We start from the raw sequence: 144,179 nt of genomic DNA, 5'->3' as shown, positions 1-144,179 counted from the left end.
GTACCGATTTATCGAGGGATGATTGTACCGGTAAAAGTGACCCCGTGCTTTAACTAAACCTGAGTTTTTGTGAGTACAGCTCCCAAGTATATAAGCTCAAGTGCGTGTCTGTCAGTATCACTTTCAATGTCCAATTATTTGTTCGTTATACCTTTTGTTTCTCTCTTTTCTACGACAAAGTTGATCATTTTTGTTGTTAAAAAACATGTAAATACATTTGTTTGGGGGACAGTTGTAACACAGGGATATTTGTAACACATTATTTTACGACGATTTTTTAAGTTTCTTGATAACTTTAAATAACGAATTCTTGCAGAGTTTTCTTGAGGTCAGATAAATTGTTAATAAATTGAAGTATTTAACAATAATTTTTGAAACTAATAAAATAACTGTTTTTCCTGACCGAAATTATTAAAATTAAACAACCTTATGCCTAAATTCTGTGTTTTAATCAACATTCCGCTACTGGTACAACTGACCTCGGGTCTGTCATCGATCTGTTTACGCGCCTATAACATGTTTTCTATAGGGTTTAGAAAAATAATAGTATAAGAATTTGGTAGACAACTAAATTATCTACTGTTAACTAACTAACTAATAATCACGCCGTTTCCACGCAGGGGTAGGCAGAAAGAACGGAGAGCCAAACAACTCGATCTTGGAGGAGTGTACCCTTTCCTCCTTCACATTCATATATCCTTCATACATTTAATTTCATAAACCTTTTACGTAATGCCAGGATCACACGAGGACAACAAGAAGACGATACAATAGTGTATTGTCCTCCGTTGTATTGTACTCCGTAAACAGTCTCGACAGTGCATGGCAGTAGGTAGTATTCCTGACCTTCTTTTTATTTATTTTGTAAGAAACAGCTTTTATATAATATACAATGATAGATATAAATACACAAGTTAACTGAAGTCAACCCACAGAAGTTTCTTATGCTAAAGTTCATTGGAAATTAAGTTTTAATATCTTAAAATTAATTTGGTGTTAAAGGAAGGGGAGAGGAAGAGGAAAATAGGAAGAGGATAGGAGATGCTCCCGATACATTCCATACTCTCATATTAATAATCGACCGTACAGATTACTTCATATCGATATTTCTTTAGGTTATTACCAAAAATGTCAATGCTGTAAATTGTGCACATATACGAGGAATTGGGGAATTTTTTCGAATGTTTGTTCTGCACGAGGGTAGATAAAAGAAATCAGATTATCGGGTTGATCTAGACGGAATATGAAGATTTATTAAATTGGTAAGTTCTGGTGAGTCCAGACAATTATTTAGGATTTTAAATAATAAGATTTGATCAAAAATTAGACGTCGTGTTTGGAGGGAGTTAAAATTATGAAATTTATAAGCCTTTCGATTCGGTATTCGGTATAATTTGAGAAGTGTAAGTTTAGTTTATAATTTATGTGTTTAAAAATATTTTTTTTGAATTCTTTCTATTCTTTCGATATGGGCTTGGCATAAAGGAGTCCAGATCGGTGTACAGTGTTCCAGGTGCGGGCGAATATATGAGGTGTAAAGGAAATATAGAGTGTTTATGTTGCGGAAGGGTTTTGCTATGCGAATTATAAATACCAGCATTTTATTGGCTTTGTTAATTTATAACAAGATGTATTGTAGTATTCCATTTACGCTACATTTTAAAGCCGAAATACGAGATTCGAGCACCAAGAGCCGAGATATGTACGCGCGGAGCGACTGGCTATTGTCCTACTGTTTTGTCAAAACGCGTATACACTCGGACAACGCGGCAGGGTGCTTTGGTGGGGATAAGACACTATCCTGCGGAGATAGCTTGCCCGTCTATCTCTGGAACAGTGTCTTGATTCATTGTTCTTCCAAACTACTGTTCACACTAGGACAGTGGGTCAGGAGCTGAAACAAAACAATATTGTACTGTCCTAGTGTTATCCCGAAATAAAACGTAGAAAATGACAAAAGCCGAAATGGTAAAACTGTCGCCAATCTCCTCTATAAACAATATTCTTGCTGGAACAGACTTTGTTTAAGGCGATGCACTACGTCGTGTAATATTTGAAATTGAGCCGCTATCAATAACACTCCTTACGTAGATGGCGATAAGGTTTAAATTCCCGCTTAACACCATCCAGCTGTTTTGATTTATGCAAGAAAAAAACATGGCCAAAAAGTGCCTTTTATTTTATTTTGTGGATGTTCACGCATAAATATTGATTTTTTTTCGATGATTTTATAAATAACTTAATTTGCCACATTATGAAAATGGGTTCATAAGTAGGAGATTTTGAACTTTAAAGCAGTTTTCATAGGCCTTTACATTATTTTTTTCTGGGCTTATAGAAAGACTTATCTAAAAAATACTCGATTATTTCAAAGGCCAAGATGTATTCTACTCGCAGTATTTAATTAAAGCATCTGAAATATTTCTAGGCGACCAAATTTTCAAACTAAAAACACATGATTTTGCATTACTACGTATGGCATCGCCTTAACAGCCTCCGTGGTCGAGGGGTAAAGCTCTCGATTAGCAAGCTGGAGGTCGCGGGTTCAAACCCCGGCGCGCGTAAGTCAATTTTATTTGATTAATTTGTGTTATTTTACAATTTATTAATTTAAAATAATATATAATAAACTTGCGGCACGTTCCAGAGTGGAAGATACTCTCAGTATTGCTCTGGTTTAAGACCACCGTTCAGAATTGAAACGATGCTTAAAATGGCTTAAGCCGTGTTTGGTGACCAGATCTCAATAGCTAGGTACTCCCCCACCTTAATCTCCCCCATCTCCTTCTATCCCCATAACCTTCAGCCTCACAACATATTCCAATTCGGGATGCCACAGTATCACTGACTCCAGACGGTTGGGAGCAATTGGGACTCTTGTGCGGTATTCATATAAAAAAAATACAATAAAATTATGTCGAAAGTGGACATATGAAAGCAGAAAATTCAGCTTGCGTATGTTTGTGATCGCTAAAATTGAAAAGTGGTCCGATACAGCTGAAAATTTCAAAGTTTATTCTTATTTTTTAATTTAAAATTAAACAATAACTTTGTAAACATCACTTATAGGTAAATACTTAATGTCGACCGGGTTTCGCTACAACCGTAGCTTCATCAGGACAGTATAATACTAAACCTAAACATCTAAAATATAAATTAACATGTGTTGATATCACGGTAAGTAGACGGTCTGAGCTACAGTGGAAGAGGTAGGGATAGGTGGGAGATTGAGATGCGAGTGCTCTTTGTCAATAGGGAACAATCTAAGTATAGGGCTTTTATTAAGGTTTATTTGGTTGTTGATGACTTTGCTATTGACGTTTTTGGCTTTCCTTAACTCTAGCGCCTCTAAGTTATCCAACCTAAGGCCTATTCCGTTTTTATGCAATAGACTGACGCCAGTGTTTTTGTCAAACGTATGGTTGGTTGATATGAGATGATTTGCGAATTCGGAGAACCCATTAGTATTTAAGCATCTTAGGTGTTCTTTGACTCGCGTGTTGATATTACGTGCTGTTTTGCCTATGTAAAACGCGGGACAGTCACTACATTGCAGTGAGTAAATACCTGAATGATTTAACCGATGTTCTTTGTCCTTAACGTTCATCAAAAATTTACCTATACTATTGTTAGTGTAAAAAGCTGGTTTGATATCTGGTGGGAGGTTTTTTATGCTTTTTTGAGAGAAATTATTGATGTACAAAATTCTACGCCATTGTTGAGGTTGATTATTATTAGTTGATATATTATTAATATGAGGGGAGCTGTTAAATAGAAATTTACTTGTCGATAATCTTTTTAATTTCTTATTTAGGATGTTATTGACCATATTTGCATTATAGCCATTATTAATCGCGATTTTTTTAATCGTCGCTAATTCTAATAAGAAGTTGAAATTTGATAACGGGACGGTAACTAATCTATGGATCATGGAAGGGAAAGCAGAATGTTTGTGGGAGATGGGATGGTTAGATGAATTATTAATAGTTGTATCAGTGTAAGTGGGTTTACGATAGATTTTAAATTCTATTTTATTGTTAATGATTGATAGGGTAAGATCCAAAAAGTTTAAGCTAGAATTAGTTCCTATTTCTATTGTGAATTTAATTTTTGTATGAAAAGAGTTTATTAGTTTTAGGAAGGAATCAAGTTGGCGCTCAGTACCTGTCCAAATACAGAAAACATCATCGACATATCTCTTCCACAATAACACATTCTTTAATAATGGCGATTTACAGTTAAAAATGTTATTCTCAAGATTGTCCATAAATATGTCGGCGATGAGGGGAGAAGTCAGAGCTCCCATCGCCAGGCCATCTGTTTGTTGATAAAAAAGTTCATTGTATTGGAAATAATTTTGGCCTAGACAAACATTAAATAGGTGAGAAAGTTCCTTAGAGAAATTATTTGGTAGTTTTGAATTTTGTAATAATTTGAACAATATACTTTTACTTTCATCTACGGGAATATTTGGAAATAAGTTAACAACATCAAATGAGACTAATTTTGAATTATTCGGAATATGTAGATTTTTCAGTTCATCAATCAAAGCGAATGAATTCTTAATGGTGAATTTCGGAGCAAAAACTTTAGAATTATTAAATACTTCAGTTATAAATGAAGCTGTTTTGAAATTCGGAGAATTACAACTTGACACGACCGGCCTAATAGGTTTGTCACTTTTATGGATTTTTAAGAAACCATATAATTTAGGGGCTTTTGGATTTTTTGTTAGAAATTTCACTTGTTGGTATGAATTGTCTTGAAAGATTGGGGATTTGCATGAATTCAAAGCACTTTTAATGTTATCTAGGTATTTGGAAGTGGGGTCTTTACGTAGAATGTCAAATTTGTCCGTCTTAATAAAGTCTTGCACTTTGGAATTATAGTCACAGGACAAAAAACATCGGTTAAATCATTCAGGTATTTACTCACTGCAATGTAGTGACTGTCCCGCGTTTTACATAGGCAAAACAGCACGTAATATCAACACGCGAGTCAAAGAACACCTGAGATGCTTAAATAGTAATGGGTTCTCCGAATTCGCAAATCATCTCATATCAACCAACCATACGTTTGACAAAAACACTGGCGTCAGTCTATTGCATAAAAACGGAATAGGCCTTAGGTTGGATAACTTAGAGGCGCTAGAGTTAAGGAAAGCCAAAAACGTCAATAGCAAAGTCATCAACAACCAAATAAACCTAAATAAAAGCCCCATACTCAGATTGTTCCCTATTGACAAAGAGCACTCGCATCTCAATCTCCCACCTATCCCTACCTCTTCCACTGTAGCTCAGACCGTCTACTTACCGTGATATCAACACATGTTAATTTATATTTTAGATGTTTAGGTTTAGTATTATACTGTCCTGATGAAGCTACGGTTGTAGCGAAACCCGGTCGACATTAAGTATTTACCTATAAGTGATGTTTACAAAGTTATTGTTTAATTTTAAATTATAATGTCACATCACAAAGTAACCGCTTCATATGAAGAAAATATTTATTCTTATTAGTGCCAGGATTATTAATAAAGTGGTTTGCATGATAGAAAAAGTCGGGTACGCCCGAGTAATACTTAACGAAATATCTCTGCACCGAAATGAGACACGGAGTTTTTTAACAGTAACATTGTGGTATACATTAGTGAATGGTAGAATAAGTCGGTGACATTGGAGCTGTTAACACCAAATTGAAGAATAACACAATTGGGAGATTTTTGGGACCTCTACTAACTAGAATATATTATTAACGTCATCATTATGGGTACTATCGCTCCGGGAACCATTTATTGGATAACCAACACCTTCAGTAAGTGGTTCACTGCGCTTGGGGACTTAGCACGAATGCCCGGATTAATGGGGTTAAATTGTACAGGTCTTGCCTGTGAATGCGTCTTCCCACCACCCAATAGACTCTCTGGATGATTCTACCGCATTGGGATGGATAGATTCATACACATTGGTGATTCGGTTAAAAACGGGATTGCAGGCTGTTTCCTGATAAGCTTTTAATAAATTCTTAACCTTAATATATCAGAATACGTCTTCATTAACCGGATTTTAACCGGATTACGAAATATTTAAAAAATTCATAATAAATTTGGAATACACCTTTTTCTCCGTGTATGTCCCTCACTTCTGGACCCAATATACCCCCAGATTCCTACCCACCCCTCATACCTTTAACATTCCAAAAAAACTTATTTTCTTCTTTTCCTTAAAAAGCCTCTCTACGTCATCAAAGATTACATAGGCCCTACGGGAAATTTTCATCTCACGATCTCCTGTGTTGAGTGATTGTAAAAAAATACATTGCTAAAACAGATAGGTGCAAAAAATATTATCTTATTTTCCGGGAATGTAGTCTATGTGTACTAGTCTATTTGTATTTTTTCAAGCGAAGAACCGATGGGCGTTTTAGCCCCCTAAGCCTCCCCCCACCCTATAAACATCCTTGGGTAGATGCCTATTCTCAGTAAAACCATGCTTCGTTTAATCTAAAACATGGAATAGAGAAGAACACAAGAAATGCGATGTGGTATGTTCGTAATCCAAAAGTCTGACCATTATTTGCTTAAATTTAAAATAGTCCGTGCTTCGTCATTATGAAATATTTGATTCGATAAAATACGATGGCGATGTACGATGTCAGGCAGTGTAAGAGAAGAGGCATTTTAATTGCATATTATCTTCTGTTGACGCAACTATTAATCTTCCATTAACATTATCCTCGCAATTTTTCCAATCCTATTTAACCTACAAGTACCTGTCATTATCCGACTTTACTCACGTTTTTGTGTGACATTTTACAACAATAAAAGTAAATGTCAAACCAGTTTATTGATGAAGCCTGTTTGATGAACATCTCTTTGCTATCAGTGCTGTTATTGATATCAACTCAGGGTAGAAGGCCTGTGCAGTGAAATATTCGGTTCCCTCAGTGCTTTTCGTATCCAACCTGGATGTTATGGAAGCTTGTGCATAAAATAAATCATATCTCCTGTGAGTAAAACCAACCATCAACATCTTTGAAGAACATCAAAGGGGTAAGTCGGATTCCTTCCTTAATCCATGTTCACCATCTCCAAACCTAGTTGTGTCAACTTCCAAGTTCAGAATTTATTTTTACAGCCCACTCTTGATTTGCCTGTTGCCATCACACATACATAGTCAATGCTCTCAATTTATCTCTGGTGAAGGACCACTAATAGAATCGAAACCTTCCTTAAAATGGCTTTATCTTGTGTGTTATTCATACTTTACAGTATTTGCTTGTTTTGATCGTGTAATATCTTCCCAGAATGTCCCCAAATTCATAATATATAAATACATTATTCATTATAATGTCAAGGACAGAATAACATGTGATATTTATTTTCCGGATGCTACGGACTTCGATTTTCATCAATATAAATATGCCCTGAAGTAATCCTGAATTTCTAAGAAAGAGCAAAACGTACAGAACACCGAAAATATAAACCGTAGAACGGTAGAAAGCGTTCGTGTTTTACTGTTATCACTTTTAAATCAATATTTGAAGAATATATCCGTTTTTGTCGAAATAATGACTTATTGCGAAATAACTTCTTAGTTTTCAGCTATTGACCAACAAATTTAATTCTTTTTTTAAACAAAAAAAAAAACAGAAACATTTTCATGCCCCTTGAAGGCTACTAATAGAAATGTCGATAGTATTAGACATATTATTTAATTGCGTCATACCTCATGTCATACTATGTCGAGCCAGTACGTCCGTTCTGCTATATGGGATGCTTAGCAGATCATGGTGCCGTCCCTGGCTGTGGTTGTTTGGTACGAATAACTTATAGCTTTCGAGGAGGTATGGGCTATCTATAAAATTATTCATACTTTTGCCGTTACTGCAAGGGCCCCACTCCTCTTTGACTGGAGACTTTCGGAGCGCGTTTTATCGAGCAAATCTTTGTGATGCATGAATCTCGGGTACTCTCCATGGATTCTCATAAACAGGTATCTAAGGAAATTTTTTGGAATCTGATCTAATTTCTCAATTATCTCAGCCCATATAGTTGAGGCGTATTTATTAGACCTTATAATGCAATTATGCACAGCCTTCATTGCTTCGGGATTAGAAAACTGTTTGCAACCTCTTATTACAAACCCTAGAAGCTTGTAGCATGACGATATCAACTGCAATAGATGGTCTGAAAACATAAGTTTGGGATCAAAGACAACCCTTGATCGTTTTTACTGGTGACAATATATTTTTTTAACATAACATTGAAGGGGTTTAGTGACACATTTCTTTGTATTAAAACATAATTTATTTTCATCAGCCCATGGTTTTTTTTTTCATCATTGAATCAAAATCGATTTGTAATTTAACACAATCTTAAATTACAACCGCACAAATCTTCGATTGAATCAAAATCGATTTGTAATTTAACACAATCTTAAATTACAACCGCACAAATCTTCGCAAGTAATTAAAATCATCAGCATAAGCAGGCAAGCTGCATATTTGATGAATTCTTGAATGTCATCAATTAAAATTATAAATAGAAGTGGCCCTAGGTTTGACTGTCTGAGATTGTTTTTTATTGAAATGTACTAATTTTCGATTAAAATTAAAAATTTTCCTATTCATTTTTTTTGTTTGGTTTTAAAATCATGGTGATTTAAAAAAATTGTAAATGGGCAATAGGCCCTAAGAGAACCTCTGATCTATTTTATAAATCATTTAGGCTGATTAATTATTTCTTAGCTTTAAATTATAGTAGAACCTACTTACATAGATTGGCGACAATCGTTTTCATTCTAATTGGTACAAATCACACTTATAGAGAATATCTATTCAGTGGGTAGGTATTACATTGACAAATGAACGGCCAAACACAAATAAGACATAAAAAATACTGCCTTTGAAAAGTGCTTTATATTCTGACTCGCTTTTTAAAGAGAAGATTGCTTCTGACACGCATTATTAATATTCTAAGATATTTTTATCATGTTCAAAGAATAATCCATCTCAGCTTTTTTTATGTATTTTTTTTTAATAATTCAACATGTTTTTTTTATGTTTTTAGAGATGGTTGTATCGCTTTTAAATCAACAATTTTGCTTTGAAGGTATCCCGAATAAATAAAAATCTGATATGTTTAGCCAAGACACTATCTATATTACAAAAGAAATTCTTTAGAAATGTGTGATCAAAAAGATGGAAAAAATTAATTTGCGGGATAATATTGTTAATGCTGAATTTGAAATATGAGATCGACAAATATGACAACATTTGTACACGGTTGACACTGTCACACGAGAACGGGTCGTTTCTACGATGCACAGTGGGCTGAAAATCGCCTTTCATAGACATAGAGACTTGAATTTTCAAGGGTATTTTTTTAAGCTAGAAATGGATTCTGCTGATCATTACTATGCTATAAAATTTCGTACGAAGCAATTGCGTGTACAAATGAAAGAGTTATAACTTTTTTAAGAAAAATTTGTATGGCACTGACATTAAAAATGAGGCTATCTCTGGAATCATAAGGTTGGCCATTCTATCCTTACACACAGATATACTACTATTTATTTGTATTTTTTTGACATACTTCGTATTGTGGCGCCACATGAGATTTTTTTTTAAATCCTCAAAGTTGAAAAAAACACCTTTGAATGTTGATGATTCATTTTAATGATTAAATGCTTTACATCATTTTTAATGTCAGTGCCATACAAATTTTTCTTTAAAAAATGATAACTCCTTCATTTGTACACGCAATTGCTTCGTACGAAATTTTATAGGATAGTAATGATCAGCAGAATCCATTTCTAGCCAAAAAAAATACCCTTGAAAATTCAAGTCTCTATGTCTATGAAAGGCGATTTTCAGCCCATTGTGCGGCGTTGAGTTTGAGTTTCTTCAAGACCCATGTACACCCCTTCCTATCCTCAATAAGAAAAATGGAAATTATTTTCCTGAGTTGTATGTGTGAACAAAGTTGGCGACAAGCAATGTGAGCGCCTTTTCATAATAATGATGGTTCATGACCCATCCCCGTTGTTTCTTTTATCTGTGAAAATTACATATTTAATTCGAGCTTCAAAAAATACCACTTTTCTTACGGTCACAATGACATTCTTTAAAAAAAATATTTTCACCCCGAAAGTCTCCCCCCGTGGGGAAATCATTCATTAAATTTGTAGGGATATATTAAAGCGGGAATTTGCAAATGAATAAATCTTGTTAAAAAATTCGCTAGATTGGTCTTAGTGATCCCTCAAATGACACATTTTGACTGGTCTGGTAAGTATGAACACTAGACTAGGGCAAAACAATCGAAAAATGGTCATGTTAAAAAAGTGGTAGCATGCCAATTTCCTGTTAAAATATGAGTCATTCAGAAAATATCGGGAAAACGTATAATTTTCCTAATATATATCATGAAGAAATGCGACAATATACCTATACCTATATCAATATTTATAGTGTTCCGCCGTCTTCAGAAAATATTTGCTTGTAAGTTCGCGTTAAAGGCCTGCAGTACGTTTTTAACATAAAACCAAATAATTTGACCAGATTTTTAATAAATTAACAGTATGTTATATCGGTAAGTTTTCTCCGTATATTTCAGGGAGGTACAAAAAAATTTCAGGAGATGACTATCGCCTTCAGTTTGCTTCCAATTTTACTCTTTTCCAATGTCCCAGCCTTTTCGCCTCTCTTGAACCAAAATTGGAAATAATTGGAAAATTGGTTATATATGGATTTTCTCTCAGGAATGGTATATTTAATTTAAGGGTATGATAGCTTAAAAAGATAAGTTTTTAGTTTAGACCTGAATTCTGTTGGACTTGTTATGGATCTTAGTTCCGAAGGGAGTTTATTCCAAGCCTTCGGCCCAGATGCTCCGAAAGCGCGATCACCAAATTTAGTATTTGGCTTGCGCTTAGGTTCCATCAGTCTGCCTACAGCTGATGATGTTGCTGATCTAAGAGTTGACTGCCTCAGACCAGTGTTTTCCCGGACGCATAGTTCAGAGATGTAGGGTGGGGCCATTTCATTGATGGATTTAAACACCATCCAGCACAGTTTGTACTGGATTCTTTCAGGGCACTTGAGTCAGTGAAGGTTACGAAGGTGTTTTGAAGTGTGCGAATATTTTGAAATCCCGGTTATGAGCCGTGCTGTGCATTAAACACTGGTAGATGTTTGTCAATTTGATATTTTGGAAGGCTGGCATAAATGCCGTTGCAATAATCGAGACGTGAGAAATACGTAAGAGTTGATAATCACTTTTGTTGCTTCTGAAGGAAGATTTCTTCGGATAGACTTGAGTTGTCTTAGGTGAAAAAAACCTAGACTTTTCAATGAAAAGTATGAATCTAAATTGTTAGATGCCCTGATGCCGTCTTCTGAATTGTTGACTGCCGATGGCTACCTACAGCATCCCACTTTGATCTCCACCAACCATACCCCACCATAAGAAGATTAAGCATAAATCAATAAAAATAAAACAACTAAGATAAATTAGTTGAGGATCATATTGTTAATTCTGAATTTGAAAAATGAGGAATGGCCGAGTGGTTACAGGCGTTATCCCGGTAAGACATAGATCCTGGGTTCAATTCCCAGTTTGGACAGTTATCTTTTTTGTGTCTTATTCTGTTTCATGTTTCGTTTTGATTCATTAGTATTATCTTCTTCTTCAATGATGAAAATAAATCAAACCACTTTTAAATATTTGACGTATCTTTTCTATATTCAGCAAAACCCAGTGTAATTAATACTTGTTATTCCAACCACGTTCTTTGTGGCATTTATCACGTTTGAAGCTCTCCAGAGGAATATTTTTTTTTCTAAATACCGCTGGTCAAAGGCAATTGTGTAATTTTGCTAAGACAATTCCAGAATTTATAAAATTTTCTACGTTTAGATAAATTAATAAGATTTTTTACAAGAAAAGTTTGGCTTTTAGAAGTTTTTACACTAAGTTAACTACAGGTAGTGTCCAGAATCACATAGAGAACCCAAAAAACATTTTTTCCCGTTCAGAAGGCTTTTTTTAAATTTTTTTTTATAGTGAATACCTCACAAGAATCCCAACTGCTCCCGTCTGGAGCCAGTGAGACTATGGCATCCCCAATTGGGGGATGTTGTGAGGCTGAAGGTAAGTGGGGAAGGGAAAGAGGAAGGTGGGGAAGTACCTGGCTATTCAGATCTAGTCACTAAACACGGCTAAAGCCATTTGGAGCAACGTTTCAATTCTGAATGGTGGTCTTACACCAGGGCGATACTGGTAGTATCTTCCACTCTGGAACGTGCCGCAAATATACTATATATTATTTTAATTAATTAATTGTGAAATATAACACAAATTAATCAAATAAAATTTATTTGCGCACGCCGGGTTCGAACCCGCGACCTTCGGAATGGCAGTCCAATGCGTTACCACTGGACTATGCCGGCTAGCTAGTGAAATCGATAACTTTACAGTATCGGATTGATAGGAGTAACTACGGACGATTTTATGCCAATTTTCCGAGCACGATTACACTATTGATATCCAGAGCGATATTGATATTACAAATCGACATACGCGGGCAACACAGCTCATCTGTCTATGAATTGACAGTGGCCGGATAAATCATCCAAATGATAATTCATCACATCTTTAAAAAGTTGTATAAAGTCATGGAAAGTGATGAAACGAAAACTTTATTAACTGGGTTAAGTAGGTTAGGTTAGGTTTATTTTTTTATCGTTTTTAATGACTTTATATCACTTTTTAAAAGTGTGTTGAATAGTCACTGTGTTGAGTTAGCATGGAACCGTTGTGGCGAGAATAAGAATTTCAACCGAGCGGAAAAAATAGAGGCCACAGAAAAGATTAGAAGCCGTAAGAAAACAAAAACATGGATTTTCTAAAATCGCTGCCGTTACGGTAAAAAAAATCACTAAGTTCGTGTTAATTTGAATTAACACTGGGGCTGAAAGGGTTAAGTCTGGATTGATTTTCAGTTATGAATGAGTATTCTAGTATCTTTTTCTTTTATAATTTGAATAGATGAATTTTTCATAAATAACTTTTTGAATTTTAATAAATTGACAATGTTGAATTGATTTAACAACTTTAATAAACATCGTAATTACGCGTGACTGTGCGTTGACTGCGTTTTGACACTAAAAAGAGAGTTAATTATTTCATAAGTCATAACTTAAGTTCAACAGCTCGGCTGTGGAACGAACTGCCGGCCTCTGTGTTTCCTCCCTCCTACAACATGGGACTCTTCAAGACCCATGTTCACTCCTTCCTCTCCAAAAAAAGACCCTCCACACAGCATCCCCAAAGATGACATAGGCCCCGAGGGAAATTATTTTCTTCTGGGCCTCCTGTGTGGAGTAAATATAAAAAAAAAAAAAAAAAAAAAACTAAAAACTTTTGTTTCTCGATGCTTTCAATTGATCGCATCTTAGATAAATATTTTTTTTTTATTTAACGGCAATATAAAGTAATGTAAAAATGATACAACATTACGTAAAAAAAGTTATAAAGTGATGTAGTTTGTTCTCAGTCCTCCTCACTAGGTATTCCTGTTCCGAGGCGGACTGTAGTTTGTTGTATTTGTGTTGATCATGATTTCCTCATCTTATAATTTGTTGGTTCCCACAACATATAAAATAAATTAAGCAAAAAGTATTTATGTTTGTTGTCTGTAGGTTGCGTTGGGGTTACTTCATAAATTTAATGATTTCCTCATCTTCATGTTTAGTTAGCCATAATTTGATGTCCTTTTTAAACTTTTCTCTATCCTTGGTGTTTTTAATTTCAATAGGAAGGGCATTATATAATTTTATAGCATGGAAATAGTTTTTTTTCTGGCCGAAAGATGTATTTAATTTTGGAATGTTTAGTAGATTTGAGAATTTCGTCCTTGTAATGTTGGTGTGTTGTTTAGCAAGGTGTTCATATTTTTCTTTAAAATTGAGTAGTGCATTTTTTGAGTACAGTTTTATAATGCTGTACACTTTTAAAAATTTCTTTTGATGGAGTCCTTATGAGTACTTTCAGGATTATTTTTATTATTACTTTTTGTGTTTTAACGAGTTTTAGCTCCTTCATGTGAAAGTTTGAGGCAGATCCCCATCCAATAATCCCATATTCTAAGCGTGATTGGCAAAGAGCATAGTAGACTTTATATAAATCATTTTTATTTAGTATATTGCGTACATATATTGTCTATGGACGTGTATACTATTTCCTTCAGTTCTGAGAGCTTATTTAGTTCACTTTCACTAATTAATAAGCCAGTTATTTTGCGAAACGATCAAAATTATCCAAAAAGTTGTGTATATTGACGGCTCATACGATAAATTGGAAGCCGCGCTAATCGTAGCGGTTTTTGTCTACCGGCTGTCGGAATCATAATCTGACCGTACTCGCAAATATCGCTATCTGAACATAGATAATATAGGGCTTCTTCCGTGTTTGACCTTCTGAGCATTTCGTTTTTCTTAAACCTTTTTTATCGGCAAATAACGAGTTAAAAAAATATATTGGTGCCCGGTATACGCTTCGACGCTTTTAAAAATACATTGAACAGCTGATATTAACCCCCTAGTATTACGAGTTTTCGAACACCGTATATAATTATTAGATACGCAAGGTCCGTATAACTGAATGTCTAGAAGCAATAACTCGTTAGATGTCTTCAAACAAGCTGAAGCTCAATCCATCTAAGAATGAGTTTCTCTGGGCAGCCACAAACAAACGTCAACATTTCATAGACAATTCACCTATTACTATTTCCGGCAGCGATATCATCCCAAAAACAACAGTCAAACTTCTCGGTGTCAATTTAGATTCAGACTTTTCGTTTAAAAGTCAAATAAATAGGACTGTAAGCACCGGTTTTTTTCACCTAAGACAACTCAAGTCTGTCCGAAGAAACCTTCCTTCAGAAGCAACAAAACTACTTATCAACTCTTACGTAGTCTCACGTCTCGATTACTGCAACGGCATTTATGCCAGCCTTCCAAAATATCAAATTGACAAACTTCAATCAGTGTTTAATGCAGCAGCACGGCTCATAACCGGGATTTCAAAATATTCGCACATTTCAGAACACCTTCGTAACCTTCACTGGCTCAAGTGCCCTGAAAGAATCCAGTACAAACTGTGCTGGATGGTGTTTAAATCCATCAATGAAATGGCCCCACCCTACATCTCTGAACTATGCTTCCCGGAAAACACTGGTCTGAGGCAGTCAACGCTTAGATCAGCAACATCAGCAGCTGTAGGCAGACTGATAAAACCTATGCGCAAGCCACATACTAAGTTTGGTGATGGCGCTTTCGGAGTATCTGGGCCGAAGGCTTGGAATAAACTCCCTCCGGAACTAAGATCCATAACAAGTCCAACAGAATTCAGGTCTAAACTAAAAACTTACCTTTTTAAGCTGTCGCACCCTTAAATTAAATATACCAACCCTGAGAGAAAGTCCAGTTATATTCAATTTTTCAATTAAATCCTAAATCCTGTATCTAAATTTCGCCAATAAACAATTAGATAATGTTAATTAAGTGTTAATCTCAAGTGACCTACCAGGTAAGTATTGTACTGTCTATTTTCTCCATAAATAGTTAAGTAATAACATAAATCACTGTAGAAATGTATTACAAGTTTGTACAGCGCCCTTGAGGTGTTTTTGCCAAAAAACGGCGCTATACAAGTCATCCAAGTATTATTATTATTATTTTTATAATGCAACACCCGCCCGCAGTCTCCTCTTAACCGCTGTAGTCCTGCAATACATCACACAAGCAAGAATCTCTTTTAAATGATTCTAATGCACCTCCACGCTGAATCCCTTTTATTTTTTAATCCATGGGTCACCATTCATTGAATAACCAACAACTCTTCAATTGGTCACCCAAATGGTTCGCTACGTTTGTTGACAGCAGGAGTACCTGGGTTCATGAGATAAGATTTGTCTAGGTATTGGCAGCTGATGCGTCTGCCCAACAACTGTGTAGCTGGCCAAATCGGGAATCAGGAGAGGTCAGATGAGAGACACCCTTTGATATCCTTTCACCACAGTGTGAGGGATGGATTCATACGTTTCATCACTCCTGGATACTCCGCCCCCACAGATTCCCGCCTTTCAAAGATTAACTTAAAACAACTGTACCGGACAGCAGATGGATGTACCTAATAATTATTAAATAAGTAAGAAAATTAATATTCTGATATAACATATTTTACGATGCCGACTACTTTGAGGCTTATCTCTAACGATGATAAGATTTTAAATCACCGCACACGTGTCATATTGTCACATAAATATTTTGTGACAAGTGTAGTTCTTGCCTAATTGGGGTTATTTTGTCTATGGTGTTTTTTTTTAACTTTGGCAATATTTTTTAAGGAAGAAGGGAGAGTTTTGTTCATGGTCACTTCCTCCCCGGTCTGCTTGGCCAGCGGCTCGGTGATCCAGTCACTCGCCATTTAAGGTGTTTTAATCTGAGTTAATCATGTGATTAGAAGTTATTCTTATCTTTTAAAAAGGGCGCGGGGTGTTTTTCCTAACACGAATAGTTCGTGTGGGTTATTATTTTTTTAGTGGAGGTTATGGAACCCCGTTTTTGATCCAGTGTTGGCCGGTGGTCATGTTTGTAGTACTCGTGTTTCGGATTTGAAACCGCAAATAGATTGGTCCTAGCTGTGGCTAGAAGTTTATGGCTGATTATCCCCGCGTCGCGAAGGGACGGATTGCTGTTCCCGAAGTCTGTAAGACGAGTCTGGTTGGTTACCACGTGCTGCGAACTTGAAGATCCTACAGGCGCACGTTGAAGGAGTTGCGTCCTCCTGTTTCCACTAAGTGAAGGATGTCCTGGCTCCGTAAGACGAGTTGGTTGGTTACCACGTGCTACTGAGTTGAAGATCCTACGAGCGCGCGTTGAAGGAGTTGCGCCCTCCCGTCTCCACTAAGTGAAGGATGTCCTGGCTTCCGTCACGGGTCTGTTCCCCTCTACCGGAGTCAAGTTTTCGTTCGCCGCCCGTTGTTTTTCCTTCGATTCTCGGCCACGTAAAGTTAGCTTAGTTTGGTTCAGGAGTCCATCTGGTATATGCCTACTTTTATTCCTATTGTTACATTGGTATCTTTTATACTCCCTTATTGTACTTTTGATGGTTTCATTATAATTTTGATTAAGTACTTATTCTTTTTATTTCTGATTTCCCACCTTACTTGACAGAAAATTAACCCCACAATCATGAGATTGAGTTCTTTGCTCTACCGTTTTTGTACCCTCTAATTGATTATGTAGATCTCACTATTACATGGAATGATCCTGCATTACATTTGGCATCCAATATTTCTTACGTTACATTTGGCGCCGCAACCTTTACACCATTACAATATCGCCAATTCAAGGATGAATTACTCGCACGACAAAACTGTGGGACCTTAGTAATTAATTCTCGGCGCTATGACGCCTTATAATATTTCTGTTTAGATATAAGAATAATTGCTCTACATTAACGCGTGTAGAAATTGTTGAATTCGAACCCAATAAATACGCAAACAACTGTCCCAACCAGTCAGTTCTACGACGACATTCGCAAGTTGTGTTTCATTGCAAATCCTTACCCAAGGTACCCCCGAGAGGAAACCGGCATTTTACAGTCAATGTCACTGGCGTAGGTGTCCAGTACAACGACCCTTCACAGAGCATCTCTAAAGATGAAATAGGCAGTGATGGAAATATATTGCTTTCAGTATGGAGTTGCACAGAATGCAAAGGAGTCCAGATACTTTCTGGTGGAAAAATTTAGTCAAGAGTTCTTCAATATTATTATTCTTCACTTACCTGGATAGAATTTTCATGTGGATTGAAGGTTCTTCAAATTCTGATGACGTCCATCCACTGGACCTTCTGGATCTTCTTCCAGAAGACTCTTTAATGCTCTGTGTCTGTGGAGTAAAAAAAGTTAACCTTTTATTAAACATTTTAGGTAACAAATGTTTTTGTGTCATTCGCTCGCAGTTCGTGTTCAAAAGATAGGACCCAAGATAAGAACACCCAACCAAACTGAATGATATTTATATTTTTAATGGCAAACTAATGTTTACAAGGTTTTTATGCACAGCACAATGGATAAAAAATTATTATAAGCAATTTGTACGGGTGTTTCAGGCTAATAATTATTGATTACAATAATTTGATATTTATTTTAATTATAATGTTTAGCAAATATCTAGAAATATAAAAGTTAAATACAGTTTTTTTTTTAAATTATAAAAATATTTGAATTTAAATTATTTTATACACAACTTTGGCAATTTAAAAAAAATTAGACACAACTTTGGCAATTTTAATGATATTAGACACAAATTCGTCAATTTTCATGATATTAGAAAAACTTGACAACTTTCATGATATAAGACACAAACTTGGCAATGCTCATGATATTAGACACAAATTTGGAAATGCTCCTGATATAAGACACAAATTTGGCAATTTTCATGATATTAGATGCAATGTTTTCAATCTTAATGATGTTTGACAAAACTTTGGTAGATATTCATGATCTTATTTACACGTTTGGCAGTTTTGAAGATATTAGACACAAATTCGTCAATTTTCATGATATTAGAATAACTTGACAACTTTCATTATATAAGACACAAATTCGGCAATGCTCATGATATTAGACACAAATTTGGCAATTTTGATGATATTAGTCATAACTCTGGCAATTTTCATAATATTAGACGCAATTTTAATGATGTTGGACCAAACTTTGGTAAATATTCATGATATTAGATACAAATTTGGCAATTTTTATGAAATTAGACCCATCTTTGGCAATTTTCATGATAATAGACACAACTTTAGCAATTTTTATGATATAACTTTAGTTACTTTGTTAACATGATGAAATGTAAAATAAAATATGAAACATTTTGCAGTCATATACAGGGTGTCCGGAAACTCGTAGTACAAGCGGGAAACTGGTGAATCTACATCACATTTGGAGTCGATTTTGTAGCATTTTTTTTTTTTATTTGAGCTTTCGTTATCGAGTAAATCGAGTTTGAAGTTGATTTTTTTTTAATCAAATTCTTATAAATTATTACTGAAGATCAAAGTACCCAACTAATTAAAACTATTTGAAAGTAAAACAAATGAAGAAACTCGGATTTGAAGCATTATTTTGAAATCACCCTTCATTTAACCCGGTGTAATCATAAAATATTTCTGCTCTGCAGGGTTAAAACATCTGTTATTCAACCCTAAACACCAGAAAAAACTTTAACCCTAAAATAGCCGAAAAATATTTTTTTTTGGTTTTTTTTTTTTTTTTGAAAATGCTCATATCAAAAAACTTTATGTTTTTTTGGGTTCCCCATGTGGTGTAGATTCTCCAGTTTCCCGCTTGTACTACGAGTTTCCGGACACCGTGTATTAATACAGCAGCAAAGAAAAAATGCATTTAGAATATTAATATTATGTTGGTAGCTCTCAGTCGAAGTATTATACAGTTAAAAATGGTAAAATTAGCTCAGTGGTCAGAGCACTTCCTCGGCAAGGAAGAGATTCTGGATTTAATTTCTAGATGTTTCAAATTTTCGTTCGAATAGAAGTTGGAATAATTTTTCTTATAACATCTTTCGAAGGTTATATCCTCAAGGCTTCAGCACGGGCAAGCCACCCAGTGAGGCCTACATTACTGGAAAACTTAAAATGTAAAAAATATGTACCAAATAAAAAATAAAAAAAAATAAGAACACGATACTAATAAATCGAAATTAAATATGAAACAGAACAAGAAACAGAAAAATAAAAAAATGTTACGGTCTCAACTGGGAATCCAACCCAGGATCTCTGTCTCACTGGGACAACGCCTCGGATAATCAGAGATGTGCTTTATTTCAAATAAATCCATTTCAAATGGAAATGCAAAATGGGTATTTTCCATTTTAAATGCTTTTCTAAAAACCATTTTGCATTTTAAATGCTTTTTTCAAGGCATTTTCCATTTTAAATGCTTTTTGCAACATTCTTCGTACTTTCTCCAATCATATTTTTTTCATAAGCCCCAAATATCAGTCGGTCCTCAACCTCGCTATGAGAGATAATTTACATTTGTCAAGTTGCTCCCTGGTAGGAGCCCTGGCAATTGAGTGATACCATTACAAAAAATACTGAACATGGGGCCATGACGCTGTAATATTAAATGTTACATAGCAATTGCTATGTTTTAACGTTGGCAACATTAGTCCCGCGCAAATTTTTTGTAGTTTCATAATCCGTAGTCGTGGTCGTGGTGTTATTGGATTTACCATCATGTAACATGTTTGTTCTACATTGATGTCCATTATTAAATGACAAAATTGTTTAAAAATTCTATAATTATTTTAATTGTTTGACCTGTAAAACCATTTTGCATTTTCAATGGATTTTGAAAATAGGTATTTTGCATTTTGCATTTGAAATGCTTTTCTAAAAACCATTTTGCATTTTGCATTTTCAAATGGAAAAGTTTTGACCCATTTCCATTTTGCATTTCAAATGGTTTTGGTTACCCATTTTGCACATCTCTGCGGATAATATTGTCAATTCTGAATTTTAGTATGAGATCGACTAAAATGAAGAAAAATAATCAGGACTCAATGGCTGAGTGGTTAGAGGCATTATTCCGATCCTGGATTCGATTTCCAGTTGAGACCGTTACCTTTTTATTTTATGTGTCTTGTTCTATTTCATGTTTCGTTTAGATTTATTGATATTATCTTCTTCTTCAGTGATAAATTTTTTACATGTTTATATCGGTCACATTTATCTACTGCAATATTTACGAGTTAGTAAATTATATAAATTATCTTAAGAGGAAGCTACAAGCCAAAAATGTGCATATTCTTGGTATACCTTATATTGTAGGTAATAGGCATTAAAAGCGCTTGAAAAACGGAGTCTAGAAACGTCCGATTTCAAGCAAAAAAACTGGTTTTTATTTATTTTGTAAATAATTTTATAAGAAAGCAAAAAAGTTAATCAAGTGAAACAGTCACAGATAATCTTAGCTATAATACGGTATTTTTTAAAGTTGTTTCCTTTATGCGTTCATACATTTCTATTGAAAAAAAATATTTTTTTTAGTATTTTGCATTTATATTTTTAATTGGGTAATTTATACATTTATTTGTATTCTACTCAAAGGAAGCGATGGGAAATCCTTCAATTTATCTAAAGCATAATTTTTGAAATTCAAAATGTACACCAATTCGTTATTGAGATTAATCAAAATAGTGCTTTGCTTTAATGTAAAAATTGGGAAAAATAAAGGTATAATTTTTTTTTCTTAAAATGTTCAGACCCAATGTAAATACAATGTTGTATGTGATTACTTTATTTCTTTAATAAAAAAAATAAGTATTGAATTTTCTGGAGCATTAACTTTACTGCAGTGACATAAGACATGATGGACAAACTTAATTATTTTGTAAACATTTCACATTCACAAAAAAATGTGCAGTAGTTGTCCAATCACCATTATGTCTGTTTGGTAAACCTTCACGTCCATAAAAAATAATTTGTAATGGTTGTTTGTACTTAGTGAGCATTGTCATTTTATTGGTATCATCGTAATAAATTGTTGACAGACCACAATTATCTATAATCCAGTTATATAAGCAACCAATGGTTGCAAGTTCATTGGAATTATTGCGATGACATCTTTTAGTTCAATGCACAACCTGATTGTATATTTACATTCTTTATCGACAATTCAACGCTAAAGTCAGTTATTTTCTACTGCGTTCTTTCAGTCTTCATTCTCCAGGAAATCTACATACAGTCGTGTGAACGATTTCAGCGATGTCGTGTGTAAAACAATTATTTTAATCTTGATTTTCAGTTCTGAATTTGTTCCGCATTTGTCCAATTTCCATATTCAAAAAGCAGTGAAATAACCTTTTCCAGAACTTGAATAGCTGATAAATACGTTCTGAAATGGAAATTCCCACTATTGATAATACCCCATAGTCGTATTTTAACAAGTAGGTACGTGGCGATGATAACTTCAGGAGTACTTCAATAATTGCCAAAGATATCTTTTTCCCAAATGGAAAACCAACCCAAGTATACAATTGTATACAATTTAAAAGAACTTTCAATGAAACGTGGAGGTCTGAAAACTTGGTAAACTCTGATATTAAAGATCTTGCTAGGGATATATTGACTATAACTCCTGTTAGTGTAACTATAGTAGTTTTTTTTAAATAATGGGCAATGAGTGTCATCCTTTTTAGAAGAAACGGAAACTAATAAATCTTTGAGAAATCTTGCCTAAGGTTGTCTTCCTAAGAGTAGGTAACTTATATTAATGGTACTGCAACTTAAGATCATATTAAAACACAAATTTTGCAAACAGCAAACTAATATATGTACTGTGGAAATATACAATAAAAACAACCTACTACCTAACCTATAACCAGGGATTAATTCACTGCAAAAACTCGGCAAACGGGGTAAAAACTTCGGACTCCTTCTTTAATGACTCAAGAGCAGAGATGTGCAAAATGGGTACCCAAAACCATTTGAAATGCAAAATGGAAATGGGTCAAAAGTTTTCCATTTGAAAATGCAAAATGCAAAATGGTTTTTAGAAAAGCATTTCAAATGCAAAATGCAAAATACCTATTTTCAAAATGCATTGAAAATGCAAAATGGTTTCTCAGGTCAAACAATTAAAATAATTATAGAATTTTTAAACAATTTTGTCATTTAACAATGGACATCAATGTAGAACAAACATATTACATGATGGTAAATCCAAAAACACCACGACTACAGATTATGAAACCACAAAAAATTTGCGCGGGACTAATGTTGCCAACGTAAAAACATAGAAACTGTTATCTAACATTTAATATTACAGCGTCATGAACATGTTCAGTATTTGAATCAGTATTTTTTGTAATGGTATCACTCAATTGCCAGGGCTCCTACCAGGGAGCAACTTGACAAATGTAAATTATCTCTCATAGCGAGGTTGAGGACCGACTGATATTTGGGGCTTATGAAAAAAATATGATTGGAGAAAGTACGAAGAATGTTGCAAAAAGCATTTAACCGGTCAGCAACGTAAGCAGATATACACGATAAAATAACGATAGCAGTCAAGTACAATAAGCGTGTTTACACGTCAACGCGTGTCTCTCCATAGAAATCGTTCTTACTCCGTTATTATTTTAGTTACATCCCTCAAACAAAAACTAAAAGGTCGATTATAGATCAAGCTACACATCACTACCAAGTTGTCTATGGAAATACAAAACAGGAATCTGCTGACAGTCGCATAATTGACACAACATTTTTACCCGCGCAAAATGTCTGCCGGTAGCGCCGCGCGCTTCACATATTAAATTTTTATAAAATATTTTTATATGAAATGATAAAAAAATGAGGTGATAAAAGTGTTTATTACACATATATACAATAGAATAAATATTTTTGTTTACATAATCTGTGATTTTAGTACCATTTTCACCTAAAAACATGACGTGAGTCATTTTTAACCTATTTTTAATGTTTGCGTTCTAAATTTTAATATTTCAAAAAGGCTAATATTTATTTGTAATATAATAATTTGAAAGCTTATTTTGTAACTTTTCTAAAACAGTTTTTACTATTCGGCTACGTTCAGAAATGTTTCATTTATAGAGCTTTAATTGTGAAGCGGTAATAACAAAAAGTTTTCGTAAAATGTCATTTCGTTAAAGACAGTTAAAGTGCTTACATGGCGATTTTCGGAGGGGTTAAAATGGAAATGCATTGAGAAAAGCATTTAAAATGCAAAATGCAAAATGGTTTTTAGAAAAGCATTTAAAATGCAAAATGGAAAATACCCATTTTGCATTTTGCATTTCCATTTGAAATGGATTTATTTGAAATAAAGCACATCTCTGCTCATGAGGCGGTGAAACATTCATTGCTCCAGGATTTGTCGTATGATCTTGGCGATCTTTGATCCAAGATTAAAAGCAGTAAGTTGCCTAAGTTCAGGCCAGAACCTCTTCACATGAATGCTGCATGTCCATTCAACATGCACATTAAAAAATCCCGATTTCTTGGCAAAATAAGGAGCATCCAACCGTATTGTTACCCTCATACCAAATCATATTCCCCTATCTGAGATTTTTTCATCCTCAAAGATTGATCACGCAATATTTGGTCAGAGTATTGGCACATTGCTAGTCAATCCAAGGGAGCCTGCTATGCCTCAATACAAAGGACTATCCCATCAAAACCGTAATTTCAACAATTCTCCATTTCTCAAAAAAATAAATATCCTAACTTATTTGATTGAGGCACTGTTCCTTTCCTTTTCACCTTTTTAAAATTCACATGCTTGTCTCCTCAGATTGTACATTCTGTGGTCTAGAATAGTGTTTTTTTTGGTTGTCCCTCTCTAAAAAATATCCTCTCTTCTATCAAACCTTATCTAAAATTGCCTCTTCTCCATACAACATCCCATCTCTTCTCAAAGTCTGAATTCGACTCCAATCTTCTATATAATTTTGAAATTTGCCCATTCAAATAAAATTGATTTATAAATTCACCTTCCCTCTTTCCATAATTTGAAATGATGACCTAGAACACCCTTGAAGGGTGAAAGCCACAAGCATTTGAAAAAAAACACTGAAAACACCATTTGCAATATATTTAAAGAGTGATTACAACGAATATCATCAAACATACTAATTAACGAACTAAAATTACATTGACGTAATTACAAAAAACTCACCCGGTACTGCACAAAATGTAATGTACAAAAACTTTATTAAAAAATATTTTTTTAAATTTTAAAAAACATATCTGAATACTCCACAGCCCAACATAAATACTCAACCAGAGCAATTAGCCAAAATATAATGGTTACTTCCAGTTTGAATTCATCTTTTGACAGAGAAATATTAAGTTCTATGCTACGAAATAAAAGCGTGGCTTCTCTCGAACTAAGTGATAATCAACTTCCAAACATGAAGACGATGTAAAGACAACTTTTTTTAATAATTCTGTAAGTATTTGATATTTGTGAAATTTATTTTGTTCAAAGTTTTGATGGATGATTTTTCAACTTTACTAACGGTGTTCATTCGAATGATAAATTTCTGAACTATACGATTAGTTTCACAAATTCCAAAATTATAATATCTCGTGATTTTTCATGTTTATGTCAAGTCTTAATCAGAATTCTCCTTGTTTGGATTCCCTTTGCTGTTTCTACAATGGGTCATAAGCCAATCTTGGGCTATCAATGCCTATTCTTTCCTTGTGAACCCTTTAAATTATTACGTGTTTTAAAACGTTTCATAATTGTTTGCGGTCCTCTTTTGTCGAAACAATAAAACACAACGAGCTCTCCGACAAAAATCACGCAAGATATCGCGATACAAATTATCAGCAAAATATACACATTCAACATATAGCTCAGGGGAATACTTGAAACCGGTGATCCATTGTCTTGTCTAAGATCAGGAGCCTTCATGAAATGCGACACAATCCCCGTTGCAGTCAATTCGTCAACCTTCTTCCGCAAAAACATGGTGTAACTGTCCGCTTTCATGCCGTGAACGAAGATTGGATAAGTTGCCACCTTTTCAGGTAAGAAATAATATGTAGTATCAGGAAATATCGTCAGTATTTGGACAGCTAGTTGATAGTCTAACAGAAGAGCGTATTCTTCCTTCGCCTCCATTATTAGACTAATTCGCTTGAGAAACTGTTCTTGTTTGTCGACTTTGAAATGAATATCAAATGGTCTCACGTCGTTAAAGATTATGTTGTTAATGTCATCTTTTTTAAACGCAATATTTGCATATCCTGCTGATATGGCCAGAATTTTAACATCCGATTTCATCAGATCCTCCTGCGTGTGAACCCTATTAATTATAGGAAATGCAAGGGAATTGTAAGACTTCATGTAGTAACACATTATCAGAACTGATGAAGAAATCGTCCAGCTTAAAAAGATGATCCTCAGCATTACGTTATTTGGCTGTCGTGGAACAGATATTGATAAAAATATGGACCAAGCGAGTATCAGCAACTTAACAAACGGTACTTTTGGATTTAATATAAAATGATTCAGCATTTTTCCTAATATAAGTACAAACGCCAAAACGATGCCCAATACAGCGGCTGTTTGCAAGATGGTTTTCAAATTCAACAATGGATCAGATATATTGACAATCAACCACACAATATCTTCTGACCCTAAGTAGATAGAAGCTTCTTGTGGTTCGTTACGAAAAATAAAGTTTCCGTCCATAAACAAAAGGTGAGTCTTATCATTGAAGATCCACTTCTTTATATCGTTTCTATATACTGGTATGATGGTAGTATTCTGGAGTGCCGACACAATAGTTAATATTTTGAGTATTGGATGGTTGTGAACTTCTTCTATCGTCATGTTTATTGGACCATATCTATAAAGAATGAACTCTATGATCATCTCCAAAGAGCATTCTTTGTTTAAGCGTTGTCGGATTGCACGTTTGATTTCATGTTTATTAGATTCTGTTATGTTTTTTTTCTTGTATTTTTTTATTTTCTTTTGAAGAACGGCACAATCTTCGTACGGTTTGAAATCCATCGCGTAAACGAGGTCTTTCTGGTCAAGAATTGCGATACCATTGACAACAGTTGAGAAGCCCAGGCGCGTATTGATGGGGGATACGCATAGAATGAAACTCGACTCGTATCTGATGAAGGGAGTTCTTGTTGTTGTATCCATAAAATTGGCAAGAAGAAGTATGTCAGAATTTAGCAGATTTTCTGGCATCCAGGCTTCTAACAGAGTATATTGAAATTTAATGTAATCGTATACTCGGGTTGGCTTGTCAGTTGGAAAATGGATGTCATCGGTAATATAAAAACTCTCTGACTTTTGATTTTTGTAACCACGCCTGTATTTCTTGTAAAATACAAGTGTGAGATCTCGAGAGTGAGCATTTTCATCCCAATACGAGTTCATCAGTAATTCAAGTTCTGGAAATGGTTTTTCCACTGCTTTGAGCATATGAATATTGGCTAAGGTCGGGTGCAATACAGAACCAAAAGTCAGAATAAAGATAACAGTTTTACATGACATTGCTGATTATTTGAAATGCACACGTCTTTTCCTTTATCCTTGGGAGTGAAAACTGGAAGTGCACGTAGAAAATACTCCGATTCAGCATGAAATTGTCGGTAAACATAATTCAAATAATTTTTGTTTGTTGAACTAATATGTGTGATCAGTGAACAAAATAATTTTACAAATATGTTTACCCCTGCCCATTATTATAATAATACGTATCATATGTCAACAACTAATTACAGTGGTACCAATAAAATAACACTGCTCACCAAACAACGGTGATGGTGTAACATAGACTACAAATTACTTTTATGGTTATGGTCATCGATATGTTAGTTATGGTCTTCAATGTTTACCAAATACCAGAGGGTAGTATAATAATGGTAGATACTCTCAAAATCACCCTGGCGTTAGACTACCATCGTTTGAAATGGCCGATTTTTTTTTGAAATAGCCCGTTAAATAATTCCCAATCTTCTCCTCATTATTCAGCCTCACAACATACCATTGGAGATTCCACTGGCTTCAGACAGCTATCACTCTGGGACTTGGTTCCATTAAAAAAGTGAACCATGTCTGTCTTTTATAATTCTTTAGGTCAGCTTTTGTTTTGTTCTTGTTCCAGTTCCTGTTACCTTTATTGTTAATAATAATAATAATGATGATTGGGATATTTGTACAGCATCATTTTCGTGGGAAAATCGTTTAAGTGTTCTGATTCCTCTTCTCGTTCTTGTTCTTTATCTTGCTCTAGCTATTATTCCAGTTCGCGTTCTCGTTGTTGTTCTTATTCTAGGGTTTGTTCTTGTTCTTATTCTTTTTCTTGTTCCTGTACTTGTTCTTGTTCCTTTTCTTGTTCTTGCTCTTACTATTGTTCCAGTTTACTTTCTCGTTATTGATCTTATTCTTGTATTTGTGCTTGTTCCTCTTCTTGTTCTTGTTCTCGTTTCTGTTTTTGTTCTAGTTATTGATCTTATTCTTGTATTTGTGCTTGTGCCTGTTCCTGTTCTTGTTCTGTTTTTTTAGACCACTTTTTCGGACTTCACAACATTGAGATAACCCACAAAAACTGCAAGACTTGTGGCTTCCTTAACATTTAAAGGGAGTTCGTTGAACGTTTTGAATCCTGAAGCTTAGAATTGTTGCAGCTTCTCGTAGGATAGCCATGGACTGTACTATTATTGATACTTTTTAATAAATAATCTGGTAACATTTGTAACATTAACTTTTGAGTTGTAAAATGTTGTAAAGTCAGATTAAAATAATCTATTGAAATAACAGAAACGACGAGTTTCAAAACGATTGAGTACACGAAAAGTTCCGAGCATTTTAGCCCTTAAAGTTCATGTTTTCCGTATTATTTAATACTTAGGGGGGGTTCTCAAGGTGAAATAATATCCGACGCTTTTCATTACAAATCCCTTGATAAATTCGCATAATCCCAGATTATACAGTTTGATTTAGTTTAATCCTTTTTTAATACAAAGATATGGCGTTTCTTATCTTCTGAATTGTAGGTTTAAAACTAAATTATTCTGATGGAAATAAATATTTACAATTAGAATTCTTAGTTTCTGCTCACACCACTGGCATTATTAAGATAAAAGAACTGTGAATTAGGGTGGAGTTACAGTCATTTAATTTCTTTAGACAGGATTTCAAACTCCTAGCGACCAATTTTATTGAAAAACGAAAGCTTGATATTTAAAACAGTTACACCACAAAATCAACTCCAAATATGATGTATATTCACCGGTGTCCATGCACTACGAGTTTCCAGACAGAGTGTATAAGGCACTATATTTTAGTAAACTTAATTTAGTATAATACTAGAGCAGACCCGTGAAAATCACGGATAGTTTGAATTCTGTTAGCCCAGCTACACTACTCGCGAAGTTGATCGAAGTTGACCGAATACGATAGTGTGGAACTTTGCTTCGCTTCGGGCAACTTCGCTTCGCTTCGCCCGACTTCCGATTGTTGTCGGTAAATGCGCCCGAGTCAAAGGACTCGAAGCGTCACGGCATAAATAAACCAATCACTGACTGGTTGGACTGAGTTACTCGCGAAGTTGCACGAGTGTGTGGGCACGCACTTCGAACTTCGGCTAACTTCGTCGAGGACTTCGTCGAAGCGTCGAAGCGAGTAGTGTAGCGGCCGCTTTTGACGAATGATTCCCAATGTCTAAAATGAAACTTATAGCCCAGTCAATGAAGGGAAAAAAAGACCCAATGTCGGAACTAATTCCCCGGAAGCTGAATTTTTCACAGATGTTAGAAGACTTTTAGACATGTATTTTTACAAAAGTCCCCGACTTTCCCCCTTGTGCTTCCTTCCCCACCCCCTCTTGAATATATTTTTCAAGGCCTTTCGGAATACGCTAATATCTCCTTAATGGTTTTATTAAATCAAATTATTTATTTTTTATTTAGTTTTTAATTAGTTATTCTAAAAAATTGTATTCTTTCATTTTTGCGAGAAAATCTATACAATCTCTACAATTTATTAGTAAAGGAAAAATATCAGTTTTTAAAATAGTATTTCAGAATATATTTGCACATAACTTTTTTCTGAGCCCGTTAACGAAAAAAAATAAATCAACAAAACTTGTATACAATATTTTTAGCTATAAAATAATGTATAAAATGATGGGTTTTAATTTATAATAAGGCACGTAGGCTGTTAATAAGGAGCACGGCGCGCGGCGGCTCGACCGCGCAGCGGTTCGCGGCGCAGCGAGAAGTTACAAAAACCTAAGGAAAGTAATGATTAATTCGTGTGTTTGCTTTATTTTTATAACAAATTCATCTAACGTTGAAGAGTTTTATTGTTATTTACGTTTGATAGTTCGGAGGGGAGGGGGGGAATATAAATATTTTCCCCTGCCCAATGAAGCGCTTTCATTATCCACTAACCGCCGTGCCCCGGTCTGGCTAAACAGTCATATTATGTTGTATGTTTGCTTGTAACTTATTATTTAAATAAAGGTATGTGGGAAATTTATGGGAATCAGTTTACGCGTCCTCAACAGTAACCCACATGCTCCAGGAACATGAATATTCTCGGGCAAACAGAGCCTACACTTTAACAGCAGCGTCTCTTGTCCACGTAATGAGAAAAGAATACCGAGATATTGATGGGAAATTAAGACAAATAGAAAATATGTATCAAGATTTAGTTACGTGGAAAAAAGATATGGAGGAGGTTAATAATTATGACAATCTAAAAGAGACGATTCCATATACTGAAGCAAGTGAAGACAGGATTAAGGAATCTTCGAGTAGGACTGCCAAGTTGTGGCTTTACCTTCTACATTGAATCGACCTCATGCTTAGATTTATATTTGTCCGGGAATCGGAAAATGCACTTAAATACTATTGTTGATAGGCTTCAATTTTTCCACCGGCAGGAAATTTACCATACAAAAAATCAGCACATATATATGTTCAAAGAATGTTGCAACTCGAATCAAGAATAACTAAAGAAGAATATTAACTATTCACTGAAAATGGGTGCTTTACAATAGGAAGAAGCGACAGATATTGGTCCGGTACGTGGACGGACATGATCATCGAGCAGTGTCTCATGCGACCAATGAAGTCAGTAGGAGGTTTGACACATGGGCGCGGAATCACTGACAGCGCTTTGTCAAAGTGGAAACTTGGAACCACTTACTGCGTGAAGGTGCAAGAGAGCATTGAAGAATTCATCGGTATAGAATTTCATTTTACTGAACAGCATGTTGAGCTGCGCGAATCACGGAAGAAAGGGGATGAGCTTGATATAGGAAAATATACATCATGGCTAAGACACCACAGCCCGTTCACCAAGCTCTCAGGGGAGCTGATGTCCTTTATCTTCAGGGTTTGTTTCAGATAATAGTGTCAATTGTGATAACGTCTATGAGGTGGGCCTGGCAGCAATGCAAAAAATGAAAGGATGTAATTTTGGAGATATACGACTGAAAAGGAAATACATGGAGACTACCCAGCAAGATTCAAATCCGCAACTGTTCGGACGAGACAAGTTGCAGTAAACCCCCAACAGCTATTTAACAGAATACTGTGCATTATTGATAGTCCTAGCAAGCTTTAGACCTACTTAGGATATGAATTGGCTTCAAGACCCCTTCTATTTTTGATGAAGTCTCCCTTCGTAAAGGAACAAAATCGTGTATGGCGAAAGTATTTAGCGAAAGTATTCTTGATGAAGTTGATTTGGAAAATGCTGCAATAGTCATCGATGGGGGATACCTCCTATACTCTGTTGTTTGGCAAACTGAAACAACTTACGGAGACATCATTAAATCATACTCACGTTTCGTCCATACTAAATTTGGCAAACATTCTATTGTCGTTTTCGATGGATACCCTAAAGAACCAACTGTAAAATATGAAGAGCAAATACGTAGGTCGGCTAACAACTCATCGTGCGATATTGAATTAAACTTCACTATACGTTGTTTGACTAAGACGGAAGCTTTCTTATCTAATGAGAATAATAACAAAAAATAATTATTGAAGCACTGTGTCATGAATTTAGTGAATCTGGTTTGAAAACTGTCACGGCCGCAGGTGATGCCGATATTGACATTGTACGTGCCGGCATCGAACAACTAAACATCTTCTCACAAGTGATTGTTGTTGGCACGGATAGTGATCTTTTGGTATTACTTGTAAGTCTTGCTCCTGAAGAAAAATCTATTTTTTTCTGTAAAGATATTGGTGGAAAGGCCCCTTCAAGAACTTTCTACATCATAGAGAAGCCTATAATGTTACTTAAAGATATTCGAAAACATATGCTATTTACCCATGCCATTACGGGCTGTGATACGACCCCATCTTTATATGGGTTAGGAAAGATAAAAGCTGTTGATATGATGAAAAACAATCCCGAAGCAAAACGCGCAGCGAAGCATTTCTGGAAAAAGATGCAACTGAAGAGAACTTTTTGCAAAATGGGGAAAAATTCGCTCTCGCCATGTATGGTCTTGGTAGCTACTCTAATTGAAACGAAGCTCGATACTATAAGTTTACCAGACTAACGACAAAATCAGCTTTTAAATCTAAATTTGACTTGACAAAACTACCACCGACTTCAGAATCGTGTCATCAACATTTGTTGAGAGTTTATTTGCAAGTCCAGTTTTGGTTAGGAAACAAACTAAACCCTATAAACTGGGGATGGAGGTATGAAACTGCAAATGAAAATGGTGGAAAGAAGGAATTTTTGAAACCATTTGCTCCTGATGACCTTCTTTCTCTGGTGTCCTGTTCCTGCAAGTCTGGATGTGGAAATTACTGTGGCTGCAGAAAATCTGGATTTACCTGCTCTGCCATGTGCTACAACCGTAACTGATTATCGTATCTGAACCAATGGTCTGAACACACCCCAGTATGATGAAGAAATGGAAGACTCTCTTGACTAGAAAATTATTTGAATATTTGCCTAATTTTGTCATAGATAATATTTATATATAATATAATTTACAAACCGTTTTGTCATTATAATATTTTTAAGGTATATTTTAAGAAGCTTGTTTGAAAGTAAACCATTTTAGATCTATGCTCTATTTTAAGTGATTTGTTGTTTCGGTATTTTATTGTTGATAGGTGCACATAATAAAAAAGTGAGAATTACCACAAAAGATTTTTTAGAACTTCGCCATAACATAAGGTCTGCAACATTTTAATGTGGTGAAAGGGTAGTCCCATGCTGTCGTAGGTATTTTTGGCTTATTTCACATAACTTCATTTAAATAATAAGTTACAAACAAACATACAACATAATATGACTGTTTAGCCAGACCGGGGCACGGCGGTTAGTGGATAATGAAAGCGCTTCATTGGGCAGGGGAAAATATTTATATTCCCCCCCTCCCCTCCGAACTATCAAACGTAAATAACAATAAAACTCTTCAACGTTAGATGAATTTGTTATAAAAATAAAGCAAACACACGAATTAATCATTACTTTCCTTAGGTTTTTGTAACTTCTCGCTGCGCCGCGAACTGCTGCGCGGTCGAGCCGCCGCGCGCCGTACTCCTTATTAACAGCCTACGTGCCTTATTATAAATTAAAACCCATCATTTTATACATTATTTTATAGCTAAAAATATTGTATACAAGTTTTGTTGATTTATTTTTTTTCGTTAACGGGCTCAGAAAAAAGTTATGTGCAAATATATTCTGAAATACTATATTAAAAACTGATATTTTTCCTTTACTAATAAATTGTAGAGATTTTATAGCTTTTCTCGCAAAAATGAAAGAATACAATTTTTTAGAATAACTAATTAAAAACTAAATAAAAAATAAATAATTTGATTTAATAAAACCATTAAGGAGATATTAGCGTATTCCGAAAGGCCTTGAAAAATATATTCAAGAGGGGGTGGGGAAGGAAGCACAAGGGGGAAAGTCGGGGACTTTTGTAAAAATACATGTCTAAAAGTCTTCTAACATCTGTGAAAAATTCAGCTTCCGGGGAATTAGTTCCGACACAAAACCTTCATTGACTGGGCTATTAACTTAAGGCGAAACTTAATGCCAAATCACTATTTTGATTAATCTTTATAATGAATTGGACAATATTATGAATACCAAAAAATATGCTTCAGATAAATTAAATGTTTTCCTATCGTTTCGCTTGAGTAGAATAAAAAAAAAATATATAAATTACTCTATAAAAAATATAAATGTAAACTACTAAAAAAAAAAAAAAATCTTTGGAAATGTATGAATGCATAAAGGAAACAACTTAAAAATATAAATGCAAAATACTAAAAAAAATATATTTTTTCAATAGAAATGTATGAACGCATAAAGGAAACAACTTTAAAAAATACATTATTATAGCTAAGATTTTCTGCGACAGTTTCTCTTGATGAACTTTTTTGCTTTCTTATAAAATTATTTATACAATAAATAAAAACCAGTTTAGCTTGAAATCGAACGTTTTTAGACTCCATTTGTCAAGCGATTTTAATGCCTATTACCTACCATATTAGGTATACCAAGAATATACACATTTTTGGCTTGTAGCTTCCTCTTTAAAGCAAATCCGAGTTCTGGATTTCATTGAATCAGAGTTACAGACATACACAACGGAAATTAGTATTTTTGATTTGAACCTTCGGAAATAAAAGCTCGGCCGGTCAACTTTATTCAGTTTTCATTCATCCCTTTTCAGCTCGGTAATGAAGTTACGACGAACCATTTATGTATTTAAAAGTGATTTAAAGTAATGAAAAGTGATAAAACAAGAACTGTTTTAAATAATTTACGTAGGTTATGTTTGTGTAAGAGTTTTTCTCAAGGATTTTACTGACTTATCATGAAATTCAGAAATTATCCCGTCACTCGTAAGCATTGACGTATACAGGGTGTATCGGCAAGTACCCGACAAACTTTAACCAGCTATTCCTCAGCACATTTGGAGTAAAAAATGTTATGGGCGCTTTGCTGTCCGGTAACATTTATTTTTCCATTAAAAACAAAAAATAAATGAAAAATCCACACTCCGTCACTGTCATTTGCATTGTTTTTCGCGTTCAACAGCTGTTATTAGCAAGTGTGTCAAAAAGTGTCCTCGCTCTTTCGTACACACTAAATAATAATAGTTAAAAATGAGACGAATGGTGCCGTGCCATTTCGTTGTGGTTGTAAAAGCGCGCCAACGTAGGTACGTACGTACATTATTCAACGAAACTCGAACAAAATATTGCCAGATGGGTTTTCAAACTTTGACAAAGGATAAAACATTGGTGACATGTGGTGAAATTATGAATAGTAATTTTTTTATTAAAAAAAAATGTTACCGGACAGCAAAGTGCCCATAACATTTTTTACTCCAAATGTGCTAAGGAATAGCTGGTTAAAGTTTGTCGGGTACGTGCCGATACACCCTGTATAGATAGAGCCAGCTTTGGCATTCGAAGTATGGGCCATGCATATCGGATCATTGCCCGATGTGAAATATCTCGGGCATCAAGTCTCGGGCGATAACGTCAAAATACCTACATGAACGCTGATATATTGTAAAGCAATGGCGTAACTTTTCATCGTTAAGTAAGGTTTTACCATAATCACTATTCGTGTAAATTGACTTATTAATATTAAACACGTGGAGCATTTGCGCGGCGGCCGCCAATCACCTTCGACTCGTTCGTTGAGTTCGTTCACGGTCGGAAGGATTCGGGCGACATCGACAACCGCCACACCAAACATTCTACTAAGCGCCCGGGAAAAATATTTCACACTGATATTACAAGGAATGTAGACTCTATTTATAAATAACTCAATGCTCGTAAATTGAAATGTGGTCGTTTTTGTAATTACAAAAGCCATATTGGTATATTTTATCTCATTGCTCTCCCCTTTCTGTGATGTAAAGCGTTCAGAAGGAAGGACTCGATTCTAATTATTCACATAGAGTAATTTAATTAATATTTGTTTCGAACAAGTACCATTTTAATTAACAATTTTCGTGAATCTTTTGACTATAAATGTTTTGTTGTCTCGATTTGTCTGTCGCTAACTCTCTAAAGCTGATTTAAATTTGATTTAACCATCACGGCAGCCACATTCAATTCCACACAAGAGTCCCAACTGCTCCCAACCGTCTAAAACCAGTGAGACCATGACATCCCCAACTGGAGCATGTTGTGAAGGTGGAGGGAGTATCTGGCTATTTAGATCTGGTTACCAAACATGGCTAAAGCCATTTAAAGCAACGTTTCAATTCTGAATGTTGGGATTACACCAGGAACTCTATGAAGTACACCATATATTATTTTAAATGAATAAATTGTGAGATTGCTAGTCGAGAGTCTTACGAGAGACCGTCATCTGGTTTTGAGTTTCAAAATACTTGAAAAACATCTTTCGGTCCTACCGGATTCAGAGATGTGCAAAATGGGTACACAAAACCATTTGAAATGCAAAATGGGTACCCAAAACCATTTGAAATGCAAAATGGGTACCCAAAACCATTTGAAATGCAAAGTGGGTACCCAAAACCATTTGAAATGCAAAATGGAAATGGGTTAAAACTTTTCCATTAGAAATTGCAAAATTCAAAATGGTTTTTAGAAAAGCATTTGAAATGCAAAATACCTATTTTCAAAATGCATTGAAAATTCAAAATGGTTTCTCAGGTCAAACAATTAAAATAATTATAAAATTTTTAAAATTTTTTGTCATTTAATAATGGACATCAATGTAGAACAAAAATATTACATGATGGTAAATCCAAAAACACCATGACTACAGATTATGAAACCACAAAAAAATTGTGCGGGACTAATGCAGCCAACGTAAAAACATAGAAACTGCTATCTAACATTTAATATTACAGCGTCATGGCCCCATGCTATGAATTATGCATTTGAATCAGCATTTTTTGTAATGGATTCACTCAATTGCCAGGTCTCCTACCAGGGAGCAACTTGACAAATGGAAATTATCTCTCATAGTGAGGTTGAGGACCGACTGATATTTGGGGCTTATGAAAAAAAGATGAGTGGAGATAGTAGGAAGAATGTTGCAAAAAAGCATTTAAAATGGAAAATGCATTGAGAAAAGCATTTAAAATGCAAAATGGAAAATACCCGTTTTGCATTTTGCATTTCCATTTGAAATGGATTTATTTGAAATAAATCACATCTCTGCCGAGATTAATATTTGGGATTCATTTCTGCAGGGTTATGCTTCCTTTTTGTTTATCCAACGTTTCGGACAGAGTTACAGTTGCCATCACGTCCATAGTCAGACTTTTCAGACCGTCCTAGATCGTCCTATAATGTTCAATGTCTTAAATTTATTTACACGCGACCAAAAAACTTTATTAAAAATTCAAATCATGCCAGCCAACGACATGGCGCTTGTGAATATGCTGTTCCTCACTGCAAAACCAGGTTGGCCCAATGGCATATTAGTTTTATTGCTCCAAAAATGTATAACTATTTATGTACAACCTTTAAAAGGGCCACGTGTGTAAACCTTCAATCTTTTAAAAACTACATCAAATCTTGGCTAAAAAACACTGAACTAGATATTTTTTTCTTATAAGTTTTAGCAAAGCTATCTGTCACATTTATATCCATCGACAGATTATTTTTTATTATTTCACATATATACAAAACAGCGGATATATTTTATTGTTTGTAATGCTTTGTCTGCTAATTCACTTTTTAAGATGTCTTCTTTAAAAACTAGTATTTACCTTATTTTTTGTGTTATTTTAAAACTCTTACATATTTCATGCTTTAGTTTCTTGTATTGCATCTCTACAATAACTCTTTTAAATAACTTAAGTTTATATTTGATATTGTATCACCACTTAAACCATGGAAATAAGATAAAAAATACTTATAATACCCACACTCAGGCTTCGCCTTCTCGGGATTTTTTTTAATTACGTACATTTATTATAATATTTTTATACAGTTTTCAATATTTTATGTAACTATCCATGTATGTATATAAAAAAATTCAATAAATTTTTTTTTTTTTTTAAAATTAAAAAATAAAATCCTTTACATACTCTAGACATTATCCGAATTAAGTATTTGATTCACTTGGTAATGCCATGTCAAACCCTATTTGCTTTGCCATTCATTTTCGCATCCTACATAGTAAAAACTTTTTAGTACAAACCATCTGTGCTTACCTATCTATTTCTTGTTCATTACTTTTACAGCCTTGCTCATTTCTGCCTCTCAACATTTGTAAAATGGTCTAATGGTTTTACCACATATACACCTTAGGGATCCTTGCTAAAAGTAGGTACCCATTCTTCAGTCGTCCAAAAAAAAAAGATTTGAAGAAAATATTTTTTTAAATTTTGTAGATCATTTAAAAACAGCATAAAAAGAGCATCAGGTTAATGTTGGAACTTATCTCGATGCGTAGAGTGGAGTTTATTTATTTAAAAAAACATACGGTACAACATGAGCCATTAACATAAGTATAAAGTTACAAGTACAAAATATAAAAATACAAAAGGTAAGAGAAAAAAATGATAAAATGATAAACGTATTAATGGAATATAATAAATTATTTTCCATTGATGCCAATCTGTACAAATCCATAAATAACCGTTATTATCAAATTACAGGTGATTTCAGTAGCGTAGCTATCTGTTTGTTGTCAGAATAAACACTTTTTTTTAGGTTACAAGAAAAGACAAAAAGAAAAAAAAAATAATTGTAAGAAAATCAATAATATCTTAAGTGAGAACTTTAGTAAGGGACAACATAAATGTAACATTATCAGATAGTAAACAAGAAAATATTTTTTTTTATGAATTCAATCTTTTTCGGCCTCCAGTGATCTTGGAGGTCAAGTTGAATTAAACCACAGTATTACTAATTCAACTACATTCGACAAAAAATGAGAAATATATTAGAAATAGCAACTTATCCTTTTCTCACTTGTTTACACAATTTAAAATATTTTTGTAAGCCTTGGATAAATGATCTTTCTAAAAATATTTGGTAGAATGCGTTACATCGTATACTTTATTGCGTAGGAAGAAAATTCAAATTTCGAACACATTTCGTGTGTTCACTTTTGTAACGAAATATAGCTTTTATGGGTAATGGCATCACAACATAATTTAATATTCTTGTAAATTTAAAAATAAGTACGATTTATGTTCGTTGAGGAGATATAATATTCAATTATTTATTTAGAAATGTATGTCTGTGCAGATAGAGAAACAATAGCGCGTGTTGCTTTTACGTCCAACAGATGGCGCTATTTAAAAAGCTGAATATATTGTTGTGTTGTGTCAAAATTGTAAAGCAATCGGTTAAGAACTTTGGGAGATTTAAATTTTTTTAGAAAAACAAAATAAAATATAGTTTAAAATTTACGAGTACATCTTTATACTTCAACAGACGCATATTAAAAACATCAGCAACATTAGCATAAAAGTTAACAATGGTGTGTAATCTATTTATAACATAATGACCCAAGTCATGTAGAAGTGCAGTCCTACTCCAGGTATGCCCAATTTGCAATAGGTCAACTTCAGATAATTTATGGAACCAACACAGAAACTTATGACAGCACCACGATGAATGTAGCCCAAATCGATGACCTATACAAAAACATTGTACAAGCATTGAGTAACTCAGCTATATCTGCGTTTAACACAGGGAGAAGGCCGAAAAATGGGAGAAAATGGAAGGCTACAGCGGGTTGGAATGAGCAGGTTGCCTTATATTATGAAGCGTCTAGAAATGCACACATAAATTGGCTGCAGAATGGACGACCTACTGAAGGTCCCATCATGGAAGCTAGAAAAGAAACCAGATTGCTTTTTAAGAAAAAATATAAGAATTGTCAAAGAAGCTTTGAGCAGAACAAAATGGACAAAATAGCGAACAGCTTTGAATGCAAGAATTTTTCATCTTTCTGGAATAAAACCAATGCCGTATTGAAAGCGAAATACACCACACCGAGCCAGATTGATGGAAAATCTGTAAATAAAGATATTGCTGAAGTTTTCAGAAATACATTCTGCTCCGCACCAGATCAACCGCAAATAATGGTTAAAGAGATTGAGACAAAAACGCATCAACCAAAACAACAGCCGTCCATCGTCATATTACCTGAGATGATCCAGCGAGCAATACGCAACATGGCAGGAGGTAAATCTGCAGGTCACGATGGACTAGTGATAGAACATGTAAAGCATGCGGGGGAGTATTTAACAATACTGCTTGCCTCTCTCTTCACTGCCATGATCGGCCTCGGACACATTCCGAAAGAGCTGTCCAAAACAATAATAATACCGATCCCAAAAAGCCGCCAGTTGAACTTGACATCATCTGTTAATTACAGACCCATATCTCTTGCGACAATAATTGCAAGAATCTTCGAAAAGGTCATCTTAAATTTAACGGAAGACAAGCTCAATACAGAGGACTCTCAAATGGGCTTCAAAGCTGGATGCTCTACTGATACGGCCATATATAGCATGAAACAAACAATCGAATACTATAAAGCCAGAAAAACAACGGTGTACGCATGCTTCCTAGACTTAAGCAAAGCCTTTGACAGGGTTTGTCATAATGCGTTGTGGAAAAAACTGACCGAACGACAAGTTCCACCACAAATTGTTAATATATTGAGAACATGGTACAACCAACAGGAAAACTTTGTCAGATGGAATGAAAGCCTATCAGAAGCAGCCAAATTAAAGTGCGGCGTTAGACAAGGAGGCTCAATGTCCCCAGTGCTTTTCAACGTGTATATGGATGAACTTAGTAAAACACTAAATACGACAAGAATCGGATGCCATATTGCCGGGGTATGTATGAACAATATTAGCTATGCAGACGACATGGTCATACTAGCTCCATCGATAAGAGCGATGAGAAAACTTCTGGCAATATGCGAAGCTTACGTTGACAGTCATGGGCTGATGTACAATGCTAAAAAGTCATCCCTGCTGATATTTAAAGCAAATACTGGTCCCACTGTCATTCCACCCATACGTCTCGGCGGGGCCAACCTGACAATTTGCAGCGAAATCAAATATTTGGGGCATGTCATCACCGATGACCTAAATGATAAAAAAGACATAGAACGTCAAAGAAGAGTACTGAGTGTGAGAGCTAACATGCTTGCCAGGAGATTCAACAAATGCAGTCCTCCGGTGAAGAAGCAACTTTTCCAAACATATTGTATGAGCTTCTACACTAGCGAGCTATGGACGACATACACACAAGGCGTCATGAACACACTCCGAGTACAGTACAACCACGCATACAGAGCCCTATTTGGCCTCCCCTGGCGATGCAGCGCTTCACAGATGTTCACCGAAGGAAGGGTGCATGGGTTCGCTGCTTTGATGCGCCACAGAATAGCCGGGACGAGTCAGCGCTACCAGAGATCGAACAACACTCTTGTCCAGGCCGTTGCCCAGTGGCAGGGAGCGCCTCTACACCGGAGATGGAGAATTTCACTCAAGCCACCATAAAGTCCTAATGTGCACATCAATGTATTGATTTTTTATTTATTATTTTTATTTATATCTTTATTCATTTTATTTTTATGTATTAACTTAAATGTAAACTTTTATGGCAGGCAGAGCATTGCACACACCGCTCTGTCCAGCTGAAATAAACATTATTATTATTATAATTGTAGCCTGAAACCATAGTATGATTGTTACAACAATACATACTAGGAAACCTTGATCTAATGGTAGGAAAATGAAAGTGAATCAAAATTAATATATCAGGGCTGACTAAACTGGTAATTGACAATGATTTATTTTATTCTGTTTCAATTATCGTAACAAATAAATAAATTTTAATGAGAAACTAAACGAAATGATTAATTATGAAAATCGTAAATGCGAGTGCTATATCTATCGACGGGATAAAACTCGTTAGTCATTATTTTCTGTTGTGGTCAGACAGAAATAATATAAACATATTTAGAAAGAGAGAAGACAAAGTTTTCTCTTTGTATTTAAAAGTTTACCATAAATATTCCCGTGTAATGTTATATAATTCTACTAGTATGAAATAGAAAATCGCTAAAAAATTCGCCCGGTTAAGGCTGTTAATTTTTTTAAATTCTTTGTATAAACATTTTTTTATTTTTTATAGTGAATACCTCACAAGAGTCCCAACTGCTCCCGTCTGGAGCCAGTGAGACTATGGCATCCCCAATTGGGGGATGTTGTGAGGCTGAAGGTAAGTGGGGAAGGGAAAGAGGAAGGTGGGGAAGTACCTGGCTATTCAGATCTAGTCACTAAACACGGCTAAAGCCATTTGGAGCAACGTTTCAATTCTGAATGGTGGTCTTACACCAGGGCGATACTGGTAGTATCTTCCACTCTTCAAACATATTATAAACTAATAATAATGTGAATATCACACAAGAGTCCCAACTGCTCCGAAATGTCTGGAGCCAGTGAGACTATGGCATCCCCAATTGGGGTTGGTTATTTTTTATTTTATTTAATTTTATATTATAGAAAAAAACAGTACATGATTTACAAAGATTAAACAATATACAGGAATCAGATACTTCATGTTGTGTACCTATGTATGTATGTATGATATGTTTCCTTGTAATGTCTGCTAAGTGGTATGTTTATTCCTTAATTACCAGGGGACGTGTGTAGTACAGAGTTTTCCAATAAGAGGTGTTATTTTGATATTCAATCGTAAAAGATCAATGGTTTCGTTGCTTGTGTGGCACGTAGCGCCGTCTTGTTGAAAGTAAACATGGTCCAAATTAATAACATCCAATTTCGGCCATAAAAAATCATTAATAATCTCTCGATAGCGCAATCCATTCACCTTAACTGTTGCTCCAGCTTCATTTTCGAAAAAGTAAGATCCAATGACTCCGCCGGACCATAAACCGCACCAAACAGTCACACGTTGAAGATAGAGAGGCTTTTCAACAATAACTCTTGGGTTTTCTGAGCCCCAGATGCGACAATTTTGCTTGTTGACGAAGCCACCGAGGTGGAAATGGGCCTCATCACTCAAGATGATTTTCATTTGATTCACTCAAGTGAATTTCAATGATTTCAATGCGTTGTTGAAGCGTGTATCGTTCAATTTTTATTAGAAAAGTAGTTTTTACTTGTCAAATATCAAAAAATGACAGCTTCAAAAGTAACATCTACCGAAATAGCGGGCTATTCAAAATAACACCTCTTATTGGAAAACCCTGTATATTGGTGTGTGTGTAATATATGTGTGAGTGTTTGCACGCACACGTGTGTGTGTATATGTATGCGCATTGATCAGTTTAAATTATTGACATGATGCCACGTTTGAATTTGGGCAGTGAATCTGAAAAAATGTCAGTGTTAGAATTTAGAGAAATATTATTTAGTATGAAGAGCTCGGTTAGTTGGCGAATTGGATGCTGCATTTGTTTTATAATTAAGCGTGTGGAATAGCACTGTATGTCGGGTACGTCCCAAATGTGTGTTAAAATTAATAAGGGACAGAAGTTCGGTACATTCGATGTTATTTTTTAAAATTCTGTGAATAAATATTGAGTCAGCTAAGTCGAAGAATTTAGTTATGGTCACCAAACACGGCTAAATCCATTTCAAGCAACGTTTCAATTCCGAAAGGCTGTCTTACACAAGGGTGATACTGAGAGTATATTCTACTTTGGAACGTGCCGCAAATACACCATGTATTAAATTTTAATTAATAAATTGTGAAATAACACCAATTCATAAAATAAAATTTGCATGTTCACGTCGGGATTTGAACCCGCGATCTTCAGTTGATAGCCTTACACTTCAACCACGGAGTCCATTAGTTTGTCTAAGTTAATGTTATAAAGTGGCAAATAAAGCTTACAAGAAAAAAAAACACCGGTGTGTGATTTAATAAATTTTTAATGGCGTTTTCTGTCTAAGTTAATGTTATAAAGTGGCAAATAAAGCTTACAAGAAAAAAAAACACCGGTATGCGATTTAATAAATTTTTAATGGCGTTTTCTGTCCGTTTGCAACAATATTTTTATGTGACACCTCACAAGAGCACCCCTGTATGAAAAGTGTAAAAAAATAGGACAGGATTGTGAGGCAGGTTAAGGCTGTAGGTGTTATTAATTAGGGTCCTTTTAAATTAAGCTCGGATATTTTTGAGATAAAACTGAATTATTTTTATCACAAATGAATATATACTTTCACGTGATATGACTAGACACTTTTTACAGAAAAATACTCTAGATACAGGCCAGTTCCTGTGATTCTTTAGGAAAGGTGAAACCTTTGGTTGTTTTTGAGCAAGAGAGCGTTTTTAATGAAACCCAAACTTTTATATGACGAAGACAGTTGACAAATTTCAAATTCAAAAGTCAGCAATACAGGAATTGTCCTTGCCGACGCGATTTAAATACAAACAAATATCAGGGGCGAGAACTTTTCATAAATACTATAACCTAAACTTCACAGGTGGCACTAATGGTATCTAATTGATCCAAAAATAATACAGTAGGAAAATGTATTAATGATGGTTCCACATGCGAGCCGACTTACACAAAATGTGGAGTTTGGAGTCAGTGAAACTATGGTATTCCCAATTGGGGCATGATGTGAGGCTGAAGGTAATGGGAAGGGTAAGGAGATAGGAGAGAGGAAGGTGCGGAATCACCTCGCTATTCAGATCTCATTATAAAACACTTTTAAAGCCATTTGAAGCAACGTTTCAAGTCTGAATGGTGGTCTTACACCAGGGCGATACTTTGACTTTTGACTTTTCAAATATTGGCATACAGAGCTCCGGGCCAAAAAGACTCCTTTCTCTTTCATCATGATTTTAAATAATGGTTGTAGGATAAATAGATTTAATTTTGGTTGAGTTAGAAAATATCTTTGCTAGGTAACATGGGGGGATTTAAACTATACGAAGGATTTGTTTGAGTTTTTTATGTATCGTTATTATTTTTCATGGTACTATGTGAGGCTGTTGATGGAAGCGTTTTGGAAGCGAGACTTAAGATATGATCTTTAAGGAGAGGAAATTCAGAGTTCCGGTGTAGTTGAGAAACCCTCATCCAACTAGGAGCTCCCAGGGCAATGCGAATGACTTTATTTTGAAACGTTTGTAGTAAATTTTAATTGACACTCTGAAGCGGGGCCCAGATAGGGCTTGCATAGGTGATAGGCCTTGCATAGGAGGGCGATACTGATAGTATCTTCCACTGATAGTATCTTCCACTGATAGTATCTTCTACTCCGGAAGGTGATGCAAATATACTATATATTTTTTTAATGAATAAATTGTGAAATAAAACAAATTAATCAAATCAAATTTATTTTGGCTTTCTAGTCGAGAGCTTCACCACTCGACCACTGAGGTCGTCTCTTTGGAATATTTGTGACGTGAAACGTGACATCGTAACTTTACAAATGTTAAATTAACATTTAAAACTTTCTTATCAATTTTATCCAGCTTTTCCACTCGAACGATATTTAATGAAATTATGGCAAGTTTGCAAAAATTTCTTGAGCAATCGCTTGCCACTGTGCAAAATTTATAGAACCTAAAAATATGGGATTAAACTTGAAATTCAGGTGGATTCATTGGCTTTAAACCGCAGTAAGCAATATTCTCAAGTTTCCATGTTATATGGTATTAATTAAATGAAATATCCATATCTCGAAATCTCTAATCTCAAACACCCATCGCTCGAATGGTTATGATCTGAAAAAATCTATTGAATCCATACGTCTATCGATAAAACCAATATTTCGAATTCACAATATGAATAAAAAATGTCTTCAATAGCCATCTCTCCTGTGAATAAAAACGCCACATTTCCAGTTGATTGACAATTCTAACGTATCGGTCTCAATATAATCCGTTAGGGTTGATAAGGGTCAAAGGTGTTTATTGATGGATAAAGAAGTTGAATAAAAGGATCGGATCCTTTGGAAGAACGAGCACCTTATTAATCGATATCCTTTGATCGAGGATTTTATCGTATTTAAAAATGGAATAAAAATAGACGTACAAAGTCTTTGGTTTAGGTTTTACGCCTAACCAGGCTTTTACATGGATTTTAAGAACAGAATATACCTAGTGAGCTATCGAAAATTGTACCCAAAGTTTTTAAAGCATGAAATAACAATAAACTGATAAACTGAATATGAAACAATATTAGTAAAATATGTAACAGTAACATAACATAATACAGAAACTAGAACAATATTACATGTGAGACAAATAACTCAAACAACATTACCATTTGTAGGATTTAGCAAAGTGCTGGTATAGATTAAGCTTAGTATAGAACTAATGGTGTCATTATATATATCAATGGTACTTCCACAGATCATGCAAACTATTGGCTAGTGAGTGTGACTGATAGTTGATTGTGTATGTATTGCAGAAGAATGTTACATTTTGTCTTGTGTTCCTAGTCGGCATATGGAATTTAATAGTGGCGACGATGGCAGGGCTTTACATTAAAACGCAACGTTCCACATATAATTTTAGTGAAATAGATACTCCCTGGTGAAAGATTTTCATTCAGATTCGCAAAATTTGGTTGAAATTGCTTTAGCCATGTTTGGTGTTCTGGTTACAATCAAAACTTCTTCTTCCCGTCCGCTTAATACCGCACAAGAGTCCCAAGTATTCCCAACCTTCTGAGGCTAATGAGACTATGGCATCCTCAATTGGCGTATGTTGGGAGGCTGAAGGTGGTGTGGGAGAGGTGGGAGGGGGGAGATGGGAAGAGAAAGGATATTCAGATCTGGTCGCCAAACACAGCTAAAGCCATTTCAAGCAATGTTTCAATTCTAAATGTTGTCTTTTATCAGGGCGATACTGAGGACTTCTTCCATTTTGGAATATACAGGGTGTATCGGCACGTACCCGATAAACTTTTACCAGCTATTCCTTAGCACATTTGGAGTAAAAAATGTTACGTGCACTTTGCTGTCCGGTAACATTTTTTTTTAATAAAAAAAATACTATTCATATTTTCACCATATGTCACCAATGTTTTATAATTTGTCAAAGTTTGAAAACCCGTCTGGCAATATTTTGTTCGAGTTTCGTTGAATAATGTACGTACGTACCTACGTTGGCGCGCTTTTACAATCACAACGAAATGGCACGGCACCATTCGTCTCATTATTAACTATTATTATTTAGTGTGTACGAAAGAGCGAGGACACTTTTTGACACACTTGCTAATAACAGCTGTTGAACATGAGAAACAATACAGTGACAGAGACAGAGACACAGACAGAGACGAGACAATGACGGAGTGTGGATTTTTTTTTGTTTTTAATGGAAAAAAAATGTTACCGGACAGCAAAGCGCCCATAACATTTTTTACTCCAAATGTGCTGAGGAATAGCTGGTTAAAGTTTGTCGGGTACTTGCCGATACACCCTGTATATTATTTAAAATGAGATTATAGTAAAAATAAGCCAAATTAATTAGTTTGATAATTTACCACAATTAGGGATGCCATAGTGCCACTGGTTCCGGACAGTTGGTCACCTGAGCCACTTCAACATAATCCTTTTAACATTATTTGTTATAGTTCGAGCAACAAGACATAGATGTCTCTATTGTAGATAAATCTTAGAGGTTATAGACTTATCTGATAGATTTCGGTAGTATACAGGGTGTCCGGAAACTCGTAGTACAAGCGGGAAACTGGTGAATCTACATCACATTTGGAGTCGATTTTGTAGTATATATTTTTTTTATTTGAGCTTTCGTTATCGAGTAAATCGAGTTTGAAGTTGATTTTTTTTTATTTTTTTTTAATCAAATTCTTATAAATTATTACTGAAGATCAAAGTACCCAACTATGGATGGCAACAGGGGATGGCAATAGGGGATGGCAACACTGTCAAGTCTAGTATTGACGTTTTTCTGTATCTCCTTCAAATTATCAAAAAATTAACAAAATCAACAATAGAAAATAGCTAAAAAGTGGTCAATTCATCTAAATCGAAGATTGCGCACTGTCCAGTGTATTTCTTTTCACAAAAAGTGTGTTTTTTGCACCAAAAAGAGTTTTTTGTTTTTCCTCGAGAGCTTGTGTCATAAACTCAAAAATCGGTGCCATAGTTCTTGAATATCAAAGAGTGAAGATCTCAAGTGTAGCAAAGTTATCCATCCTTAAAGGAAACAATTATTCAATAGTGCTCTTTTAGTGTGAATTTAGACGCTCAGCGAATTTAGAATGAATACTCAATGTACTGCATGCGAAAAAAACATTGAAGTTCCGGCCGATTTTATAGCATGTTCTGTATGTGAAGATGGATATCACATTTTGTGTGCGGATATAGTGGAAACTTCTCGCCGAGGTGCAAAAAATCAATCTCAATCGCAACAATGGAAATGTAAGAAGTGCATTAAAATTCCGAAATCAACTAAACAGAAACTTATCGATAATAACATGAATGAACTCAATCAAGACCTGACACCTGTTGCCAAAAATCAAAAACGAATTGCACAAACAGCGAAGCTTACAACCACACCTACAATAACCAGTGAAAATCTAGCTTCATCATTCACAGATGGCTCTAATCAGCCGTTAACATTGGAAATATTCTTGAAGGAACTTGAAAAATTTAAAACAACAATGATTTCTTTTGTAGACAATAAACTAAGCATCTATGATCACAAATATGAAGAAATATTAAAACAAAACAATGATCTACTAAAGTCATTCCAATTCATGGCGGATCAACAGGAAGATCTAAAAAAGCGTGTGACTTCTATGGAAAAATTACAGGTTAAAGATAATGCTGATCTAATCGAATTAAAAAACCAAAACAACATTTTAATTAATACAATCTCACAACAAGACGTCAAAATCGACAGACTAGAATATATGTCTCAAATATGTAATATTGAAATAAGAGGGATTCCAGAATCCATCTCTAATAACTATTTAGAAATTCTCAATAAAATAACAAAAATTATCAACTTTGAGGACTCTTCAGGAAATGTGAACTCGGTAATAAAAAAAATCTATAGAATGGGGCCTAAAATTGCTGAAAAAAATCCCAGATCAATCATTGCGACCTTTAATAACACACTAGATCGAGATAATTTCTTATGCAAAATAAAAACATACACAAAGGCCACAACTCCCAGCACAAATAAATTAAATACATACGATCTAGGAGTATCGCAAGATGCCCAACGAATATATATATCGGATCACTTAACACAAAAAGCAAAATTCCTCCTAGGACAAACTAAACGATTCGCCAGAGAAAATAATTTTAAATATGCATGGACATCTTCAGGACGTATCTTACTGAAGAAAATTGACAGCTCAAAAATCATAACAATAAATAATGCCAATGACCTGCAACGTTTAAAAAGTCAATCTATCTGACTTCTATTTCACTCTGTCATTATGGCTGTCAATGAAGATATCATTTCATGTTCTCATATTGTAATATATTGTTATAGAATATTTATATACTCATTTATTTTTATCACAATCAGTAAGATCTCATGCAACCTCATACTTCTAGTAAATCTATATAAATCTGGGAAAAAAATAAATGAATATATCTATATTCCTTTTATGGTCAGATTCTGGAATAGTTCGCAGGTAATTGTAACTTATTTTTCTATTGCAACACACCCGTCGCACCTACATATTTACAGATTGAGTACTCACCGTGCTCTGATTAAGAATAATAAGTCGGTAATTATGAAATTCATTACTTGTTCATTTAAGACTCATTTCATAATTTTCAATAGGATAATGAATAAGCAATGTGATGTATTCTATATTTACCTACCACCCTTAGCTGTTGTTATCACATATAATTTGTCATTAGGTAATAACATACAAATAACAATTGTGCATATACCTGAAAAAAAATTTTTTTATTGCAAATACCTACGCACTATTTTGGCCACATCGCTGTGTATTTCAAATGTTTTTGTATGTATTTATTTTATGTCAACATATTCTTTGCAACATCTTTACAACCTAAGTACGCTCCATGCTCTGAGCTATATTTTTTTGTTAATATCATTTAATAATTGTTGTTTTGTTAATATCATAAAATCATTGCAAATACCTGCGCACTATTTTAGTCACATTCTGTGTATTTCTAATGTTATTGAATGTATTTGTCATTTTAGTTGCGTTCTTGATACTAACTTATTTATCTTACCAATCTATTACCACCAAAAGATCTACTACCACTCTATAACCACTTTTATTGCTATTATTCACTTTATTATAAATATTTACTTTAAGATTGATAATTATGTAAACATAATTTCCTTCGTTTGTACCTTCACGGGATATACCTACATTTTCGACAAGTTTTCACGGGCTCAAATTAATATTAATATACACCCATTATTATTCTTATTATTATTATTAATTACATCGCATATTATTTGCTTTTGTTTTATGAGTCACACCACCAACAGCAACATGTATAAAAAAGTATTAATATGGATTCTATATTGGATGAAGAACTAAATGACGACAAGGAAATCAATATCAACATAGATGACCCATCAGTATGTAATGAATTTCTTAACCATTCTGCTCTCTCTATATATTGTATGAATATAAGATGCATAAAAAAAAATTTCGATGATACTATAGCTGTTCTCGACGCAATACAACATAGATTTGGCATTATCGTTTTTAGTGAGGCTTGGTTGAAAGATTCAATCTATATCCCAAGTATTACTGGATATTCATCACATAGCACCAAAAAAAATTATTTACAAAATGATGGAGTTGTCGTTTACACTCGGAATGATGTCATAGTTTCTGTTGAAGAAATAACTATTCCACATGCCAACTGTCTTAAATTACAACTACCTTGTAATGTATGTGTTTTAGCAGTTTATAGATCTCCTTCTCAAGCACACATTGATACCTTTCTTGACCACCTAAATGACTTACTACGTTCTGTATCAACACATAACCATGAAGTGATTTTATGTGGTGATATAAATATAAATATTCTGGATATGAACAGCATAAAAAGTGAACAATATCTTTCACTTTTGATTTACCACGGTCTAAAACCATTAATTATTTCACCGACTAGAGTAACATCAAGTACTGAGAGTTGTATTGATCACATTATGGTTAAGTCAAAAGACGATCCTCAGAGTGCTGTATTCAGGACCAGTATTACAGACCATTTTGCTACATTATTGAAATATCCTAAATCCAGAGTAACAAAATCAAAAAAATAGACGTAAAGCTTAGACTAACTGTGGATAATGACCTACTAAATTCGACACTGAAAGAGGAAACATGGGATACAGTCTTATCCACCAGTGATGTCAATACTGCAGCTGATAATTTCATAAGACGTCTAAAATTACATATTGGAAATTGCTCATATACTAAGAGAATCCATTGTAATAAAAAGCACTTGAAACCATGGATAACTTCTGGAATTGTTAACTGCCTCATTAAACGTGACAAATTACACAAGAGTTGTCGTAAAGAACCAAATAATATCGAACTGTTTGCACATTATAAAAGATACAGAAATTGGTGTTCTAAAATTATAAAAACGACCAAACAGACATATTATAAAGGGAAGCTTCACGAGGTAAAAGGAAACATAAAGCAAGAATGGAAAATAATAAAACAAGCATTGGATTTGCAAAAGGAATCAGTGCCCATAAATAAACTGAAAGTAAATAATAACATTGTATCCATAAATGATAATCCAACAGTCATTACTAACCATGTGAATAATTTTTTTAGTGATATAGGTCAAAATTTTGCTAATCTTTTGTGTAGTGCAAATAACACCAGTGAAGAATCTTTAGTAAAAAATTATAATCCAACACAATCTATGCAAAATGCCTGCTTTGAATTCAAACCAACGAATTGTAATGAAGTTTTAAATGTGATTAATGAGCTAAAATCAGGTTTTTCGAGTGGAAATGACAATATAAGTGCAATGGTCTACAAACAAAATGCTTCTGAACTAGTAATACCTATTACACACATTGTAAATGTTAGTTTTGAGAATGGCTTGTTCCCTAATCATTGCAAAAATTCCGAAGTTATTCCTTTATTTAAAGGAGGAGATAACAAAGATGTAAATAACTATCGACCTATCTCCTTGCTAAATACGTTATCAAAAATAATAGAGAAATTAGCTAAAATTAGGTTGATGTCTTATGTAAAAAGATATGAAATTCTCTCAGATAATCAATTTGGCTTCCGAGAGAACATGGGAACAAGTGATGCTGCTTTAAAAATGATTACCACAGTCGTAGAAGCTCTTGATACTGGCAATAAAGCAATGGCCGTCTTTTTAGACTTGTCTAAGGCATTTGATACCGTATCCCACGGTTTACTCTTAAAAAAACTCAGTTCAATGGGTATTGTTAATAAATCTTTAGATTGGTTCAGATCATATCTTGAAAATAGAACACAGAGAGTAATAATTAATGATCACATTAGCTCAAATAAATCAATTGTATATGGTGTTCCTCAAGGTAGTGTTCTGGGTCCAATTCTATTTTTGTTATATATTAACGACCTCTGTAAACTGAAATTTTCTGGATCTTCAATTGTATTTGCAGATGACACTGTCTTGGTGTTTGCTGCTGACACGTGGAACGAAACGTATGCTAAGTGCGAGGCAGGATTAAGGGCAGTCAAAAATTGGCTTGATCAAAACTTGTTAACCTTAAACATGAACAAAACTAAATATATTACTTTTAGCATTTCCTCTGTAAATCAACCATCTTTGGAACGTTCATTAAAAATACATTGTTGTGTGCAGGAGTGTAACTGTCAATCTTTGGAAAGAGTAGACAACATCAAATACCTGGGTTTAATTATTGATAAAAATTTAAAATGGAACAATCACATTACTACATTAAGAAACAAAATAAGAAGGCTAGCCTACATTTTCAAAAATCTAAGAAACATATTGGACAAAGTTACATTAAAAACTGTATATTATGCTCTAGTTCAATCAATGCTTTCATATAATGTTGTCTGTTGGGGTTCTTGTAACAAGACTACCTTAGAGCCTTTGAATGTTGCGCAAAAATTAATTTTAAAAATAATGTATAAGAGAAATTTTATGTATCCATCAAAGTTATTATATAGTGAAAGCAAAATTATGACAATAAGGCAGTTGTACATAATACAGGCTCTCTGTAAATTTTTCAACAACACTATTACTGCCAAAAGATCTCAACAAGTGCGCATCACTAGAATGGGTTCTTCTTTAATGTATCAGCCGGTGTATACCAGAACATCCTTCGGACAAAGGAGTTTTTCATATAAAGCTCCGTTGCTATATAATATGCTTGGAGAAAATATAAAAACTATAGGTACGTTAAATTCATTCAAGAAAATGGTCAAAATCTCCGTACTAGCTGAGAATGATGATTTTGGATCACCCATGTTGTCGCTTATATCATAATTCCTTGTGGAAGCTCTGTTTCGATACAATCCTTATTTACTTACTGCGCATGCACTTATTTACTTCTAAAATAACTTTTGGTTATTTATTATTATGTTACTTATTATTATTATTATCTACTTAATTATCGTATTAATATTTACTTTAATTATTGTCTAGCTAAAATATTTACTTACTTACTTTTTATTATAATATTATCTACTTACCTATCGGTTATTATTTACCTTTTTTTATCTAGTTATTTTTTATTTTTTCTTATTTCTTTATCTTATCAGTATGGTTTCCTATGCCTGTGTCTGATAAGCCAGCACAGGTACCTTGTACTTTAGTTAACAGAAGAATATTATTGTTGCCAACTTACTTAATAATGCTTCTTTTCTTTTCTTTTCTTTTGTTGACTTTTTTGTTTTTTGTTTTTATTTTTTTCATACATTTCTTACTAAAATTTTGTTTATTTTTGTCTACCGGTCTCGAAACGTCCGTGTCATAAACTTTTCTTTTTTTGTTTAAATTTAATTTAATGTTGTTATTATTTTAAATTTACATATATGTATTTTTTAAATGATATTATTGTAAAGCTGCACATCTTGATACAGGAATGCCCTAGTGAGATGTGCAGAGTATGCTTTTTATGTAAAAACTGTTTTTTGAATTAAATAAATAAATAAATAAATAAAAAATAAAAAAATTAAAACTATTTGAAAGTAAAACAAATGAAGAAACTCGGATTTGAAGCATTATTTTGAAATCACCCTTCATTTAACCCGGTGTAATCATAAAATATTTCTGCTCTGCAGGGTTAAAACATCTGTTATTCAACCCTAAACACCAGAAAAAACTTTAACCCTAAAATAGCCGAAAAATATTTTTTTTTTGGTTTTTTTTTTTTTTTTTTTGAAAATGCTCAAATCAAAAAACTTTATGTTTTTTTGGGTTCCCCATGTGGTGTAGATTCTCCAGTTTCCCGCTTGTACTACGAGTTTCCGGACACCGTGTATAAGTTCGTTTTTTTATTAAAAGAGTTTTTAGTCCAAAAAAAGACACATTGTTTTGTTGCTGTAAAGAAGTATGATCAAGAACAATTCACGACATAGAAGGCAGAAGAGTTGACGTACCTGAACGGGGGCTCCACCTCTGTGAGCCCGCATGCCCCCGTTCGGCATGCGGGCCCCATTGAGTCTTGCAGATCTGCCCACGGCAGCCCGGTAAACCTTCCACCACAGAAGTAACATCGCTGCTGCAGGAATGTAGAAGGAACCGCATGCTGAGAATATCACGTAGCTAGAACAAATAAACAACAGGCTATCAGAAGAGATAAATTTGCGAAAGGAAGCAGATTTGCGATATACTCCCTAGAAATGTGTGCCAGACACAGCAAGACAACAAACAGAGCTTCCCATAATGGCGAGGAGAACAAACCAAGTAGCATGAAGCAAGGAGAGTGGCGTGGTTTCATCAACAAAGGCATCTGACAGTATACAGGCATTGCATTCATTATAATACAGGGTGCGGCAGAGAGGACGGACGTTTTTGAGATGGGTAGTACACTCCCCCTCCGTCTACGAGAGAGGTGGAGGGGGTGCCGCTTGAATCGTTAGTTCCTAGCATTGTTTTACCAGTTGTCGTCATGGAGCCGTGGACGGTGGAGCACCGCGTTTTCGCCTATGATTGTTTCGTCCGAAATAATGAGTCAGTCACAATCACTTCAACATTCATCGGAATAAAGCTGTTCTCTCTCGAAACACCATCCTTCGTTGGGTTGAATCACTTCGCAGGCGTGGTGAACTGATCAACAGAAGACCAAGAGGAGCTCCGCGAACAGTTCGAACTCCTGAAAATGTTGAACGCGTTCGAAAAGCCTTTCTTCGCGACTCGATCTGCCGGAAACATGCTGCTGCACTTCGCCTCAGTGATCGTTCGGTAAGGCGAATTTTGCATATGGATCTCCGCTTTCACCCCTATGATATAGAGCGATGTTGGAGAGAGTCTACGACGGCCGGCATAGTCCAGTGGTAACGCATTGGACTGCCATTCCGAAGGTCGCGGGTTCGAACCCGGCGTGCGCAAACAAATTTTATTTGATTAATTTGTGTTATTTCACAATTAATTAATTAAAATAATATATAGTATATTTGCGGCACGTTCCAGAGTGGAAGATACTACCAGTATCGCCCTGGTGTAAGACCACAATTCAGAATTGAAACGTTGCTCCAAATGGCTTTAGCCGTGTTTAGTGACTAGATCTGAATAGCCAGGTACTTCCCCACCTTCCTCTTTCCCTTCCCCACTTACCTTCAGTCTCACAACATCCCCAATTGGGGATGCCATAGTCTCACTGGCTCCAGACGGGAGCAGTTGGGAACTACCTGAACAAAAAAACGCGAACTTCCAAGAACGCCTCCAGCACTGAATCAACGATTCCGGCCACCACATGCCTGATGTGATTTTCCACACTTGACTGTCTCAAATGCTATTTCCTCGCAAACCTGATTCCATCAATAAATTTGTTTTTGTTTTAAAATTAAAACTATTTTATGATTTTTTTTAAACCGTCCGTCCTCTCTGCCACACCCTGTATAACCACTTAGTGCGCTGCGTAATCCCAAATCGGGTAAACAAAAGTTCGTGCCTGTTCCCAAAATTCAATATTTAATTACACTATTTAGTTGGACACTTTTACAAATGTGATATATTTTACCCGCCGTTGTTGCCTTTTCATTAGGGTTGCTAAGCCAGACAATTCGTTCAAGAACGAACATTCAGATGGACTGCGCACCATACATTTGCCTAATTTTATCGAATTTTACTTTTTTGCGCAGGTTCTTGTTATTTTAATGTGTGCTCTTCGTAATTTAATGCATTCTTGAACCCCCCTGGTGCCAAAAACATGATCACGTGGTTTGTCTCCGAAATTATACCCGGATTTTACGTTAGGGAAAATCTACCTCTTCTAACGACTGTGGTGCAATACCAATGCCGGGAAATAAATATTAAAGATAAAAAGTAATACATTCTTTATTGTTTCGTAGGTCAAGTGGGCAAAATTTCATCAATGTCGGAATTAAACTGTAGATTTGTATAAAAATAAATAAAACGCCGCCCGCCCGCCACAGATGCTCTCCTTTATATAAATACTAATAGACACGAAAAATCACGGGATAGGAATAATATTTTTTTAAATAATATTTCTGTCAAAAATAGGCGAAAAAGTAACTGCATATAATGGTCATCACTCGTCTGAAAGTTCCAGTTTTGAAAATTAGACTTATATTCAAAACAAATTTGAGTAAATTGAACCACATTTCAAGTCGAGGGTTAAGGCTCTCGACTAGCAATCTGCAGGTCGTGGGTTGAAATCCCTGAGTACTCAAATAAATTTTATTTGATAAATTTGTGTTATTTCATAATATACTCATTAAAAATAATATATAGTGTATTTGCGACAAGTTCTACAGTGGAAAATACTCTCAGTATCGCCCTGGTGTAAGACCATCATTAAGATTTGAAACGTTGCTTGAATTGGCTTTGGCCATGTTTGGTGACCAGATCTGAATATCCAAGTACTTCCTCACCTTCCTCTTCCCCATCTCCTTACTCCTTACCCTCCTCATTACCTTCAGCCTCACAACATACTCCAATTGAGGATGACATAGTCTCCCTATATTTATACGGCTGAGAGCAGTTGGGACTGTTTTGCGTTTTCACATAAAAAATAAAACTAAAATTATAATTTTTATTTTTTTAATTATAATTTTTTCTCATTATTATTGCTTGGTGACGGTGGTCGTAAAATTTTCATTTCCAAAGTTATTGGTAGGATTTATGAGATTTTGAATATAAACTGGATATTTAATTGTGAAGCTTAATTTCATTAAATCCCCTTTAAGGCGATAAGGCGGTATTACTAAAATCTCTAATGTTTCTAGAGGGATTTCTACGGATGTAAGTTATTTATATTTGAGATTATTAAATACAGTACTATACTATAAAATTAGCGGTAAGCACCATATTTTATTGTTCTAAACGATGAGTTAGTAACTTACCGAGGTATCCCTCTAGAAATATTTGAGATTTTATTAATACGTTCATCAGAAATAATTAAAATAAAATCGATTTTACAAGCCTGCTATGGCAAAGTCGACCGTGGGTCCGTCTTTTAGGCCGGGCTGTGCGCAGAATATAGTTTTTACACGATTACAATAGACCAGAGCCGCGTGTCGCATATTTTTGAGAACGGCTGCTTCACTTAGGTCGTAAAGATTATTTTTGGGTATTGTCTCGTTTTAAGGCGAAGTTTAATGCTAAATCACTATTTTGATTAATCTTTCTAACGGATTGGTGTACATTATGAATACCAAAAAATATGCTTTAGATAAATTGAAGGTGTTCCTATCGTTTCTCTTGATTAGAATACAAATAATTACTCAATAAAAAAATATAAATGTAAACTTCTAAAAATTTTTTTTTTCAATAGAAATTTATGAACGCGTAAAGGAAACAACTTTAAAAAAATACAGTATTATAGTTAAGATTATCTGTGACAGTTTCACTTGATTAATTTTTTTGCTTTCTTATAAAATTATCTACAAAATAAATAAAAATCAGTTTTGTGCTTGAAATCGAACGTTAGACTCCGTTTGTCAAGCGATTTTAATGCCTATTACCTACAATATAAGGTTTTTCAAGAATATACAGATTTTTGGCTTGTAGCTTCCTCTTAAGCCGAAGTATTCTCTTCCTTGTTTCAATTAATTATTTAAAAACAAATACAAACATCAAACGTGTCCGTAACAAATTCGACGCTATAAAGGTGTACTTTAAATCCTCCAATGTAATTATAACTTTAATTTCTTAACAACAAGTAACGACATTTACTCGTACATAGTAGACATCTAAATTATTTTGAACTCTCGGATAATCACAAAGTTAAACCGTTGTAGGAATCACAGTATTTTCTTGGGTTAAGTTTTTTAAAGCGATGTTACCATCATAAACCGAGGAGTGCCACAATCGGTTCTTTTAAAATTCCTACGGCAATGGCACAAAAAATCATGACACCTACGTTCTATATCATAATAATGCTGCAGCTTTTTTTACAAACTTAATAATAGCCAGTAAGAAAGAGATGTTGAAAATGAGACAAACGATGTACATATGCCTGCCCCCCCAAGGAAACCTCGCCATCTCCAAGACAGGTATTTATGTGAATACCGTACAAAGAGTCGTAAAGGCTCCCAACCGTTTGGAGCCAGTGAGACTTTGGCATCCCCAATCATTAAGTTGTGAGGCTTAAAGTAGTGGGGAGGGGTAGGAGATGGAGAGTATCTGACTATTTAAATAATATCATTATTACAAAGAGTTTCAATTCTGAATGGTGGTCTTACACCAGGGCGATACTGAGAGTATCTTTAAAATTAATAAATTGTGAAATAACACAAAATCATAAAATAAAATTTAGTTTCGCATCCCGCGATTTGAACCCGTGACCTCCGGAATGCTAGTTGAGAGTCTTACCCCTCGACACGCATGAACTTTAATAATGAACCGTTTCTCCCGTTGCCGTCGATTTTATAAAAGCGCCTGGCCACGGCGACAGACTGGAAATTGGTCAAATAAGCCGTAACAATTATTCCGCGTTCTTCAGTTGTGTATCGCTCCATTGCTCATTGTCAACTAATTCTCTAACTGTCTACACCATAAATTTCAAAGCACATTGTCATTTGACTCCATTTGCGAAAATTATAGCACATTCACATTACGATATTACTTTTGCCCCATTTTGAACAACTTAAAATTATGGGATGAACGGCGAAATCTATGTGGGTTAATTGCCTTTAAACCGCAGTAAGCATCTTATAATAAAACATATAATGTTTCCGTATCAATATTTCAAAGTTTTATTTTTTTAATAAGTGCGGTCTAATCCTGAAATCGAACATCCCAAAATCTCTATCGCTCGAGTGGATGTCTCGATTCTCCGATAGCGATCAAGAGATATTCGTTATGCGACATCTACTAATTAAGTCTCGATGAACTTTGTCGAATGTTTAATTTATACGTATTCTTGAATTTTGAAGGGTTTAGGAGATGATTATTTTGATAGCCCTGTAAATATTGTATATATTTCTAATGTTTTTGACGTTTCTTTGATGGTAGTTTGAAATGCCAAAAACAAAACTTCACCGCATCATTTTTTTACTCACCTTAGTTTTGACATCTAGATCTGAAGAACATAAGGGTATTATGAAGGAGAGACTAATGACTACCACCGACGCACTGACGCTTCGTCAAGTCTAAAATTACTGACGAAGTCTTCGTCTATCAAATCAGCGAAAGAATCGAGTCTCTCTCTTGTTTGTCTCAAATCAATTATTAAAATTATGTTTTGCAACCAACATCGCCGGTGAATCAACCATTATATGGGACCTTAAAAAAACTTTGAAAAAATTTAGCCTAACGATGTTAGGTCAGGTTACATTACTTTTTTTGCGTGTTTTTTATTTATTTATAAAATTTCATTTTATATTTAATTATAACATTTTCTACTTATTTCTATTACATTGAGGACACTTTAAAATAAATCTAAAATGTATTCATTATCGTATTTAGGCATAACCCACGAAAAGCAGCAAGGCTTTTAGCTTCTTTAACATCTGTCGGTAATTCATTAAAAGCTTAAATCTTTTAAAACAGAGATTCTTTTGGGTTCCCGACAAATTTGTTTTTGGAAGTCTGAAATCTCCACAGTTTCTCGTGGGGTAGCCACGTATTCCGAAATTAAAATTAACATTCTTTAACATGTCATCCCTTTACATGTATTTTGGTAGCATCTTATTTTTTAACCAATAAATATTAGGGTATTGTAAATTATTCGCTGTCTCACACTTGACATTCCTAGTTTTTTCTGCATAATAATCATCTTAGAATACCTACTACAATTCAATACTGCTCGCATACCTTTATTTTGAATTATTTGCAATTTCTTTATCTGTGTTTGATTGCACAAGAAAAGGACAATAGAGCAGTAATTTAAATGAGATGCTACCATACTATTGACCGGTCGGTGGCCGAGTTGACATCGCGCTTGGGTCCCACCCAGGCGTAATGTGTTCAATTCCTCGGCTAGCTAAGTCCTCCATCACAACACAAGCAAAATTTTCAGCTTACTGTGGTGGTAGTAGGAGATTTTCAAATATTGTCAGGTTATTCGTAACCCGGGAATGTTTGACTTTCTTTTTACAAAAAAAAACAACTATTATAAACTAATTTACTTGTATTTAATAATCTAATTTATTTGTTAATCGAGTGGAATAACTTTTTACATTTAGCGTTTAAGTATGTACCTTCGACGAAACTCGAGAATAAGAAAGTCGACCAATGTCTATACTTTCGACAGTGACAGCGATCGGCCTCGATTGGAGAATCGAGCCACTCGGAATTAGTTTTTCAATGCCAAAAATAGATTTTGATGTTTGATCAGAAACCACACAACTCATTCCTGGCAACTTCAAATAGAGATATTGGAAAATAATGATTTATTAGTATCCCTTTACATTATTTTTCAAAATACAGTCGAAATGATATTGTTTTCTCATATAATGTTTTTACCAGGCTAATCCATCAAAGTGTCAGTTCTAACATTAAAAACATCTACGCACCGTATTTTATCAATGGTACTATGATGGATTTAGTAGCCACTTTATTTTCAACTTTAACTCCACGCAGGAGATCACGAAATTTTTTTTTTCTTCATTGCCTATGTCATTTTAGCGGATGCTTTGTAGTGGATATTTTTGAGGAAAGGAAGAAGATGACGTTCTGAAAGGAAAAGGAATCTAGGGATCAGCAGTGTGTCCAGGAGTAACTGACGTACGAATCTGTATGTAACGGTGGGTGGAGACAAATACAAGTTGTTGATCCCCTGATAACGACAGAGAACGGTAACATTAGAGAAAACTTAAAATGTTCATGCAGTAGTAAGTTGCTGACGCCCGAGGTACACTTAACTCAATATCTCTGCATCGAAATGAGACACGCAGTCGAATTAAAGTTGTAGTGTATGCAATAATACTCTTAGGTGATCTATGTACTGGTATTTATTGGGTAGCTATTTGTAACAAAAGAGGCACACAACTAACTTGCATCGCCTTTTATAAGATCTGTGGCAGGGTGGTATGTGTGTATGAGAGCTATGCTTATTTGTAATTTACGGTGGCTGCCGGAACCGTAAAGTGTGTTCAGGAGATGGGAGATTGAAATGAGTGTCTGCACAATTAATTAAATTTATTCGTGAGGACAAATATTACAATTTTACAGAACGCGGAGACGGTGGCAGAAAGAGTAGAGAGGGTGGCGGTAGGATCGAAGGTTGAAACAGGAATGGAGACTTCTCTTCTCGTGCTCGCTTGCGTCTAGCGGCGGATTAATTCGCGTTAGTATTGCCACATGTGGGAGGAAATAAAGTAGTCCCACAGATCTTACAACCATTCCATCTCGCTTGCACTCATCCGCATTCGTACAGACATCACAAAAGTCGATGTAATGTAGTATTTTAACAGTAACATTGTGGTATACAGTGGTGAATGGTGGAAGAAGTCGGAGACGCCTGAGAAAGAAATTAGAACAAAAAAAACTTTTAAAAATAAAATATTTAATTATGTTTGATTGAAGAAGATGATAATACTAGTAAATCAAAACGAAACGTGAAACAGAACAAGACACAGAAAATAAAAAAGTTAACGGTTACAACTAAGAATCGAGCCCAGGATCTCTTGTCTTACCAGCAGAGGAGTGCTTTATTTCAAATAAATCCATTTCAAATGGAAATGCAAAATGCAAAATGGGTATTTTCCATTTTGCATTTTAAATGCTTTTCTCAATGAATTTTCCATTTTAAATGCTTTTTTGCAACATTCTTCCTACTATCTCCACTCATCTTTTTTTCATAAGCCCCAAATATCAGTCGTTCCTCAACCTCGCTATGAGAGATAATTTACATTTGTCAAGTTGCTCCCTGGTAGGAGCCCTGGCAATTGAGTGATACCATTACAAAAAATATTGATTCAAATACTTAACATGGGGCCATGACGATGTAATATTAAATGTTAGATAGCAGTTTCTATGTTTTTACGTTGGCAACTACCACAAATGGTTTCATAATCTATAGTTGTGGTGTTTTTGGATTTACCATCATGCAATATTATGTTTGTTCTACATTGATGTCCATTATTAAAAATTCTATAATTATTTTAATTGTTTGACCTGAGAAACCATTTTACATTTTCAATGCATTTTGAAAATAGGTATTTTGCATTTTGCATTTGAAATGCTTTTCTAAAAACAATTTTGACCCATTTCCATTTTTCATTTCAAATAGTTTTGGGTACCCATTTTGAACATCTCTGCTTAACAGGACAGGCGTCTTAAACCACTCGACCATTGAGACATATTTATCAAACATAATATTTGTCGACATCAAAAATAAATCAATTATGTCACCAGTAAAGTAGCACTTTTCAACAGACAGATTTCACAAAGTAATATCAATTTTATTTTACCTCCAGCGTCAATTTACTGGCAGTGAAGCAACAGACACAAAAAATACAATTTTTTCCCCTCGCTTAAATTTTACACGAAAGCCGAAATTCTAGGAAAAAAATAAAAGTTGTCGTAAAAGTTTTTCGTATATAATATGAAGAAATTACACACGCGGAAGAATAATTATTTTGAAGGAATATATTAATTTTGAAACTCTCTGCTCTATGTTGAATATCATTTTACAAATACGATGTAAGAAAACATCGTTATTAATGTTTTACTTATTACATAACATTGTTCCATCTCCTTGAAAGTGTCAAGACAAGAGCTTTCCTCACGAATTTCCCGGCGGCCCGACTAGAAGGCAAATTGAGCATAGAATATTTAACGTTTCAACACATTGAAAAAAATATTGTGTTTATCTTTATATCATCTGTAGAAGGTTTTTTTGTGAGAGTGGAACAAGTCAGATACGGAATAATTGTATTCAAGAATTCGTAGTTGGGCTTGGGCGCGAAAATGAGTAATCTTAAATAGTTGACTTTTGTCAAATGATGCGGTGCTGATTTTTAACAGTTTGGAAGATCTACAGTCTCTCGTGTTGGAGATGAACCAAGTATGTATGCAGAATGAGTTAATGATGAATGTAAGTAAGTGTTTAGTGACTAGATCTGAATAGCCAGGTACTTCCCCACCTTCCTCTTTCCCTTCCCCACTTACCTTCAGCCTCACAACATCCCCCAATTGGGGATGCCATAGTCTCACTGGCTCCAGACGGGAGCAGTTGGGACTCTTGTGAGGTATTCACTATAAAAAAAATAAAAAAAAAAAGTGTAAAGTCTTGGTGTTTGAAAGAGAGAGAGAGAGTGCTAAAACAGTATACTATATAGAGAGATGAATGATGGAACAAGTCAGTTACGGAATAATTGTATTCAAGAATTTGTAGTTGGGCTTGGGCGCGAAAATGAGTAATCTGAAATAGTTGACTGTTTTCAAATGATGCGGTGCTGATTTTTAACAGTGTGGAAGATCTAAAGTCTCTCGTGTTAAAGATGAACGAAGTATGTATGCAGAGTGACTTAATGATGAATGTAAGTAAGTCTAAAGTCATGATGTTTGAAAAAGAGAGAGTACAAAAACAGTATACGATATAGAGAAGTTGATGATGAATACTTGGAGCAGGTGGATGATTTGGCGTATTTGGGAAGTATGTTTACGAAAGATGGAAAGGCAACTCGATTAGTGGTGGACTGAACGGGGTTGATGCTAGCTAAAAAATATCCGAAAAAGCGAAGCGAAGTCTTCAATGGAGTGCTGAGTGCTGACACCAACCCTGTTGTATGGTATACGGCATGAAACTGGCAGAGGAAGTATGAAAGTATCCTAAATGCTGTATAAATGAGATCTCTTATTCTGTTATAATCATGTACGATCATGTGATAAATGTGTAGATTCGCAAAGAATGCAAATCTGATGATCGAAGGAACGAAGAATGGATTGTAATTAGAATATATGACATAAATGTGAATGGTATACAGAATAAGTCAAAGACGCTTGAGTGGACGCTCGAAGTGAATCAAATACTTGATTCTGGCAATGTCAAGAGTCAGAATAACAGAAGGGTATGTTTGAGACGATGTATGAATGTGAATGAAGCATGGAGTGTATTTCAAGACCAGGTTCGTCATCTGCCTTTCTCCGCGAGTAAACAGCGTGTTGGTATATAGATAGCCAGTTAGTTAGAATTTGAACTTTCATCCCTTGCAAAAACTCAATTTTCTTGAAATGGATTCTGTAATCGTAAACCTAGGTTAAAAAGCTTTTGTGATGAGTTACACATTCTCTTGCAAATAAACTAAATGCGTTGTAAATGTTAGGTCTTGAAACACGTCTCTGTATCGAAATACTTGTAGCATAGACATTCAAATTAATAGACGAGCCGGTCAGAAACAAACAACAGACCAATTTGTGTGGACATATCTCAAATCGGAAAAAAACAAAAGTTTGGGCTTGATTCCAAAATTTCAAATTTTGTTACACTATTGTTAGTGTGTAATGTTTTATAATTTAGCCATCTTTCTCAAATTTAACATTCAGATCCTGCGTAGAAAATTACTACAACGGACATTGTTTTACTTTAGCGAACTTTGCTTTTCTGCTCATGGTCTAGTTATGGTGTTTCATTGTGCGCTCCTCAGTGGTCGATGCACGACTGATGTCAAAGTTTATTCAAAGCATTCTCGAACCCTCCTACTGCCGGAAATATAGTCACGTGGTTTGCCTCTAGCTCGTCGAAATGATATCATCCAGATTTCATGTTAGGGAAAGTCTATTACTTTTGATGTCTGTGTCTTGTACACATTAAAGCAAGAGGTACAGACAACGCACCTTGTACACCATTCAATAAATACTTCAATCCTTCTATGTACAGAGTGAAGTACCTACGTGTGTTCACGTGAGAGGAAAAAGGTTCATAGACCGTATGGGTTGTTCCGACGAGGTTGTCTCCTTCAACGAAATTTCATGTAACAAATTTATCATATTAATTAATCATAGAGCCTTAAAATTGCCAATTACAGTTAATAATGACAGTAAAATTATAAATAATCTTCCTTTAAAAATGCTTTTCATATGTTTTTATGTGAATACCGCACAAAAGTCCCAACTGCTCTCAATCATCTGGAGTCAGTGAGACTATGTCATCTCTAATTGGGATACATTGTGAGGCTGAAGTGAGAAGGAGAAGGAGATGGGGTAGATGACAAGTACCTGGCTATTCAGATCTGGTTACTAAACACGGCTAAAGCTACTTCGAGCAACTTTCTAATTCCAAACGGTGGTCATACACCAGGGCGATACTGAGAGTATCTTCTACTCTGGAACTTGCCTCAAGTTTACTATATATTTTTTTAAATTAACGAATTATGAAATAACACAAAATGATCAAATAATATTTACTTGCGCACGCCGGAATTTGAACCCGCGACCTTCGGTTTGCTAGTCGAGAGCCTTACCCGTCGACCACGGAAGCCGGATGTATTTTCCCACCTATCCATGTTTCCCGTCATGATTCCCTTATTATTTCACCCACTCTTATTCCTTCCACTACTTAATAAATTATTATTCTTCTGCCGATTTGGGTTTGCCGCCCCATCTTCTAACCCCTTACTCGACGTTAACATATATTTAACTTTAGTATGAGACATATCCTGATTATGGAACATTATTTATGAATAAAAATGATGCTATCATAATAAATTATGAAAATATCCTTACTAATAACTATTTAAAAAAATGTATAGATGTCGCTACTAGGGAAGTAATAGTTCTTCAGAAAATAAACCGCTCATGTATCGATCATTTTTATGTGCGTTTAAGTGGAAAGCTACCAGCTGGATTATCCAGTACAATAACTGCGTGCGTGTGTGACTATAACATCGCAGACCACAATACAACGGCTGTTAGTATACACTATAACTCAATAGATCATTTCAAATCTTCTGATTCTAATAACGTGAAAATTCTTTCGCAAAAACTGATCGATAAAAATATTTGTAATTATGATTGGAAATCGCTTCTAAAAGAAACCGAATGTTCTGTTATATATTTAAAAATTAAAAATTATTTTGATGACTTGTACAAAAACAGCACGATTGAAATTAGCAAAAAATCTAAAAGCAGACCTCATGCCATAAATGACTGGATATCTACGGATGCACTATATAAAATTAAAAAAAGAGATTATTTATATAAACGTTGGAAAAATGCTCCAACAAACAAATACTATGAAAAAGAATATAAGTGTTACCGAAATGTTTTAAATAAATTGTTACTTAAATTAAAAACCACATACTATAATGATAAATTCAAAAATCTTTTTCAAGATTCAAAAAAAACATGGGACGAGTGTAATCAAATTTTAGGAAAGAAATGTAAAAATAATTGTGACCAAGTTGCCTCCAAATATTTGATGAAAGATCAGACCAAAGAAAATGTAAATAATGATTTTGTTAATTATTTCTCTGATAGTGTTTGCAATATGTTACATAAATGTAATTACAGGACAACTGGGTTTGAACCAGAGGAGATGCCTCAAACTATGTACCTACCAAGGGCCAAAATTTCTGATATAGAAAGCATTGTAAGACAACTTAAAAACTCTTCTCCTGGAATTGATAATATCAGAATGAGCGATATTAAAAAACACATATCTACCTTAGGTCCAATTATAGCCCATTTTGTTAATAGAATCATATTTGAGGCAAAAATTCCAGATGACTTAAAATGTAGTATCATCCGACCCATTTATAAAGGCGGTGATCACACTGTATTGGGTAATTATAGACCGATTAGTATTTTGCCATCACTCGAAAAAATCCTTGAAAAATACATTCAGCTGAAATTGATTAAATATTTAGAAGATTTTCCTATTATTGATACAAATCAATACGGCTTCCAGAAAAAAAAGGGCACTGAAATGCTAATTCAGAAGTTTGCCAGCCTAATAAATAATGAATTAAATAGTAAAAATCATGTATTAGTCTTATTTATAGATTATTCCAAGGCATTTGACACTATTGATCATAAAAAAATATTTAAAATATTAGAAATCATAGGAATAAGAGGGAAACTTCTAAAACTCTTTGAAAATTACTTGAACAACCGATGCATGAAAATAAAACTTTTGAACACCTTAAGTAAACAAAGGAAAATATTAGCAGGCGTTCCTCAAGGTTCCATATTGGGACCAATTTTATATATTATTTATGTATCTTTTATTAAGTACATTTTTAAACATGTAAAACACTTTGTATATGCGGACGATACTGCATTGGTGATTTCTCGCAGTGATTTGCAATTATGTATTGAACTATTACAAAAAGATTACATTGAACTTTTGAAATGGTCTCACGACTCTGGTTTAATTATAAATGCCAAAAAAACTAAATTGATACATATTAGATCACCCAATGCTAAGGCAAATATTATTACACCTGAAATAAAGACACACACTTCAAATTGCTTACATGTTGGTATTCCTGCAATATGTACATGTGAAAATATTGAGCTGGTCACAGAGTATGTATATTTAGGTATTATTATTGATTGTTTTTTCAAATGGGACTTACAAATAAATAAAGTATGTGAACGTCTGAGATCTATTGTTAATAGATTATATAAATTGAAATTCTATGTTCCAATAAGTACACTTAGAATAATTTATTTATCACTAGCTGAATCTATTATAAGGTATGGAATCACAGCTTGGGGGCTTTCATGTAAAACAAATATAAACCATGTTCAATCAGTTCAAAATTCACTAGTTAAATTATTAGCTCATAAAAGTTTATACGAACAAAGGCATAATGTTCCATACCTTTATCAGAATCTTAAAATTTTGTCAGTAAGATCAATTCTGTGGTATAAAATTATATTTCAGCATATGAATAGCCCTATATACATAAATAGACTAGACCACACTTACAATACTCGTTTTACGTTAAATGAAGGACTAATTGTACCTAAGCATTTAAACAAATATGGACAAAGAACACTGGACTACATGATACCTAGGTGCTTAAATATGTTACCTGCTGAAATAAAAAAATGTACAAATGTAAAAACAAATATTATGTTGAAAAATTGGCTCGCTGAAAGAAATAGTTTGTATTAGAGTCTAATACAAACTATAGGTAGATACTATCACTGTTGTGTATATTTTTTTATATTTTTAAAACAAATTGTTATTTTTATTGTTATCACTGTTGTCATTAAGTAAAATAAGTTTTTATCTTTTTTAAATATTTTTTATGTGAAAAGTTGCCATCGACAAACTACTGAAAAGTAGTTTATTGGAACTTTTCTATTTTTTTCTGTATTTTTATTTTATTATTTACTGTAATATGTATTTTTTTGTCTTGCTTTCTTTAAATAAAAAAAAAAATAAATAAATAAAAAAATGTGTGAGCTAAGTACTTTAAAATTACAGACAAAATATTTATACACCTGTATTTAAAATTTAAGTTTGATGGACATATCAGTGATATCACGATCATTGAAAATGATTGGATTTATACATAGAATATCGAAACCATTCAAAAATACCCAATCCATTATAACCTTGTACCACTCGTTGGTCAGAAACAAATTGGAATATGGTAGTGTTATCTGGAACCCACACTACTTGAAATAATCAAAAACTATTGAATCTGTACAAAAAAAATCTAAGATTGTTATCATTTAAACTTGGACTAAGTGCCGTACTGCAATCTTATGAGGAACGACTCCAATACTTTAACTTTACGACCCTGAATAAAAGAAGACAATTTGCTGACTTTATATGTCTACACAAAATTATTCATGACAAGCTTGAAACAACTCATTGTGTGAACAATATTCTTATTAAAGTTTCTAATAGACGTAATCTAAGGAGTCAGAATATATTCCATATAGAATTATTTAAGAACAATATTGCATACTTCAATCCATTGTCTCGAATGTGTCGTCTGTACAATTCTATTGAGCGTAACTTCATAGATATATGTATATGCAAATAGGCTCGCTTATTTTAAAAAGCACATTACCAATAGATTGTGAATGTTTGTTTGTTTTTTATATTTACTCTATTTGTTTTCTGTTTTATTTTTGTTGCTTTTGTTTTTCGGATCATATATTTATCAGTATGTTTTGTTTTTGATATCTCTTTTTTTTTCTAGTTTTGCTGTTTATATTTTTTGTTAATACATAGTGTATAATTACACTTAAACTGTGAATGATGTGAACATTTTTAAGTGGACTGTTGACATATACATTTTTTGCAGCGCTTATCTAATGATTTTTTTCTTGTTAATAGACTGTAAATGTTCCTTAACAATAAATAAATAAAGATGTAGTTATAAAAATTAATCTGTCGACTTTTCAAAACAACACCAAGCATAAAGGAACTTCTATATAGGTATACTTCAAGTCGATATTAGATTGATATCGGATATCAGGTGGATGTACGAACCTCCAACAGAGTAGAGCCACTTTTTGGGCTAAGTGTCTTGTCTATGTAATTTGTCATATACACGTTTTTATTTGGTGGAAAGCTGATTTCACGTAAAAGGAACGTTTTGCGTGTTTATTGCTTTTTTACGTATAAATTGAACGAAAACCAAGCCTTTAAGGTTCTGTAGGAATACATTCTTGAGGCAGTTTACGTCTGGATCGGTAAGTACGGGAGTGAATCTATAAAAAAATAAAAGTAACAATTTTATCAATTTCTAAACCTTTTTTGAAAGCGCAGCGTTCGTTTTGCCCTTACGTCCTCTGTGTTTCCTTCCTCCTACTATAAGGACCTCTTCAATTGCCAGGTTCACTCCTTTCTTTCCTCCTAAAGATCAAATTAAGCTGAACTACGCAAAATATCATCAAACGTACCTTCAAAATCTTCTGTTTGAAGTGAACTTCAGTGGTTTTTTCATCATCAAATTTATGCGAAATTCAAACCATGAACATAATGAAATTCCAGCTAAAAAAAAATAACACTGATAGTTTGGTTTATATGCAACGTGCAACCGCCTTAGCGGGGCAGCATACTAGCGGTGTCGTGTTGGTGCCGGAAAGAGCCAAATAAACCCGAACTTCTGGTTGAGCTCAAAAACTCGGCATTGAAACGATTTACCGGTCTTTTTGTCAGGGGGGGATATAACTGCGATCCAAAATTGGAACTGCGAAAAAGATACGGTAATCTCGATTGCTTGTGAGGTCACACAATTGCCTAACCACATCCACCAATGAAAAACTCTGAATTTCTATAGAAAACTTTGAAAGGTGAGTGCAGGTTGAGTGGAATGTCTATGGTGATCTTTTGTTTTGTTTCTTGTCGTTTCTTGTGCTTTTTGTTGTTGTTTCGCAGGACAGTACTTTGTCATTTATTTATTTATGTCTATTCTTGAATACACGTTTTACCAATTATTACAGAGGTTTATATTGCAGTACAGAGAAAAAAGTACAGAAAAAAGGTTATAAAAAATGAAGAACATAGGTTGATTTAGGTAAAACTGTGTCTGTGTGATATTATATGTAACGTGAGCACCTCACTAGGAGAACCTGTGCTGAGGTGTTAACGTGTTTGTGATTAAGGGTGACAGGTATTTATGTGTTGTGGTAGAAAGTTCTTATTATTTTTTTTTTCACAGACATATATTGAAACATGAAAACACACTTTTATATGCGAGTGTATGTATTTGTGGATAGGTAATTCTTGAAGAACGTGTTTAATATTTAATTTTACTTATTATATTTTGGTTATGTTTGGTTTGGAATTATAATCTTTTGAATAAAGTGAATATTTTGATTTTTTATCAAGGCTACGATATGTTTTTTGAGAAAGTTTGTAGATGTGTTTGTAGTCAATAATTGTTTCAAAGTAATGGGCATACTGTTAAAAAGTTTGGTTGCGTAGTATTGAAAGTGTCTTTGTCCGTGTGTGGTGTGTGTTATCGGAATGTTCAGTGTTTTATTTGTTGAGGACCTGGTTTTTATTATGGCTTTTGCTTGATTTGTAATATGAAGATTATTTGGGTGAGGTGTAGGAGAGCAATTTTGGCATAAAGTTGTCTTATTGACATGACGTCTAGTGTTTTGAAGATTTTGGTTGAGTCTGTGTAGAATGGTACTTGCAATATGAGTTTTATTATTGCCTTTTGAACTTTTTGAATCGGGTCAATTGATGTGTTTGTAGCGCTTCCCCAAGCAAATATTCCATAAGTGGCAATGGATTGACACAGTGCAAAATATACATATACAGGGTTTACCAATAAGAGGTGTTATTTTAAAAAGCCCGCTATTTCGGTAGTAGTTACTTTTGAAGCTGTCATTTTGACAAGTAGAAACTACGCCATCGATAAAAATGGAACGATACACACGCTTCAACAACGCATTGAAATTATTAAAATTCACTTGAGTGAATCAAATGCAAATCATCTTGAGTGATGAGGCCCATTTCCACCTCGGTGGCTTCGTCAACAAGCAAAATTGTCGCATCTGGGGCTCGGAAAACCAAAGAGATATTGTTGAAAAGCTTCTCTATCCTCAACGTGTGACTGTTTGGTGCGGTTTATGGTCCGGCGGAGTCATTGGACCTTACTTTTTCGAAATGAGGCTGGAGCAACAGTTACGGTGAATGGATTGCGCTATCGAGTGATGATTAATGATTTTTTTATGGCCGGAATCGGATGGTATTGATCTGGACAACGTTTACTTTCAACGAGACGGCGCTACGTGCCACACAGGTAACGAAACCATTGATCTTTTACGATTGAATATCAAAATAACACCTCTTATTGGAAAATCCTGTAGAACCTTGTAGTTAGTGAGTTGTTTATTTATGCTTTCTGTTTACTCTCTCCTGCTACACTTTTATTGGTAACATTTTTATGGGAAACATTTCGACAGGGAACATTAACGTTCTTGTTAGGTAGGCCATTCTGCACAAATAATCTCAAGACTCACTGCTAAAGTAAGTCAGGTACATCTCTCGATCCCCTGCATATATAATGACAATAATTTGTTTTATCTACCTTTGTCGTGTAATTTGTCAAGCTGTCAAAATGGTCGACGAAATAATAAGTCACTGCTTTAAGAATCGATTAATCAAACCTGTGATCGCAATAGGCGAATCAAGAGTGGACAGTAAAATATTAATTGTGAACTTTGAAGTTGACACAACTATGGTTGGAGATGATGAACATGGAGTAGGGAAGGAATCCGACTTACCCCTTTGATGTTCTTCAAGGATGGTGATGGTATGATTTCACTCACAGGAGATATGATTTCACGCACAAGCTTCCATAACATCCAGGTTGGATATGAAACACACTGAGTGAACCGAATATGTTCACTACACAGGCCTTCTACCCTGAGTCGATATTAATAACAGCACTGATAACAATAGATGTTCATCAAACAGGCTCCATCAATAAACTGATTTGACAGTCACGTTTATTGATGTAAGCTGTCACACCCACACGTGGGTATAGTCAGAAAATGATAGGTACTTGTAGCTAAAAATAGGATGAGAAAAATGCAAGGAAAATGTTAAAGGAAGATTAACAGTTGCGTCAACAGAACCCTTATACCTTAAACTCTATTCTTGGTCGAATTGACTACGCCGAAACATAATTATCATAACTTGACGGTATCCGCGGTTGAGTGATTATGATTCTTGGCTACGATTAAGAAGCGATTAGGTGCGCAAGTAAATTATATTTGAATAATTTTTTTTATTTCACAATTTATAAATTAAAAATAATATTATAGTTTTTTTGCGTCACGTTTCAGAGTGGTAGATTCTCTCAGTGTTGCCTAAGTATCGACCACCATTCAAAATTTAAACGTTTTTAAATGGCTTTAGCCGTGTTTGGTGACCAGATGTGAATAGCCGGGTACTTCCTCACCTTCCTCTGTCACGCCTCCCTTGTCACTACTATCCGATCGAGATTCTATAAAGTTTTGTATGTATTTACAGTTAAAAAAATAATATTTTCCGGGTAGATTTTTTGTATTTATTTGTGCTATTTTGGGTTACAATACACATTGTCACATATACTGCTTAAAAATAATCATGTTTAGAGTGAAAATTATTTTCAGTTTTGCTCAAATTATTGTAAATACGGCACAAGTCCCAACTACTCCCTACTGTCAACTACGGCATATTCATTTAATGAGGTATCTTGAGAGACTTAAGGGTGTGAGATGGGAAGGAGATGAGGAAGAGGAATGTTGGGAAGTATCTGACTGTTCAAATCTGGTCACCAAATACATTTCAAGCAACATTTAAATTCTGAAAGATGGCTTTGCAATAGGGCGATTCTGAAAGTACAAGCACAACTTGCAACTACTATATAAAGTGAATTAAATCATTTTCAGGAGTACGCAGAGAAGATGGATCACCAAAGAGCGTGGATTTTACTTGGAACACACATCGCCTCATACATACTCTTCTGTTAGGGTCCCATTAGGGCAGTTGGTAGAGCTACGTCCCGGCAAAGCGAAGGTCCTGGCTCCAAGTCCCAGATGTATATTTTTATGATTTTTCTGTTTCAAATTTTCATTTCAGAAAATTGCCAATATTCGTATTATCTTCAATAATACATATATTTAATGGATTCAAACCCACAATCTCAGGAATCGTAATCAATAACCTAAAAACCCCGCATTACGAATTATAATCCCTAAAGTAGATTCATTATAATCTTTTTTTATACATTCGCGCGCTGCCCCTAACAAGCGTATTTATTGATCTCTCTTTCTAAAGACAGTTTTCTTCTTTTTAAACGGTTAACTAATTCAGATTCAGCTGATAGAATCAATATCTGTCATGTTATAAGACGATTTTATGAAAAATGATTTGCCAAAGTATTTAAAAAGGCGATTGAAATAAGCAAGTCATAAATACGTTATCAATATTGAAGTTAAGTGAATTTTTTTCAGTTCGTAATATTATATTGAGTGGTGATTTACAGTCAATTTAGAACGCCATAAAATAACCTTATGAATTTTATGACGAAAACCAGCATGCCCTAAAATGGTGTCTTTATGGCACTTCTGAAACATTTCAAATAATCAAAGTCAAAAACTTAAGAAGCACTTTCCGTTCTCATCGACTTAAATATCCGTAGGCTTTAATTTATTTCATTTCCTCTCTAGAAAACAATTTAAATGTCAATTCTAACAATCGCGCCATTTTATCCGTATAGGTGGAAGATATATAAAACATGGAAGGTTCAATTATTGAAGACAATATTAGCTATTCCTAAACGAAAATCTGAAACAGAAAAATCAGAAAGCGATACGGTCACATCTAGGACTCGAAACCAGGACTCTTGCCTTGCCGGGGCACGCTCTACCACTGAGCTAATGGGACCCTATCTCCTTCAGTCATATTTAACTGTATCATACTTCGAATAAGAACTACCAACATTGTCTTCATTTTTCTCACCGTACATTTTAATTGGCAACTATCTTTATATATGATCGCAAGGCCTTTATATATCCCCCTGCAACTCAAGGGTCCTGGGTTCGAGTCCTAGATGTGACCGTATTCTAATTTTTCTGTTTCAGATTTTCGTTTAGGAATCGTTAATATTGTCCAATAATTAAATATTACAATTTGAGGTTTTACTAACTAAGTTATTCCAAAAAATAAAAAAAGGAAGGTTCGTTATACACAAAGGCGGCTGTTCCTTAAGTAATTTGGACACGACACAATAATAGTCGATTATTTAAAATACTCTGTGTTTAACTCGGATTCAATGAACTTTTTAACTTTTGGTTTGAATTTACATTTCATTAAATTGTAAGCGTTTGTTTTAATAAAATCACAGACAAGCATTTTTAGTCTATGCAGACAAGCCATAAAGTACCTATCTATAAATGAATATTTTTATCAGAAAATTCCTTAATTGGCACTTTAAAAATTTGAACCATTTTTTTCGGCATTTCAGGCTATCCCCATTAATTTACACATAATGTTTATATATAAGAAAAAATAAATTTAGAAGAGACACGAAGCGAAAAATTGGTTCCACTTTTTTTTACCTCCAACGCTCTAACGCAGAACAACCCCTTTGCTTTTCAACCTTGTGATGAATCAAGATCTCTCCCCAGGGAAGCGTATTAGGACCTATACTATTTCTAATTTACATAAATGACCTTATGAATCTTCCCATCAAAGGAAACATAATGAGCTTTGCAGATGACACTGTAATTTTATTCCATGAACAAGATTGGACAAGCACATATAAGGAGGCTGAACATGGCCTAACTGTTCTTCAAAACTGGCTTAAAGCAAACTCCCTTACATTAAATGTGAATAAAACCAAATATTTAATTTTCTCCAAAAACAAAAGAGGACAACCAATGAATGAGCATATACTCAAACTACATGAATGTCAAAAAAAATTTCCTCAATGTTCCTGCTCGATTATAACTCAAACCAAAAGCATAAAATATCTTGGTATTGAAATTGACGATAAACTACACTGGGATTCACACATTGATCGTACTTCAAAAAAGTTAACTAAACTCATCTACTTCTTCAAAAAATTACGGAACATTTTGTCAGCTACGGATTTAAAGAGAGTTTACTATGCTTTATGCCACTCCAAATTGGAATATGGAATAATAGGATGGGGCTCAGCAGTATCAAAACATATAAAACAGCTGAAGGTAACTCAGAATTGCATCATAAAGACCATACTAAAGGTTCCCATAAGGACATCAACAACAGAAATTTTTAAACAATTTGACGTTCCAAGCATACAGAAAATCTATGCCAAAAACATTTTGGTACAACACCTCAAAAATAATTCTCAGGAAAACACCTCACATACTCATAATACCAGAGCCAAACAAACAGAGATACTAACTATACCAAAGTGTAACTCTACCTTTGGACAAAGAAGCTCTGAATTTTTAGCAGTAAAGGTATATAACAAACTCCCACTTAGTATCAAACAAATCAAAACAAAAAACAACTGCATTAAGAACATTAAATCTTGGCTTAAGGAATTACCGGAAAAAGAACTTACTAGCATATTTAAAACATCGTCGTAGAAGTTTCTGGAAACCCTTACCCAAAACATGAAGTCGAACCATAGAAGTCGCTGAAAAATTATTCAAAACCTAGTCCCCCTCAGCACAGGATCTCCTAGTGAGGAGGACTATAAAAATCTATATCAATTAATCATATAAATATATATAATTCTTATAAAAATGTTTAAAAAAATGTAATATAGTAACTAAATAAAAAAAAAAAAAAAAAAAAAAAAAGGTAGATGATATAATCCGTCATAGTAGCGCTATCTGTCGGCACAGTCGCATATGAATTACAGGGAACTGCATACAAAGGTGGGGGAGTTTCCTTTAGGGTTGCGACGAAAGGGGTAGGCGTGACTTTCTGACAGGACAAAGGGAATTACAGATAGGGGGCGTGTTTAGGTTTTGATTTATATAGCATCGACCTTGGAAATATTCCCACAAAATGAATAGGTGAACGAACGGGGCTAGGATCAAGGTTAAATCACTTGACATTCTAGGAGTTCACAACCTTTTTTGAACGCATAACTTCACTCGGACGGAGCGAGATTTGGTAGCAACAGGCCTGTTACTCGAGGTTAAAAGAAGTAAGAGGGTTGCCAATTTCAGACACTTGAGAGAGTTGATTTTTGGGAAAATTTCGAACATGGTTCTGCGTCATTTAGTCGGTAATAACCATTATCGAAAGTACTTAATTTTATACGTGGCTTATGGAAGACGAAAATACATTAAAATTAATGTATAGACGCTTGGCAGAGGAATTATGACCGAGTACATACGGGTTTGTTGTGAAGGGAACTTGAGACCTCTGATTGATTTGAAACGAGTTGAGGGACGAAGAGAGAAGATAGGCGTGTGACAGAATCATTAAGGCCAACACCCATAATTGCAGAGAGGAATCGTGAAAATTCAGTAATAGTTCTTAAAATGAAACTGGCCAAAGAAATAAACAGGTTATCAAACCGATGCGATCTCGGACGAAAGGCAAAGGGTGAGCGACATGATGTGTACTGGGACATTTCAACTAGAACAAGTACCGAAAAGGCCTTAGGAACTTGGAATAATCAGTGAAAAGTGTGATTATTATACTAAACTACGAAAGGGGAAGGTGAATAAATGTGCAATGTAGGAGGCGACCTTACGCAAGGGACTTATCATACGGAGGAAGGGGAATGGTTGTCAGAAGTGATCGATTCGGGAGGTAAAGGGAGGAACGGACGTGTACAGCATTCAATTCGACAAAAGGCGAGTTGCGAGTTCTATTTCCACACGGGAGAAAGAAGATTAAAGGTAGGCTGTAGGATATATCCACGAAAACGGAAAGTTAAGAGGAAAATTTTGATTAGTTACGCGTAAGAGGACGTCTTAGCGCACTAAAGGAAAGGTCATCAGAACACACATCACGGACCAAATAGGAACGCGAAAAATTTAAATTAGAAAAACAGGTCAATTTTGACGGATTATAAGGCACCTGCAGGATGGGGCAAACTTCAGAATTTCACCAGTACGGGCCTGTGTTGTGAGACAGCAGATGCCCATTTTTTCTGAGAAACGCAGAAGGGTAAGTCTGATAAGTTTTAAGTCACACAGAGGATATTGTGCGAGAAATATAAGACCGTAACGCTTCAATAAAGGTTGGATCGCAATGACAAGCGTAGTTAATTACTGCTATAAGACATCATGCGCGGGCACAAATCGATATAGTCCGTCACAAGTCGCCGAGGACCTTTTAAGGGAGTATACGCGCCGCGCTAGGAGGAATTATCACTTTGGTCATTATCCTGGACTTAGAGATTTTCTGGGCAAAAACATACAGTTAAATTCAGTGTTTGAAGAAATTAGACTCAGTGTCCTTGACGTAATAACAAAATTCAGGTTGAAAGGTTGAACGCGATTTTATGTTTTAAATAAAGTAACGGATTATAAACGAATTGAAATTAAAATTAATAAACGCTAAAAATTCCTTCTCGAATAAAGTTGAACGCGATTCTTTTTATGTTTTAAATAAAGCCACGGATTATAAACGAGTCGTAATTAAAATTAATAAACGCTAAAAATTCCTTCTCGAATAAAGTTGAACGCGATTGTTATGGATTCAAATAAAGTCACGGATTATAAATGAATTGTATAAAAATTAATAAACGTTAAAATTTCTTCTCGAATAAAGTTGAGCGCGATTGCTATGGATTCAATTAGAGTCACGGGTCATAAACAGAAGATTGTGGTCAAAAGATAATAAACCAAAAATATTCTTCTCGGAAAAAATTAAACGAAAGTGATAAAACTTTAATTGGGGGCTTCAATGGAGCCTCGGATTAAAGTCAAATTATAACGGAAATCTATATACCTAAGTATCTTGCTACCGCGCTTTGGGCTCGATCGAAGCCGTGTTACAACGAAATTTTTCAATAACTACCAGGTTAGGGAGGAGATATCGAAGCACATTCGTTACGGCCGGTAGAGAGGGTAACACAATAAAAATTAGGAAAATAATGTTGAGGATGTATCAGGTGGAGGTAAAGATATTATGTATAAGCTCAGGGTAAATCTAGTGATATTCGCGAACACCCCGCCCAAAATGGCAACGGTTGTGTAAAACCCAACCCGGATGTTGTTATTTAGCGGATAGGGGCTGGGTAAGTGTTTTATTTCCAATTCAATTCAACCAAATTCCCAGATGGACTTGGAACGCGTGAAGCTGATATTTGCCGACTGACAGTTACTACTAATCCACTTTAATATGTACATAAAACCAACATGTCAATTTTCAGGATTCCCCGACAATATCAATATAATTACCCTCAAGCCTTACCCCATTCCCAAATTTACCCCTCGAGTAAACTTCATAGTTGGGTAATGTCTGATAGCGTCGCTGCAAATCCGTTTCTCACAAACACGGACTAGACAGAAGGATTTTTTTTCTCACGCTATCACGTGAGAGGGGTTGTCAGCGTGGACGGATCGGGCCAACGAAGCGCTGGATGGACTACACCCTCTGACGGGGCCGTGTGGAGTTATTGGGCACGAAAGTGGAATGGAAATAGTGATGCCAATTGGTAATGAACGGGAACATGGCCTGCAGTTGGGGCGTGTAGGACGAAGGCACTTTGGACGTCTGTGAAAATCCACGTGGAGGGCGGCGGCGTGAGATGACGTGGGGATAAGTCCGCAGCACTATCACATTATCAAATGGTGTCGACCGAGAGGCTGATGTAAGCCAACTGGAACGCTCCCTTGGCGGAATTACAGCAGCTTCTTTGAGGTGAACTGTAGGTCTGACGGCACGTGGGAGATTGAGCTTCATCAGGCAAAACCTACACGACACACCTTTCGCGTTAGTATCATGATATGGGATGCAATTACCTTCCCCATCTAGACTCAGTAAAGTAGCTCGTCCGGAGGAATGGGCGTTGGAGCGATTTCGGAAGTGGCGTGATGACTTAATTCGCTTTCTCTTGGACGTGAATGCATCCGACAGGTCAGGGTACCTTTATGAAATGGGTCGCCAGCTGTGGGGTATAGTGTAGCCACGTCGGGGTCAGCGTTTGATTTCTGATCACCATCCACCGTTCTCGTATTTGGTCAGCGGAGGAGCCAACGTAATTTGCAAAAAAAAAAACATTTCGATCACATAGTTTACCCTTCCTCTCTCCCCCCCCCCCTCTCGTCCCTTCCATATAAAAGATTAAGTGTCGAATAACAAAATTAATATATGTAAAACAGAATGAAGGCGACCCCGGAGCTGAGATGGTGAAAACCGTCGCACTATGCATGTCAATACCATACTATACTAATTTGTGCAATAACGAAACTATTTCATGTCCTCGGATTTATTTAAGGTAGGAAAGAGCTTAAAAGGAAAGGTTTACAATTGATTACTACTGTATTAGAGTTAGGGGTACTGTAGGAGACGAGAGTAGGCTAAACGCGCGGTCTTATAAGAAAGTTTTTAAAATTTCAATGGTAAAGGGCTCATTCACTCTAATTTAAACGAACCAGGATTACCACAAATATATGCATTAATAGCCCGTTCATATCTCATATGAATTTCAAAACCAAAAAATACACAACGCTGAAAAAGGGGCATTATTGCGAATTAAATCTTAAGATCTTCTGCCGTATGTTCCATACGGGGGTCGAAAGACTTAGCTAGGGTTTCTTCTTAAGGTAGTCCTCTAAGGGCGCCACCAACAGCTTAGGAAAGTCGAAGGGCAATGACCAGGATGTTAAAACATTTTGCAGATCAGACAGGAGAAATAACCATTATTTCAATATAGGTATAAATGTAAGAAGGGTGGAACCATTACAACCTCCATTTCTTTCAGTGTCACAACAGCCTTGATTGAAAATACCATATTTCCACTAGCTCCGGAACATGTTAAAAAAATATTAATGTAAAGTTTTTTCTTTATCCTTGGATGATTTATTAATGTGGGAAAAAACAATAAATCACAAATGTATGGTATGGAGTTAAAGGGTAAATTTTCATTTTAAATTTTCCATCAGGCTATTTCAGTTTTCTTGAGGTTTTATTTTAAATGAGTAATGCGGGTTCAGTAGCGGCGTGCGCAAGTAAAATTAAATTGTCCTGTTTCACAAGAATTCATTCATATGATTGATATACAGAGTTTTCCAATAAGAGGTGTTATTTTGATATTCAATCGTAAAATATCAATGGTTTCGTTGCTTGTGTGGCACATAGCGCCGTCTTGTTGAAACTAAACGTTGTATAGATCAATACCATCCAATTCCGGCCATAAAAAATCATTAATCATTTCTCAATAGCGCAATCCATTCACCGTAACTGTTGCTACAGCCTCATTTTCGGAAAAGTAAGGACCAATGATTCCGCCGGACCATAAACCGCACCAAACAGTTACACGTTGAGGACAGAGAGGGTTTTTAAATAATAAATTTTGGGTTTTCAGAGCCCCAGATGCGACAATTTTGCTTGTTGACGAAGCCACCGAGGTGGAAATGGGCCTCATCACTCAAGATGATTTGCATTTGATTCTCTCAAGTGAATTTTAATAATTTCAATGCATAGTTGAAGCGTGTATCGTTCCATATTTATTAATGACGTAGTTTCTACTTGTCAAATATCAAAAAATGACAGCTTCAAAATTGACATCTACCGAAATAGCGGGCTATTCAAAATAACACCTCTTATTGGAAAACCCTGTATAATGATGGTGCATTTGCTTAACATATTCTCAGTATCCCCATTACAAATAATCGTTACAACATACGCTAATTGGGGAAGCCATAGTCTCACTGGCTCCAGACCTGAACCGAAAAAGATCTGGACATCGCATTAGTGCGATTTTGTATGAATGGCATTGAAGTCAAATCTAGGTTGAGGAGAAATTGCCTGTCAGCCATCTTGTATGACAAAGTTTTAAAATTATTTGAATTCAAAGTGGTGCATAATGAACCATTTTATTTCTGTGTTTTTAATGCATTTATAACGGCTTGATTTTTTGGGTCTTTGATGAGACAAGAGATGGATATGTTATCACACCCCGCGGTTTCAAATGGTTCTTGAATAGTTCGTCCAAGCCAAACCAAGTTCATGTTACAACATACCCCAATTGGGGATGCCATAGTCTAATTGAGTCCAGACGGTTGGGAGCTGTTGGTACTCTTGTGCAATATTCACATCAAAAAATAATAATGAAACGATTTTTAATTTTAAATTTTACATCGGAGGAAATAGTTTCCCTCAGGACCTATGTCATTTTGGGGATGCTGTGTGGAGGGCGTTTTTGAGGAAAAGACTGAGTGGACAAGGGACTTGAGGCGACCCATGTTGAAGTAGTTGTTAAGAGGAAGCTACAAGCCAAAAATATGTATATTCTTGGTGTACATTATATTTTAGGTGATAGGCATTAAAATCTCTTGACAAATGGAGTCTAGAAACGTTCGATTTCAAACACAAAACTGGTTTTTATTTATTTTGTAAATAATTTTATAAGAAAGTAAAAAAGTTATCCAATAATTTTTAAAAAGTTGTTTTCTTTACGCGTTCATACATTTCTTATGAAAAAAAAAATTTTTAGTAGTTTACATTTATATTTTTTATTGAGTAATTTATATTTTTAAAGCATATTTTTTAGTATTCATAATGTACACCAATTCATTATAAAGATTAATCAAAATAGTAATTTAGCATTAAACTTCGCCATCGCATTAAATTTGTGGAACAATTGTCGACAATAATTAAGCCCAGTGTAGACGGCTAATTACTATTTACTCCATCGTAAAACCAGCGGAATTGTTAATTTTAGGGGCCATTTCCTAAAGTTTCATTTAGACCCTGATTGGCAGTAAAATAACGGCAATAAATTGAAATTACCTTTGGTCAACTTTCATTAACGATTTTCGAAGTAAAATAACCATTAAATAATAAAAAGAGTCCGATAAAAAGCGGAGTGTCGAGCCGCGGTCAACAGTGGTTGTGTGTACCTATTGCTGAGTGCCGTTCGCCCGTTCCTGTGCCGCATACAGATAAGAGATTATTGTTACGTTTTATTTAATTTTGTTTATCGTATACCTATTTGTTTGCATCCTTGCTTACGGCTAATCCGTTTTTGTTTGTACAGTCAATGAAATAGACTGCGTATTATTTTTTCAGTTTAATTTTTAAAAGTTATGTTTTTTTTATATTATGGAGGAAGACGAAGATAGGCCCCCCGACCCAGTGTCGATATTGGATTTTTCTGATTCGGAATCTAATACGAGCCAGGTTTCTATTGCGCTCCCATCTCGTAAACGACGACCATCGCGTAGCCTTCACATTCCATCGAAAGTTAAATCTATACCGCCGATTCAATGAATATCGGTTCAAGTTTATTAACCTGAATGAATTCAACATTTAATTTGTTTTAGTAATCTAAAAGAGTCCAATATTTAATTTGTTTTATTATTCTCCCAATAGATTAACCGAATTATTTTATCCACTTTAACTGTTACCGGCACAAAGCACTCTTTTCAGGGTGAAATGCCTAAAACCAAAAAAAAAAAATAATAAAAATTCAACTGTTTGACACTCAAAACAGTTCCTATCACTTGGTTAGTTGATACTAACTGTTATTATTAACAATATGTAACTACACACTTTCGGCAGGTACATTTTTTTGATTTAAAGTTGGAAGTAAAAATATTTGATTAAAAAATACTACTTCTTATATATTAAAATTATGGTTCTATGATAACTCAACACAGTGACAATTCAACACACTTTTAAAAAAGTGATATAAAGTCATTGGAAACGGTGATTTTTTTTAACCTAACCTACATAACCCAATTAAAAAAGTTTTTGTTTCATCACTTTCCATGACTTTATATAACTTTTTAAAGATGTGATGAATTATCATTGTGATGATTTATCCGGTTACCAAAAATATATATCTAATAACCTCAACACAGGCTTGTCCTAGTGAGGTTAAAAATTATAACTTAATTAAAAAAGATACAATGTAAAGAAACGATAAATAAATAAATAAAAAATATAAAAATCTAAAACGAAATTTTATCTAGTTTTCAAAATGGTATTTTTTTATGATATCATATCGTACATCATCGGAAGGAAGAACCTAATACATAAAAAAAGTATTGCCTGAATAATACTGTTAAGTTGATGGCCTACATGGTCGAGGGGTACGGCTCTCGACTAGCAAACCGGAGGTCGCGGGTTTAAATACCGGCGTGCGCAAGAAATATTATTTTATGAATTTGTTACTAATTATTTCAAAATTTATTCATTTTAAATAATGTATGATATACTGGTGTAAAAAACCACCATTCAGAATTGAAACGTTGCTTGAAATGGATTTAGCCGTGTTTGTTGACCATATCTGAACAGCCAGCCTCACTTTCCTCGTACCCATCTCCTTCCCTTCCTCACTACCTTCAGCTCAACAACATACCTTAGTTTGGGATGCCATAGTACCTATCACTAGTTTCAGATGGCTGAGAGCAGTTGGTACAGGTCAGAAAGAGCATACACCTATACAAAAGGACTCACCCAAGATGTTTATTAACGGTGCAAGAATCTCCCTCTTCCCCTCCGGGCCAGGCTAGCGGTGCCGCCAGCGCGATAAGGGCGGCAGCCGCCCACGGGGCCCCCAACAGGGCGGCACGCGCGCGCGCCCCGCCCAGCACGCGGGCACGTCGCAGCGGCCGGGACACGCCGAGGTAGCGCTCGCCGGCCAGCGCGCACAGCGAGAGGATGCTGGCCGTACAGCACAGCACGTCCAGTGATGACCAGAGTGAGCAGAGGATCGGGTCTGAAACAAGCACGTTGATAGAAATTAAAAATGTAAGATTGAAGTCAGCGTAATGAGTAAGATTAAGAAAATGACGCTTAGTTGATTTGGTCAAATACAGCTAATGTAAGGAGAATATATATATATACATATGACGCGATTGTGGCACATGATTGTGGATCATTGCACTATCAAGTGAACCAGATATATCTTAACAATTGTGTTGCAATCTTTAGAGCACAGCCGTAAGATGGTAATGCTGTCCTTGTTCTGGCATTCTACCGGTAGTGCAAGATACTATCACGGCCGTTGTTTCCAAATTTTAGATCGATCAATCTGAGGCTCCTCTCAGCCAAGCCCTTTATTGGTTGATTTGCCTGTTTCCAAAAACCTTATCGTTGATCATCTTAAGTGGCCCCGTCCACTTCCACAGACAATAAAATAACATGTAAAATTAATATTGATGGGTTAATATTTTAGTTACTATTTATACAGATAACTTGTTTTAATCACCGAAATTTTATATTTTTTAACAAACGCATATAAATACATTAAACATAAAGCATTAGCTTGACTTTTACTATAAATTTTACTAATACACTAATACAAATTTGACGATTGATGTTTCTCTTCCGTGTGTTAACATGAAACTAAGGAACTTGGACAAAATAAAAATAAAAAAAAGTAGCAAGAACTTTACGCAGAATGGGAAAAATGAATATTATTGAGTTTACAACATCATCCAGCATTCAAAAGAGCATTTTTGACAATCGAAAACGGTTAAAGAAATCGTTGTATTTGGCTGTCGGCGCCTGAGTAACTCGATATTATCGTCCATTACGTTCGCCTATTCCGCTATCTATTATAAATATTATCATTAATATCTTAATCTTCACTGTCCATATTAATTTGATGCTAAAAATAATAATAAAATTGGCGATACGCAATGCGCAATACGAAAAAGAATGGGTGAACCAAATGAAGTTCGACATTTCGCTGTCATTTTTCACTCTGTTGACACTTTTTGTAACTAACCCTTTTACTGAGCCAGAGGTTAATCCAGCTGTTTGGTTCCTCTAGCTTGATAGGAGAGTTGCATTGGGAAGAGCGTAATTTTGCATTTGAGGAATGTTGAGCCAAAATTTCGGTTCAACAGTTGATCAGTAGGATTGGGAACAACATATTTCAGTATCAGTATGGCTTTAGTCGTGCTTGGTGGCCAGATCTGATTAGCCAGGTACTTCCCCAACCAATTCAGGATGCCATAGTCTCACTGACTCCAGACGGTTGGGAGCAGTTGGAACTCTTGTGCGGTATCTCATCGACAATGTTGCGTAGTCGGATAATACGCCAAAAGAGCACTCAATATGTTTGTACATGGTTGACATTTTTTGTCACAGAGAGAGAGAACGGGTCGTTTCTTTGACTCGTTCTTGAGTTCCAGAGCTCGGATGCCTCTGTCTATTACTTGTAGGTCAGATAGGTTTTACAGTATGCATTTTTATTACTATTCCGACATCCCAATATCCAGAGATGTGCTTTATTTCAAATGGAAATGCAAAATGCAAAATGGGTATTTTGCATTTTGCATTTTAAATGCTTTTCTAAAAACCATTTTGCATTTTGCATTTTAAATGCTTTTCTCAATGCATTTTCCATTTTAAATGCTTTTTTGCAACATTCTTCCTACTATCTCCACTCATCTTTTTTTCATAAGCCCCAAATATCAGTCTGTTCTCAACCTCGCTATGAGAGATAATTTACATTTGTCAAGTTGCTCCCTGGTAGGAGCCCTGGCAATTGAGTGATACCATTACAAAAAATACTGATTCAAATAATGAACATGGGACCATGACGCTGTAATAAATGTTGGATAGCAGTTTCTATGTTTTTACGTTGGTAACATTAGCCCCGCGCAAATTTTTTGTGGTTTCATAATCTGTAGTCGTGGTGTTTTTGGATTTACCATCATGTAATATGTTTGTTCTACATTGATGTCCATTATTAAATGACAAAATTATTTAAAAAATCTATAATTATTTTAATTGTTTGACCTGAGAAACCATTTTGCATTTTCAATGCATTTTGAAAATAGGTATTTTGCATTTTGCATTTAAAATGCTTTTCTAAAAACCATTTTGCATTTTGCATTTTCAAATGGAAAAGTTTTGACCCATTTCCAATTTGCATTTCAAATGGTTTTGGGTACCCATTTTGCACATCTCTGCCAATATCACAGCAAAACCTTTATAAAAATGATCATTACTGTAGAAAAATAATGTATGGGGAAGTGTAAATAACGCCACATTAAATCCCCTAATTATAACGCAAAAAGCCTTCCTGAAAATACTACTCAAAGTAACCTATCAGAATTTGCTCTGAACATATTTTTAATAATCTAAACATCATATCACAAACAACCCTATACTAAAACCATACTTATCACAAAAAATACACTTGATCTACTAACGAACAATCCTAACTAAATCACTAAATCTTTCAATCAAAAATACATCCAACAAGCAAATACGAAGACAACTTTTCTACAAAGAAATTTCATTTACTACGGCATAAAACTTTACAACAAAATACCAAATAAAAATAACAAATGTCAATATTATTTTTTTAATGATAAACTAATGTTTATAAGACAAGGTTATGTGCATAGCACGAAGGGTAACAAATTATTATAATCAATAATTAGTCTCCTGAAATATCAATACAAATTGAAAATATCTCCCGAGTAAAAATAAATGCCGCCGACAGCAAATTAACCCGCACCTTCTGATGTCCGGTCAGATGCTCTGGACTACTGAGCCACGTCGGTTTATTTCCAACACGACAAATAATTCAATATGTACTAGTACTTCAATCAACAATTACTGCTTATTATATTTTTTTCACCTGTAAACAAACCAATTTTATTTTTGTAGGAAAGGCTTTGTTAGTGCTAAATTTCCCACTAGATGGCGTCGAGACATATTATACTCGTATCTACATTAGTTGGTGAAATATTTTGACATGTCAAATATTTTTTTTTTTTTTTTAAATGTCAAAATATTCAAAGCGTTCATAAAAAATGGAGCTGGGACACATGGAGACACGACATTGATGAAAATAGTAAATAAATAAATTAAATACACTAGTAAATATCGATTATTGAAACATTTACCCGTGAATAGGTCTATGTCTGGGTTTTGTATACGTCTTGTAAAGAGCTAACAGATTCTTCAATAGTAACCAGTTGTTAACCCTATACAAATCTCAAGAACATCCAACAATTGAATTTTGGGAATACTGTGCAAAGGAGAGTAGTCCGTCTGAAGAAAAAAGCTATCTCTTATGCACAGACGCAATATGAGCACGCTGAGTCTGTTCCACAGGTGTTCCAATGAAGCCTGCTCTAAAGAGCTAACAGCACTGATCTCCAGTACGATACGAGCGAACGAACACCAGTTCACAGTTGATTTTGTCTTCATGAGAACATTTTGTGTAAGTTGGCTCGCATGTGGAACGAGCTACCGGCATCTGTTTTTCCTCCTTCATATAGTCCGGGCCTTTTCAAGACCCGCATTAATAAATCCCTTCCTACAGCCCCTGCCTAACTCGCCTCTCAAATCTGCCCAACCTGGTGGCGACATAGTTCCCGGCCTTTACACTGTGGGGGCTATCTTGTGAGGTGTCACATATTTAAAGCTCAATCAAATAGGCGCAAGCGAAAATCTCTTGACAAATATCTTAAGTAGCGTTTAAAGAAACACTGTGCATTTTCTCATACTTATAACATGTTAAATAACTGGACCAGATATGATTTTATGATTTTCATAGCTTACTTTGCGATTTTTTTCTACTCGTCATCTGAATAGAGAATATCTTAAAGAATAAATTATATATTTAAGAACTTAAAACTTAAACAGTTTTACTCATAATAGATAGTACGGAGGGATAAGAACAGGTTAGTAGAAAACGTTACACGTAATCGTACTGCGTATACCGGCCGTTATACTGCAGTATTAGTGGCTGACAGATTTTTAAACTGTCCTAGTCCCAGGATTAGGGACGTATTACTACGGTATTAAGACGGAGATCGCAGATTTTGTTAAAAATCTTGTTGATTTAACAAATATCGATCTGTTGCGCAATGAAAATGTAGAAAAAGCAGTAATACCCCTTGGCAGCACTATCAGAAGAATATTTTAGATCGATTTACTAAAGCAAATACGGAATGCATTATCAAATTGGCCAAATTTCGAAGCAATTCATAGCAGACCGGGTCAAATTCACGTCGCAAATTTCATCTAAAGATACGTGAAGTTAGCAACTAAACACGAAATGCGAAAATGACCGTGTTTTTGAGGATTGGAACAAAGTAGAACCGATCTAAAAATATTATGAGTAAATATTTTAACCGGATCCGTATACGGCCCTTCTCACCGTATAGCTATACCAGCGCTGCAGCGACGTATTAGGGAATATTTATAAGTAAGACTTTTTAAGTTCAAGGTAAGAATATTATGATGCGAATACATTTGCCTTACGAGCAACAACAGCAAATGGCGCGAAGCGTCGCTTGCAGTTGATTCGTTCCTTTCTCATAATTCTGGCAATACAGCAAACATTTGCAACATCTGTAGAAATTCGGAATGCGAAGGTATAACTATAGATATTCATTAACATTATCCTGTTCATTAGTTATTTAATTAAGAAAATAGTAAGCACCAACAATAAATATATATTTTACAACAATTTCCAAACAACTAAGAGGCCTAGACAACAACTGACTAAATATTCAACATCTTATAAACTGCTACTTCCATATTCTACATAAATAACAGTCAGTATCCTTCTCACTTATCCTTAGCACTGTCAACTTGTTTCAAGAATCACACACAACTATATAGAACCATTATTTCGTAATACCATCGACTTTAAATTTGCAAGTGGCTATTCTCGTAAAACTAGCATTTTACTTTGGTAGGTAATAGAAAAAAGGTAGATGGATCATTTTTAGTTTTATTTTTATGTAAGTACTGCACAGGAGTCCCAACTGAGAGTATGTAATATGAGCCAATTGGAGAATGTCATCCCTTATTTATTGGGGTGTCTTGTGAGGGTGTGGATATCCAACCAGAGTCCCAACTGCTCCCAACCGCCTGGAGCTAGTAACACAATGGCTATTCCCAGTTGGGGTATATTGTGAAGTTGGAGGTAGTGAGGAGGGAAAGGAGATTGGTAAGAGGAAGGTGAGGGAATACCTGGCATTTCAGATCTGGTCATCAAACACGGCTAAGGCCATTTCAAGCAACCTTTCAATTCTGAATGGTAGTCTTACACCAGGGCGATACTGAGTAAATGAATAAATCGTGAAATAATACAAATTCATCAAATAAAATTTACTTGCGCACGCGGGTATTTGAATGCGCAACCTTCGAATTGCTACTCGAGATTCTTACCTCTCGATTATTTAACACAGATGAGAAAGAGGGTGGGAATGTACCAGGATTTAGATCTGGTCACCAAACAAGGCTAAAGCCATTAAAAGCGTTACCAGGGTGATACTAAAAGTGTCTACCATTCTGGAACAGTATATTAATTTTAATGAATACATTGTAAATCACTGAGAGGACATTTTATTGTGCCACAGGGATCCAAATTAGGACCACTATTATTTTTAATTTTCATTAAAAACATTCGAAATTATTTAATCAATGGTTGGTTTATTATCTAACGCACGTGTAAAATTTAAACAAACCTAACAATAAACAAGTCACAAAAACGCAGTGTTTTACACCATGTATTAAAACCAGGTGTAACAATTAGCCCCTTTCTAACTGTCTTCGCACCTAAATCTATATCAAAGTGATTATATTATATTATTTACTACGCCCATTCCATAATCGACCAAATAGCTCCAACACCATAATTCATCAATCAATCGCAATTATTCCAATCACTGTTCGCGAATACGAAACCACCCAAACGTAACTTTGACAGTTCAAACATTTAACATACACGTCATGCAAGTCTTACTTAAGGCTCCGTAGTAAGGGTTCAAAAAGAAGTAGAAGGTGCTTTTAAAGGTTAAAGGTAGCGCGCTAGTATAAAACATGATTATAATTAATAGTTGTAAGTGAAATTATTTAATAAAGCATGAGTATAAAATGGAGCTAAATCTCTCGAGAAGTCGAGTGCTCCAAGGATAAGTAACTTCAGTTTGTCATTTTCAAAGCAATTTTAGAGTTTTTTGTTGTTGTTAGTTTGGTTGTGTATTTTGTCTCAAATCCAAATTATTTTTTTTTGCTGAAAGAGCCTCACAGCCGTTCCTCTTAAATACTGTAGTTTGTAACTTTTAATTATTTATAACTGGCAGGCTGTCTGTGCAGATAGAGAAACAATAGCGCGTTTTGCTTTTACGTCAAACGGATGTCACGGTTTTTCAAAATAATCAGATTGACAGAATGATTTCTATATAATATAGGTATATAAAAACACACGCGTATTCGAATGCAAAGTTGTGTCAAAATTTCAAAGCAATAGGTGAAGATCTTTTGGAGATTTAAGATTTTAAACAAACTAACATTTTTATTTATATATATAGATATCATGTTATGTTAATACGAATGTCAGCATGGAAATCATTAATTTATTTCATGTACGCTTTTTGGTTTTTTTTTTAATACTTTTATAAGTCTTAATTACATTAGTGTAATAAATTGACACGATAATATTGAAAATAATCATAGATTTATTGTAAGCTTCAATTCAATTAATACATATTGTCAATAAAGCAAACAGTAGAATGTAAGAAATAAGATACGAATTAAATGAATCGACTAATTCTCGTAGGTACAACAAATAAGAAGAAGAAACAAAAACATCTACATTGAAAGTAAAAAATCCACATTAAAAGAAAAAAAAATCAAGCATCAACAAGTAAAGTTTTAATGTTTCCATTTTTTAATTTCTTTAAAAAAAATAGTTTTGATTGAGGATTGAACCTTCCTTCCTACCCAGGAACTCGAGTCAACCGCGCTAACAGCATCGCCAAATGCGGATCGGGTACGTCCAACATTAGCTGCTGTAATGTCGTCCGATTTCAGAGAAATGTGTATATCTCCGCGTGTGTGTACATGATTGCCGCCAAAAGTTTATGAATTGCATTGTCATTGATAATGAGGCTATCTGCAAAGTTTCAGCTCGATCGAATGTATGGAAGTATGTTAATTTCTACTTCAAAGATTTACATTTATTCATTCACTGAAAAAGTATGGAATGTTTTTTGAATGAATGTAAGTACTGCGCAACCACTGTACGTGTATAATATATATACTTTTTTAAGTTAAGTAAGTAAAATTGATAATACAGTACTGCTTTTTGTATTTGAACTATTATCTGGGTGCACAAATACATCTAAACGTGCGCTCTTTTAAATGCCCTTCAAAAACTTAGTTCTACTTGAAAAGTTTTTTTGATCTGGTCGATATTAATCAGAAGAGAGTTCTCTAATCTTTTCCATAGCAAACATTTCCCTAACTCTAATACTTCACTCATTCCCTAATATCTTTCTCGATCTTTCTACCCGTCTCCTGTATGTACCATACATTATCCCCCCAGGAGTCTGGAATATCCCAAATCCTTTCTATTCCCGAAGCTTTTGTAGATGAAATATGTATCCAGAAAGCCTTTTATCTTTTTGAGGTTCTCAAACCTTTTTATCAATATATGATTTGAATTTTTTTAATTTTAAATTTAAATAATACAGTATGGAAAGAAGAAAGAAAAAAAAAAGAGATTATATAAGTAAAGAAGACAAAAAACCTAAGACAACTCCAGTCTGTCCGAAGAAACCTTCCTACAGAAGCAACAAAACTACTTATCAACTCTTACGTAGTCTCACGTCTCGATTATTGCAACGGCATTTATCCCAGCCTTCGAAAATATCAAATTGACAAACTTCAATCAGTGTTTAATGCAGTAGCACGGCTCATAACCGGGGTTTCTAAATATTCGCACATCTCAGAACACCTTCGTAACCTTCACTGGCTCAAGTGCCCTGAAAGAATCCTGTAAAAATTGTGCTGGATGGTGTTTAAATCCATCAATGAAATGGCCCCACCCTACATCTCTGAACTATGCGTCCCGGAAAACACAAGTCTGAGCAGAGGCGGTTTGCCCTTAGGCCTATGTAGGCCCGGGCCTAGGGCGGCCAGATATTAGGGGCGGCCAATCGTGACAAAAAAGTCACAGATGATAACAAGAAATTACTTCCTAAGTACCTAAATATTCTACGTACGAAATAGCGATATGCAAGAGCGTGTTCACACACAGCACACAGCGCGCCCCCACGCACAGTGGCTTAAATTTGAGCGCTGGCGCGACATTGACCCCAAATCGGCATGTTCCCGAAATGATTTTTTTTTACCAATGTATTCTCAATTAATCACTGACATTAAAAAAACCATTGAAAATAACATCTGAAGCTTACTTACTCGGTAATTACGCACAGAACTGAGATGTTTGGACGCGCAACTATGCTGCTGTATCTAGGCGAGTTTGAAGGCGCGCGAAATCAGGTGGTTTGTGTACTTATTTTACAAAAGAGTATTTTTAAAAATCACTTAAGATATTCTTTAAAATACGTGGTTTGTTTAAATAACTGAAAAAATATATTTTTTTCATAGATTATAACTGTTGCCTTGGTTCAAAGTTTACCTTTTTTTCCAATTTTTTTTTCCAATATTTTGCCTTTAATGGAGTAGGAAAAAAAATTTTTACAAGTCTTCACGCTATTTTAATAGGATATTATTGCTGTGTCTTTTTTGTACACGGGAAAAAAAATATTACCACCAACTTTATCCAGCCACTCCAGTAATTGCATTTTTAAGAAATGATTGTACTTAATTTTCGTCAATTTTTTTTAGAATCCAAAATTTGACTCCTATATGTCAAAGAAAGATCAACTTTATGTAATATTTAGTTCTGCGTACCGTTAGAATAAAAATTAAGTTATTCACAATTATTCATTGTCAATTTAAATTAACATCTGAAACTCAATTATTATGTAATTAGTCTCAGAACAGGGGTACACTGATATTCGGGCGTGCAACTATGCTGCTGTATCTAGGCGAGTTTGAAGGCGTGCGAAACTGGCTCCGCAGCCGCCCTCGCCAGACCTATCATGCTCCGTCGCTCGCCCGCTCGCGTATTTCCAATCCCTACCGTGATTCAGTTGCGCTAGTGACTGAACCGCGTTAGGTATTGTTATGCATAATACACACAGAGCTATAATATCGCTCGCCATACTTTCCAATTTGGAATGTACGGCGAGCGATATGCCGAAATACGCCATCCCACGCATATTATAGCTCTGTGTGAATACGCTCTTAATCACCTTACAAAAGCTATAATAAATAAATAAATCAGAGATTATAAAATAATACAATAATAAGATGTTATTTATGCTAATTATGAACTTTCCACTGATGATAGTGAATAATAAAGTGTGACATTATAAAGTTATTTTCTTTAAAAAATAAAAATATATATATTTTTAGTTAAAATCTATGAAAAAGGGGGGGGGGTGGAGGAACGTAGGAATAGGATTAAGAGGCAAAGGATTTTTATTTCTTTTTAGCATTGTTCTAAAGTAGCCTACGGAGTTCGGATTTGTGACATCTATGGTCAAAATAGATAAAGCATTGCAATTTGCAAAAGCTCCGTGTTAAAATAAACGGCTGGCCAAGAAAATGTTTTAAATAATTACAATAAATGTTTTACGAATGGTAGGAGATGTGGTCCATTTTTGGACCGAAATCAATCGCAGAAAAATAAAAGTGGTCCGTTGTCCATTTTTCGACCGAAATCGTTCCAGAGGAACAAACCCGCGTAGGGATTGGAAATACGCACCCGCTCGCGACAGGCGACAGCAGTCAGTGCCGGCAGTGGTCAGTATGCCAGTGTGCGTACAGCAATTGCAGCGAGTTGACGAGCGTTTTTCTAATTTCTTAAAGGTATTCGCGACGCGACGTGTATGTACTGCAATATTAACAAAAATCAAAATATTTTACAGGACGTGGACGATACCTCACGTAAAAAGTGTTATTTCGCATAATTAGATATGGATGGAAATCACCATCAATATGGTGATGCTGTGTGGAGGGTCTTTTTAAGGAAGGGAAGGATAGGTAGTTCTGAAAGGGAAAATGTATGAGGGGTGGGTAGGAATCTGGGGATTAGTGTGTCCAGGAGTGACATACGTATGAATACATCCCTCCAACTGCGGTGCAAGGCGATGGGTCAAGATAGTCCGGCTGGAAAGGTCAAAAGGCCTCCCTCACCCAGTCTCTCTCGATCCGGCCCACCACGCAGCAGGTGGGCAGACGTATCCGCCGCCAAGACCTGGACAAATCTCACCCCATGAACCATGAATGATAATGGCAGGAAAATTAAAACGGTTTTGACCCTAGGAACTTACTGAAAAGTTTGGATGCTCCTGGTCAATATGATGGGTACTGAAAAAGGGGCGGCTACATGGTCTGGGGCCTAGGGCGGCCAAGACTGCAAATCCGCCTCTGAGTCTGAGGCAGTCAACTCTTAGATCAGTAGCATCATCAGCTGTAGGCAGCTTGATGGAACCTAAGCGCAAGCTAAATACTAAGTTTGGTGATCGCGCTTTCGGAGTATCTGGGCCGAAGGCTTGGAATAAAATTCCTCAGGAACAGAGTTTATTTTAACTATTTCTGATGAACGCATTGCTAAAATATCAAACGTTTCTAGAGGGATCCCACGGGAAGTTACTAATTCATCGTCTATAAACATAAATCTGGTTCTTAACTCTAATTTCAAAGCTGAAACACGTTTTATAAAACTTTAAAACCGTTTTACATAAAATATATTAATGGTGAAGTCCTGTTTTTATTAATCTTTAATATAAATAACTTACATCCATAGTGATCCATCTAAAAATATTTGAAATTTTAGAAATACGTTCATCAGAAATAATTCAAATATGAGAATCAAGCAAACCCCCGTTATTAAAGTCTTACGTCACGTTAAGATTTCGAAGCTTAGTTAAATATATCTACTGTTTTATAAATTTCATTCAATTACACCATTTATATTATCATGTTATGCTGTGCTATAACTAAGCTCTTCTGCTGTGTGGTATCTTTAATAAGTCGTGGAGACGATTACAGCCGAAGTTTGGAGGTATGTAACACAATAATAAATTCGTGTAAAACAATGGCAAAACAGTAGGGAGATGGGGAAGAGAATAGTTGGAAATATGGCTATTTATATGTGGTCACAAAACACGGATAAAGCCAAGCAGGCAGAACGAACAATCTCCAAAAGGATCTCTGAACACAATCTGGACAAATCGACAATTGTCAAGCACCGAAACTGGCCATTACTAGTAATTGTTCCTGAAATCAGGTGCAATTATTGGTGGTCTTTCAACACTTACAATTACACCCAAAGTACGATCAAAATTAGCGTATTATTAACGCATTGACACGCCCAGATCACAGTGGATGTTTATGAACTGTTAGTAAAGATGGCTAACCTTACAACTCAGGACAGTGAAAATTCCAAATACATTAGAAAAGTGATATCAAGTCCTGAAATGTGATAAAAAACCTAGGTTAAGTTAGGTTAGTGTTACACATAAAATATGCAACTATAAAAGGTACCTAGTCGTATATTCCAAGTCATTAATTTGTCTTAATCATTGTCCAAGTCATCAATCATTAATCATTCTTTATCAAGTCATCAGACGAAACAGTAGCTCTCGCCTTGTAATTTTTTTAAGTGGAACAATGCTAATCCAAAGGAATCGGAATATCGTTTAGCCCGGCGAGGTAACTGTATACCCAGAATGATTGAATAATCACCAACCATACAAAAAGGTCGTATTTTTATATCCTTATCTAACATTTTGGTGGTCAGGATTTGATTAATGTCCTTGCTGCTACAAACATGCAGCATTCATGTGAAGAGATTCTGACCTGAACCAAGGTAACTCACTGCTTGTAATCTTGGACCAACGACCCTGGAGTAATTGTCATTAAAGAAGTGTTGAGAAGTAAGAGCTTCACATGTGCACTCATAGAGGGCAGTGCATAGAGCTTGCGTGGAAGTCCGCAAGATGGCAGCTAGTAGCCAGTAGTCGCCAGGGCTTGTTAGAATTTTCCCAGACAAACTCAGTGTTTCAGATCTCAATTAGCCAGCTTCTAGTTAGGTCGACTATCGAGTCACCATTGTAATACGTGAAGTATTAATAAATCCCTGATTTATCACAAAGAACCATTTATTTATAATCTCCTTCCACGACGAGTTGGGGAACTGTTTGTAACAAGAAGTAACCAGAAGTGTTTACTCCGTTTTCTGCTTGGTGGAGTCCTTCACGTGTTAGGTCGTAGGTTGTTTTTTAGTAACTTTTCACAATATATGTATTTGTTTGCTGATTGCAAAGTTTGTGTTTTAAAGTGGTCCTAAGTTGCATGTAACATTGATAGAAATTACCCACTCTATTAATACGCAATCTGAGGTAAGATTGCACAAGATTTATTAGTTTCTTTATCTCCCTAAGACGGGATGGCGCTCATTGTCCATTATTTTTAAAACTCCATTATAGTCACACTAACATTTTGGCCGCCAACGTTATTTATGCAAATTTTTAGCACCCAACGTGCTTAGCTTACACTTAGTATGTGCAGTGTTTGCTAAACTGTGTACCGCGGCACTCTACTGTTCCGCAAGAAGTCTGTATGCCGCGAACGAAAAAGCATCAAAATTGTTTATTTTAATAAATATTTGTCACGTTCGTACGTAGTGGTCGACGCGACACATGGATACAGTTTGGTTGGTATATATACAGCGTAGTGAATGTGATTGAGTGTGAGTGAGCGAGAGTGTGAATGAGTGTGAGTGTGAGTGAGTGAGGGTGAGTGTGAGTGAGTGAGGGTGCGTGTGAGTGTGTGTGAGTGAGTGTGAGTTAGTTTGAGTGAGTGTGTGAGTGAGTTTGATTGATTGTGAGTTAGTTTGGGTGAGTGTGAGTGAGTGTGAGTGAGTGAGTGAGTGTGAGTGAGTGAAAAATCAATTGAATTCTTCTTACTCAAATTATTACCACCTATGTGGACATAATGTTGATAAAATATTAAAAAAAGTGTTCTACCTTATTCATATTGATAAAGTACACTTGCTTTTTGAAGATTTTTTGAAGAAATTTTTAATATGTGTGCCGCGGAACAAATCCCATTCGCAAGTGTGTTGAGAAGTAAAAAAGTTTGACAGACACTGGTTTAGAGTTATAGATTATTGTTTATCACATTTAACGAATTTACGTGATTTTTCAGAAGTGTATTGATTTGTCACCGTCTTGGGTTGTCATGGAACCGTAAAAAAGACCCGTATATTTAAAAAATCTCCCACAGTTTTAGAATTTTTGTTCCCCTTGTTTATCGAAGATACATAAATTTCCAAACAGCATTTATATGTAAATCTATTCTAGGAATAATTAAGGCCTTTTATCAGAAACCCTTAGTTAATTAGAGATCCAAACAAATAATATCTTGTATTTAATTTAAACAACCTCAGGCTGTTTTTCTAGATCTCTGAAATAGAAGCCTGAAAGAAGAAAATACATCTATCCTGAATCCTTTATTGATCATGAATATTTTATTGTAAAGCCTGAGGGTCTGTAAAGGGTTGAGACCTTAAATCTCAGTTCAGAATGTTTAAATGGTGGAAATACTTCATTCATTACACATAAGATTAGATAGCATTAAGATGATACTGACAACATTGATTATTTGGATACATTAAGTAACTACATTAGATATATTAAATTAACTATAAATTTAGAACTAGCTGTATCCTGTCACACCTTGCTGTTGCTCAGTGTGTCTGTGCAGAAAGAGAAATAGGAGCGCGTATCCAACAGATGGCACTGTTAAAAAAATTGCATTTTTACTGTCATATGCGATATCTGTATAATATAGGTATATAAAAACACACGCGTATTCGAATGCAAAGTTGTGTAAAAATTTCAAAGCAATCTGTGAAGAACTTTGGGAGATTTAAGATATTGAACAAACATTGCTAATTTTACATTTATTTAAATATAAAATAAGAAGAAGAAGACAAGCTATATCCCGCCACGCGTTGCTGTGGATCAGTCTGTGCAAATAAAGAAACATTAGCGCGTGTTGTTTTTACATCCCACAGATGGCGCTGTTTTTTTTTTAAACATGTTTTTACCTGTCACAAGTGACATCTATATAATATATTAATATGTTTAAAAAAATCACGTGTCATCGTGTTCGTACGCGCTACCGTAACTGTTGCTCCAGCCTCATTTTCGAAAAGGTAAGGTCCAATGACTCCGCCGGACCATAAACTGCACCAAACAGTCACACGTTAAGGATAGAGTGGCTTTACAACAATAACTCTTGGGTTTTTTTTTGCTTGTTGACGAAGCCACCGAAAAAAAAAACCCAAGAGTTATTGTTGAAAAGCCTCTCTATCCTTAACGTGTGACTGTTTGGTGCGGTTTATGGTCCGGCGGAGTCATTGGACCTTACTTTTTCGAAAATGAGGCTGGAGCAACAGTTACGGTGAATGGATTGCGCTATCGAGAGAAGATTAATGATTTTTTATGGCCGGAATTGGATGGTATTGATCTGGACAACGTTTACTTTCAACAAGACGGCGCTACGTGCCACACAAGCAACGAAACCATCGATCTTTTACGATTGAATATCAAATTAACACCTCTTATTGGAAAACCCTGTACATACCATAATCTCACTGGCTTCAGGCGATTGTGATGTGACTTTTGTGCTTTACCATTTTCGTCTACAGTTTCATGACGGGTTTAAAATAATAACGCCGTTTCTCCCTACCTACCTTAACTTCCGTTTCGTCTAGAAATATATGTCAACGTTTTGTGGTTTCCGCTACACTCTAATCTCCCTACACCCGCACTTTTCATTTCCACTTCACGTTAACACGTGAGATAAGTACTTGCAATGTGAGCATAAAAGTCTGTAAAATCTTCATTATAACATTTTCAAGTGTAATGGATGTTTTACATGATGATTTTTTCCATACTGACTATCACATGGAAACCATATCGGGACCAGAGATGTGCTTTATTTCAAATAAATCCATTTCAAATGGAAATGCAAAATGTGTATTTTCCATTTTGCATTTTAAATGCTTTTCTAAAACCCATTTTGCATTTTAAATGCTTTTCTCAATGCATTTTCCATTTTAAATGCTTTTTTTCAACATTCTTCCTACTATCTCCACTCATCTTTTTTTCATAAGCCCCAAATATCAGTCGGTCCTCAACCTCGCTATGAGAGATAATTTACATTTGTCTAGTAGCTCCCTGGTAGGAGCCCTGGCAATTGAGTGATACAATTACAAAAAATACTGATTCAAATAGGTACTGATCATGGGGCCATGACGCTGTAATATTAAATGTTAGATAGCAGTTTCTATGTTTTTAAGTTGGCAACATTAGTCCCTAGCAAATTTTTTTGTGGTTTCATAATTTGTAGTCGTGGTGTTTTTGGATTAACCATCATGTAATATATTTGTTCTACATTGATGTCCATTATTAAATGAAAAAATTGTTTAAAAATTCTATAATTATTTTAATTGTTTGACCTGAGAAACCATTTTGCATTTTCAATGCATTTTGAAAATAGGTATTTTGCATTTTGCATTTTCAAATGGAAAAGTTTTGACCCATTTCCATTTTGCATTTCAAATGGTTTTGGGTACCCATTTTGCACATCTCCGATCGGGACCCATTAGAAAGGTCTTCGTTTAATACGATTTATACCCCATATACTTGAAAAAAATGGCGATACCTTGAACATGATCATGTATACACTAAGCATGTATCATTTTATTTGTAGTTGCGGTCAAAAAATCAAAAAGTACGCTTGAAGTTTTTTTTCTAGAAAAAAGAAAATTACATTTTCACTGATTTAAATAGAAACAACTAATACATTACAGATAAATACATAACAATATTATTCACTTTCTTTGTTTTGTTGATCGAGCATAAAAGTGAACGGTTCCATGCTAACTCAACACACTGGCTATTCAACACACCTTTAAAAAGTGATGTAAAGTCATTAAAAACGATGAAAAAAAAAATTAACCTAACCTACTTAACCCAGTTAATAAAGTTTTTGTTTCATCACTTTCCATGACTTTATATAACTTTTTAAAGATGTGATGAATTATCATTTTGATGATTTATCCGGTCACCAAAGTGTACAATTATTTTTTAAATGTACCTACACTTTTTTCATTTTTAATTTTGTCTTGAAGGCAATTATATATGTTGCCCCCCTCATAACCAATGGATTGCTTACCATTATGAGTATGCATGGTGTTTAAATGTATGTTATCGTGTTGCCGTGTAAAGTGTGTGTGTACTTGGGAAGTTTTAATGAGTTCTGTATTTATATGTATGAGTTTATTAATTATTTTGTATATAAGGAGATATGAATTTTATTCATATAATTGTCTTAATGTTGACAATTTTGTTTCCATACCTAATTTATTAGTGGATGTTCTATGTTAGAAGTGAAATAGGTTTTTGATTACTTTGTTTTGTGTTACTTGTAGTTCATTTATGTATGTTTCATATGCGTCTCCACAGATTTCAATCAAGTAGTTTAAATGTGAAGTACGAGGCTATAATAGAGACCTGTTTTAATTTTATTTCGGTAACAGATATGTGATTTTATTTTTAATATAAGTGTTTATTAATGCACAGCCTAAGATATTTCCTGTATCTGAATTTGCAGGTTGTTATATTAAATTTTTAAGGGTACATGAGGAGGAAATTTACGAGTTGAACTTAAAATCATGTATCCTGTTTTTTTTTTTAACATTCATAGTTAGGATATTTGATTGGAGCCAAATGCTAATTTCTAGGTCTCTTTGTGCATTTTCTATTAAGATTTCTAAATCTTTACTCCAGTAGAAAATTACAGTCGCATCTGCATATAAAAAAAAATCACCGTTTAAATCTAATTGGGAGATATCATTTATAAAAAATTGAGACAGTTGTGGTGTTATATAACTTTACAATACCGAACGGAAATAAACGTTTAAAATCAACAACAAATACAATCTGCTTTAAAAATTAGTATAGCTGATTTAATAATGCTATGTGAAGCAGGCGTGTACAAAAATATGCGACGCGCGACCCTAGTATATTGAACAGACCTACCGTTGAATTGCCCTGGCAAATCTCTAAAATACAGTGGGAATATTAACGACAGAAGTGATGAAGTCGTGTAAAACAATATTCGGCGCGCGGTCCAGCGTAATGGTTAGACCTACGGTCGACTTTGCTCTAGCAGGCCTACAAAATCGATCTTTCCTTAGGGTTTATCACAGACATAGGAATTAATAGACGAGAAGATAATGGCGAGGGGTAAAATCAACTGTTGAAGAACGAAGGGGGTAAGGCTGACTGTGATTCGTCAATAAATCAATCTGACAGTAAATAGGCATCTCGCATTATAATATCACCATTTAGTTCTTAAAAGTAAAATCTGCTTTTGAATGAATAGACATTTTTACATGGGAGCGCAAATTACTCGCCACGTTATGAACTAATTTGTGAAGTCCAAATTCGGCAAAGTAAGGCAGCTTCTATTTTCAGAGTCGTAGTTAGTTTCAGAGTATTTAGTTAAGACACTTTTACAAATGTTTCATAATTTACTTACCCCAGTAAACAACGATGAGCACACTTGAGAATCGCTACATTGTGATGTGATAGAATATGTTTCTAAAACTGATACATATAATACGGTGTGAATAAGCTTAAAATAAAGTAAAATAATGCTTCCTTATGGAATGTAATACGACAATTGGGTTTATTCTCTTTTTCACATCTATTTTTACAAGTTTTCATATCACAAGTCAACATTTTGCAGTGTTATTTCGTAAAATGAACCGATGATGCCTCGACCATAGTTCGCACAAGAATGATGACGTCACGTTTTCAAATTTCACTTGAGGCCATACGCGAGCACAGCCGGCTCCAATGGAACCGGTATGGGGAGTGGGGATAATACGCTTTTAATCACTTAGGGCAGGTCTACTAATATTCATATGTCTATGGGGTTTATTGTAATTATTTCTCATGAACGTATTACTTAAATCTCAAATATTTCTAGAGTGACTATGTTTATTACTAACCAAGTGATTACTAATTGCGAGCTGGGATGTGATAGAGAGAAACTAAACCTGACTATTGTCCCACAATTTACATTCTTAGTTTATATCTATTACTTTACTAGCTGTACCCGCCACGCGTTGTGGCTCTGTCTGTGCAGATAGAGAAACAATTGCATGTGTCGCTTTCACGTCCAACAGATGGCGCTATTTAAAAAAAACATGTTTGTCCAACTCCCTATCACAGGTGACACTTATATAATATAGTTATTTAAAAACCTTAGTCCTTACTGTGGTGATAGTAGGAGATTTTCAAATATTGTCAAGTCATCCGTAACACGGAAATGTTTGTCTTTTAGCTTTCATAGATTTAAGATTTTGAACGAACGAACATTAACATTTTTATGTAAATAGAAAGGCGATGCCATACGTAGTAATGCAAAATTATGTGTTTTTGATTATAAAATTTGGTCGCCTAGAAATGTTTCAGATGCTTAAATTAAATACTACGATTAGAAACATCCTGGCCTTTGAAAAGTCTTTTTATAAGCCCAGAAAAAAATAATGTATAAGGCCTATGAAAACTGCTTTAAAGTTCAAAATCTCCTACTTATGAACCCATTTTTGGTTAAGATTTTATTGTATAATGTGACAAATTAAGTTATTTATAAAAAAATTAAATATTTATTCCTGAACATCCACAAAATTAAATAAAAAGTACTTTTTGGCCAAGTTTTTTTCTTGCATAAATCAAAACAGGCGGATGGTGTTAAGCGGGAATTTAAACCTTATCGCTATCTATGTTAGGGTTGTTATTGATAGCGGCTCTATTTAAAATATTACACGACGTAGTGCATCGCCTTAACGCTCTTTTTACATATAAATTAGTAAAAATGATATTTTAAAAAGTATATTATACCTCAAGTATCGTATTTGTAGCCATGTTTTTTTAAAATTTTAATTAACACTTCTGTTAAAAACTTTTAGTTGTATGTCCAACATTGCACACGAAATATTTCTGTGGCAGCGTTGTTGATAATATCTACTTGCATATAACGTAATATAATGCAAATGTTGCGTTAATGGAAGCATGGCCACTTAATGCATTTCAGCACTGAAATTTCAAAGCTTCCAGTTGCAAAATAGCTAATGGATGTTTAATCCGATATAATCCTTTTTCGTCCAGCTTCCATACGAGTGATCTTAAATGGATTTGGGATGAAAACAAAAAACTATTTTATTTTTGCTAGATACCGATTTTCTTTTTAACAAATTATTATAAGCATTAATTACTCGTCTGAAATATATATACAAATTGAAAATATCTTCCGAGTAAAAATAAATGCTGCCGACGGGAATTGAACCCGCACCTACTTATGTCAGGTCAGGTGGTCTTGACCACTAAGCTACGTCGGCTTATTCCCAACCCGCCAAATAATTATTTTCACCTGTAAACAACCAAATTTATTTTTGTAGGAAAGGATTTGTAATTGCTGAATTTCCCACTAGATGGCGTCGAGACATATTATATCTACATTTGTTGGTGAAATATTTTGACTTGTCAAATATTATTATTTTTTAATGATATACTAATGTTTATAAGACAAGGTTCTTATGTACAGCACAAAGTTCAATGCCTGTCGGCGACATTTATTTTTACTCGGGAGATATTTTCAATTTGTATGGATATTTCAGGCGAGTAATTAATGCTTATAATAATTTGTTATCCTGTATGCAATGCATACAAATTTTGTCTTATAAACATAAAAAAATATACTTATTTGTATAAAGAATATTATATAAATCGAGTCACATAAAATTTTACTTTTTTTAGCTTTTACTATTTTCACTATTTTTACGAAAAAGTACCGCATCTCACTTTTCTACCCCTTTAGTAGCTTTCTGCTAGAACAGAATTCTTGATACTTATTGATGTAATTTTGCACACTTAACGTTCAAAATTGAGTAAAATTACTGTCTACATCTGATTTTGAAAAACTCTGCATAAAACTTGGGCAAAGCCGAGGACTTCTCATTTTAAAGTGTCCGTGGCGTGCGGCCTAGCTTTGTTTTTTATACAAATCTACAGTTTTATTCAGAGATTGATACAATTTTGCACATTTGACCTACAAAACATAAAATGTCTATATCTGATTTCGATAAGCTTTTTACAGAGATGGGAAGGCTGAGAGATATATTGAAAGAAGAGTAAATGCAGGTAACTCCATTAATGGAGGACTGAACGCAGTTGGCGCTAACAAAAAATTGACCAAAGAAGCGAAGTTAGCAGTCCACAACGGAGTGCTGGTACCTACCCTGATGTATGGAAGTGAGGCATGGAACTGGCAAAGGAAGGATGAAAGTAGATTGAATGCTGTTGAAATGAGATCCCTGAGGCGTATGTGTGGTAAAACCATCTATGATCGTGTGAGGAATGTGGATATCCGCAAAGAGTGTAAGGCTAATGTAAGCGTAATGTGTAAGATCAAGAAAGGGACGCTTAGATGGTTTGGGTATGAGCGAAGAAAGGAGTGTAAGGAGAATATACGATGCAAATGTGAATGGTAGCAGAAGTCGGGGACGCCCGAGGAAGACATGGCACCACCAAGTGAATCAGATACTTGAGTCGGGCCATGTCAAGAGTCAGAACAATGGAAGAGTATGTATGAGACGATGTATGAATATGAATGAGGCAAGGAGTGTGTGCCAAGACCGAGTTGTTTGGCGGTCCGTCCTCTCTGCCTACCCCTGCTGGGAAACGGCGTGATGGTTAGTTAGTTAGTTAGTTAGATAAGCTTTCTGGTGTGTGAAGATTTTCACGGCCAAAAGTATTATAGCGATTTGTTTTTGGGGTATTATGCCGTGTTGCGCTACCTCCTTCTTTAGCCAACGTTTCGGACAGCATTGCAGTGTCCATCATCAAGGCAGATGTGTAATCCATGAACAGGGCAGATGATTGCTCATATGCCCTGATCGTGGATTTTATATATGCCCTGATCATGGATTACATATCTGCCCTGATCATGGATTACACATTTGCCCTGATGATGGACACTGCAATGCTGTCCGACACGTTGGCTAAAGAAGGAGGTAGCATAATACCCAAAAAACAAATCACTATAAGATACACTATAGATTTGATTTTTTTCAAATTCAAATCAGTTTCATTCCGAGATTGATGAAATTTTGCACACTTGACCTTCAAACCAACAGAAAGAACACTGCCTACATGAGATTAAAAGTAAAATCCTCATCTTTTAAGGACTTCAGCTATTATTAAATAAACAAACAAAAAATTGCGTACTCACTCAGTTGAAAATCAAATAGCTCCCTCGCTGCAGAGATCGGCAACACCGCTACACCGAGCAGCAGATCAGCAACGGCCAAATTGACTATCAGGAAATACGAAGGAGTCCTCAATCTGGCATTACTTGCTACTCCAAACACCACCAGCAAATTACCCAGGATCGTCAGCGAAATCAGCAAACTCATAGCAATTGCCTTCAAAATCCACAGAGCCAGAGACGGGTTGAAAATAAACCATCGTTCCTCGGTGACAGATAACCCGTTGCTATCATTGTTAATGGTATTTGTAGTCGTTTTGAATGAGTTTGAATTGTTTTTAAGATTGGACCAAGACGTTTCAATCGTCGTGTGATTTATTGTAAAAATTTCGTTTATATTCGATTCAAACATTTTAACTATACTTTTATTTCACAACACTTTTTTATAATTTTTCACTCTTTTTTATGTTGGTCATTAATCATGCCGCACTCTTCATTACGCGTGTTTCGATTTGGCACAAAATTTGGTAAAGGATCAATTTTCAACTAAATAACTTTTTTTATGAAAAAAAACATTATATATTTATTTATTAGTTACTAAAAAATACAATCACAGAAGAGTGAATCTTTGACTGTCCAACTTGGAAGGTTTTCCGTTTTAGGACAATCAAATTGATAGGTTTAGTTCATATGAAGTAGGTAATTTAACACAAATATATTTGAATAAGTTCATTCATTGGAGAAATTACTTTTTGCATAACATTGTGGAAATTACTTTCATGTTTACAACATAAGAGATAAGTTAGGTAAGCATCTTATTTTTTTCATTGTTTCTATAATGTCCATGAATTATTATTTTAAATAGTAATAATTAATTTGATTAATTAATTTAATTAATAATTAATTTAATTTTAAATTAAAATTTTAAATAGTATATATTATTTGAGTTTGTTGTGAAAATTTTAAGTCCATATACCAAAAAATTTAATAATTACATGAACGTACTTTTGAAACTGCATTCATTTCATATTTGTGTTATCCTTGATATGAATTCACAAAGATGGCACTTGATTAGTCTATTATGTTACCCATATATGACGTTAGCTGTCGAGAATTATATACAGGATTTTCCAATAAGAGGTGTTATTTTGATATTCATTCGTAAAAGATCAATGGTTTCGTTGCTTGTGTGGCACGTAGCGCCGTCTTGTTGAAAGAAAACGTTGTTCAGATCAATACCATCCAATTCCGGTCATGAAAAATCATTAATCTTCTCTCGATAGCGCAATCCATTCACCGTAACTCTTACTCCAGCCTCATTTTCAAAAAAGTAAGGTCCAATGACTCCGCTGGACCATAAAACGCACCAAACAGTCACACGTTGAAGATAGAGAGACTTTTCAACAATAATTCCTGGGTTTTCCAAGCCCTAGATGCGACAATTTTGCTTGTTGACAAAGCCACCGAGGTGGAAATGGGCCACATCACTCAAAATGATTTGCATTTGATTCACTCAAGTGAATTTTAATAATTTCAATGCGTTGTTGAAGCGTGTATCGTTCCATTTTTATTAATGGCGTAGTTTCTACTTGTCAAATTTCAAAAAAATGACAGCTTTAAAAGAAACATCTACCGAAATAGCGGGCTATTCAAAATAACACCTCTTATTGGAAAATCCTGTATAAGGTGGGAACCACAAGGCCCATATTATTCCAATTTTAAGCGCCCTTGAGGTGATTTTCTCACGAAAACGGCGCTATATAAATAATCCAATCATTATTATTATTAATTTCCATATTATTTTGAACAACAATTAGGAGAATTTATACAAATAAATCATTTTTAATACAGCTGATACTAATTCCAAATTTATAAAAAAGATTCACTAGCAAAAATGTTCGTTAAAACAAATGTCAATATGTATTCTGTTAGCAGTATTTATTTATTTCTGAGTGGTATAACTTTCAAACTAAAAACACCTGATGTTGCATTGTCTAGTTTTGTTCCACCAATTTCAGCTCCTGTCAAATGCAATATGTAGTTACATGTAACGATCAACCCCAAAGCGATATCTGCATTTGTCACAAATCATTAAAACAAAATGGAGCCATTTCTCTCTTGCCTGTCTGGTTCAAACAAACAACCATAATGATATTATGTTTGAAATGCGTCAGTTTACAGTATACAGTATGACAGTCTGTAACTCTAGCCAGGGGTCCGCAACCGCGTGGTATCGACCCCAAATGGGTACGCAAATCGAAATAATGGGGACGCCAAAAGAGTATACAAGACTGTGTTCTGTGATTATTTCAATAAAAAGGGTTCAGTTTATTTCAGTAATGACTTTATTCTTCTTCTTACAAATGTACACTTTGACAGGTCTCTTCTCAGTAATAGACCATAGAACAAGGTTAAACAGTATTGCATTTATATTGCCATATTCTAACACCCCTTCTCAATGTAAATACAGTTGTTAAACATAAACAAACCAATAATAATTCCTATATTAACACTGATAATGTTATACAGTTTTGCCCATAACACCACACTTATTTAAATGTTTTACAATCAGCTCTCTGCTTAAAGCTTTTGTTAATATGTCAGCTGGTTGCAAATTTGTGTTAACATATCTCACACAAATCTTATTTTCTCTGACCAATTCCTTAACAAAATGATAGCGAATATCTACATGTTTTAATCGCTTTATAGCATCTGTATTTGCATTTATCAATGCCGACTGATTGTCACAAAATATATTAACAGGGCAAATATTTTTAAAATCAAGTTCAGTTAGCAGATTTATAAGCCATGACACATCACTAGCAGCCATGCTCATAGATACATATTCTGATTCAGTGGATGACAAAGAAACAGAGGCCTGCTTCTTTGAACTCCATGCGACAAGACAATTATAAATCAAAAGTATATAACCAGAGGTGGATTTTCTATCCTTGATATCACCACCCCAATCAGCATCGCAATATCCTTCCAAAATGATATCATTACATTTATAAATTAACTTATAATTTAGACTATACATTATATATCTTAACACTCTCTTTAATGCACTTAATAGCTCATTGTTGGCGCAGGTTTGATACCTACTTAACATAGAAACCGGAAAACACAAATCAGGCCTGGTACCTGATGCAGCATACATAAGACATCCTATCATTTGTCTGCACAAATTCTGAATACTGTTGTCTACAGCAATACTGTCTTTTACAAATATTTTAGTGTTAAAATTAGGGTCCATAGGGGTTGACATAGGCTTACAATTTTGCATATTAAATCTTTTTAAAATATTCTCCAAATATTCTCTCTGATCTAACTCTGTAATACCAGTTTTCAAATTTTGCTTTACATTTATACCTAGGAAATTTGATATTAGCCCTAAGTCTTTCATTTTAAACTCTTTACATAATATACTCTTAAATTTAGAAATATCTTCCTCCTTTGTACCAAAAATTAAAATGTCATCGACATAAGGTAAAATGTACATTTTCTCATTGTCATAATACTTTAAATATAAACATGAGTCACAGTTAGATTTAACAAAACCCTCCTTATTTACTATAGAATTGAATTTTATGTTCCAACACTTTGGTGAACTCTTTAAACCGTACAGTGACTTATTTAGCTTTACAATATTATTTCCCTCAGAATAAGCCCCTTCTGGCAATTTAATATAGACTTCCTTGTCTATATCGCCATACAAAAACGCCCATATTACATCCATTTGATATATAGGTAAATTTAATTTAGTCGCTATCGCTACAAAAATTCTAAATGTTGATAATTTAGCCACAGGAGCGTAAATGTCACTTAAATCAAAACAACCATTTTGTTCAAACCCCCTTGCAACTAGCCTAGCCTTATACTGCTTCACATTACCATTTATTTTAATCTTAAAAACCCACTTGCTACTTACTACCTTTGCATGTACTGGTGCATTACAAAAATCCCAAGTATTATTCTCTTCTAAAGTTTGCAATTCTCTACTTATTGCCTCTTTCCACCTATTTGCATCGCTTCTTTCCATAGCTTCTTTGTATGTCACTGGCTCATTTGCTTCACTTACAACATTTTGACATTGATAGAATGTTGTCGGTTTCCTCACCCGCTTGCTTCTTTCATTTTGAGGTAACAATTTTTCATCAACTGGAAAACGAAGATAAAATCCTGCCTTTTCTAGATGTGGAGGTGATGCGTAAACACGATGGTAGCCTAGGGCATACTGTATATAGGAAACCAACCCATACGAATCGGTACTTACACGCTGATTCACACCACCACCCAGCGCAGAAGAGAGGACTTATCCATACATTGGTGACCCGAGCGACCAGAATATGTGAAGAACATAAAATCGGAGCGGAACTTACGAAGCTGACCGATGCACTGGAGCGTAACGGTTACCCAGCAAGTCAGACTAGGCAAATCATAAGAGCCAAATCTGCACCAAACGAAGACAGAATTGAACAAGAGTCGAAAGGCTGTGCCTTCCTGCCTTATGTGCACAATGTGACAGACAGAATTGCCAGGCTATTGAGAAAGGAAAATATCAAGACTGTCTTCGGAACAACAACTAAGATACAGGACTTACTGAGGTCTGCAAAGACTAAGTTTCCTCTGGAAACAGATGGGGTGTATAAACTCAGCTGTTCCGGATGTGACAAAGTCTATATAGGCCAGACAGAGCGGACTATCTCCAAAAGGATTTCAGAACACTTCAGAGCTTGTAAACATGGCCACCCTGACAAATCGGCAATTGCCGAGCATTTGATTGACACCGGGCATTATTTTGGATGTTCCTGAAATCCTGGGGAGACCCAAAACTTATAGAGCACGGCTGATTACGGAAGCCATTGAAATTCATAAAAATCCCGTAAACATTAATAGAGACGATGGAGCTAAGCTCAATAGTTCTTGGTATCCGGTAATTGACGGATACACCAGAGCTAAACGAATAAAAACCATTTTAAATAATAATAAAAAAAAAAAATGATACATTAATGTTAGCTCAGAGGGTTGGAGCTGGCAACACGGTATCTCAACCTCATACTTAAGCTCACATTTTAACACAACCTCAAATAACACATCTGCCCTGATGATGGACACTGCAATGCTGTCCGAAACGTTGGCTAAAGAAGGAGTTAGCGCAACACGGCATAACACCCCAAAAACAAATAACAAAAATGTTTCATCTAGGTCTGATAGTTCATCATCACATGGCTCATATTCACTTTCACTTTCACATAAAGAACTGTTTTCAGTGAGATTTGTATGACTGTCATTTTGAGTAACTTGAGTTTCCTCACATTCAGCAACCTTTTGTTCTTCCACTGTTTCTTCTGATGTCAGCAAAGTTTGAGTATTCTGATCCGACACATCCTCAATTTCTTCTGTTTCCTCTTGATTTAAGAAAATTACATCTCTCTTTACATCTACGCTGTTTTTCTTAGGGAAGTAAATTCTTTGACGTTTTCAGCATAACCTACCATCAAACCCTTCTCACTTTTCTTATCCCATTTCCTTCTTTTCTCTTTTGGGATGTGTGCATACACTGGTGAACCAAATGCCTTCAGTTGATGAACATCAAAACTACTATTTGTCCATATTTCATATGGAGAATTTCCTTCTTTACCTTTCCCAGTTCTATTCAAGACAAAAGCAGCAGTATTTACCGCTTCTGCCCACAATTTCTTAGGTAAATTCTTCGCGTGTAGCATTGTTCGTGCTGCTTCAACTAGGGTTCTATTTTCCCTTTCAGCTTTCCCATTTTGTTCGGGAGTATAGGGAACAGTAGTCTGGTGGGTTATCCCACGCTTGGAAAATATTTCCTTTACATCTCTATTTATGAATTCTAGCCCATTGTCACTCCGAAATATCTTGACTTTGTTTCCAGTAGTATTTTCGGCTTTATTTATAAAATCCTCCAAACAGCGCTTAATCTCGTGTTTTGCTTCAACGAAATACACACTTCTAAAGTTAGAATAGTCATCCTTTAGAACGACAAAATATCTCGACCCGCCAATTGATTTTTCTTCCATGGGTCCACAAGTATCCCCATGTATGATTTCACATGTTTTTGTGCTCACATGCTCACTCCTCTTAAATGGTAGCCGATGTATTTTTCCTTTCAAGCAACTTTCACATTGGGGTACGTCAGTTTGTTTTACTTCAATGTTATTTTTCTGCAATGCTTTCTTTACGTAATCAAAGTTTTGATGTGCGAATTTCTCATGCCACTCGTATAGGTCATTTTTAATAATATTAGCAACACTTGCGACCTCGCATTTGAAACGAAAATCCATATAATATGAACTGTCTAATCGACTTGCTATCGCACAAACAACGCCATTTTTATAAAATAAACACGAACTGTCACTTGTGACCATAGTGTATCCGCGGTCAGCTGCGCATTTCACAGAAAATAAATTTGACTTCAGATCCGGAACGAACAAAACGTTGTTTATGGTTGAATTTATCCATTCAGTCCCATTATATACTTGTACCGCCATCTGTCCACAGCCTAACACACTAATGATAGCTCCATTTCCAACAATAACTGACTTTTGCGGAACATTTGAATATGATGTAAATAAAGAGCGATCGTTGCACATATGTTCGCTCGCTCCAGAGTCAACTAACCACTTTGATTGTTCATAATTTGTATGCGAGGAATTCAACACTACAAAAGCATTACTTGTTTTCTTATTTTCTTTTGACTTTTTGAACCGACACTGTGCCTTATAATGCCCGAATTTTCCACAGTAAAAACATTTACGTTCGTTTAACTTTTTCTCACTGTCTCGATTACTTCTACACTCAGCTTGTAAATGTCCGACTTTACCACACATGTAACACTTAATATTTCTTTTAGCTACGAACGCAGATGAGGACGAAGTATCTTGTATTTCATCACTTTTAACTTTCACCCTTTCCTCTTCAATTAATAACCTGGCTACTAAATTATCGAACGTTTGTTTGTCGTCTGGCGCCGATTCCCACGCCGATATAAAATGTTTATATTCATCTGGCAAGCTCATTAAGACTTTAGTTATTATAAATTTATCAGACATATCCTCGCCCATTTGTTTTAACTGATTTTGCATCTCTTGAATTTTAGAGAGAAAAACTGACATTTCGGTGCCTTTCTCATATCTGTATTGAAAGAATCTTTGTTGGATAATATGGATACTGGTTTCCGACTTCTGTTCATATACACTTAGAAGCTTACTCCACATAGCAGCCGAAGTTGTGCACGATATGATATGTAGCATAACGTTTTCCGACATTCTCGTAACCAGTAGCGTCTGAGCTTTAGCATCTTTTGTCTCCCAAGTAGTTCGCGCGGTAACATCTTCAGGTTTCATAGTGCGCCCTTCAACAATGTCCAGCCATCCCTGTCCTCTGAGAAGTACTGTCGTTTGAAATTTCCAAATATTCCAATTCCTTGCCCCTTCCAACTTCAATACATTGGTAGTCATCACGTTTCCTTCCATTTTGCTATCCTGCCTTGCCTGATCAGATATATCAGTGGTATTTTATCCTTCTCAACGAAAATTTTCTGCACGCGTTCCGGCAACCTAACCTCACTTTTCGCTGATATTCACTCCCGTTGATTTATTTTGCGTACTTTTAACTTCATCAACAGATTAGCGACTCTGGGCCCATAACCTGTGATTATTTCAATAAAAAGGGTTCAGTTTATTTCAGTAATGACTTTATTCTTCTTCTTACAAATGTACACTTTGACAGGTCTCTTCTCAGTAATAGACCATAGAACAAGGTTAAACAGTATTGCATTTATATTGCCATAATTATTTTTAAGTAGTTATTTTCATAGACAAGACAATAGACAGATATTAAGATGTTGACTCCGGTGGTGGTTGAGGAATGACTCAGTGTTTGCCAAAATCATAAAGAGGAAGCTACACGCCAAAAATGTGTACATTCTTGGTATGCCTTATATAGTCAAAAATATTGGTAATATGTATTAAGAGTCCGATTCGAGCCGCGGTCAACAGTGGTTGTGTGTACCTTACTATTGCTTAGTGCCGTTCGCCCGTTTTGCGCTGCGTACAGATAAGAGATTATTGTTACATTTTATTTAATATTGTTTATCGTTTACCTATTTGTTTGCATTCCTGCTTACGGCTAATCCGTTTTTGTTTGTACAGTCAATGAAATAGACTGCGTATTATTTTTTCAGTTTAATTTTTAAAAGTTAAGTTTTTTTATATAATGGAGGAAGATGAAGATAGGCCTCCCGACCCAGGGTCGATATTGGATTTTTCTGATTCGGAATCTAATACGAGCCAGGTTTCTATTACGCTCCCATCTCGTAAACGACGACCATCGCATAGCCTTCACATTCCATCGAAAGTTAAATCTATACCGCCGATTCAACAAACCTCGACCCCTAACGACCTTAACACCAATAGTAACATCCAGCCAAGTACTTTAACTAGCGATAATGCAAAAAAGTACTGAATTACTTTATCCTGCTTCAGCTTCCGGTCCATTTACCGTTAATGTTCAGAGAACTGAACAGGGAAAACTTATTCATCCGTTAGATTTTGAAAAATTCGTATTTGACTCAAAAAATAATAACCTTGGTATTGTTAACGGTTCAATTAAACCGGAAGGGTGATATAAATTATCTATCGAGTTTAACACTGCCTCTTCCGCAAATGGATTTGTAAAAAAAAATGACTCTCAAATCATAAATATAAATCGTTCATCCCTACATTTAACCTTTCGAGAATGGGTCTTGTGCGAGGATTTCCCGCGGAGATCCCAGAGGCTGAAATTGTTGATGCTTTGAATAATTCCCACGGATCCCCGAAAGTATTAAAAGCACGTCAACTGAACTACAAGGATTCTACTGATGGAAACACGATCTGGAAACCTTCCCAGTCTGTTGTTGTTACATTTGAGGGACAATCCCTACCGTCTCGTGTGATAATTTATTATACTTCGCTTCCCGTTGAAGTTTATAAATTTCCAACAATTCAATGTTTCAATTGCTGCCGGTTCGGACATTCGAAATCCGTATGCCGCTCCTCCCCACGTTGTTACTATTGCGGAGAAGGTCACCCATTTGATCAATGTCCGAAATCTTCCAATGATCCCATTTGCATTAACTGTTCGGGTGCACATACCGCGGTCAGTCTAGCCTGTCCAGAATTAACAAGACAGAAGAACATAAAACATAAAATGGCTACCGACAACATTTCGTACTTCCAGGCCTCAAAGTTAATCTCTCCTGCTAAAAAATCATTCGCACAGATGACATCGTCCTCAGCTCTATTCCAAACAACCACCTTTTTAAATTCAACGTCATCTTCTCACAGAGAAACCATTCTCAAGCCAGTCAAACCCAACCCAAAATATACACCTTACCTTGATAAAAAACAATTGAATAATATTTTGGCCAGCCCGAATGGGAATGCCAAATCCCAGACGCCCAATGGGTGTGCCATTAATGGTAATACTTCCCCTCCTGCTCTCCCCGAAATAATGAATAATAATTCTTTTATACAAACTTTAATAACCCTTTTAATTACTATCCTTACAAACAACAATACTGTACCGTCCAACGCTGCCGATTACATTAAATCTTTATTATCTTGCCTCCCCAATGGCTTCGAAACTGAACAAAATTCTTCAGTGGAACAGTAGAAGCCTCTTCGCTAACAAATCTGACCTAATTCAATTACTCGACGAACACGACGTTTCAGTAGCCGCCATTTCTGAAACGTGGTTAAAACCCTCCTTTCACTTAAGCATTCCAGGTTATTATTGTCTCAGACACGACAGACCGGATGGTAAAGGCGGCACAGCTCTAATAATCCATAATTCTATCCCGTTTAAACAAATTAATATTCATACTCCCTCCGACGATATCCAGATAATAGCAGCTGTCTTATCTGATGTCACAATATTGTCAATATATATTCCTCCCTCTACGACTTTTATTGAAAATGAATGGGCACCAATCTTAACCCAGATTTGTCCCCCTTATATGATCCTTGGAGATTTTAATGCACATTCCCCTTCTTGGGGTAGCGAAATAACAAATCGTTCTGGCCGCAATCTTTTACATTTTATTGATACCCATAACCTATGTTTTTTAAATGACGGATCTCCAACCAGATTCACCCCCCCTCATCAACGGAAAAGTGCTGTTGATATATCTCTTTGTTCGTATTCGTTAGCATCTAAATGCTCTTGGGACATCCTAAACGATCCCCTCTCTAGTGATCATTTCCCAATTATAATCCGCTTCCACCATCAATTCAACACTTATTGCCCCCCCAGTTAAAAATAATCTCAAATTTAGAACGAAAGATACAAATTGGAGCACTTTCTCTTCTGAAATAGATAACTTTATTAATTTAACAAAATCGTCTCCGGGAGACATCAGAATGCAATGTGAGTCGTTTCCTTCTATGGTCATAAATGCAGCAGAAAAATCCATCCCGAAACGCAATGCGAACATTAAAATAAAACACTCTACTCCGTGGTGGGACGAAGAATGCACTCGCTCCGTCAACTCTCGAAAAAAAGCAATTTCCTCTTTTCGTAAGTGTATGTCACTAGAAAATTTTTTATCAGTTAAAAAAGCCCAGGCAGAAACAGAACGAATTTTGAAAAATAAGAAGCGCGCTGGATGGCGGAAGTTCTGTGAGAACCTGTCTCCGGAAACTCCCCAGTCTTCAGTTTGGTCTAGCTTAAAAAAATTCGGATCATCGTATTCTCCGCCGAGAATCAAACATATATCAGAAGAAATTCTTATAGGATTTGCGGATAAAATAGCCCCCCCATCAGTTGCCGGATGTGAAGAAATGCCTTCTATTAAGCCGTATCCATCTCACTCTAACTGGCTAGATGCTCCTTTCTCCATTGATGAGATGAAACGAGTGATAAGAGCCCTTTCTGACTCTGCTCCGGGTCCCGATGGAATATTTTATAGTTTTATTAAATCATTTTCTGATATGGCGGTTGAATATTTCTTATCTCTTATTAATAATATGTTTGAAACAGGACTAATTCCGGATGATTGGAAAACTCAAAAAATCATTCCCATTTAAAAACCTGGAAAAAATCCATCTGAAATTTCGTCTTATCGGCCTATTGCTCTTTCATCATGTTTGATGAAAGTAGCGGAGCGTTTGATAAAAAACAGACTAGAGTGGTTTGTTGAAAGTCAAGATATTATCTCACCAAATCAGTATGGTTTTCGGAAAAAGAAATCTACAATGGATAATTTAAGTTTGTTCACAACTGATATCCGAGTTTCTCAATCCCTAAATTCTTATACATTGGCCACATTCCTTGACCTTTCATCAGCTTACGATGATGTTTTACTGAATGTTTTGAAAGAAAAGCTAATTAAAAAACAAATCCCCCCGAAATTAGTTCAATTTATTATTAATTTGCTCACAGATAGGTCTATTATTATTGAGTCTTCCTCTAAATGCTTAAGGCGCAAATTATGGAGAGGTTTACTCCAGGGTTCTGTTATCAGTCCTTTGTTGTTTAATATTTATATAAGCGACCTAGACTCAATAATTTTTTTTTCTATCAAGCGACTTTACTTTGCGGATGATATCCTTATATATTTGATACATAAAAATATTATTCTTGCAGCTAAGGAAATGAATTTGGCTTTACAATATATTAAAAGCTGGTTGTCAATAAATGGGATGAATCTGGCGGCATCTAAAACAAGGGTCGTGGCTTTCACGCGCAAAAGAAAAATTCCCCACTTCTCAATCTCTTTTGATAATGTGCCTCTACAAACCGCTACTCAAATCAAATTCCTTGGTCTTCTTTTGAAAATTAAATTATCCTGGCTTCCACACATTCAGATAATTTCTACAAAGTGTGAAAAGGGACTTAATATGATGCGAGCAGTTTCCAGAGTATGGTGGGGATCTCATCCTACCACTCTTAAATTAATGTATAATTCCCTAGTTCGGAGCCACTTGGATTACGGCACATTCCTTTTTGACCCCCTCCCTAAATATTTAGATAAGAAAATGAAAAGAATTCAATCAAAAGCTCTCAGAATAATTATTGGAGCTATGAAGTCTTCTCCAATTAATGCGCTTCAGGTGGAATGTGGGGAGCCTCCATTATATTTCAGAAGGCAATTCCTTGCCAATAAATATATTTTCAAGGCTTTATCGTTATCACATCATCCTATTAAACAAAGCCTTAATCGGTTAAGTGTTAATTTGAATTCTAACAAAAGATTGAGAGAAAAAAATGTTTTCCTCTCCTAATTAAAAGTTTTCATTTCTATAATTCTCTGTCATCTTCCCTCCAATATCTTCAAGAAGTTCCCAATCTTCCTATATACAATATTCCATTTAAGGCAATCACTTTTATGCCGAACACAATAACATCAGACTTTCGGAAGAATATTTTATCTTCCCCAAATAAATTTCAAAATGTGGATGACTGTTTTAAAAGCATTGTGTCTTCAAAATTCCCTGGATTTTCCATCCTTTATACAGATGGTTCCAAATTTGAAAATAAAAGTTGTGGAGCATCGATATATAGTCCAGAATTCAACATCAATCTCACTTATAAATTACCGAAAGAAGTTTCCATATTTACCGCTGAATGCTTTGCAATTGAACAAGCGCTAAATCAAATCCAGGTCCTCAACATTCATCGAGCCTTACTATGTACTGATTCGCTAAGTGCTCTAACTAAAATTATGTCAAATATTCTATGTTATCCGGAAGACAATATTATATGTAAAATAAAAAATCTTCTCAATTCTCTAAGTGAATCTGGGTTTGAGACGATATTGGCCTGGGTACCTGCCCATTTGGGTATCGAGGGTAATGAGATGGCCGATTCTCTCCCCAAATCTGGTTCGGATTCCGGAACTATCCCACTAAATTTTAGAATTCCTATCTCCGATGTCTTCCCGATTCTTAAATCCAACATGACTCGTGCCTGGGAAGAAAATTGGGCAGTCTCCAAAATAAGAACTGGATCTTTCTATGCTGGAATTCACAACCATATCCCCACTAAGCCATGGTTTCACGGTAAAAAACTTTCAAAACGATTCATTTAATGTATTTCGAGAATAAGAATTGGTCACTGTTCAATTGCATCCCACTTGGCTAGAATTAGAGTTTTGGATGATCCGGTCTGCCAGTGCGGTGTGGAAGAGGAAACCCTCGACCACGTTTTCTTTAACTGTAAAAACCATTCATTTTGATTTTGGATTTTGGTCGCAGCTTCAAAAGGGTTGGGGATCCCTGCTCTATACAAAACGATAGGGTGGGCCGTCAATGTGTAGTGGTACACATTGTACTATAAATACCTAAATGTAAACACTGTACATATTATTCTAACTGACTAACCATCAGGCCATTTCCCAACAGGGATATGTAAAGAAAATAGACCATCATTAATCCTTTCGGCACCGGTACATAACCGGAAAACAAGCCAAACGCGCACCCAACATATCATACAGAACATGTTGCTTTTACGACTCGTTCTTGAGTTCAGCAGCTCCTCAAACATGGATCTCTTCAAGAATCATGTTGACGGCATGCTCTCCTCAAAAAGACCTTCCACACAGCATCCAAAGAGATGTTATAGGCCCCGTGAGGAATTATACAGGGTTTTCCAATAAGAGGTGTTATTTTGATATTCAATTGTAAAAGATCAATGATTTCGTTGCTTGTGTGGCACGTAGCGCCGTCTTGTTGAAAGTAAACGTTGTCCAGATTAATACCATCTAATTCCGGCCATAAAAAATCATTAATCATCTCTCGATAGCGATCCATTTACCGTAACTGTTGCTCCAGCCTCATTTTCGAAAAAGTAAGGTCCAATTACTCCGCCGGACCATAAACCGCACCAAACAGTCACACGTTGAAGATAGAGAGGCTTTTCAACAATAACTTTTGGTTTTTCTGAGCCCCACATGCGACAATTTCGCTTGTTGACGAAGCCACCGAGGTAGAAATGGGACTCATCACTCAAGATGATTTGCATTTGATTCACTCAAGTGAATTTTAATAATTTCAATGCGTTGTTGAAGCGTGTATCGTTCCATTTTTATTAATGGCGTAGTTTCTACTTGTCAAATATCAAAAAACTACAGCTTTAAAAGTAACATCTACCGAAATAGCGGGCTGTTCAAAATAACACCTCTTATTGAAAAACCCTGTATTTTCATCAGGATCTCTCCTGTGTGGAGTTAATGTTTTTTTTTAAGTTTGTTTCATTGCTTCTATGAGTTTCCGAACACCGTGTAGATAAAAATTGTTGGAAATAAACCTGCTAATGTTTGTTTATTCATGAGTGACTTGATGCCTTAACAACATCTAACAAAGGCTGGGCCGAAGATTAATTAAGTATCTTGTCGATAGACAAATATTTTCCACGTCATTAGCTCGAGAAAACAATAAAAATATTGGTTCTAAGAAAAATTTCCATATTTTTTCATCTATGGCGCGCCTTTTTCCCATATTAAATTTATCACCTCCGAAAATATTTGCCAGAAAATTTTCTCCGATAATTTTACTTTGAAATAAAAACATTCTCGGGTTACGAATAACCTGACAATATTTTAAAATTTCCTACTACCACCACAGTAAGTGGAAAATGTTGCTCGGGTCATGATGGAGTACTTAGCTAGCCGAGGAATTGAACTCACGACTCCTGAGAGGGACCCAGACGTGATGCCAACTTAGCTAAATGTCTTAAAATGTCTCTAAAATGTTTCTAAAACATGAAAAAAATTGGCTGAATATTGAGTGATCGTGTAGGACCGACATTTATTTCGAATATAAACTGCTGAAATATGTTATAGTGATTTGTTTTGGGTGTATTATGCCGTGTTGCTGTTTTTAATGTCAAAAATGTTTTCCCTCCACGCTCTAAATAACTTAATTTGCAGCATTATTGAGACAAAACCAAATTCTTAAAATGGTTCGTAAGTAGGAGATTTTACACTTGAAAAAACGCATAATCTTCATACGATATACAATAATATAAATTTATTTTGGCTAGGTATCGGATGTGTCTTATGGTTATTTGTTTATATGATTATTACAGAGATTTGTTTTTAGGGTATTATGCCGTGTTGCTCCACCTTCTTCTTTAGCCAACGTTTCGGACAGCATTGCAGCGTCCATCATCAGGGCAGATGTGTAATCTGATGTGTAATGCCCTGATGATGGACATTGCAATGCTTCCCGAAACGTTGGCTAAAGAAGGAGCTAGCGCAACACGGCATAATACCCCAAAAACAAATCACTATAATACTTTTTTTGGCCGTGAAAATCTCAATTCATACCTGCTGAAATATCGTCCGATACCAGAGAAATCCGTGAATGTTTGCATGTAGGTACGTGATTGACACCATGATAGAATACATTGTCATCCACAACGAGTCTATTTGCGGAGTTTCAGCTCGAACGAATGTCGAGATGTGGGTTAATTTACGATTTCAAGATTTGAATTCATTCATCGTTGAAAAAAAAACTGAAATTATTATGAATGTTATTTAAGGAAAAGATTTGTAATATGTTCAATTTCAAATGTGATACCTAAGGCGCAAGTGTGGTAAAACCATAATGACCGCTTTAAGAATGTGAAGGTCCGAAAATGATGCAAGGATAGTGTAAACACCATAGATAAGATTAGCGACGCGAGTAGATACGCGATAGTGTACATTAGAATTAGTGGTGAACACTTGAGGAAGATATAGCGCGATCAAGTGAATCAACACATCAAGAGTCAGAATAACAGAAGAGTATGTGAGGTGTTCAATAAGCCAGTATCAGTCCAAGGGCATTATATCAGGCGCTGGACAGAACTCAAGAAGCCAATGTCGACTATAACAAAATGCTAATTTACAGAATTCACAGGGTTGACAGGGTTGTGGGTTGACTATCTATCAACCAGACAGAGCAATTCCCTAAGATTGCTGAAGAAGCGGTCGAGTTTAACAGGGGGCGATGCAACAAATTCTATTTAACTGACAGAATTTTGGAATTTAACGGAGGACAACCTCACCAGCTGTGGGCATTTCCAAAAATCGCTAACCATGTGGTCGAGTTTAACAGAAGGCAATAAAAAAATCTGATTTTGCTGACACGTCCTTGGAGATACTAGTAACAGATCAGAATAGTCGGGTATTTCTAAATTTAACTAATTACATAAAATGAAAAGTCTTTAAGGTTTGCAGCACCTATGATTAATTTATTTAATATGATTAGTAATCTAGTTTCGAATAGTTGACACAAATTTACAATATTAGAAAAAAATTCCGCGTAAATTATTAATGTGATTGACGTTAAGTTGTCATTCTGACATTTCATTTTTATTTACCTTCACGATAATTATTATTATACCAGGCCTATTTATAGCGACGAATTTCATGTAAAAGAATTGAACAATATACGAAATCGAAGATTAGTTGTTATTATAAATCGATATTTACACGGAAAAATATGAGTATTGTTGATTTATTAAAATCCAGTTAAAAATGTGACAAGAGGTACTTTCATAATATATCGGAACACGTGTTCATGTAGCTGAGTTTATTCTGTTATTATATATTGACGAAATGCAGAAATTTGATTTTTTATGAATACGTGTTCCGAAATCGCTTATGGTTTACTAGGAATTCTGTCAATTCATTCGTTAAAGGCCTGCAGTCGCGTTTTTAACATGAATAAGAATAATTTGACGAAATTTTTAATAAATTAGCATTATTTTATATCGGCGAGTTATTTCAGTCTACTCGCAAAAACCTAAAAAAGAAATTCCCTCAGGAACAATGTTAGTTATTTTTATGGAAAGGAATTTCCGGGAAGTAAAAATATATGAGAGGGGTGGGTGGGAATATGGCGGTCAGTTTATTCAGGAGTGACGTATGAATCCATCCCTCCCTCCCACTGCGGTGCAAGACGATGGATCGAGATAGTCCGGCTGGAGAGGTCAAAGGGTCTCCCCATCGGCCTCATCTGCAGCCAAAACCTTGATAAACCTTACCCTATAACCCCAAGCACCCCTGTTTAGTCAACAAACGTGGCTTGACACTTGGTGTTACCTATGACAGAGGTGTTGGTTATCCAATTAATGGTTTCCTGGGCGGCGGTACCCATAACAACCTCCAAAATTGAAAGAGAAATCAAAAATTTTTACAATTTAGGCCACAGGTAAATTTTTTTACACATTAAATCTACTGAAGCATAATCTATACCGATTTGAAAGAAAATTCTTTACAAGCCATTAAACTATTATACGTATCTCTAGTAAGAAGTCTAATTGAATATAACTCAGTAGTTTGGTCTCCATCTTACAAATTTCACATTAACAACATTGAGCGAATACAAAAAAATTTTCTACGTTTTATAAATTTTAAATTAAATATCCCTGTCGAAGACTTAAAATACAATTTCTTATTAAATACTCTAAAAATACATACATTAGAAGATAGACGTAAAATAAACGATTTAACGTTCTTATTCAAAATACTTAACTCTAAATTCGACTGTTGTGAACTCCTGCAACTTATAAACATACATACACCCACAGTAACAACACGACAAAATACAATATTCTACAGCAGCACACATAAGCGTAACTACATTGCCCACTCTCCGATACAACGACTTCACACCATGGGAAATCATTACTTGGGTGATGTTGACATATTCAATACCAACTTGGCAAGTTTTGTGGATCATTTAAAACATTTATTTCAACAATACTCCTAAACACATCATGTAAACCTACAAATAGCTGTAGTTTTCTGTTTTTGTTTCTTGTGTTTGTATGACTTGTTGCATAGCTTTTATCAAATGTAATTTTATTCTTATTTTTTATGTTTCAAAGTATTTGTCAAATTAAAATTATACTACCAACCATGTAAAAGCCCTCTGGGCGTTAAATAAATAAATAAAAAAATAAAAAAAATCATGTTGCCAATTCGATCAATGAATGATTCAATAATTTAATGAATAGACCAATAATTTTGCATACTTTTGGCACACGCACACGCTCCCACAGCACGCCTCTATAAATTTTGTTTTCAGTGGTTTACAAACCTAGTAATATTTTCTAACGTCACAAAATGACAGATGCTGTGAAAGGGGTCGGACGTGCGGAATAAATTATTTTCTGTCCAAAATGAAAGATTGAAAAAAGGGAAAAAATTGTACAGTGAATAAGTTTTTAAGAGGAATACACAAGCCAAAACTGTGTATATTCCTGGTGTACCTTATATCACCACGAATAAAGGTTAACAGATTATTATAAGCAATAATTAGTGGCCTGAAATATCAATACAAATTGAAAATATCTCCCGAGTAAAAATAATTGCCGCCGACGGGAATTGAACCTGCGCCTTCTGATGTCCAGTCAGACGCTCTAGACCACTGAACCACGTCGGCTTATTTCCAACACGCCAAATAATTCAATATGTACTAGTACTTCAATCAACAATAGGTACTGCTTATTTTTTCCACCCGTAAACAACCAACTTTATTTTTGTAGGAAAGGCTTTGTTAGTGCTAAATATCCCACTAGATGGCGTCGAGACATATTATATCTACATTTGTTGGTGAAATATTTTTACTGGTCAAATATTATTTTTTTTTATGATAAACTAATGTTTATAAGACGAGGTTTTATGTATAGCACAAAGGATAACAAATTATTATAAGCAATAATTAGTCGCTTGGATTAGTCGTCACATTAAATTCACATGGAGTCACTTTAGTACTTAGTATAGTAGTAATGTTTGAATAATGTTTGATATAAATCGACTTTTATCAGCACTTTGCAACTGATAAAACAAAATTGCTTTTAGATATGAATTTTCCCTTCCGTCAAATAATGATTATTTTAATGTTAAATACAACAAATAATGCGCTAATTTATTAACCTTGATAAATGAAAACGTGTATGTTGATATTGACCGTTAAATTTCTTACATGTACATGTTGAATCAGTTGACGTGTTGGAAATAATCCGACTGGTGTATTGGACGGACCTGCCGTTGAATTTGCCCTATCAAATCTCTGAAGAAGATTTTAATTTAATTATTTATTATGAACGTATTACTACTAAAATCTCAAATGCTTCTAGAGGGATCCCTCGGTAAGTTACTAATTCAACGACTAGAAAAATAAAATCAGGTGCTAACCGCTAATTTTATAATTAAAAACGTTTTATAAAACTTTCAAGCCGTTTTACATGAAATATTTTAATGGTAAGGTGCGTTTTTATTGATCTTGAATATAAATAACTAAAATCCGTAGGAATCCCTCTAGAAACATTTGTGATTTTAGTAATACGTTCATCAGAAAAAATTAAAAATGTGAGCGTAGAGCAAACCCTAATGATTATAGTCTTATATAACCTTGCACTGGAATGAGATAAATAGTCAAATTGATTTCGACATACTATAGTTTTTTTTTAACTTCATAATACTTCATGAAGTGAATGATAAAAAAAGTCGGGGATGATTAAGAAAGACATGAATTTAATAATTATTTGTGGTAAAAAGAGTCGTAAGAGACGAACGAAGAAAGAGGTGTAAAGGTGTATGACTTGAAAGTGAATGGTTTAAGAGGTCGCAGACGCCCGAGGAAGACATGGCAATATCAAGTCAAACAAATACATATTACAATACAATTATTTAAACTAGTATTTACAACCTCGAAATTTTACTGCCAACCATTCAGATAACCCCGAGCAACACCGGGTACCATGAACAGTAGTTCCATGAACAGTAGACCTTGCGTCCTCGTATGTATGTTTCTAATTCTGTCTACCTTAAGGCGATGCACTATGTCGAGTAATATTTTAAATCGAGCCGCTATCAATAACACCCCTTACGTAGATGGCGATAAGGTTTAAATTCCCGCTTAACACCATCCGCCTGTTTTGATTTATGCAAGAAAAAAAATGGCCAAAAAGTGACTTTTATTTTATTTTGTGGATGTTCAGGCATAAATATCAAAAAAATTTCCGATCATTTTATAAATTACTTAATTTGCCACGTTATACAATAAAATCATAACCGAAAATGGATTCATAAGTAGGAGATTTTGAACTTTGAAGCAGTTTTCATATGCCTTTTACATTATTTTTTTCTGGGCTTATAAAAAGACTAATCTAAAAAAATACTCGATCATTTCGAAGGCCAAGATGTATTCTACTCGCAGTATTTAATTGAAGCATCTGAAACATTTCTAGGCGACCAAATTTTCAAACAAAAAACACATAATTTTGCATTACTACGTAGTGCATCGCCTTAACAAATCTAAACAAAAAAATTCTCTGAAATCATAAAATTTATAAGAACATGGGTACACACCTACCTACTTAATTTTAAACCATATATTTTATGTAACATTTAAAAAAAACGAATTATCAATTATAAAATACGTCCTCAATGAGAATTATTTTTTCAAACATTCTTCAGGAAGATAGTTCTGTACCATGATAACTTAGTCAATGTATTATATATTTTTACAGCGCCCTTGAGGTGATTTTGCACAAAAACGGCGCTATACAAATCATCAAAATATTATTATTATTAAAGTTATACATTTAGTCAAAGCAAGGCTTGCTTGAATAATAAAGTGGATGCAGAATTTTAGAAACTGGAAACGAAACTTACAAACGAATTTACAGACAGACAAAATGCATAACCGTCGAGTTAAATAAGAACTCACTACTATAAAAGCTCAGCCAATAAATTTAATTACAAAATAAATACACAAATGTGATAATATAAGTTTCTGTCTTATTAGGAAAACGCTCTATCAACTAAGCTATTGAAATATGTTTTTTTGACGTCAGTTTTTTCGGCAAGTATTTGAGAATAAATTTGGTGATCGATTAGGCGTGTTTTAACTGGACTATTTAAAATTTCATCTGTCTGTATTTTTTTGTCACGTTCCGGTTCGGGTTCAAGATGGTGGCCGTGTAGGACACTATATTTTTATCCCGCCAGAGTTGTCAAATTGGAATAATCAATATTGTGGTTCCTACGTGCCAGAAGAAAGTTTGAAAGTAATTTTTTTGACAAAGTTGTGTTATATCACAATTTATTAATTAATAATAATATAAAGTATATTTGCGGCACGTTCCAGAGTGGAAAATACTCTCAGTATCACCCCAGTGTAAGACACCATTCAGAATTAAAACGTTGCTTGAAATGGCTTTAGCCGTGTTTACTGCCCAGATTTGAATAGCCAGGTACTTCTTCACCTTCCACTTCACCATCTCGTTCACCTCCTCACTACCTTCACACAACAAAATAACTCATTAGGGGATACCAGAATCTCTCCGGCTCCAGGTGGTTTGGAAGAAGTTGGGACTATTGTGTTGTATTCACATTAAAAAGGTATTTGGTACGTAATTACAAATCTTACGATTCAAAAGGAAATTTTGGTTTTAATTTATTTTAAACTAGCTGTGATATATGGTAATAAGTTGGGTATTCAAGCGATAGATGGCACCAGTCAGAAAGCTTACTGCAGAGTCCGACAGATGTCGCTAGAGTGTAGCAATTGCCTGTGGGATATTATTGACAGACAACAAGCTTCTAGAAACAGAGAATTACCAACCCTCGGGTAATGAACAGTATAGCTAAATTCAGACTTATTTATTGTAACGTAAATACACGCAATTATTTTAAAGAACCTTTTACTTTATCAAAAGTTCCCAACACACTAAATCTGCAAGTAAAAGCAGAGACATAACACTGGCTGACGTGTAACCGGCGTTGTTGAGGGTTTTCCTTAGGAGATAGACATAAACCATTGCTTACGCTGCTGTAGACCTTTTTTAAGATAGGTATACGATTCCGTAGTACATTTTTTTTATGTATCTCATAAGGTTTAGCCAGCATTAGCAATGTAGTGCCCGAAAATATATTTCTACGACTTGATCATAAAACATCGACTTTTCTCTAATTTCTATAAATAAAATATGCATGTATCATATATGTAAACCTTTCGGAAGAAATGCTCTAAATGATAGTGAAAAACTTATCGAAATATATTAATTATACTTAACGAATTCCATTAAACAACTAGGTAAAAAATCTGACCAATTATAGGGTTTTCCAATAAGAGGTGTTATTTTGATATTCAATCGTAAAACATCAATTGTTCCGTCGCTTATGTGGCACGTAGCGCCGTTTTGTTGAAAACAAACGTTGTCCAGATCAATACCATCTAATTCCGGCCATAAAAAATCATTAATCGTCTCTCGATAGCGCAATCCATTCACCGTAACTGTTGCTCCAGCCTCATTTTCGAAAAAGTAAGGTCTAATGACTCCGCCGGACCATAAACCGCACCAAACAGTCGCACGTTGAGGATATAGAGGCTTTTCAACAATAACTCTTGGGTTTTCCGAGCCCCAGATGCGACAATTTTGCTTGTCGACGAAGCCACCGAGGTGGAAATGGGCCTCATCACTCAAGATGATTTGCATTTGATTCACTCAAGTGAATTTTAATAATTTCAATGCGTTGTTGAAGCGTGTATCGTTCCATTTTTATTAATAACGTAGTTTCTACTTGTAATACACCTCTTATTAGAAAACCCTGTACAATAGTAACCAACGTCCTGTTCTAGTCTCTAAGTTATTCTGAGAACTGCAACAAGTGAGTGACGGACCCCACGATCCGTTAGGTTTAATTTAAAATTATTTGAAATGTTTCATTATTATTTTTTATTTATGTCAATCACAAAAGAGTCCCAACTGTTCACTGACATTGGGATTTCGGAGTACCAAATATTGGGGTATATTATGAGTCAAGGGAGTAGGGAGGGGATGAAGATGGGTCAGATAATGTTTGGGAAGTACCTGGTTATTCAGATCTGGTCAGCAAACATGGCTATTTAAAATCATGAATGATCATATTTCATCAGAACAATACTGAGAGTATTAACTACACTAGAACGTGCCACAAATAAAACAATATTTTTAATAATTTATAAAAAAATATGTGAAATAATACAAATTAATTAAGAATGTAGTAATCGTGTATGGGTACCACCGCCCTTGGAACCATTTATAGTATAATCAACACCTCTGTCATAGGTCTCCCCAAGGAATTTCTCGACCAAACGTCTTCTGTCACTCCTGGTCACACTGACTCCCAGATTTTAACCCAACCCTCATATTTTCCTTCCTAGAACCGCCACTCCTTCATTTCATTAAAAGACCCAGCACAGCGTCCCCAAAAATGACAGAAACCCCACCATATGACCTCCTGTGTTGTGCTAATTAAAAAAAACGTATTTGTATTTTAAAGCTTTACTTGGTCATTTAAAACGTCTTGTGAGATAAATCACACTTATTATAATACACGTATTTTAAAACATAATTCTGTACTATTTTTATATTTTGAAAATAGAACGTTTTACCGTCAAATGGATAAACGAAACTGAAATATGTAAATACTCATTTTATTATAAAACACGTATTTTAAAACTTATTTTAGAACTTTTTAAAAATATTTTAAAAAGAGAACGTTCTTCCACATTTACGCACCGTTGCGTCGGAAGGAAGAATGAAGCTGAAATATTACTTAAATTTATTTTAAAACACGTACTTTAAAAAGTAATTCATTATTTTATCAATATTTTGAAAGATGAACGAGACGACCGTACCGTCAGATGGGAGATCGAAACTGAAATATTTTACCGAGGGAGAGAAGCTATCATACAGGTGGCGAGTATAGGGTGTTTAAAAATTTATATTTTGAAATTTGTAATCACAATAACCAGAAAATATTTTGTATTATAAAGTTTATATGTTTAAAGCCAGTGGCATTATGGCATCTCCTATTGGGGTATGTCATTTATTTACGTATAACTTGCGATAAGTTTCAGAATGGTAGATTATCTCAATATATATCCCTGGTGAGAGACAACAATTCAGAAGTGAAACGTTATTGCTTGAAATGGCTTTGGCCGCATTTGGTGACCATATCTGAAAAGCCAGGTACGTCCTTCCCTTCCTCTTTCCCGTCTTCTTCCACTTAACAACATTCCTAACAGTGTAGAAATGAAATCTCTCAGGTGTATGTCTGGTAAAACCATGTAATTTAAATTTTTTTTATTTTGGTACAATATTTTACATTTCTTAGTACAATTTAGTAATGTTGGCCTCCCTGGTGGCTTACCCGTGCTGAGGCCTCCATTTTATTATATATAAAAATATTCAAAAAATATATAAATAAATACATATAATGTTGGCGAAGAAAAAAAAAAAAGATTAATATAAATTTGAACTAAAAATATAGATTTAAAATTATAGTAAAATAAAATAAAGAAAAAAATCGGTATATTTATATTATATGTTGTGTGTTTGTGAGTGATGTGTGTTTTATATTGGTTATTTTATGTTGTATGATCGTGTGAGAAATGTGGAGATTCGCATGGAATGCAAAGCTGATGCAAGCGTAATGAGTAAGATTAAGAAAGGGACGCTTAGATGGTTAGGGCATGCAGAGAGAGTGAACTCATAAAGGAGAGCAAGGAGAATATATGACACCAATTCACATGTCACCGAGTCCAAGAAGACATGGCATGATCAAATGAATGAGATTTTTGATTCGGCCATGTCAGAAGTCAGAAACATAGAAAATAGGAGTGTGTGCCAAGATCGAGCTGTTTGCCGGTTAGTCAGTAAGTTATATGACATATTTATGTAATTTTTCAGTTTATTCAACCACGCCCTGTACTTTCAGCGATCACGCATGCGTAATAAATACCCCCCTTGAAATCCCCATAGAAAAAATAAATACGTCTGTATTACAGCGAGATATCCACCCTTCAAACATTTGTTGAAACCCCGTTCACTTCATCTCTAGTTCATTTTCTCCATATTTTCATTTTATCCTATTGATATATTTTGAATACATAATATTTTCAGCGTTATTTTCAATAATTTATATTTATACTGAATTCTTAAAGACGTTCTCATGGAAATAGTTCATAAAAAAACTCAGTTAAGGCGATGCACTACGTAGTGTACATAATGCAAAATCATGTGTTTTTGGTTTGAAAATTTGGTCGCCTAGAAATGTTTCAGATGCTTTAATTAAATACTGCGAGTAGAATACATCTTGGCCTTTGAAATAATCGAGTATTTTTTGGATAAGTCTTTTTATAAGCCCAGAAAAAATTAATGTATAGGCCTATGAAAACTGCTTTAAAGTTCAAAATCTCCTTCTTACGAACCCATTTTCGGTTATGATTTTATTGTATAGTGTGGCAAATTAAGTTATTTATAAAATGCACTTTTTGGCCATGTTTTTTTCTTGCATAAATCAAAACAGGCGGATGGTGTTAAGCGGGAATTCAAACCTTATCGCCATCTACGTAAGGGTTGTTATTGATAGCGAGCGGCTCAATTTAAAATATTACACTACGTAGTGCATCGCCTTAATAATAATTAGATAATTTATGTAGGTATATTGGATAATTTTCAAATAAACATACTTTTTTTAGAAAGTTGAAGCTTGGATAAGATTATTATAAAAATAAATTGAAATTACGAATACCTTCTTAGTACGAATATCTTTATTTTTATGTATTTTAAGTAAAACCACACAAGAGTCAACCGTCTGGAGTTAGTGAGACTGGCATCCCCAATTGGGATATGTTGAGAGGCTGAAAGTGGAGGAGAGGGAAGGGAGATGGGTAAGATGAAGGTTGGAAAGTATCTGCTTTTTCAGATCCTGTCACCAAAGACGTTCAAAGCCATTTTAATCAATGTTTCAATTCTGAATTGTTGTCTTACACTAGGGCGATACTGAGAGTATCTTCTACTCTGAAAACGTGCCGCAAATATACTTAACATTATTTTTCAATAATAAAATGTGAAATAACACAAATTAATGCTATTAAATTTACTTGCGCACGCCAGGATTGGAACCCGGCTTTGCGACATTAATACTTATAAAATAGTAAAAATTAACTTAAATGATTCATAACACAAAGATAAGCAAGAGGCAAAAGAGACACAAAGAAAGACACAAGAGAAGCACGAGTGATACACAGTGCATTGAGAATTTAGTGACAAAAGAGGTACAAAGAAACACACATGTGATACACAATACAAAGAGAGAGACAAGTGATACACAACACGAAGAGAAACAAGAAACACGAAAGACACATAATACTAAGAGAAGCCAGAGACACAAGTCATACTCAACACGAAGAGAAACAAGAAAAGCCAGATACACAAGTCATACTCAACACGAAGAGAAACAAGAAACACGAGAGACACATAATGCTAAGAGAAGCCAGAAGCACAAGTCATACTCAACACGAAGAGAAACAAGAAAAGCCAGATACACAAGTCATACTCAACACGAAGAGAAACAAGAAAAGCCAGATACACAAGTCATACTCAACACGAAGAGAAACAAGAAACACGAGAGACACATAATGCTAAGAGAAGCCAGAAGCACAAGTCATACTCAACACGAAGAGAAACAAGAAAAGCCAGATACACAAGTCATACTCAACACGAAGAGAAACAAGAAACACGAGAGACACATAATGCTAAGAGAAGCCAGAGACACAAGTCATACTCAACACGAAGAGAAACAAGAAAAGCCAGATACACAAGTCATACTCAACACGAAGAGAAACAAGAAACACGAGAGACACATAATGCTAAGAGAAGCCAGAGGCACAAGTCATACTCAACACGAAGAGAAACAAGAAAAGCCAGATACACAAGTCATACTCAACACGAAGAGAAACAAGAAACACGAGAGACACATAATGCTAAGAGAAGCCAGAGACACAAGTCATACTCAACACGAAGAGAAACAAGAAAAGCCAGATACACAAGTCATACTCAACACGAAGAGATACAAGAAAAGCCAGATACACAAGTCATACTCAACACGAAGAGAAACAAGAAAAGCCAGATACACAAGTCATACTCAACACGAAGAGAAACAAGAAACACGAGAGACACATAATGCTAAGAGAAGCCAGAAGCACAAGTCATACTCAACACGAAGAGAAACAAGAAAAGCCAGATACACAAGTCATACTCAACACGAAGAGAAACAAGAAACACGAGAGACACATAATGCTAAGAGAAGCCAGAGACACAAGTCATACTCAACACGAAGAGAAACAAGAAAAGCCAGATACACAAGTCATACTCAACACGAAGAGAAACAAGAAACACGAGAGACACATAATGCTAAGAGAAGCCAGAGGCACAAGTCATACTCAACACGAAGAGAAACAAGAAAAGCCAGATACACAAGTCATACTCAACACGAAGAGAAACAAGAAACACGAGAGACACATAATGCTAAGAGAAGCCAGAGACACAAGTCATACTCAACACGAAGAGAAACAAGAAAAGCCAGATACACAAGTCATACTCAACACGAAGAGAAACAAGAAACACGAGAGACACATAATGCTAAGAGAAGCCAGAGGCACAAGTCATACTCAACACGAAGAGAAACAAGAAAAGCCAGATACACAAGTCATACTCAACACGAAGAGAAACAAGAAACACGAGAGACACATAATGCTAAGAGAAGCCAGAGGCACAAGTCATACTCAACACGAAGAGAAACAAGAAAAGCCAGATACACAAGTCATACTCAACACGAAGAGAAACAAGAAACACGAGAGACACATAATGCTAAGAGAAGCCAGAGACACAAGTCATACTCAACACGAAGAGAAACAAGAAAAGCCAGATACACAAGTCATACTCAACACGAAGAGAAACAAGAAACACGAGAGACACATAATGCTAAGAGAAGCCAGAGGCACAAGTCATACTCAACACGAAGAGAAACAAGAAAAGCCAGATACACAAGTCATACTAAACACGAAGAGAAACAAGAAACACGAGAGACACATAATGCTAAGAGAAGCCAGAGGCACAAGTCATACTCAACACGAAGAGAAACAAGAAAAGCCAGATACACAAGTCATACTCAACACGAAGAGAAACAAGAAACACGAGAGACACATAATGCTAAGAGAAGCCAGAGACACAAGTCATACTCAACACGAAGAGAAACAAGAAAAGCCAGATACACAAGTCATACTCAACACGAAGAGAAACAAGAAACACGAGAGACACATAATGCTAAGAGAAGCCAGAGGCACAAGTCATACTCAACACGAAGAGAAACAAGAAAAGCCAGATACACAAGTCATACTCAACACGAAGAGAAACAAGAAACACGAGAGACACATAATGCTAAGAGAAGCCAGAGACACAAGTCATACTCAACACGAAGAGAAACAAGAAAAGCCAGATACACAAGTCATACTCAACACGAAGAGAAACAAGAAACACGAGAGACACATAATGCTAAGAGAAGCCAGAGGCACAAGTCATACTCAACACGAAGAGAAACAAGAAAAGCCAGATACACAAGTCATACTCAACACGAAGAGAAACAAGAAACACGAGAGACACATAATGCTAAGAGAAGCCAGAGACACAAGTCATACTCAACACGAAGAGAAACAAGAAAAGCCAGATACACAAGTCATACTCAACACGAAGAGAAACAAGAAACACGAGAGACACATAATGCTAAGAGAAGCCAGAGACACAAGTCATACTCAACACGAAGAGAAACAAGAAAAGCCAGATACACAAGTCATACTCAACACGAAGAGAAACAAGAAACACGAGAGACACATAATGCTAAGAGAAGCCAGAGGCACAAGTCATACTCAACACGAAGAGAAACAAGAAAAGCCAGAGACACAAGTCATACTCAACACGAAGAGAAACAAGAAACACGAGAAATCTCGCATTATAATATCACCATTTAGTTCTTAAAAGTAAAATCTGCTTTTGAATGAATAGACATTTTTACATGGGAGCGCAAATTACTTGCCACGTTATGAACAAATTTGCGAAGTCCAAATTCGGCAAAATAAATTTCTTCTATTTTCAGAGTCGAATATTTCGTTTACGTATTTAGTTAAGACACTTTTATAAATGTTCATAATTTACTTCCCAGCAACCAACCAGCTTTGTGTTTCGCGTCCAGACGTATCTCGATGTGATAGTATATGTTTCTATAACTGATCCATATTATACGATGTGAATATGCTTAAAATAAAGTAAAATAATGCTTATATATGGAATGTAATACGACAATTGGGTTTATTCTCTTTTTCACATCTATTTTTACAAGTTTTCATACCACAAGCCACCATTTTGCCGTGTTATTTCGTAAAATGAACCGATGATGCCTCGACCATAGTTCGCACAAGAATGATGACGTCACGTTTTCTAAATTCACTTGAGGCCATACGCGAGCCCAGCCGGCTCCAATGGAACCGGTATGGGGAGTGGGGAATAATACGCTTTTAATCACTTAGGGCAGGTCTACTAATATTCACGGCCGGCATAGTCCAGTGGTAACGCATTGGACTGCCATTCCGAAGGTCGCGGGTTCGAACCCGGCGTGCGCAAATAAATTTTATTTGATTAATTTGTGTTATTTCACAATTAATTAATTAAAATAATATATAGTATATTTGCGGCACGTTCCAGAGTGGAAGATACTACCAGTATTGCCCTGGTGTAAGACCACCATTCAGAATTGAAACGTTGCTCCAAATGGCTTTAGCCGTGTTTAGTGACTAGATCTGAATAGCCAGGTACTTCCCCACCTTCCTCTTTCCCTTCCCCACTTACCTTCAGCCTCACAACATCCCCCAATTGGGGATGCCATAGTCTCACTGGCTCCAGACGGGAGCAGTTGGGACTCTTGTGAGGTATTCACTATAAAAAAAAAATTCATATGTCTATGTATATTATATATTCGGTAATTTTTTTGATGAAATAAAATAAATTTATATTAAAAAAAAAAAAATCGGAATTATACTCTTGAGAACAAAGTAATAGATTGCCTATATCAGACGAGGGTTATCAATGCGTCATCCACACCCTTACAAACTACTATTAAAGGTTAGATCTTTCTAATAATAGCTATGCTGTGTAAACAGATAGCAGGACGATAAATCCTTTTCGCCTACGTACTAACAAATTTATCAAATGTAATAAATGGATGTTATGATTTTGACACTAACTACCCTCGAGACAAAATTATATGAATTTAATTCAAAAACCATCCCTAATCGTACATTATCTTATGCTGAATGTACACAGTTGGGAGTAGTTGATACACTTGTGCACAATTTACATAAAAAATGAAATCTAATGGGCAACGCAGAATAGGGTATTTTCCTTTTTTTTATTCTTGAAATTAAACAAAAGGAAGAAAAAAAAAGAAAAGAAAAAATATACGATACTGAAAGCAATATTTTTTTTTATGTTGAACAAATTATCTACAAAGTGCGGACAAAAATCAATTTCTCTCCCTCTAACATTCAAGTTCTGTTATCATTCTATTATAATTGGTCTGATTTTTCACCTAGTTGTTTAATGGAATTCGTAATATTTCAGAAATTTGAAGGGTAGTGTGGAAAGGCGATAAATAATACGCAGTTTTAAAAATTCCTTCAAAAATATTTTACGAAAAATCTTCAATATATTATTATCCCTGGAAAATATTCCAACTTTAATATATATGGGAAAAGTTTTTGGTGACATTTTGCCGCTGAAGTACATAATCATGTTTTACGGAAGAAGTTGGGATTACGATTGGGGTGTTCTGGTAGCTCATTTCAGAGTAGTGGCAGCATTTTTCATCGGATGGACGTAAAAATACAATGGCGCAATTTCTACATACGCCGTGTTTATTAGTGAAAATGGTGGTTGAAAAATATAATGTGATTTACATTGCTATTATTTGAAGCCTCTAGTACAGAGGTTCCCAAAGTGGTCTATATGGATCCCCGGGGGTCGATATCGGCATGCTGGGGGTCTATGTCAACGAGAAAAAAATTTGGGGGTCCACGAGATTCAAATGGGGGTACATACGAGCGGACCCCCATTTACCTCAAGTCGACATTTAGAAGTTCCGTAAATGACACAATAGACATAACAAAAATATAATAGACTGAGAAATTACTTATTTGATATTTGTATTTTTATATTTCGTAAAGTTGTTAATTGAGGTATATAAATAATTTTTTTTATTTGTCAGAATAACTTAACTGAGTAAAACCTCAAATTGTAATATTTAATTATTGAAGACAATTAGAAGACATTTAAAGATAGTTGCCAATAAAAATGAAGACAATGTTGGTAGTTCTTATTCGAAGTATGATACAGTGTAACGTATGCAATTTTAGGTAGGTACATTCCAATGTTTAAAAGGAAACGGTAGAGCTGAGATCTCATCTCAAGATTGTGGGAATAATTTCCTGTCAAGTAAGTTAAGTGATCATAAATAAAAGAGTGAGTTCTTAATGGAAAATATATTGAAACATCAAAAGCAACTACAAAGGAGTACAGATGATAAACATGTAATCATAGAAATAAATATAGGCACATACCCGATGGACTCTTGAATTAAACTAAACTAACTTAACGTGAAACGAAAGAACGACAACGAATGGCGAACGAAAACTTGCTCTCGGCAGCGGGGAACGGACCCGGGACGGAGGCCAGGACATCCTTCTCTTAGTGGAAGCAGGAGGACGCATCTCCTTCAATGGACGCCTGCAGGGGCATCAGGCCTGCAGCACGTGGTAGTCGACCAGACTCTTCAACGGAGCCAAGACAGCAATCCGTTTTCTTAGTGGCAGCGGGACAGCAACTCCCTCAATGGACGCCTGCAGGGGCATCAGGCCTGCAGCACGTGGTAGCCGACCAGGCTTGTCTTACAGACTTCGGGAACAGCAATCCGTTCCTTCGCGACGCGGGAAAACTCAGCCATCAACTACTAGCCATAGCTAGGACCGATCCATTTACGGTTTCAGTTCCGAAACACGAGTATACAAATATGACCAACGGCCAACACTGGATGAAAAGCGGGATTCCATAATCCCCACTAGAAATAATAATCAACACGAACTATTCGTGAAAGGATAAACACCCCGCGCCTTTTTTAAAAGAAATAATAACTCCTATTCACATGATTAACTCAGATTCAAGCCCCTTTAAAGGAGAGTGACTGGATCCACCGGTCAGCAGCCCAGCTGACCGGGGAGGAAGTGACCATGAACAAAACTCTACTTCCTTCCTTCAAAATATTGCCAAAGTTCGAAAAAATACCCATAGACAAAATAAACCCAATTAAGCAATTAAGCAAGAACTTCTCTTGTCACAAATATTTATGTGACAATTCCCCCCTTCCCACAAAATGTTTGCCCTCAAACATGAACAACTAAGACCACTAACAAACTAAACTATGAGTCCAACAGGTGTCTAGAAAAATGAAAACATAAACAATAATTAGTAGTTATAATAACAACTTAGAATTAAGTTTCTTAAAAACTAAATTTCTTAAAAATAAATTTCTTAATAATAAAGAAAAAAAACAAGATCACTTTTCCTTGCACAGGAAATCAAGGCCAATTTGGCTTCACTTTAGGGTGGTTAAACAGCCCTCACTTACACTGAATTTACGCTATAATTAAATAGCAAAATGAGAAACCTATCTAACTAAGTCCATCCGGTTTAACAGTCTTATGACAAAACTTAAAATTAAACAATACTTAAAATTAAACAATCATAGATAATGAAAATATCTTTATAGATATACATTTTTTTTTTTACAATTCAGAACAATGCAGTTCAAAGTAGGCAAAATTAGTACACAAGAAAATACTTTTCTGTGTTATAAGTAATATAGAATCAGTTTACAAACTGTCTATTAGACGTGACCAGAGTAGGGGTTTGTATTGGATTATTTATCCATCATTTTTTTTTTTTTAACGTTCGTTATTGAACCAGGATTTACAATTCCGAAGAAATACCAATAAGTAACAGAGTCGTCAAACAAGAATAATATTCAAATTATCCTTTTTGCGAAAGTCAAATCAGGTCAGGATTTATAAAACAATAAATACCTGCCAATCAAGGTGGACAGAATAGGGTTTACATAACACAATACCTATCTATTTATCAATCAGTTCATGACCAAAGTCAAATGGTACTAAAAAGCAAAACAGAAACTAGTAAGTTAAGCTCATACCTTAGGATATACAAAAATCCATATAACAATCTGCAGCAAACACTCAACAGAGTGACATTGATTGTAAAAGAAAAGAGACCAAGGCAATACCCAAGCTGGCATTCCTTAAAAAAACACTCCAAGTGTAGACAAAACGTCAGCATTTCTTGTACAAACAAAACAAAATTGTGTGATCAACTATGGCTTTCAGTGAGTTGACACTATTTGAGGGGTGATCAATCCAAAATTTAATGAATGACACTAGTAATACTTAATTTATAGTCTAATACTGGTATTAACAGTAAGACTCTAATGTTTATCACATTTAGACTTAAAAACTATACAGAAACACACTTTCCTGTATTAGAGGCAAAGTGATAATTCCAAAGGAATTAATTACTAGTTAAGCACGCCAAAGCAGTACTTACTTTGTTAGAGACAAAACAACTTTCTTATGAACTAAGACTTATTTAAAGAACTTTTAGGAAAGCAATACCATACTTAAAGTTTATGAAATACAAACTAACAATAAAAGAACTAACAGAACTTTTGTGCATCAGAAAGTAGCTCAAGTCTCTGAAACACAAAATTCCAAGATATACATTCTCAAGTTCCCTGGAGGTTCAATGGGCCGATAAAAGGGCCTCCAGTGGACTAAAGAAAGAAGGGCTTAAACTTAAAAATAAAAACATTACAACATAATCCGTTATACAGACGGAACCAAGAAATAAATCAATGTGTGTGCATGTAAGTAACTAAGTGTATCATAACCAATATAATCAAATATTTGAAACTACCAAAATCTCGAAACTAGTGTATGTCATTAATAACAAGAAAAAACATAGTAACGAAGAAAAGAAAGACTTAACTAACAAAATTTGGGCGCCAGTGACCACAAAGATCACGTTCCAGTTTACCGAGGGTAAATAAACGGTTTATCGTCGATAAACTAGATTTTAGTGTCCGTACTGAGCACAAGAAATGAAGGTACCAAACTCCAAATCATGAGAACAGAACAGTCACAAAAGAAACAAATGCCATAATGTGAAGGGTTGGTAGGCCTACACACTAAAACATTAGCTTCCTTAAAGGAAAAAAAAACAAAACTAATCTACCCGAACAATATCTTTTACGTGAAAATTGCCTACAATTTTACCTTGCATATCTGCCAAGGTGTATACTAAATCTGAAACTTTATTTTTTATAACATTACGCACGAATCTTGGTGCCAACTTATGAGAAAAGTAATCCGGACCACTGGATTGAACAAAATTCTTCCTCCAAACGACATCACCTATATCATAAACCACGGATTTACGGCGTAAATTATAATGTTGGGCATTCTTTTTAAAGGCCTGTACTAATGCATTTGAAACTTGTTCATAAATAGGAACTAAGTCTTCCAACTTCTTTGCAAAACCGGCTCTAGACTGATCTAAAGGTATGTCTGTGGGACTAGAAGAAACATTAAATTTATGTAAATTACCGTCAATAATTTGTTCCCTGCCGTGCATGAGGAAAAAAGGCGTGAAGCCTGTAGCAAAATTAACAGAATTATTCAAGGCTGACTGAATCTGAGGCAGAAATCTAGACCAATTACGATGGTCAGACTCGGTCAAGATAGACAAAGCAGTCCCGACAGTTTGGTTATATCGCTCGACTACATTGTTTTGCGGGGTGTAATACGCGTTATAAAAAGGCATAGGAACATTATAATCGGACAACAATTGTTTAAACTCTTTTGAAATAAATTGTTTACCATTATCACACACAAAGGTTTGAGGAACACCGTGAACCAGAAAAATGAATTGTTCAACATTTTTTACAATGCTTTTAGCAGTAGCATTTCTTAGCGGAAAAATCCAAGTGTATTTCGAAAAGACGTCAACAACCGATAAAATATACATAAATCCCGCGTAACTACGTGGAAGAGGACCAACAAGATCGATAGACAACATTTGCATCGGTCTGTTGACTATTTTAGGATTCGTAGAAATACCCGCCGGCGCTGATGTATTTATTTTATGTGCTTTGCACGTTTTACACTTATTAACAAATTTTTTGACATCATTGTACAAACCCGGCCAAAAATAACGTAGTTGGACTTTTTTATATGTTCTGAATACACCTGGGTGGCAAGAATTAATAGACTCGTGTTCTTTACTTAAAATTGCGTTACGGTCCTCAAAAGGCACAACCAACTTCCAGGCTGTATCCTCCTGCAAATCGAAACGAGATTTAGAATGTCTAAATAAACAATTATCTTTAATTTGGAAATTATTGAATCGTTGTGGATTATTCATACAATTGGAAAACAAATTATTATACCAACTATCAGAAATTGTAGGCGTAGAATCTAAGGCAGCAACGGTAAAATCATCTTTACGAGAAAGAACATCTGGAACAGTATTCAATTTTCCTTTTCTGTGCACCACATCAAAAGAATACTGAGAAAGACGCGTAGACCAACGAGCTAGTCTACCAGTTGGATTGGACAACGAAACCAACCACTGCAAACTGGAGTGATCCGTTACCACTGTGAAATGAACTCCTTCTACGTAAGGCCTGAAATGATTCACCGAATCTAACACCGCAAGGAGTTCGCGCTCCGTAACGCCATAGTTTCTCTCGTGAACATTTAAACACCTAGAGAAAAAAGAAACAGGATGTTCTTCACCGTCGAACACCTGGGTAAGCACGCCGCCGATTCCAACGTTGCTCGCGTCGCAATGTATAGTAAAGGGCAAAGAAAAATCTGGGCAGCTAATAACGGGAGCAGAAGTAAGAGCTTTTTTTAATTCTTTAAACGCGTTTTCTGCTTCTGGAGACCATGAAAAATTACTTATTCCCATTCTAGAACCAGTGAGTTTAGTCAACGGGGCCGCAATAGTAGAGAAATCTTTAATAAAACGCCTGTAATAACCGCACAGACCTATAAAAGCTTTAATTTGTTTAGAATTTTTTGGGGTAGGGTACGTTCGAATACATTCTAATTTAACGGGGTCTGTACGAAGACCTTTCGCGTCTACGATATAACCTAGATATTTCAACTCTTCTTTACAAAACTCACATTTTTTGAGGTTAACTGTTAGGCCCGCATCTCTTAAACGTTCATAAATTTTAATCAAAATCTTCAAATGTGATTCAAAATTCTCTGAAATAATAATCAAATCATCGAGATAGCAAAATACGTTCTCGTCGAACTCAGGACCAAAAAGGGCATCCACAAGACGCTGCAATTCGCTGGGAGCATTCTTAAGACCAAATGGCATCCTCACAAATTCAAATAAACCGTGGCCTGGTACAACGAAAGCCGTTTTAGGACAGGATTCCTTATCCAAGGGAATCTGCCAAAACGATTTGGACAAATCTATTGATGAAATAAAACGAGCACCCCTAAGTTTATCTAAAATACGTGAAATATACGGAAGAGGATAGGAATCAGCCAGAGTAACGCTGTTCAAGCGCCTTGAGTCCAAACAAAATCTGACAGAACCATCCTTCTTAGGGACAATCAAAACTGGGTTTGACCAAGCCGAACGAGAACGACGGACAACACCTAAATCCAACATTTCTTTTAATTGAGCTTCTAGTTGCTTCTGACGAGTTTGAGACAAAGGATAGTAACGCTGCTTAATAGGATCCCCTGTTGTCTTTATTTTATGACGTACCAAATGGGTTTTTCCTAAACCTCGTTCTTCGAAAGAAATCGACTTGAACTTAAATATAACCGAATTTAACTTTAGATTGTCTTGAGGGGACAGCAAGGAAGCTGATGTTAATTTACGAACCTCACTGACAACATTCCCAAAATCAACATTGCTGTCAACTTTTGGAAACAACTGAGGGGCCACGTCAAATTGCTTCCAAAAGTCAACTCCCAAAACAATTGAAGAGGACAGAGACGGAATTATAAAAAAATTAATATATTTTTTAATATTATTATAAAATACCAATACTCGCATGGTACCAATTATATCCTGACGTTTGCCATCCGCGGTGGTAACGTAGGAATCTAATTTCTTTAACTTAAATCCTAGACTTATGAAAAAATTATAAACAGAACCCCCGAAACAACTGACAGATGCTCCACTGTCTAAAAGTCCTGAAAAAACCAAATTCTTAATTTTAATATTAACATGTGGTCTAACATCTTGTCCACAATCAGCTAACGGCAAACATGCGTCCATGTTGCGCGTGGAAAACTTAAACTTAGATTTATTACTAGAAACTGCCGACGACCCCTTATCACCCTTGTGCACAGAATGCAAAAGATCGTTGGCTAGTTTTTTGAATTATACTTATTTGCGTCATTATGCTTAAAAGAGTCCCTTTTCCATTTTTGACAAAATTGTTTCGTATGTCCCTGTTCTTTACAATAGAAACAATTAAAAGTTTTCTTACTATTAGAAGAAGAACTTGAAGAAGACGCGCGTGGAGAAAAGGAAGCCTGATTATACTTAACACGTGGAGAAAACGACCCTTGAGCTTGAGGCGGATACGACGGTTGAGAATACGGAACCCTATTAGAATACGACGATTTAGGAAACGAAACTCGCGGAGAAGGATTAAAGTGTGGAGCGGGTTTTTCTACCGAAAGTTTATCAAATTTACTGCACACACTTACTAGGGCTGAAAGACTCTTATCCGAGAAATAAGCAACGGCCAAGGCGTATTTAGGTAGGAGACTGTCACAGACTAAGTCTACCAATTGTTCTTCCGAGAGCGGAACATCCAACCTCAAGTTTGCTAATTGAACATCTTCAACATATTCCACCACAGCTTGATTAAACTTTTGCTTCATAGCGAACAAGGCTTTTAAAGCTTCCGTTTGGTTGGTACAAACGTCAAAACGGGAAATGAGGAGCTTTTTCAAAGTTGACCAAGACAGAGAGTCGTCAAAAATAGTCCTAAACCAAGAAAGAGCTCTTCCCTCTAGGAGGTCAGAGAAAGCGGTAACAACCGAGGACAACTCCACCTTCCGGCTTCTAGATAGTTCTTCAATTCGTAAAATGAAATCTCTGACATCCGAATACCCAGAAAATTTTAAACCCCAAGAATGGACAGAAGACGAAGTTGAAGGAATAGCCGA

The 144,179-nt window shown here is 35.2% G+C and overlaps 1 protein-coding gene across 1 annotated transcript; it reads right to left on the bottom strand.

Annotated features, from left to right (window-relative positions):
- Window positions 1–54,097: 54,097 nt before the first annotated feature.
- LOC149415043 (alpha-1A adrenergic receptor-like) lies at window positions 54,098–106,165 on the bottom strand. The gene is made up of 3 exons (XM_089642984.1): window positions 105,982–106,165; window positions 84,220–84,481; window positions 54,098–54,353 (listed from the first exon to the last, which is right to left on the bottom strand). The coding sequence occupies exons 1-3, from the start codon at window positions 106,163–106,165 to the stop codon at window positions 54,098–54,100; spliced, it is 702 nt and encodes a 233-aa protein (XP_089499110.1).
- Window positions 106,166–144,179: the final 38,014 nt, after the last annotated feature.

This window comes from Hesperophylax consimilis, chromosome 19, assembly GCF_061612785.1.
Source record: "Hesperophylax consimilis isolate HC1 chromosome 19, BYU_Hcon_1.0, whole genome shotgun sequence".
Lineage (NCBI taxonomy): Eukaryota > Metazoa > Arthropoda > Insecta > Trichoptera > Limnephilidae > Hesperophylax > Hesperophylax consimilis.
The sequence above is the reverse complement of the archived record's forward strand: the minus strand, read 5'-3'. Positions and strand labels throughout refer to the sequence as shown.

What these genes read in the sequence shown, in the direction of transcription:
- LOC149415043 (XM_089642984.1), bottom strand. Translation starts at nt 106,165, where the DNA reads ATGAGTTTGCTGATTTCGCTGACGATCCTGGGTAATTTGCTGGTGGTG. An exon ending in GCTATTTGATTTTCAACTGA is followed by an intron (nt 84,482 to 105,981) that starts GTGAGTACGCAA and finishes TGCTTGTTTCAG; the next exon opens with ACCCGATCCTCTGCTCACTC. An exon ending in ACCGTTAATAAACATCTTGG is followed by an intron (nt 54,354 to 84,219) that starts GTGAGTCCTTTT and finishes TATTTGTTCTAG; the next exon opens with CTACGTGATATTCTCAGCAT.